Genomic DNA, 144179 nt, shown 5'->3' with positions numbered 1-144179 from the left:
GTAGTTAGATCTCTCTTTAATTCTTGCAAATTTATGTGTTCACTTGTATTGCACTCTATGTTTTTGATGAAATGTCTCTTATAGCTATTAGTTAGATTTTGTTCCTCTTGGCCTAGGTAGAGTAATTAGTGACACTTGAGTTATCTAATTCCTTTGTTGATTGATAATTGGAGAGATTGCTAATTGGTTTGGAGCGCACTAAAGCTAGTCTTTCCTTGGGAGTTGGCTAGGACTTGTGGCTCAAGTCAATTCATCCACTTGACTTTCCTTTCTTTAGTAAGGGTTAACTAAGTGGTAGCAATGAACAATTCTCATCACAATTGAGAAGGATAACTAGGATAGGACTTCTAGTTCTCATATCTTGCCAAGAGCTTTGTTAGTTGTTAGTTTATTTTCTTTGCCATTTATATTTCTTGTCCAAAAGCTTAAAAACCCCAAATATAATTCACAATCAATAACAAGACACTTCATTACAATTCCTAGGGAGAACGACCCGAGGTTCCAATACTTCGGTTTATAAATTTTAGGGGTTTGTACTAGTGACAAACAATCTTTTTGTATGAAAGGATTATTGTTTGGTTTAGGAACTATACTTGCAACGACAATTCATTTGTGAAATTCTAAACCATCAAAAATCCATTTATCAAAATGGCGCCGTTGCCGGGGAATTGCAATGGTGTTATGTTATTGGTTATTGTATATATGTGAATATTGTGAATATGTTTGCCTTTTGCTTCTTTGTTAGTTCTTACTAGTTTTTAGGATTTAATTTTCTTGCTTCTTATTTGATTTTATTTTTATTTTCTCTTGCTATCATGAATTCTCACTTTGGCTATGAGTGTGATTACAACTATGTTGTAGGTAATGGGGGCTACAATGAAGATGTGTATCAAGAATGGGATAACCAAAGGTGGGAAGAGCCACATGCACATGATCAATCTTCATGGCAACAACCTCCACCAATACACTATGAAGAAGAGCCATTCTTTGATGCATATCAATCTAATGGCTATGGTGAACTCCCTTGTGACTTTCAAGAACCACCACCATATGCCTATGAGCCATACCCTCAACATAACCCTCAACCATACTCAAAAGCCACTTTTCACCAACCACCTTCATATGACCTTCATCCATATCCACTATTACAACAACCGTATGAGCCATATGAACCACATATAGAGCCACCACCATCTCAACATCACCACTTCCAAGAGCCACCCCCTCCATGTTATTACTAAGATGAACCACCTCAATTGTATGAAAATTTGCAACCACAAGATGAATACTACTTTCCACCACAACCTCCCATGGAAGAATACTCATATCCATTGATCCAAGAGCCACATGATCCTAATCATATTATCCAAGAGGAACAAGAGTCAAGGGATCGTCTCAAGGAAGCATTGGATCAATTTCAAGCAACCATGGAGTGTGTTGTGCAACAAGTGGAAAGAGTGGAAATTATTGAACCACCACAACTCTACCAAGAAGAACCACCTTCCTACTATGAACCCTTCCCCCAAATTGATGAACCCTTCCATCCACCCCAACCTCCAATGGATGACATCCTTGATGTTCTTGTTCAAGGACAAGAGGAAATGAAAAGGGATGTGCAACAATTCACGGCCGCCTTGGATGAGGTGGTAAACCGGTTAGCATCCCAATGCTTGAACTCTCAAGGAACTCCCATGGCTACATGTGGGGAATCAAATGAAGAGCATAACATAAAAGAGAGATTGGTGGAGAATGAGGGAAGTTGCTTTGTATTGGAACAATTGGAGGAAGCTATGATTATTGAAGAAAGGGAAGAATTGGTTGAAGACTTAGGAGATGCGGAGCCTCCATGGGAATCTAGAATTGAAGAAAACCCCTCCAAGATGATTGAAATTGATGCTAGGAAGGAAAGTGCACACCTTCCAAGACATATTCCATATGAAGATTTGGATGGGATAGAGCAAGAAGTGAGTTCCCTTGGTGATGAAGATCAAGCATCAAACCTTAGTGGTGAAGAATCCTTTGAGCATGAAGAACCTTCTCCCAACAAGATGGAAAGCAATGTGGAGGTAAATTTTTCTTACCCTCCCATTTATGACTTGAGTAGGAGAAAAGGCTTATATAAAATTGTTGAACAAATGATTATAATTGAGAAGTCTTGTGAAGAGGTGGAAATCCTTAGAAAAAGGAGGACGGGAATTGAATACGCTTTATCAAAACTCTTGGAGTTGTCTTTGCCTAGGTTGCCATCTACTCCTTCATTTGAGTGGGTGAAATTTATTTCTATTAGCTTTATTATCCCACTTGAATATGGTTTGCTTGAAACGGATGGCCAACTTAGGGAGCTTTGTGGGATGAAGCGTAAACGAAAAAGGTTTTGTGGTTGGCGTTGCAAATCAAGGCTCATTATGGTTGATGCATCAAACATGAGATATAAAGGTTGGAGTAGTGCTCAAATAGATGGGTCTAGGAGGATTGTTGGCCACTATATAGAGAATTCACCTTACTCACCACCCGGTTGGACTAATAATGATGACCAACCTCAAGACGGGTGTGAAAACAAAGTGTGGGATCCCGGATTACACGAAGAGGATCAACTTTGGGAGCCCCAAGCTTGTGAAGAACTCCATCAAGACTTGGCTCAATCCATGAAGAATCTTGGGGCACAATGGAGAACCAAGCATTGGTGGGAGTTCCAAGATGAATACAAGCACAAGCCACCTTGATGAGGAGCTCCCCATAAGTCCAACTTAAGGACAATAAACAAAAGTGCTAGGTGGGAGACAACCCACCATGGTAAAATCCTTTCATTTTCTCTTTTGTACATATTGATAGAATTAGTTTAATTTCATGTTTTGTTTAGTTAGTTGAGTATGTTTGGTAGTTTAAGTATGTTAAATAAGGTTTTATGGTGTTTTGGTAGCTGTTTGGAGGTTTGGAATGCTTGGATTGGTGCAAAAACATAGAAAAAAGAAAATTTTTGAAAAACAAGAGCACCATCTACGCGTACGCGTACATGGCGCGTACGCGCACTTCCAGCATTTTCGACCATCCACGCGCGCGCGCCATGCGTGCGTACGCGTAGATTGAGAAGTTCCAACCTCCATACATTTTCCAGAGAGTTGTGCCTGCGCCGCGCCAACGTTGTGCCTCTGGCACAAACCCCACTTGCGCACACGCGCACATGACGCGTACGCGCCACTCTCGAAATAAGCTAACGACGCGCGCGCGCCATGCGTGCGTACGTGTGGATGCCCTCTCTTCCATCCACTTCTTTTCTTTTCCCCTTTCCATTTCTTTCCTTCTCCTTTCTTCTTCCCTCCTTCTACCACTCATCCAACACCTCCAAACACCGTTAATAACCATTTATTTTAGTTAACTAATTAGTTAGTCATTTAGTTGATAATTAGTTTTAGTTAGTTTCCATTTCATTTTTTTTCTTTCATTGTAAGTGTTGGATTGTTATTCTTGCTTACCATTAATTGCTACTGAGTATTAAAATGGGATGTTTTCTTCACATCATTATGTTTATAACCTTTGTTGGATTCTATGATTGAGGTTATATTTTGTTACTTGATTTTGAGTTCTTCATGCTTACCTTTTGAAAAATACCAAGTGATGAGAATTGTCTTCAAGCTTATAACTCTTTTGAATTGCATGTTGTAGCTAGCCACCATGTGATTTGGATCCTTTTTCCTCGATTAGGCAACCTCTTGATGGATGATGTTGTGTATTTACCTTAATGCATTGTGTTCATGATTATATCCATCCATATGTTTGACTTGAATGCTTTCATGCTTCTCTAATGCTTGTCTTACCTTACAAGCTTACTTAAAGCATCTCAAGCACACTAAGATAAGTGAAGTGCATGCTTCTTTTGTGACATAGCTTTTATGCTAATGTGTATTCTAAACCGCGCAATTTAGAATTCACACACCTAATATTTCTTAATGTCACACTAATTCACTCACCTCATTCTAGTGATTTACCTCATTCCAACAATGTATGCTTCCTTGCTTTTATATCTTCTCATCTTATGGTGTTATATTTTTGTTTTTCATAACGAATGCACCACAAGCAACCATGGAAGCGGAAGAAAGAACACATAGCAATCCGGAGAGTTGCCGTACCCCCTTGCTCATCTTTGAGTGCACCGAGGACGGTGCAAACTTTTAAGTGTGGGGAGGTCGTCCGACCGATCGGCGATTTTGGGTGACAAATTTCTAATCCCAACACTTTTGCATTTCATTTTAGGTTTTTAGGATTTTTACTCTCATTTTCTTATTTTTGCATATGTATACACAATAAGCTTAGTCAAAATAATGAAATTTTTCAAGGATTTCTATCTATAGGGCATCTCAATTGATTTGAGTGAAAACCTTTCATAGAACTTGCTTGAATTATATATATTGTGGATCATGTTTTTGAGCTAAGAACACAAGCAAGAGAGTCTTGAGCCTAATGGTGTGGTTACATCTTATAACCACTTATTTTTCCTTCTTGTGTGCATTATTCTCTTTCTATGATTGTAATCTTTGATTTGTTTGATTCTTTATTTCCATTATTTTTTATATTCATGCATTTATATGATTGAGGCCATCATTTTATTAGCTCACTTACCCAAATAGCCTTACCTTTTATCTTCCTTTGTTAGCCAAATTTGAGCCTACGCTTAACCCACTTATTCTTATTTTAGCACATTACAAGCCTTAAAGAGAAAAACAATAATTGTCCCTTAATTTGGATCTTTGATTAGCTTAGGCTAGTGTGTGTGAGTATCATTCAAGTGTGGGAACCTTGGGACATTGGGTGAATAAAAGGGTATTTTGTATTGTTATTGAAAATATTGGGAATTGGGTATATACTCATGTATCGATCAAATGTAAAACCTTATGCATTGATGCTCTTGTATATAGAAAGAAAAAAAAATGAGAAAAACAAAAGAAAAAGAAAAGAAAAATAATATGGAAAAGAAAAAAAAATAGAAAAAAAAGAAGAAAAAAAAATAATAAAAAGGGGACAAAATGCCCCAAGGCAAGGTCCAATAAAATCAATGCATAAGTGTTGTGAAATGAAAAAGAAAATGCATGAGTATGTGAAAAAGTGAAGAATGGGTAGCTAGATTAGAACTTAATTGTATAGGATGTCATAGGTTAGGTGGGAAGTTTAAGCTTATCAAAGATTCAAATTTCAAGCTCACTTGACCAAATATGCATCCTACCTTGACCCTAGCCCCATTACAACCAATGAAAAGACCTCATGATACTTGTATGCATGCATGAAATAAATGTTGATTGTTAGAAGAAAAAAAAATCTTGGAAAGCATGAAATAGAGGAGAATTGAGTGAATCAACCCTAAACACTTGAGCGAATAGAGTGCAAACACATCCGGTGAGGGTTTGATGCTCAATTACATGTTTTCACCTATGATCATCATTCTTCATGCAAGTTTGTAAAAATATTTAATAACTCAATTCAATTATGGATTAGACTTGCTAGTCCTTAGCCCTTGTGCATATATGTTTCTTGGGAATTGATTTATTTTGACCAAGCACTTACATTCATTTAGATAGTTGCATATAGGTAGATTGCATTTAGTTAGTTTCCATTGAATAAATGCCATACCCTTACTTCATTCTTGGTTTAAGCATGAGGACATGCTTGGTTTAAGTGTGGGGAGGTTGACAAACCCCATTTGTAGGGTTTATCTTGTATTGATTTTTGGAGATTTTATCACCTTTTACCCATATTTATTCAAGAAATAGCATGGTTTTGTATATTCTCCTTTAATTGTGCTTGAATGTGAAAACATGCTTTTTAGGACTCAAAATAGCTAAATTTAATTCACCTTGATTCTATTAGATGCCTTGATATGTTTGTTAAGTGATTTAAGGTTTAGGAGGCAAAGATTGGATCAAGGGAATGAAGAAAGAAAGCATGAAAAGTTGGAGAACTCATGAAGAAATGAAAGAACCGGAAAGCTGTCAAGCCGACCTCTTCGCACTTAATCGGCCATAACTTGAGCTACAGAGGTCCAAATGATGCGGTTCTAGTTGGGTTGGAAAGCTAACATCCGGGGCTTCGAAACGATATAAGATTTGCCATAGTTGCTACACGTATGGTGGCGCGCACGCGCAAAGTACGCGCATGCGCCGTTGCTGCCACCTAGTTCACTTAAAGCAAAACGTGGCCAACGAATTCAAAAGCCTTGTGGGCCCAATCCAACTCATTTCTGATGCTATTTAACCCAAGGAGTGAAGAGGGAAACATATGTTAGTTACCAATTAGTTTAGTTTAGCTTTGTAGTTAGTTTCTAGAGAGAGAAGCTCTCTCTTCTCTCTAGGATTAGGATTAGATTAGTTCTTAGATCTAGATCTATTTCTTCTTATTCTCTCTTCTAATTTTCGTTCCTCTCCTCTATTGCACTTGTAGGATTCTTCTTCTAATGTAATTCCTTTGTTTGTAGTTTGTGAATTCTCTTTTGTAGATCTACATTTCTCCTTCAATGCAATTGGTAAGTTCTTTGTTGTTTCATGATTGATTTAGTTTTCTATTGTGGACCTCTTGCCTTTGTAGTTAGATCTCTCTTTAATTCTTGCAAATTTATGTGTTCACTTGTATTGCACTCTATGTTTTTGATAAAATGTCTCTTATAGCTATTAGTTAGATTTTGTTCCTCTTGGCCTAGGTAGAGTAATTAGTGACACTTGAGTTATCTAATTCCTTTGTTGATTGATAATTGGAGAGATTGCTAATTGGTTTGGAGTGCACTAAAGCTAGTCTTTCCTTGGGAGTTGGCTAGGACTTGTGGCTCAAGTCAATTCATCCACTTGACTTTCCTTTCTTTAGTAAGGGTTAACTAAGTGGTAGCAATGAACAATTCTCATCACAATTGAGAAGGATAACTAGGATAGGACTTCTAGTTCTCATATCTTGCCAAGAGCTTTGTTAGTTGTTAGTTTATTTTCTTTGCCATTTATATTTCTTGTCCAAAAGCTTAAAAACCCCAAATATAATTCACAACCAATAACAAGACACTTCATTACAATTCCTAGGGAGAACGACCCGAGGTTCCAATACTTCGGTTTATAAATTTTAGGGGTTTGTACTAGTGACAAACAATCTTTTTGTATGAAAGGATTATTGTTTGGTTTAGGAACTATACTTGCAACGAGAATTCATTTGTGAAATTCTAAACCATCAAAAATCCATTTATCAACATCCACTCTAAGCTTACTCAGCTTTTGAGGAGGAAAGAACTTGGCTAAGAAAGCCTTGACCAGCTTATCCCAAGAGTTCAGGCTATCCTTAGGTTGAGAGTCCAACCATATTCTAGCTCTGTCTCTCACAGCAAAAGGGAAAAGCATGAGCCTGTAGACTTCAGGATCTACTCTATTAGTCTTAACAGTATCACAGATCTGCAAAAATTCAGTTAAGAACTGAAAGGGATCTTCAGATGGAAGTCCATGAAACTTGCAGTTTTGTTGCATCAGAGAAACTAATTGAGGTTTAAGCTCAAAATTGTTTGCTCCAATGGTAGGGATGGAGATGCTTCTTCCATGTAAATTGGAATTAGGTGCAGTAAAGTCACCAAGCATCCTCCTTGCATTATTATTATTTTCAGCTGCCATCTCCTCTTCCTGTTCGAAAATTCCTGTAAGGTTGTCTCTGGATTGTTGTATTTTAGCTTCTCTTAGTTTCCTTTTCAGAGTCCTTTCAGGTTCAGGATCTACTTCAACAAGAATGTTCTTGTCCTTGCTCCTGCTCATATGAAAGAGAAGGGAACAGAAAAATAATAATAGGGATCCTTTTTACCACAGTATAGAGGTTCTCTTGTTGTGAGTAGAAGAAAAGAAGAGTAGAAGAGAAAAGAAAGGAGAATCCAAACAGAAGGGTGAGGAGAGCAGAGATATGAGATGAAGAGAAGTGTTAGTAGATGAATAAATAAATAGAAGAAGATGAGAGGTGAGAGGATTTTCGAAAATTAAAAATTAGAATTTAAAGTTAAATTTCGAAAATAGTTTTTGAAAAAGGGTTAATGATTTTTGAAAATTAAGAATGAAATAAAATTAAAATTAAAAATTGAAAACAATTTAAAAAGAATTTTTGAAAAAAAGGGAGGTATTTTCGAAAATTAGAGAGGGGAAGTTAGTTAGGTAGTTTTGAAAGAGATAAGAAACAAACAAAAAGTTAATTAGTTAGTTAAAACAAATTTTGAAAATCAAATTTTTTTTAAAAGATAAGAAAATAAGAAGTTAGAAAATATATTTGAAAAAGATAAGATAAAAAGATATTTTTGAAAAGATATGATTGAAATTAGTTTTGAAAAAAATTTGATTTTTAAAATCACAATTAATGACTTGATTCACAAGAAATCACAAGATATGATTCTAGAACTTAAAGTTTAAATCTTTCTTAACAAGTAAGTAACAAACTTGAAATTTTTTGAATCAAAACATTAATTATTGATAATATTTTCGAAAATTATGAGATAGAATTAAGAAGAAGATTTTTGAAAAATATTTTTAAAATTTTCGAAAATAAATAAGAAAAATGAAAAAGATTTGATTTTTGAAAAAGATTTTGAAAAAGATAAGATTTTTAAATTGAAAATTTGATTTGACTCATAAGAAACAATTGAATTTTAAAAATTTTTGAAAAAGTCAATCCAAATTTTTGAAATTTATGAGAGAAAAAAAAAGGAAAGATATATTTTTTTATTTTTGAATTTTTAATGATGAAAGAGAAAAACAAAAAAAAATGACTCACAACATGAAAATTATGAATCAAAACAATGAATGCATGCAAGAATGCTATGAATGTCAAGATGAACACCAAAAACACTTTGAAGATCATGATGAACATCAAGAACATATTTTTGAAAAATTTTCAAGAAAAGAAAACATTCAAAACACCAAACTTAGAAATTTTTCATGCATAGACACTATGAATGCAAGAATGCATATGAAAAACAAGAAAAGACACAAAACAAGAAAATATGAAGATCAAACAAGAAGACTGGCCAAGAACAACTTGAAGATCATGAAGAACACTATGAATGCATGAATTTTTCGAAAAATGCATAAATTTTTAGAGAAAAAAATTCAATTGACACCAAACTTAAAAATTGACTCTAGACTCAAACAAGAAATACAAAATATTTTTGGTTTTTATGATTTTATGATTTTTTTTGTATTTTCTTTTAATTTTTTTTTTTCGAAAAACATATAGGAAAAAGAAAATAAGAAATTCAAAATTTTTAATAAGAATCCCAAGAATCTTTCAATGTTGGCCTAAAGCTCCAATACAAGGGTTGGGCATGGCTTAATAGCCAGCCAAGCTTTAGAAGATACAAATCAGGCATATAACAGCTGATACTTCATCCAACTTCATATACATGCCTTTTATGTTGACAAGTGGAAGCCTTAATCCAAAAGAATTTGGATATGGCTTTACAGCCAGTCAGGCTTCAACATGCTTCATGAAACACTAGAATTCATTCTTAAAAATTTAGAATAATTTTCGAAAACAGATGAGAAATTTTTGAAAGATTTTTGAAAAATTTTTTGAAAATAAAACAAAAAGAAAATTACCTAATCTAAGCAACAAGATGGACCATCAGTTGTCCAAACTCGAACAATCCCCGGCAACGACGCCAAAAACTTGGTGCTCTAATCTTAATTCATAATTTGTCACAACTTCGATACAACTAACCAGCAAGTGCACTGGGTCGTCCAAGTAATAAAACTTTACGTGAGTAAGGGTCGATCCCACGGAGATTGTTGGCTTGAAGCAAGCTATGGTCACCTTGTAAATCTCAGTCAGGTGGATATCAAATGGTTTTGGAGTTTTCGAATAATAATAATAAATAAACAGAAAATAAAGATAGAAATACTTATGTAAATCATTGGTGAGAATTTCAGATAAGCGTATAGAGATGCTTTCATTCCTCTGAACCTCTGCTTTCCTGCTGTCTTCATCCAATCATTCCTACTCCTTTCCATGGCAAGCTTTCTATAAGGCATCACCATTGTCAATGGCTACATCCCATCCTCTCTGTGAAAAAGGTCCAAATGCTCTGTCACGGCACGGCTAATCATCTGGAGGTTCTCGATCATACTGGAATAGGATTCACCCTCCTTTTGCGTCTGTCACTACGCCCAGCACTCGCGAGTTTGAAGTTCGTCACAGACATCCCTTCCCAGATCCTACTCGAAATACCACAGACAAGGTTTAGACTTTCCGGATCTCAGGAATGGCCATCCATGGGTTCTAACTTATACCACGAAGACACTAATAACTCGGACACGGTCCCCTGTATTAGATATCCAAGAGATATCCATTCAATCTAAGGTAGAACGGAAGTGGTTGTCAGGCACGCGTTCATCGGGGAATGATGATGACTGTCACGATCATCACATTCATAGTGAAGTGCGAATGAATATCTTAGAAGCGGAATAAGTTGAATTGAATAGAAAAACAGTAGTACTTTGCATTAATCCTTGAGGAACAGCAGAGCTCCACACCTTAATCTATGGAGTGTAGAAACTCTACCGTTTAGAAATACATAAGTGAAAGGTTCAGGCATGGCCGAATGGCCAGCCCCCATGATCTAAGAACTAGACGTCCCAAGATGTCTAATACAATAGTAAAAAGTCCTATTTATACTAAACTAGTTACTAGGATTTACAGAAGTAAGTAATTGATGCATAAATCCACTTCCGGGATCCACTTGGTGTGTGCTTGGGCTGAGCTTGAAGTTTACACGTGCAGAGGCTTCTTTTGGAGTTGAACGCCAAGTTGTAACGTGTTTTTGGCGTTCAACTCTGGTTCGTGACGTGTTTCTGGTGTTTAACTCCAGACTGCAGCGTAGAACTGGCGTTCAACGCCCTTTTGCGTCATCTACACTTGGGAAAAGTATGAACTATTATATATTGCTGGAAAGCCCTGGATGTCTACTTTCCAACGTCGTTGAGAGCGCGCCATTTGGAATTCTGTAGCTCCAGAAAATCCACTTTGAGTGCAGGGAGGTCAGAATCCAACAGCATCAGTAGTCCTTCTTCAACCTCTGAATCTGATTTTTGCTCAAGTCCCTCAATTTCAGCCAGAAAATACCTGAAATCACAGAAAAACACACAAACTCATAGTAAAATCCAGAAATGTGAATTTAACATAAAAACTAATAAAAACATCCCTAAAAGTAACTAGATCCTACTAAAAACATACTAAAAATAATGCCAAAAAGCGTATAAATTATCCGCTCATCAGGCTGCGAACAAGGTCATCCTACAAGGCCTCAAAAAGTGACTTGACCAGAAGAAGGGAGCGTGGGTAGATGAAATAGCCTCAGTTCTCTGGTATTACCGCACAACTCAACAGTCGGCCACCGGGGAAACACCTTTCCGACTCACCTATGGGGTAGACGCAATAATACCTGTGGAAATCGGCGAGTCGAGCCCGCGGCTACTCTTATGAGGAATCGAGGAGGCCGTTGAAAAGGACTTGGTGGATGAGAACAGGGAGATGGCCCACTTATCGGAGACAGAGCTAAAGCAAAGAATGGCCTTACGCTACAATGCCAAGGTACTCAAGAGAGAGTTCGAGCAAGACGACCTGGTCCTAAGGCGCAATAATATTGGAGCCCCGACACCCGGGGGAAGGAAAGCTGACGGCCAACTGGGAAAGCCCTTACAGGGTGAAAAAAGTGATTAGCAACGGCACCTACAAGTTGGAACGACTAGATGGCAAGGAAGTCCCGAGAACATGGAACTCGAATAACTTGAGAAGATTCTACTCGTAGAATAGACCCGCCGATTTAGTAAGAATACCTTATGGCAAATTACTTGTCATCTTCTACTTGTCATCTTTTACTTGTCATCTTTTATCATGTTACCATTACTATTCGTCATCTTTTGTTATTTATTTTTCGCGTCGCTTGTTATTAAGAAAGGCGCCGTAACGAGTAAACGGACTTAAGGCTGATCACCCCAAGGACCACAAAAACAAACGCCATAATGCGGCTACTAAAACGGTAAAAGCCTTACCCCAGCTTTTCCAATTACCAACTAAACAACAAGGCGTTCGCGAACAAACGAGTTAGTACTAGCAAACGGTAAAGAAAACGAGAAAAAGTAAACACCGACAAAACGGCAAACAAACATTGTCATCAAAGTCATAAAGTACACAAGTCTAAAAAGGTCGCAAGGAAGGATTACAAGTCACAAAATACACGTTACAGATATACAAGTCACTTCTTCAGAATGTCAACAATTTTTCCATCCCTGATGGTCTTAAAGACGCCAACGGCAGAGGTGTCAAAGTCGGGAGCCAGGAGCTTTACTTGTGCCTTTAGAGCCTCCTCGGTCATCAATATAGCATTCCTCCCCTGCTTAACGGTGTCTTTATACTTCTTCTTGAATTCAGCAGCTTCATCCTGAGCAATCTTGACCGAAGAGAGAGCCTCATCACGCTCTTTCCCTAACGCGACCACCCGACCCTGAGCGGCGTTAAGCTAACTTTCCAAAGTGAGCTCCCACTCAGTAAGTCGTGCCACGGCCGCATCGGTAGTCTTTACCTTTTCTTCAGCAGTCTTCGTTTCCTCCTCTGCGGCCTTAGCCTTCTCCTCAGCCACCTTGGCCCTCTCCTCACCAGCAACCAATTGCTCCCGAAGTAGTTTTACTTCATCCCTATACTTTGAGTTGGCCTTGACTGAAGACTCAAGCTTCATCTCCAGAGACCGTGCTCCCGCCAGAGCGGATTCAGCTTTCCTCGCTATTGCGGCACCTCTGAGCAAGCAGCGATACATCCATCTCGCCTGCGAAGCTAGGTCCCCGCCGTAGAAGAAATCCTCCGTGCCAGGAAGTAACTGGGAGTCAATGAAGTTTCCGGCATCAAACTTTTTCTCCATAACGGTAAGAACCCCCTCCGGGCTGGAAGACGGCCTCTTTTGCCTTGGCTCCTCGATTATCTCAAATTCGGAACTAGCAGATGATTTTCTTTTCTTGGGATTATCACCTTCCTCCTCAGCCACGTCAGGTCGCGAGCCCGAGCCATCCCCCACCTCCAGCTGAGGACCCGAAGAGGCATTGACCTCGGGTCCCTCCCCCTGGGCAGACTGGGATTGGGCCTCAGGCTCGTTGACGTCGTTACCTGGGGTTTCCTAATCAGGGGTAGCGGAATCATCATCACTACCGACCAAGAAGGTGTTATACAAACCCTCAAGTCCAATCACCTCGGCAGACATTGACACTACAGCAAAACACAGAAAGAAACTACGAGTCAAATCAGGCAGTCAAATCAAAACAACATACAAGGAAAAACAAGTCGCTAGACAAGCAAAATAATTACTCTCGAATATAATTCCTGGCCATGTCCCGGTCACCCATTAGAAGATGAGGGTTGATAAGGTTTTTCCTGAAAATGGCCAACAAGACATCGGCAACCCTTTGTATGTTACTTTGGTAAAAGCGTTGGCCCCTGCCCCAAAACTCCAGTACGTCGGTATGCGACATTCCCCCTCTAGAGTCAACCAAAAGGGGTGTCGACCTTCGGCTGGGCGGACCTTGAAGTACTTATCCTTAAAACCATGGTAAGAATCTTCAAACACGCCAAAAATTCATCAGCCTTGGGCCGCCCGAAAAGACATATAGCCTTTCATAGCCTTCCTCTGTATGGAGGGGTTTGTAAGAGTAAAAAGGAAAATAAACACTTCTACAGAGACCGGCAGCTCCAGGTACTCGCACACCATCTCGAAGCAGTGGATGGAAGCCCAGTTGTTCGGATGCAGTTGGGACGATGCTACGTCACAACGGTTGAGTAGCGCTATCTGAAAGGGAGAGAAGGGAAGGCGAACTCCCAAGCGAGTGAACATGACCTTGTACAACCACATCCAATCGGGGACCTGGGGAGAGTGCAGATTTAATTCATATATGCGCTCGTTATCGGCAGGGACGAAGGCTGCATAATTAGCTTCCTCGTCGGTTCCCCCGTAAAGGTAGTCGGTCCGTCGGAACTCGTCAAGTTCCTCCAGAGACATTTGGTTTGGGGTCTCCTTTACGTCCGACGTCACCCAGGCGTACCGATCGTATGGAGCCGGTCTCACGACCCTCACGACACGACGCTGATCCATACCTACAGTGGGGACACCACTCGAAATCAGTCTATAAGCCCGGGAGGCCGGAAGTACTACCAAAAAGCTACGACACCACCAAAAAACTATAGATTTCCTATCCATCAGTCATAATCCTCGAAATAAGAAGGTCGAAAAAACAAAATCCTAAAATGGTAACCCCCTACAGTACCTACCTAATGCTAAAACACAAGAGGATACGCAATTCACATTAATTAGTTCATACCAAACGCGCATGCAAAGCGAAAAATAAACACCAATACTAAGAGAAAGGATAGGGAGCTTACCAGAATAGGAATGAAGATGAAAAGGGATCGAAGAACTGATAAGAATCTGGACGAAGCAGGAGTTTGCGATGGGGTTCTTACAATAGAGAGGAGAAAGTAGTGAAAATGTAGTGAAACTGAAGCAAAACCAAATGGAAATTGTAAAGGAAACCAACCCTGAGAAGCGCGAAAGGCAGGGGTACAATGGTCTTTACTCATAGGGTTTTGAATTGCCATTAAGAGCATTAAATGCTTGGCACGGTAAACGGGGCGATAAAGGACGCACCCCACAACGAACAGGTCTGTACACGCGTAAGAGGCGCGTCCTCACCACGAGGGACTGGCAAGATGACGACTGGGCAAAATGGAGAAAGGGAATGCGCCATACACGGCGCTTACTCCCGCATCTGGCGCGTTGAGGGCAATGTTATGGCCCAGCCCAGCTGAGCAGGGTTACTGCCCGACCCGCAACTGACCGGCCTACATGGCCGGGTCGGCGCTTGCGATCCTCCCGAACTCAGAACCCGAACACGCGTCCTGACTGATAGCTGGGGGAAGCAAAACTTCCTGGAAGGAGGCCTCCCCTCGCGGGGCCCACCCACTAACAAGGTATATAAGGGGAAGGTCCTACCCCTTCCACAGGTACGTCACCCTACTTGATCTTCTCGCATCACCTATACACTCTACTAACTTGGGTGTCAGAGTGTCATTGCAGGAGACACCTCCCCTCAGCTCATCAAGAGCTCGGCAAGTCGGCAGCAAGCACAAACCGTTCCCAGAGTCCAAGCCCGAGGCAGAGACCCATCATCACACTCAACCGACGACCCGAACCGTCCGGTAACCCGACTTACCGAACAAAAGGCAACCCAAAAGCAAAAAAAAAATTTCAAATTAGCAACACTTTACAACAACAACAAAACAATGTAATTTAGCAATTTATTAAATAATGCTATCTGTGAATGGAAAAAAAATTAGCACAAAAGTTATAGAATTGTAAATTAAGTAGCAAAATAGAGTAAGTGGTATGAGTACAATGTTGAGTACTTTAAATATCTATATTTTTTATACTTATTTTTGTTTTATTTAAATTATTTTTACTTTTATAAATTGTTCTCCTTTTCATCTTATACAAGTCATTAAGCTGTATAATTCAATATCTTAAGAAGATGATCATGGTTTTAATAGGTTATTGATGATAAATTTTCTTAAATATTTGTAAAGTAATAGTTATATATTATTTAACATGATGATTTTTTTGTTGGTATTTAATATTACTATGATTATTTATATCTAATAGGAACCATTGGATGTATTTCTTCAACCAAATACATCTGTGAACAATCAAGCAAGTTCATAAAATTTAAGGTAATTTTTAGTTATAAAATATCTCAATAAATAATTACTTACATTTTTGTAAACAAATTAGTAAAGTAATACTGTATTTACTTCCTTGTCTTAATAACAATTTCATATCATTTTTTTTGTAAAATTTTGGATGCAAACAAGTTATTAAAAACTTTTTTATGCCAGATATGCTTAAATTGCTATTGATTTTGAAAAATATTTGAATGAACTGTTGGAATAAAGTTATAATAGATTTCACAAAAACATAGAATGGTGTAAAAGAGAAGAAAAATTTGTTATTTTTAATTTGTTTTTTGAGATATTTGTCTTTCAAATTGTAATTTTACTATTTTGATTGATTAAAACTTATATAGAATCTTTACCCTCTATTTCATAAGATTACTTATTATTTTTTTTTTCCTTTTTTACATACAATGACCATGTTAAATTTTAAAGTCTCAACAATAATTTTGACCCTTAAGAAGACAATATATTCAATTGGTATATTTATAATACTATATTACAAATTATAGAACATACACACAAATAATTATTTTAATTTGAACAATAAATTCTTGCACAATAAACTTATCCCCATGCCAATTCGTACTCAACCTCCTATTATAATTTTGAGCAGATGTTTTCTTCCCATGCTTCTCATCTTCAACATCAGAATTTTCACAGAAGGAGTCAACCAATTAAGTGTTATCATGTCTTGGTGGAACTCTTCACAAAAGCGTTTGCTCAAACTTGTTGGATCTTCACCTAACTCATTTGCTCTGACAATGATCAATAGAATTTGAAAATTGCAGACTCAAATCCTATCATACCAATTAAAAGCAGTGGCTACTTTGCATAACAAAAGAATATAATCAAAATCCAATCACCACTAAATATTATTAAGGTCTAAATGATGAAAATAGGATACTACTTAATGGCCAACATCAACATTACAGACAAATAAAGTCGTTGAGCTTTATTATAAATTAGAATCTTAAACCATAAAATGATTGCAGGAACAATAAAACTGTTCACACAGGCAGAACTTATAGCACATATTCTCCAGAATCTCATTTCTCTCCTCTACTTATTTAAAGTGACACCAAATACGTAATTCATAAAATAAAATCTTAAAAATAATTTTATTTGAAAAAAAAGACAGCATTTTTAAAAGCAAACACAAGTAAAAAAATTAAAAGAATTGAATAAAGTATTGTAGAATAGCAAACACAACTAAATGAGTTTTTTTATCTACTGTTGTGTTCCTTTCTCAGTATCTAATCGCAAACAAAGAAAACTATTATATATACTACAATATCATTATCCAAACCTTACACAACCAAACTATGGCAATTCAAATAAAAAGGGAAAATGAACTAGTTTTTCTCACCTTGCCATCCACATCAATAAAATTGCGAACATAAGACACTTTATATCCCAAATGCTTAGGGCACTTGCCTAATTGCAAAACTAACCAAACAAATTCAAACCAATTATTATCAACAAGGATTATTAATTTAGGGATTTAGTGATTGAGGTAGAGAAAGAGAGAAGAACCTGAAAAGAAGTTCAAAGTTGACGTAGACGCGAGCATGACCAATATGGCTGAGATCATAAGCGGTTTCACCGCATACGTACATTCTAACCTTGGATTCCACTTTAGGTCTCAAAAGCTCTCTCTTCTTGCTCATCGTGTTGTGCAGCCATACCTCAAAAGATGGAGCCTTCAGATTCTGGCCCTACGATTTCGATGCGAGATTCCTATTCACCTTCAATGGCTGAGATTGTCCTACAGAGCTGCTGAAACAGGAGAGAGAAGATGAGGAAGGAAGCTTCTTGTTATTGCTGTTACTGCTGCGGAAGAGAATAGGGTGAGTAGAGTGTGAAATCGAAGAGAAGAATAAGGGTTTATAAAATTTGAGAAGTAATAGTCATAATGATAATTATAACTATGACCGTTAATTTTATTAAGGGTTGTGATTAAACACTGGATAGTGTCAGTTGTTTTCCCCACTAGAGAGGATCTGTTCCCTGGATACAGGAACAATGTACTCTGTTTGTTATTTTGTTTGATGGGACACAAAATTTGAATAGAATGGCTCATGAAATCAAGCTTTCAATTTAATTTGACATTTCAATTTTCAATTGATCCAAATTGTATCCTAAAATTTGAAGGCATGATTCAGGTTGATCCTTCTGTCTAATTTCATCACCGAAGAGATGACGTGGCACCCAAACTTTACCACATACTTCTCCTTCTTTCTCTTCCACAGATAACGACTCTACCTCGTCCATTTTTAACTTTTCATCTTTACCATTCTCAGGAAATTAAAGAAATTCCTAAGAATTTAAGGTCGTCTTCCTCTCTTAACTCGTAACTCCCTCTCTTCCAACAGTGTCGTTGTCTTCCTCCTCAACGCGTCACAGCCTCTCCTTTCAACCTGTCATAGCACTTCCATCCAACCTTCCCTCATCATCACTCATTTCTCACACTTCCATCTACGTCTTTGAACTCGTTGCGCCACTATGTATGTCCTTGAACTCGTCACGCCGCGGTCTCCCTCTCTGTCAGTCATCGTGCCGCTGTGTCTGTCCCAGAACTCCTCTCATCGCTATCTCCCTCTCTGTCAGTCATCGTGCCGCAGTCTCCCTCTCTCAACCCTCTTCCTCACTACCTTTACCATTCAACACAGTGGTACTTCACCTTCTATTCACCATTTCCTGTAACTGTTTTCCTTTTTTTCTTTAATTTTTTGTTAAGCATTCACGGTTAGGATTTTCATTTTGTTTAATTTTCGTTAATTGGTATTGATGGTTTGATTTAATTGTTTGGAGTTTTTAATTTTTGGGCTTTATTTAGTTTAATGTTCCTCTTCCAGGAATAACAACGTGGAAGATCTGGCAGGAGGCACGATGGCAGTGGCGAGTGTGTGTTGGTGGTAAACGGAGATAGGCTGGGCCGTTGAGGTGAGCTTTGATGATGTGGTGGTGTCTGAAGGTGAGTAGTGAGCTCCCAGAAATTTGTGAGGGATTTAGAGTAAGAGAGATTGGGGTGTGGGGGTTTGCTTCAGAGAGATTGAGCCATGTGTCAACTAAATGTGCCACATCATCTCTCTAGTGACGCAAATAGATGGAAGGGCAACTTGAGTCACGTTTTAAAGTTTCATGGTACAAATTGGGTAAATTGAAAATTGGAGGCCAAATTGAGTTAAGAGTCAAATTTTAGGAGGCCATTTTGAATATTAACTCATAGGGTTACACATAGATACATATAAAAGATATGTATTTAATGTATCTCTTTTAAGTTGGGACACTAAGACACAATGTATGAGATATAATGGTTCAGGAACAATCTATGTCTGACTTCTCGAAGGAAGGGTAGGAATGCTTGGCCCACCTTATTTGTCACTACTTGTAATGCAACCTGGAGAAACCGAAATGAATTAATTTTCAACAATGGGGGCATCCACAACTTGAATCTTCCCAGAATGGTTCAGAACCTAGCCAGACAATATTTGAGGTTCTACAGAAAATTTATAGAAATAGAAAAGCCCATATCTCGATCAGGATTATAAACATTGGTTGGTCCCCACCGGTGAAAGGTGGGTATAAGCTAAATACTGATGGCTCGTTCTTCACAGACTTGGAAAACGGTGCTTGTGGAGGACTTTTGAGGAATGCAAAATGAAGATTCAAGGCTGGATTCATGTTTAACAACGGTGCAATCACCATAACCATGACTGAACTTTAGGAAATTTATGTGGAACTAAAACTCGCCATTAATTTGAGACTGATGACGATTGTTATTGAGACGGATTCATTGTGCGCCTTCAAGCTTATTCATAGTGCTTCTACTTCCCTCCATTCGAGTACCTCTCTGGTTAGGATGATTAAAAGACTTCTAACAAAGCCTGAAATTTTTCAGATGAATCACATATTCTGAAAAGTTAATTTTACAATTGACGAACTGGTAAAGCATGCACACACCTCTCCTCTTAGATTAAGTTATTTTGAAGATGTCCCGTTCTTTTTCCTTAGATGCTATTTGTAGATGGATAAAATTTTTAAAAGTATATTCTAGTTAATTGTTTGCTTTATCTTTTGGACTCTTAGCCCCATGTGTCATTAACAATTAATTCAAAACATTATCTCAAATAATCAAATTATAATAAAATAATATATAAAATCTTAAATAAATACACAAAAAATATCATTATATTTTAATATGAATTTTAAAATATAAAAACTAAAAATACGACATCAATCAAAATTTTATAATATCATATAAATATTATGAAAAGATATTCTTCTATCTTCATTAGAATAAGTATCATTGTAAAAATAATATAAAAGTTAAATTAAAAAAAATAAATACATATCTAAAACCAACGTTAATATTTATCATAAATCATTAAGATTTACAAAAACTTGTTAGAGATTTGTTTCATTAATATTATCTTCATCTTCATTTCCATTTTTCATCTTAACTAGAAGAATAAAAAAATATGTAGCACAAAATATACTATTACCACCACTTCGATGAATATCAACATCAACAACATCTAAAATGTACGTGTTACTAATGTTCCTCTTGTGCTATTGCTTTATGAATTGGGTCTTCAATTTCATCATCAAAGTTACTTCCCATTTATTTTTACCTTTCTGAATTAACAAGCCTTTTTTTTCTTTTTTCTTTTTTTTTGCCGACATAAAGAACTTTATAACATCTTTTAATGTCTCCACTCGTTTTTGTCAAATGTTTTCTTTTTTTAATCTTAGTAATGTTTTTTCCTCTAAAAATATGCAAACAAAACAAATATTGTCAGTGTCTTTTCATTCACAACATATCTCGAATTGAATGTGTTTTTTTTTTTTAATAATATTAGAGGAGGCTTGTGATTGATTATTAGTGTTGGAATAAGAAAAATGACTTGTCAAATTTTTGTCCGCAAATACATTGCTATCTCGGGTATTTCTTGATTAATATTATTGTTGATACTTAAAAAAATCATAATTAGTTTAAAGTTTATCTAATGACCAACAATAAAATAACCAATAACAAAAACAATTAATCTAACTAATATAGCAATAATAATAACATAGTTAAAAGAAATTCAACAAAAAGAACAAATAAAGTGTAAGTGGGTTTGGATAATTTGATTATCCGACCGAAACTAATCAATATAATTTAATCGATTCAATCCAATAAATAATTGAATATAATCAGGTAAAACTCATTTAGACTCGTTCTCATTTGAGTCGGATATCAGATTATTACTCTTTCCAAAAACAAATCCAACTCAATTACTCTATATTTAATTTAAAAAAATAATTTATAATCGTATTGATCTATCATGTTAATTTGTAGGTTTAATCTATTATAATATTTTATGGTGTTAATTTCTGCAAATTTAATCTATTTTTCTTTTTTAAAAATTTTTAAATCATTTTTGTCATATAATTTTTAATTAATTATTTACTTGTTATTTCAGTTGGCTATCTGTTTTTAATTGGATTTAAGGTTATTTCGGGGTTTGAATTAAAAAAATGATGAACTTGATTCAAACCAATTCAATTATATTTTAATTAGTTCGTATATATTCTTCGCTTAAACCCGAACCAACTCAATCCTATTACACTCCTGAGAATAAATGAACAATATGAGGCAGAATAAACATTAACAAGAAGAATTAATCTAAAACAATAAGAACTTCAGTCACCAAAAAAATAATAAGAACTTAGTTAAAACAAGGGAAGAAGAGAAGAACAAGTAAACAGTATATGGCAGTAATAACGATTAACCAGAATTAATCTAGCAACAATAACAACATAGTTGAATAAAATTAAGAAGAAGAACAAGTGATTAGTGTAAGTTAACAATAATTATTAACGAGTTATATTTTATATTAACTTTTTTAATATTAAAAATAATTCCAATAATAATTTTTTAGATGCCAATAAATTAAATGATTATTTTTAATAAATTTTAAGAAATTGATAATGAAGGTTGTAGAAGGTTTAGAGAAAAGGGTTGAATTTATGGCCTTCTTTTACTTTAATGAAATAATCCTTTAATTACAAACTTTCAATCTGAATTTATTTGAACTCAGTAGCGAAAAAATTTATGAGACAATTTCATTTTGTCTCATGAATATCAGAAAACAGAACAGAGAAGGGAAGAGAGAAACTGATACCATCATGTATCCTGGTTCAGTTGTATTGTGCAATGCAACTTACATCCAGTCTCCACCACAACAGTGGTGGGATTTTTAATATAGTTAAAGTATTATATACACCAATTTCACAGGATTAACACAATCCTTTCTCTCTCAAGTTCTAATCTAACTTAATTTGGTTATGCTAATACCTAACTCTTCACTCTTAGTGCTTACCCAACTAAAAAATGGGTACCTCACTGGTACAAGATACAAGACACGAAACCAACCTAAAGAAATCTGAAATCACTCTAGGCTTTTCTCTCAAGTGTATCACTCAGCCTTTTTATCACTCTTTGGCTTTTACTTGATCTCTTTCTTTATGCCTTTTCACACTCAAGAAATTACAGAAAGATATACATTAAAAATAAAAGTTAGAATCTGTAAAACATGAAGGAAATTGATTGCTTCAACAGCCTCTATTGCTATGCGATGAACAAGATTTGCTTAACTCTGATTTCGTTCCTCATTTTGGCGGAATGCTCCTTTGATAGAAAGCACTGTCCAAGTTGATGAACTCTCTCAGAGAAGACTTCTCAGAACATGAACTCCAAACCTTTGTTCTCTCTCCTTATCTCAGTATGAGCAAAAATTTCATTTTTGTATCTCCTTACATGTTGCTGAGATGCTCTCTTCCAAGTCAACCCTCGAGTTTTATGCTACCAACTTAGCCTTTCACTTTCTTCCATTAATCCCCAATTTGAAATTTTGGAATAGATCCCTTTTTCTTGACCGAAAGACTCAGAACAGCAAAGAAGAAAAGTTTTCAATGGCAATCCCACATCTGAACCCTTGAGATACTACTTGGTCTCCAAAAAATAATCTTGGCCTTTGATTCACAGCAGTGTGTCTCAGAAATCACTTTTTCCAAATATCTCAAAATGAAGTAGCAGAGAGTTGGAGGAAGGAAGAAAGTAAGATGCATGTAAAAGGAAATAAATCACCTTTAGCATCTGTCTTAACTTGATATGGTTTGATTTGAGTGATTAGACCTCAACCTTTTTGTTTAACCATTCTCTTTCTTTCTTCTTTGATGATTGACTTAGGAACGAAGCACTCTCTCTCTTCTCTGAATTCTGTCCGAATTGAAAAAGGAACAAGCACTTAGAGAGATTAGCTTGAGAGAATTACATTAGGTTTATGTTGGCTTTGATCAAATTAACCCAGCTGAAATTCTTGCTTTGATTTCTTTCGGCTTCCTTTGTTTAGATGGCCCACCAGCAAATTCATTTTGTTCCATATTGGGCTGCTGCTATGTTTGCTAATTATGGCCTGCATCACTTAATAAAAAATAATCAAAACTAATTAGGTGATTAACCCACTTAAAATAATATTTGTCATCATCAATTTAATTTTATTAATTTTTTAACTCAACAAATAATAATTTTGTTTTAAATTAATAAATTTATAAAAATATAAAATTTTTAAAATTTGACTAAATCAACTACTAAATCTTTTATATATATATATATATATGTGTCTTGATTAATTCAATTTTAACATATGTTTTACATTCTAACATGTATTTTATTAATATATATATTTTAAAATTAAAAGAGAATAAATAAATGATTAACTTGGTTGTGTAGCTGATTTATTCAAATCATATATTTTTTTTATCAATTTCACCGCTAGTAAAAAAAAAAATTGCATTGTTTCTTAATTTTTAGCCTCCATAATTAAACTACCTGAATTTGGGATATCATACACAAAATCGTGATTTCTTTCTATTATCACTTAAAGGATAAATTACCAAAAGTCAAATTTTTTTTAAAATTTTTAAAAATATTAACAAAAATAATTTTAACTTTTATTAATAATAAAAATATTTTTAAAAACGACAAAAATAACTAAAATATATATTCATGTTTTGCAAATATGATTAAAATAAATGAGATACTATTATTCTTAAAATTTTATTATTTTACGTTAAGTGAATTTTTTTATAATTTTTTTGTCAATGACAAAAAATTATTTTAGAAAATGAAAAAATTATGGATACCAAATTTTTATTTGATTTTTCATATGCACTTTTAAAATAATTAGCCAAATAATTTTATAAAATTTTTTAAATTATATAAATCGTTTGTCAAATATAAATATCATTTTCTAATTATAAAAAAAATATTTTGAGTAAAACTCTTTTCGACTTCTATTTTTTTTACAATTTAGACAATATGTATTTTAATGATCGAAAAAGAGTAAATATCCAATTCGATTCTTGTCTATTTTCACGAAGGACAAGATATTTTTTGTCTAAAAAATGAACACTTCGTCCCTCAACCTTTTCATTTTATGACAATACGATTCTTCTGTTAAAAAATATGTTAAATAGTAACGAAAATTAGTTTTGTGGGGATTTTATTGAGTTAATAGTCAAAATTGTCCCTGAAAGATACCTCGATCTCCATATTAGTCCCCGAAAGATAAAGTTAATCAAATTAGTCCCCCAAAGATATGCGAGTTAATCACGTTCGTCCTTCCGTCATCTCCTTCGCTGAGTTGGCTAACGTTTGCTGACGTGTGACGTTAACTGCCACCGTGACAGGCAAGGAAAACGACGCAGTTTTAATTGAATGCCCTCCTAGCCCTGATGCGTCGTCGTTTTGTGGCTAGAAAAGATTCAAAACGTTGCAAAGTCTCAACTCTCACCCCATCTCATAACAACTATCTCTCTATGTTTGGCTCCAAAATATTTCGTCTCCCTCAAGCTATGCCCTAAGCCTTTCACCTTGCATTCGAACCACGCCATCAACCTTTATCAGTGTTGGTTGACGATTAAAGCATAATAGGTATCGCTACTGAAAACAGAGTTCATCACCTCTTGGAGTAACATTGATTGCGAAAGAAGCAATCGCGACGGTTAGAGATAAGGTTGAAAGCTTTTTCATGTTTTTTGAGTCATTTTGTGGCATGATGTCTTCCTAGTGGTGTGCTATATGTTTTCCTCTGATTTAGGACAGGGGTTTGGGGTGACTAAGGGTTTGTGTGACTGTTCTTGAAGATTCTGAGTATGTCAGAATGCTTTGCTTTGACTGCCGTTGTGATGATTTTTGGTTATGGGTGTTTCATTTAAATGATGGTTCTTTTTCGTTGTTGCATGTTCATTTTGGGGTTAGGGTTTGTTTTCTTATGATTGAGAATAGCTAGTGACAATCTATGGGCTAAGGGTATTTTTATTTTTGTTATTGTAGATGGAAGGTCCTCCGATGATTTTTGTGTTTCACCATGGTGGATTGTTTAAAAAGAATGTGGAAGGAGACATGATATATGAACCTGATAATACAGAGGTGTTGCTGGGTGTTGAAGGAGACACGCTTGATGTGTTCTTTGTAAGGGGTTACTGTAAGGAGTTGGGTTACATTGAAACTAAAAACTGTTGGTGGAAAGATCCTGGAGTTCCCCTTTCATCCGAGTTGAGAAGGTTAGTCACAGATGCAGACTTGCTTGCAATGTGCAAGGATTGTAGGAGAAACCAACATGTAATCAATCTCTATCTTGAGAATTGTATTTCACAGCCTTGTATAGTAGACAACATGGAAGAGGATCTAGTAAATGTGGAAGCAGAAAGCTTGAAACAGAAGAAATCTTCCCAAGCTAAGAAGTGCAGTTCTCAACCTGCCAAGATGCCCACAACAATGGTTCCTCAGTCCAAGAAGCAAACCTCTCAGCCCAATAGACCAACCTCACAGCCCAACTCATAGTTCAACAAACCAACAATGAAGCCCAATTCTGAGCCCAACAAACCAACTATGAAGCCCATTTCTCAGCCCAATAAACCAGTCCATAATCCCATGAAGACAACATCTCAGCCCATGAAGCCCGACCCTCAACCTAAGAAGATGAGCTATCAAGCCAATATAGTCCCACCTCAATCTAATGCATCATCACAAGCAGCCAAGAACTCACAAGGGAATAAGAATAAAAAAAGTAGCAGTGGTTGCAGACTCATAAGATCTGGAAGACAAGTGAAAGAAGCTCCCATCCAGGAAGATGACAGCGACTCTCATGACTCTTATGAGAGTGCTAAAGATAAACTGTACAGGCCTCCCAAGTTCTAGGAGATAATCTGTATAGCAGTGACAGTGACAGTGACTCTAGTAACAGAAAAAGAAGTGCAAAAAGGGACAGCAAGTCTGATATCAGAGAGAAGCACAAGCCTCCTAAAGCCAGATTAGGTGATAAAAAAATAGACACTGATGACTCTAGCTATGAGGGTTCTGAAGATGAATAAAGCTCTGAGTCTGGTATGTTAATTTTCTTAGGGTTACTTATTTATTGATATATTTGGCAAATGTTAGGGTAGCTTATGTTTTGGATTTTTTATTGGCAGATTTAGATGACAGTGATGGTGCCTCGGATGCTGACTCATGGCATTCAGAGGATTCTGATAAAGTGTTGGAGTATGATGAGGAATCACCAGCTGTATACCCTCAGTTTAATGACAAAACAAAGTTTGGACTGTTAAAATTTGAGGTGAGTATGATATTTAAGTTAAAATCTGAATTTATGCAAGCAACAAGGGATTATACAATCCAGTGGGGTAGAAATATTTTGTTTACAAAGAATGACAAGGTTAGAGTTAAAGCTGTTTGTAAGACTAAAGATTGTCCATGGGTAGTATATTGTGCATGTAACAAACAAGACGGATCTTGGCAAATTAAAACTCTAGTCGATACTCACACTTGTCCAAGAAGGAGGAAAAATAGAGCTACAACCCAAACCTGGACACTTAGTAAACTAATACCTAAGCTTAGGAAACATCCTACGATGAAGCATACAAAGGTTTATGCTGGTTTGTCAGAAAGTGCAATGTGTATTTGAATAGCACATGACATTACTGTAAATCATGTTGCTTGTATGCGAAGTTTGTATTCGTAGGTTTTGATTAATGACAAACCAACAAACGACATGAAAGACAAACCAACAAACAACTTGAATGAACAAGCATATTGAAAGATCAACCAACATTCAACGTTGAGGAATGAAGAGTTGAAAGCAACACAACAACAACAAGAAACTCAAGTCCACAACATTTGAAGACAAGTATAGTGTCTTAGGACTTAGGTAACTTCTTGTTAAGAACCAATTGCTAAATCTCTCAACACACACTCACAAAATAATTTGATGCACATCTTGCAATTCGATGCTAGCCAAATGGTTTAAAAACTTGTTTTCAAAGGTACAAAAGCATAGGAATTGACTCCAACAAGTTTGAGATCAATCCTAAGCATTTTGAAGTGATTTTAAGCCATTCTTTAAGGTTTGCATCGATGCACACTCATCTTGCATCGATGCAAAGCATGCAACGACTTGTTGCATCGATGCAAAGATGTTTGCATCGATGCAACCTAGCTGAAAATTCAAATTTCAGCTTCAAAGACACATTTGCATCGATGCAAAGTGTTATGCATCGATGCAAATGATTCAAAAACATAAAAAACGGCTAGTTTTATCAAAACGGCTTCATCCCATTAACTCCCAAACGTTTCTAAGGTTTGGGAAGTCTATAAATAGATGGATTAAAGCCTTATTTCACATATGTGAGTATTTGCAAACTATCTTGTTCATATTCTTTCATTCTACACATTTTTAAGGTGTTATAATACACAATTTGAGAGAGCAATATCAATTGGTTCAATAGTGCTAAACTTGTAATCATACACTCTTCTAGAGAGTACTCATTTCATCTCAACAATTCTTTGAGAATTGTTTTCTTGTAACACTTTGTAAATTGGAGTGTGATCTCCAAGGTTGAGTCAAGAGTTATAAACACTATAGTCGGTGAGGATACCAAAGAAGTATACTAAGTACTCAAGGCAAATCTTAGAGAAGGAGTCTCTAAGTGGAGTGGGTTAGTATACGAGTGGTGATCATATACCGTGAGGTGTTAGAAACTAAGGACTCGGATTGTAAAAGGTTTTGCGCGAGCACCTTGAAGCTTGGCAATAGTGGAACTTCTCAATAGCGATTGAGAAAGAAAGTGGACGTAGGACAAGGATTGTGCCGAACCACTCTAAATAGCGTTTGCATCTCTCCAAACTCATCTCTTCTATATTATTGTCTTTTACCTTTGAGCAAATAAATTGTGATTGAAAAGTAGCTTCGTAAGTACTTAAGAAATAGCTTAAGTCCGATTGGTGAAAAGCTTGATCAATTTATTTGAGTTGGTGTCTATTGGAAAGTAAAAGCTCCTTATAAATGCTTAGCAATTGAGTTAAGCTCTTGGAAAAATACTAGTACAATAACACTTTTGTATATTGTCTTTAACTTTCGCAAAAAGATTCATTGTTATTGCAATACTCAATTCACCCCCCCTCTTGAGTAATTGTGCATAGGTTCTACAAGTGGTATCAGAGCTTAACCCTTTGAAAGACTTAACCGTTTAAGGGAAAAGATCATGGCAAGCACAAGCTTTAACAACAACAACACTAGTGAAGGTAACTCAACCGCTAGACCTCCTCTTTTTAGCGGAACAAATTACTCTTATTGGAAAAATAAGATGAGAATTTGGATCCGTTCTCAAGATGTGAGAATTTGGAAAGTGATTGAGAATGGAAATCACATTCCAACAAAGACAACAAGCGCTAAAGAAGGAGAAGTCTCCGTCTTAAAGCAAGTACCGAAAGGAGAAAATGAATATAGTGACGATGACTGGAAGAAAGTGGCAATGAATGATAAAGCCATCAACTTCATCCATTGTGCACTTAACGAGCATGACTATATGAAGATCTCTACATGTGAAACCGCTAAAGAGATTTGGGATAAACTCCAAATCACTTACGAAGGAACCGACCACGTTAAAGAATCAAAGGTATTTATGTTGGTTCATGAATGGGAAAATTTTAAAATGAAAGATGAAGAGAGCATTGAAGAAGCTCTTGAAAGACTCTCCAAGATCTTCAACAACCTAAGCATGCTTGGCACAAAATACAATGATAAACAAATTGTGACCAAGGTGCTTACAAGCCTTACACCAAAATGGAACTCCAAAGTGAACGCCATTGTGGAAGGAAGGCTCTATGATCAACTTACATTTGATCAACTACGAGGTAATCTTCTCACCTATGAGATGACTATGCTAAATAGACAAAAAGGTGAAGAAAGCAAGAAGAAAAGTCTCGCCCTTAAAACAACATCACTACAAGAAGAGAGTGATGATAATGAAGAAGAAGGAGATGAAGAATTTGCACTCTTATTAAAAAGATTCAATAAGTTTGCAATGAAGAAAAACTTCAAGAGCAAAACAAAGGTACCAAAATGCTATGAGTGTGGAGAAGTTGGACACATTAAACCCAATTGTCCAAAACTTCAAAAGGAGGACAAAAACAAGAAATTTAAGAAGAAGGAGAAAGCATACATATCATGGGAGAACGAGGATGAATCCGACTCCGATGACGACGAGGTTGCAAATCTTTGCTTAATGGCAAGCGAAGAAAAGGTACGTGTTGGAGCTAAGGATACAAATTGGTATGTTGATAGTGGATGCTCCAAACACATGACCGGCGATGAATCAAAGTTCACCGCAATAGAGCCTACAAACGGAGGAAATGTGATCTATGGAGACAACAACACCGGCAAAGTAATCGGCGTTGGAAAAGTTGAAAACTTTGATTCACTAAATTTGAATGGTGAAGACAAAGAAAAAGATTTAAATAAAGCCTCTACAACAAAGGATAATGTTCAAGTTGAAGAAATTGCACCATCACAAGCACAAATAAATGCACTTCCAAAGGACTGGCGTACTTCAAAGGATCATCCTCTAGACAACGTCATTGGTAATGTTTCGAAAGGGGTAACAACTCGATCCTCTTTTAGAAATTTATTTACATATAGTGCTTTTGTTTCTCAAATTGAACCATCTACCATTGAGTCCGCAATTGATGATGAACATTGGGTTATGGCAATGCAAGAGGAGCTTAACCAATTCAAACGAAATGACGTTTGGGAATTGGTGCCTAAACCAAGTAATCAAACAATTGTCGGAACAAAATGGGTTTTTAGAAATAAACTCGATGAAAATGGTACAATTGTTAGAAACAAAGCTAGATTAGTAGCTAAAGGTTATAATCAAGAGGAAGGCATTGATTATGACGAAACTTATGCTCCCGTAGCTAGATTAGAAGCTATTAGGATGTTACTTGCTTTTGCATCCTCTTATAACTTCAAACTTTATCAAATGGATGTTAAGAGTGCCTTTCTTAATGGTTTCATTCAAGAAGAAGTATATGTTGAACAACCTCCCGGTTTTGAGGATTATGAAAATCCTAATCATGTTTTTAAACTCAAGAAAGCTCTTTATGGTCTTAAACAAGCTCCAAGAGCTTGGTATGAACGTTTGAGCAAGTTTTTAATAGAAAAGGGTTTTAGAAGAGGGAAGGTTGATACAACTTTATTTATCATGATTGAAAACAAAAATATTCTTTTGGTACAAGTTTACGTCGATGACATAATATTTGGTTCAACTAACGAATCACTTTGCAAGTTTTTCTCAAACCTCATGCAAAGTGAATTTGAAATGTCCATGATGGGCGAACTCAACTTCTTCCTTGGTCTTCAAATCAAACAAGGAAAAGAAGGAACTTTCGTTGGCCAAACCAAATATTGCAAGGAATTGCTCAAAAGATTTGGAATGGACAATGCTAAGGCAATGGACACACCAATGAGCACTACTTGCTACCTTGACAAAGATGAACAAGGTAAAAACATAGATGTAAAGAAGTATAGAGGCATGATAGGATCATTGCTTTATCTAACGGCAAGTAGGCCAGATATCATGTTTAGTGTATGCATGTGTGCGAGATACCAAACTAATCCTAAGGAATCTCACTTAAGTGCGGTGAAAAGAATTATGAAGTATCTCCTAGGAACTTTAAATGTTGGATTGTGGTATCCGAAAGGATCCACTTGTGATTTGATTGGTTATTCGGATTCCGATTTTGCCGGTTGCAAATTGGATAGGAAAAGCACTAGCGGCACTTGTCACTTGCTAGGAAACTCTCTTGTTTCATGGCATAGCAAGAAACAAGTAAGTGTAGCCTTGTCTACCGCCGAAGCCGAGTATGTAGCCGCCGGTAGTTGTTGCGCCCAAATTTTATGGATGAAACAACAACTTGTGGACTATGGACTCATGCTTGATCACATTCCTATCAAATGTGATAATACTAGTGCAATAAATTTAACCAAGAATCCGGTTCAACATTCAAGAACCAAGCATATTGAGATTAGACATCACTTCATAAGAGACCATGTTGAAAATGGTGATGTGGTTATTGAATTTGTCGAAACTAGTAAACAACTAGCGGACATCTTCACTAAACCTTTATGTAAAGAAAGTTTTTTTAACATCCGAAATGAACTTGGTATCTTGGATTCTAATCTAATATGATTTGTTTGAATTCATTGTATTTATATTGCTATTTTTGTATCTCTTACTAACTTAAGCATTGGAGATATCCAATTAGCCATTGTTTTGTAGGTTTATGAGTTGATCTTGAGGTAGATTGAAGAATTTGAAGATTATAAACAATGGAGGATCAACAAATTGAAGTTTATAATAGTTTAAGTGAGTATATACATGATGGAACTCAAAGGATTGAAGAAAGAACCACCAAAAAGAGGATAATGATGATGATGAAGACCAAGATTGATTGTCTCCTCTTCATCAAGTCACTTTTTATTGCTTTATGTTTATTTGATTATATGAATTGTTAAACTAACTCCTAGTAAGCTAAGGATTTCTATTATGGTTTAAATACTTTGATATTTCCTTCATAATTTTGTTTAATGATTAATGCTTGTTATTTTTTTAAAAAGAGGAAATCAAATTCTTTTTGAAAGGGGGAATATCTCATCCTTGAGATTAATAGAGATATTGAACTTAAAAAAAATTCATTGTTTTATGCATGCTTCTATGACACATTTCAAACTCCTTTCTTTTTGATAATGTCAAAAGGGGGAAGAAAAGTTTGAGGATATTTGAAGTTTTGAACTTTTGAAAAAGAAGAAGTTTGAGGATTTGAAAAGAAGAAATATGTTTGCGAAACAATGTTTTCAAAAAGACTTCCGCTAAGCAAAAACTTTGATATCTAAATCGTTTTCTTTGATAAACGCCCTTTAAGGGAACAAATGCACATATTTAGGGGGAACTCCTGCAAAATTTTTTTTGTGAAGTCTTCTCCAAAGCTTTCTATAAAACAAAGTGCATTATTGTTGCTTTCAAAATCATCTATAAATGCATATCCTCAAAATTGGTTTGTCATTATCAAAAAGGGGGAAATTGTAAATCATGTTGCTTGTATGCGAAGTTTGTATTCGTAGGTTTTGATTAATGACAAACCAACAAACGACATGAAAGACAAACCAACAAACAACTTGAATGAACAAGCATATTGAAAGATCAACCAACATTCAACGTTGAGGAATGAAGAGTTGAAAGCAACACAACAACAACAAGAAACTCAAGTCCACAACATTTGAAGACAAGTATAGTGTCTTAGGACTTAGGTAACTTCTTGTTAAGAACCAATTGCTAAATCTCTCAACACACACTCACAAAATAATTTGATGCACATCTTGCAATTCGATGCTAGCCAAATGGTTTAAAAACTTGTTTTCAAAGGTACAAAAGCATAGGAATTGACTCCAACAAGTTTGAGATCAATCCTAAGCATTTTGAAGTGATTTTAAGCCATTCTTTAAGGTTTGCATCGATGCACACTCATCTTGCATCGATGCAAAGCATGCAACGACTTGTTGCATCGATGCAAAGATGTTTGCATCGATGCAACCTAGCTGAAAATTCAAATTTCAGCTTCAAAGACACATTTGCATCGATGCAAAGTGTTATGCATCGATGCAAATGATTCAAAAACATAAAAAACGGCTAGTTTTATCAAAACGGCTTCATCCCATTAACTCCCAAACGTTTCTAAGGTTTGGGAAGTCTATAAATAGATGGATTAAAGCCTTATTTCACATATGTGAGTATTTGCAAACTATCTTGTTCATATTCTTTCATTCTACACATTTTTAAGGTGTTATAATACACAATTTGAGAGAGCAATATCAATTGGTTCAATAGTGCTAAACTTGTAATCATACACTCTTCTAGAGAGTACTCATTTCATCTCAACAATTCTTTGAGAATTGTTTTCTTGTAACACTTTGTAAATTGGAGTGTGATCTCCAAGGTTGAGTCAAGAGTTATAAACACTATAGTCGGTGAGGATACCAAAGAAGTATACTAAGTACTCAAGGCAAATCTTAGAGAAGGAGTCTCTAAGTGGAGTGGGTTAGTATACGAGTGGTGATCATATACCGTGAGGTGTTAGAAACTAAGGACTCGGATTGTAAAAGGTTTTGCGCGAGCACCTTGAAGCTTGGCAATAGTGGAACTTCTCAATAGCGATTGAGAAAGAAAGTGGACGTAGGACAAGGATTGTGCCGAACCACTCTAAATAGCGTTTGCATCTCTCCAAACTCATCTCTTCTATATTATTGTCTTTTACCTTTGAGCAAATAAATTGTGATTGAAAAGTAGCTTCGTAAGTACTTAAGAAATAGCTTAAGTCCGATTGGTGAAAAGCTTGATCAATTTATTTGAGTTGGTGTCTATTGGAAAGTAAAAGCTCCTTATAAATGCTTAGCAATTGAGTTAAGCTCTTGGAAAAATACTAGTACAATAACACTTTTGTATATTGTCTTTAACTTTCGCAAAAAGATTCATTGTTATTGCAATACTCAATTCACCCCCCCTCTTGAGTAATTGTGCATAGGTTCTACAATTACAAGAGATTTGAAAGCTGCTAGGAAAGTTGTAGAGGGTGATGAGATAGCTCAATATGAGTTGGTGTGAGACTATGCCAATGAGTTGCTGAATAGCAACCTTGGATCCACAATACAAGTAGGTATTATCCCCATGCCTGAGATTCCTCCCCTTTTTTATTGTTTCTATGTTTGTCTTGATGCCTGCAAGAGGGGATTTAAGGCAGGTTGTAGACCTTTAATTGAGCTTGATGGAGCGTTTTTGAAGACACTACATGGGGTCAAATTTTGACAGTGTGTGGACAGGATGCTAACAATCACATCTTTGTGATTGCTTATGCGATTGTTGGCGTCGAAAATAAAGACAACTGGAAGTGGTTCCTTGAGTTACTGAATAACGACCTAGGAGACTACAGGGAGAACAAATGGTGCTTCATCTCAAACATGCAGAAGGTGAGGATGTTATTGATTCACGATAATAAACTGTTAGGACTAATTTGATTTAATGAATAACTTTGAAGGACCAATCTGATTTAATGAAAATGTTTGAGTGACTAGTTTGATTTAACATCTTTTCGTATGTTTGTTTGGTTGCAGGGTTTAATACCTGTTGTTCAGGAAGTGTTTTCCAAGGTACACCATCGATTCTGCGTGTGACATTTGTGGCACAATTTTTCAAAACAGTGGGCAAGCATTGAGCTAAAAGACTTGGTATGGGAATGTGCTCGGTCAAGGACAACAAATGAATTCAACAGAAACATGAACAGAGTTAAGGTGATCAATCAGAAAGTTTGGGAATATCTCGACAAATGGCCGAAAGATGCATGGACAAAGGCGCATTTCAGTGAAGTTCCAAAGTGGATAAAATATGCAACAATGCTTGTGAGTCATTCAATGCAAAAATCAAGCATGAAAAGAGCAAGCCCATCCTGACCTTAGCTGAGGAAGTTAGAAGAATCATCATGAAGAGTATGATTGACAACAGGAAGAAGTTACAGAACTATCAAGGAATTCTCCCCCCTGTTCAGGAGAGTAGACTTGAAGCAATGACAACGTTGTCTAGTCACTAGGCTCCTCAATGGTCCCGCGATGAAAAAAAAGAACTCTATGAAGTTCATGGCTGACCAACCAATATGGTGGTTAACCTGGGAAAGCACACATGCAGCTATCACTTTTGTCAATCCAGTGAAAGGACAGGATCTATGGGAAAAAACTCCAAACCCTCCCACCTCCATTTAAGCCCAAACCTGGAAGACCAACAAAGAAAAGGAGAAGGGACAAGGATAAGCAACCAACTGGGTCAAAGACAAAGATGAAGAGGAAGTATAACCTATCAGATGCATGTATTATGGTGAGATAGGACATAACAACAGAAGTTGTGCAAAGAAAAAAGCTATGGAAGCTGAGGAGCATGCCAGGCAGATGCAGCTGCAACTGGCAGTTGTTGCCCCAGGTGCAAATGGGGCTGAGCCTGAAGTAAACTCTGTCCCAGATGAACATGATCCAGCTCCAGGAGAAATAGCACCATTGCCTACACTTCCATCACCAAGACAGCCTCCAACAGTGATTGACATTAGCCAATCTGAAAGCATTCCACCAACCCAAGTACACAACAGGTTGTATAATCACTACTCAACTATAAAACATATGTGCTTTCTTTTATAATCTAACAAATGCATTTGGTATTAAATTATGTAGGAACAAGTCATAGCTAGGCCACCTAAATTACAGGTCACTAAAGGGAAAGCCAGACTTAGGTCCTCTCCTAAACCTACTGCAGTTGCACCAGTGGCTATCTCTACTGAGACAATTAAGGAGACTAGTTCAGCCACTGCTAAGAAGCTGGCCAACTTTATGACCTTTGTGCCTACTCCAGGCTTCAAGTCCCCAAGAAAGACTGATAAATGACTTTGATTAGAAAGAAATGTATTCTGCTTGACTTTTTTTTTGTGTGGGGGTACTTTATATTTTTTTACACAGGGCAATTGAAGTTCCATTATAAACATTGTGGTTATCTGTGTATTTGAAAGTTGTATTCTGCCCTTTTATTTTGGTCTAGCCTTCTTTTTACGTTTATATCCTCATGTAAAATCTTATGAATTTACTGTGGTATTTAATCCTTAAGACAATGTGATATTTAGCCTTCTATGGCAACACAATGCTTAAGAGTACTTTGATTACTGATTCTATTCATGGGTTAATATATCTTACTGTAACAGTGATTCTCATTAGTTTGGAACATTTGATGGATAGGTTGGTCTTAATCTTAAAAAACCAAATGGAAACATCTATTATCATTCAAGCCATTCAGTTCATTACACAATGACATATCAACAGAATTTGGTTTACTTGGAACTACATAACAAACAACAAAGGATCACATTAATGATAACTACCACAAACATGAAAATTATTAGCAGTTTCAATGCTTTAACTTCAGTTTCCAAGTTGCCCAGTCTCCATGCCACCTTCAACCTCCATTCATCATTGTCACTTTCAACCTGCAAATCAGTCCTATAATCTTTCTTTGTTCCACCTTCAGCCACCCCTTGATAGTCATCATCATCGACCCACTTAAAGTAATTACAGTAACTGCCCTTCTACAAATTCAAAAATTAGAAAACAAAAAATTGAAAAATACCCAACAACACAAAACAAGATGGAAAACCTTTAGTTTTTTCCACAACACTCACCCGGTACCTTGGACATGCATGGAATAGTCTATCCGGATTCTCTGCTGTCCCAGATTTTTTTTTTATCATAACCTTCAACCCACAGAAACATGATTTCTCATGAGTTTTTCTCCTGGTTCGCATTGAAGCGCTGGAACCATTACTGCCGTTCAGCGGAAACGACACACCACCGATACGACCTCCATTTCCTGCCTCCATCCTCGTCGCAAACCGGCAATTTCAAGGTCTACCCAGGCATATGTCCCTCCGATTGTTGAACGTGACTTATTTATCGTCGAATTTAGGATTAGGGTTCAAACACTAAGGGACTGATTTGAACTGTTTTAACATAGTTACCTTGTCAGCAATAGCAGGGCACATGTAGGCGTTTACCACGGTGGCAGTTAACGTCACAGGTCAGCGAACGTTAGCCAACTCAGCGAAGAAAATGACGGAAGGACGAACGTGATTAACTCGCATATCTTTGGGGGACAATTTTGATTAACTTTATCTTTCGGGGACTAATATGGAGATCAAGGTATCTTTCAGGGACGATTTTGACTATTAACTCGGATTTTATTTGTAATTTGTGGAGGTTTTAAATTCTCACAAACTATTAACAAATTTATTTTTGAAAAATTCTTTTATTGGTGGTGGTTAAGTGAAGAAAGACCATTGTTAAAAATAATGTCATAGAAAAAAAAGTAATTGCAGCACTAAGACCTTTTAAAGGAGAAAAAATAGCTTTGAACAAGAAATGAAAACATTAATGTTGATGATATTTATATTGATGATGATGACAATAGAAGAGGTAACGATAGTGATAAAATATGGTTACACAATAAAAATAGTAGAGATAGAAGTGATTATGATGAGGATGAAGAAGGTGGTGGTAGTAGTGGTTATAGTTGGTTATATTACTGAAAAATTTTTTGTAGGGGTTTAAACTCCCCCCAACAAATTACAAATAAAACCCCCACAAAACTAATTTTCGTTACTAGTTAACGGATTTTTTAGCAGAGGGATCGTATTATCCTAAAATAAAAAAATCGCCTCTTATCCTTCTTTTTCATTAGACGCACGAGTCCTTATGTGAGAATTTTCGCAAAAGATGACGGAAATGTTTATGTGTGATGTAACTTATATGATCTAACATTTATCTGTCTTACGTGAATGATAAAAATTTGATTGAAACTGTATAATTATCAAAGTAATGTCTCAATCAAATAGTTAATTGGTTATCATTTCTCTACAATATTATTTTGATTACTGTATAAACAATAAATAATTACAATCTAATAGTTATCATCCATGTATGATAGATGAAGGTTAGATTATACAAACTAACATCACATGTAAGCATTGTGCATCACTTTTTGCTAGAGATTCTCATAGAAGAGCTTATATATCTAATAGAAGGAAAAAATAGAAGTGAATTGTCATTTTCTATGGTCAAGGTAAGAATGGTCTAAATAAAAAAAAAGGACCGAAAAAAAATTTTATCCAAATATTTTTTTTAGTTTTTTTTATTATATTTTATAATATTTTAAACATTTTTTATTATAAAAAATGGATAATACTTAAATCAGCATATTAAAAAACCGAAGATTATTTTGAAAGTTTCCTGTCACTTAAATTTGAAAATATGAAAATCTTTTTTATTTAGATGAAAAACCAAGTTGTTTATTACTTTATTTATCTTCCACTGAAATTAACCGGTCAAATGGAGTTGCTAGAAAAAATAAAAAAAGAAAAGAAATCCGCGAAAGACAACTAAACAAGCTGGGTGAGCGAGAGCTGGTTTGGATTTGATTTTTCCATTTGTCAGTTTTCATTCATTCTTTCATTCATTCATACTACACACACACGAAAAAACAGATCCTTCCTTCTTTCCTTCCTTCCTCTCTCACCTTATTCTTCTTCTTCTTCCTTCTCTCCCTTCAGAGATAGACACTGATAGATCTGATAGGATTGGAATTTTGAGAAAGAAAGAAAGATGATAGCGATTCCGTACCTGACCGCTCTAACCACATACTTCAGCTATGGCCTTCTCTTCGCTTTCGGTCAATTCAGAGATTTCTTCCGCAAACTCATTGATTGGTCCAAAGCTAACACCCTTCAAGGTTACGCTCCGATCTGCTTAGGCCTCGAGGATTTCTATATCCGCCGTTTGTACCTCCGTATTCAGGTTCCATTCTCTTCATTCCATTTCTCATTAAACTTGAAATGAAATTCAACAGTTATTATTATTCAGAAGACTCTAATTTAGAGACACTTGTCTTTTTGTGTGCCTAATCGATTCTAGACGTGGATCCAGAATTTTAGGCAATTCAATGAATTATTGTATTCATGCATTGAAATTCAGATACATAATGATAAGATAAAGATGCAATGACATGGGTTAACTTATCTCACTCACCGATCCGTTATATTTGGGGAAAAATAAAACTAGAATGTTATAAATGACAAAAGCCTATTGCCTACTAATATTGGTAAAGGGGTAGCATGTGTCCCCACTCCTTCAAAGTGAATCTTTGTCCTCTTCTTTACGTGTGCTTGAATTAGTTTACTTTGTATCCAAGGTAGCTAGCTACTAGTATAAATGTATAGCCTCATTGAGACAACATTTTAATAATTACCATTAATCAAACATGAATTTAACATCTGATCTTTTTTTTCAATTAAAATATTAAGTAGATATTCCTGCATTTCTCTTTTTGCAGGACTGCTTCGGAAGACCAATATCAAGTGCCCCTGATGCTTGGTTTGATGTAGTTGAACGCTACTCGAATGACAATAACAAGACACTGAAGTATAACTCCTTAGTTTAGTTTTCTGGCCTGTGATTATATTTTCTGGGATTTTGGGGGTTCTTGAAATATTCGAATTTTCCTTGTGCAAGTCTCTAATTATAGAGTTATTGCTTGAGTAATTTATGTGGCTCCTGTTTCTCCTGAGCAGACGGACTACAAAAGTAAGTAGATGTCTCAACTTGGGATCATACAATTATCTTGGTTTTGCTGCCGCAGATGAATACTGCACTCCTCGAGTTATTGAGACATTGAAGAAGTATTCACCGAGCACTTGTAGCAGCCGTGTAGATGGAGGTTTAGTATATCATTTTGTGTATTACCTATTAAATTAAATTTCTATGTTCATTTATGGATGCTCCTTTTGGCTTCTACAATAGGCACAACTGTACTTCACAATGAATTGGAGAAATATGTGGCAAGTTTTGTTCGAAAGCCAGCTGCTATAGTTTTTGGTATGGGCTATGTGACAAACTCTGCTATTCTTCCAGTGCTGATGGGAAAGGTCTGTTACAAATATCTAGTGATTCTGCCTTGGTGAGAGATTCTAATTGTAGTTGCATGATCATTTGTTGGTATATCTATACTTTACAGGGATGTTTGATTATCAGTGATTCGTTGAACCACAATTCAATTGTTAATGGTGCACGAGGGTCCGGAGCAACCATTCGTGTTTTTCAACACAACAGTGAGTATCTTTGCTGCATACTATAATATAAAAGATGAATTTGTCATTGAGAACTTAGGTTTTCAGGTTCTCAATTAACCATTCATAAACTTTTTTCTTAGGGGGCAAAAAAATTAATCTATACTGTTAGAGTCTCTCTTTTTTGTTTTTTAACAACACAGGTCTTAGTGTCAGGTATTTGGTAAGAGATGATGTTGACTACTATTCCGTGTTATATAATTACTATTTGACAATATATATTTAGGTTAATAAAATTCCATATTTGACAAATTGTTTCTGCTGACAGGAAAAAAAAGAAAAAAGGAAAGAGTAAACTGTAGCTTACTGATCTGTTTAGTTATGAATCTTGAAAATGTAGTGTGTTTCACTTGGATACCAAGTTACATCTTTTTGTCCTTTTGTTTCTTTGCTGTTCTTTAGTTAATGTTATGGTGTCTCCACTGGTCACAGCATTTTTCATTTACTTTCTCTTGGCTGTCTTGCCTGCAGTTCCATCACATCTTGAGGAAGTACTTAGAGAACAAATTGCTGATGGACAGCCAAGGACTCACAGGCCTTGGAAGAAGATAATTGTCATTGTGGAGGGAATATACAGTATGGAAGGAGAGCTCTGCAAGCTTCCAGAGATCATAGCTGTATGCAAAAAATATAAGGTTGGTTACTGAAATCTAATATACAAATTACACAGTTTGAATCCTTATCATATTATGATTATATAAAGATATAGAGGTGATGTATCCTGGAGCCTTTCCATGTGAACTATTGTAATTGGTTTATGTAAACCCTTGTTCCACCTATAAACTGATAAAAGGATAGTGTTTCACCTGAGTGATCTTGGATTGTGTCCATAACCTTTGGTGGATATTTGCCAAGGTGGTGTTGTGTTACTTGACGTTATCAAGTTTTATTCTTTGGTTTAGTTTCATTTATTCGTTTCTGCATACTTGAACTGTTGTTTAGGCCTACACATACTTGGATGAAGCACACAGCATTGGAGCAGTGGGCAAAACAGGAAGAGGGGTTTGCGAGCTCTTAGGTGTGGATACTGCTGATATTGACATCATGATGGGGACCTTTACCAAATCATTTGGATCATGTGGAGGTTACATTGCAGGATCTGAGGTATGTTTTTTTATTTTTTATTTTGAAAAATATCTTGACTCTGAATTCAGTGATTAACAACCAGGAAGTGAGCTGGAGAAATCTGTTGTAAGAGATTTTGATTTGTTCCCCGATATTGACTATTTATTTTGTTTTGTCGTTGGTGTGTAATGCAAATTGGTTTGGCATAGCTAAACAATGCTACAGATGCCATTATGTGTGGTACAAAGAGATGATGGAATGGCAACTAGGTTGATGTTTCCCATGTTTAGTATACAGTGTGTGCATGTACGTATGTTGCATATTACAACTAGGTAAATAATCTCAATAGCCCCTTAATTATTCGAAAGATTTCATATTGGAAAACCTATGCACTAAAAGCCCAGTCCCAGAGATCCAAAGGACTATGTGATATCCACCTAGCGATTGTAAGTCCTGATTATTGGTAGATTCTATGTTTGTGCTCTTTCTTCTCCGTCATCCGATTTCATTGAATGGGAAGGCTGGCTATCCTTGTCTACTATCAGTCAAGTGAGTGCTTTACTAATAGCTATTGTTGCTCGTGTTAGTTAACTGGGCCAGAGGCCTGAATCTCTTATAATCTATATCAAGAAAAGATGTTTTGTTTGTGCTTTTACCAGCTGAGAAGGGGGATTCTTAATGGTTTTCAGAATAAATTAGACACTAAGACTAATAATGTTTAGGTATGAAAGAAGTTCATGTTTGTGAATCTGCTTGCATTGTATGTTAGCTTATTGTGGGTTAAATGTTAAATGTATTTGTGTCACTTGTTCTCCACTTCAATGTTGCGCAGCACATTGTAATGCACAATGCATATGACACTGCAGACCTTGTTGGAACAGTGCACTTTGCATGAAAAAATAAATAGTAAGATAAAATGGAAGTACTTATGGTTCATAACCGATGAGAGAACTTTCATTTTTGTTTCATGTGGCTGAAATAATATAGTATTGCATCTAGTTATGATATTTGATCTACTTGTAGAACACCTTTGGTCCACATTAGGAAGTTCTTTATTTTGGATTGTTGCTTCATGTTTTTCTGTCTGGAATGCATCTGAGAATTGTTGAACCTTGCTGGTGCATAATTTAATATATTGGTCTGTTGGATCTATTCAGGACCTTATAAAATACTTGAAGTACACTTGCCCTGCTCATCTTTATGCAACTTCTGTTTCACCACCAGCTGCACAACAAATAATATCGTCCATAAGAGTTATCCTTGGAGAGGATGGTTCCAATAGAGGTTTGGCTAGCATTTGTGCTTTTTTCTGTCTTTTTGCTAGCACTGCATCTGTGCTAGATATATACATACATACATACATCTTCTCACTTCATATTGAAGCAAAGTTGTTTGCCATACAGGTGCCCAGAAACTTGCAAAAATTAGAGAAAATAGCAACTTTTTCAGGTCAGAACTGCAGAAGATGGGCTTTGAAGTTCTCGGAGATAATGATTCTCCTGTGATGCCAATAATGCTTTACAATCCTGCGAAAATCCCTGCCTTCTCTAGAGAGTGTCTCAAGCACAATGTAAGACTAACAACTGCCAACTATTTATGCTTCTTGTCAATGTCATGCATCCATGGCACGAATAATTTGTTTTGCTTTTCTTTTTAAGAAATAATGTCCGAAATTGTGGAAATGGTCCTGTTTCAGGTTGCTGTTGTGACAGTGGCGTTTCCAGCAACACCACTGTTACTTGCCAGAGCACGCATATGCATATCTGCTTCTCATTCAAGGGAAGACCTTGTGAAAGCCTTGCAGGTACATATTTTTACCTTCATTCGATTGTTAATGCTTTAAAAAAGAAATTCAAGTAAAATGTGATGGTTATTTCTTATGATTCTGAACGTTAATGATGTCGAACAGTAGCTGTTACTCTGTTTCCCACAACTAAGAAAATGAAACTCTTTGATATTCTACCAGGGTTTCTCCTTCTGAATTTGATATCAAGGATCAATATTTGTGTCTTGTCATTTTACTTGTTGCAATATTTAGTTTGCAAAACTATGTTAGTTGCATTGGATATTTTATGCTATAACTTATTGGAATTGTTCTCCTTTCTTAGGTTATCAGCAAAGTTGGTGATCTAGTTGGCATAAAATATTTCCCTGCTGAACCACTGAAGCAGCATCAAGATGGAAAAGCTGTCAAATTTGACTAATAAGAGCTGTTAAATAAGCAGGAAGAGTTTCATAAAAGATTGATGTTGAAGATAGTAGGAGTTATAGAAAGCATTTTTGTTTGAATTGTGATTGGTAGGCTATCAAACTAACTAGCATGTTGCTATGTTCTAATCTAGTAAATTTGTTGCCATCTCAAAAAGAGTGAACTATTCTTGGTTTCGCAGATACATGTGAATCTTTTTGTCTCCTATTGGAGGAGAGACTCTCTAATCTGCCTACTCTCTGGTCATATGATAATCTGTATAGTTTATAGCATTAATTTTGTTCTCCCATTTCCATTGGTAATTCGTTTAAAACACATATTTGCTTGGAATTTTAATAAAAAAAAATGAGTTTCGAATATGAGCAGTCCCTTTGGAAGTGCATAGGGTGATTGGCTCCTTGCCTACGCTTTACCCAGAAGATTGTTCATCTGTGATATACCCATTTTTGTTATGGAATTAGGTGGTGTTTTTTCTTCTCCCAAAACGCTTTTAGTGGATTGGCAAGCACTTGTTGATATGAATTATAATCATTTCCTTTGCTGATTTGATGAGGAGGCAACCCATTTATCTAGTCAGCATCCAAATCTGGCATCCTTAAGTGATGGTAATTTATTTAACTGATGGTTATTTATCAGTATATTTCTATGTAATTTACTTGGTATGAGGTAAAACAAAGGTCAGCTACTCAGCTTCATGTTGTCACGAAGGGAAATGTTGATTTTTCAAGCCTCACTACAGTAAAGGGAATTGATGTTTTATAGGTTTTTTATTTAAATAAAAAATGTAAATATTTTCAGGTTTACGTAAAAGTGAGAGAAGTTGCAAACTAACATAGTAACATAATAGGTAGCATTTTGCAATACCTTCTTGTGTTAACACAAAAAAAATCACTTCTCAATAGACAATTGGGACTGATAAATAGTTGTCTTGATGGGTACAAGGAATCCAATTATCCGACCAAAATTGGCTTGACCCAATTTGACTATATTGGTTTTTTACCCGACTGATAATCCAATGCATTCAGATTGGACCCCGATTATGCCTGATTTTAAATTGGTTTGAGTATTGGTTCTTGGGATTGTGAAACCGAACCACTCGATTTTCAATTAGGTTTATATTAATTTAAAAAGAAATATAATATATATATAATTTCATTTCTTTCTAACTCAAATTATGATACTTATTTAAGTATAATTTTGAGGATCTATTACTCTTCATTTTATTTTATTATATATTATTTATGTAAAAACTCTTCCTAATTTTTTTATTTTTTTTAAATTTTATTTTCAATTAGATATCCGATTACTCGAACCAATCCAATTTTGGTTTAGTTGTTTTGATTTTGTTTGGATCCACTCACAAAAATCTCGAATTTGAACCAATATGAATCAATTAAAATTTTAATTAGTTTGGTTCTCACTATTCCCAAAATCCAAACCAACATAATCTGTCAACACTTCTATTCGCAAAAGAGTCTAGATTTATGAAGAGATTTCATTTTGCAATAACAGATTAAGTTTGAGTTTTACTTTTAATGCTAATACTGGGCTAAACTCCAAGAGAGTGTCACGATTTGGGGGCAATATTTGTTGAGTCTAAACCTAAGGGGTTGCAAAACAAGCCTTATTAATTCTATTTGTAACTTACACTCTAATTTAAACCTTAGTGTAATGGTAGCAAAGGCTTTGTACCGATGGCCTATTTGTTGGCCTCATATAGCCACATCCCAGGTTCGATTCCCAGCTGTAGTTGGGTGTGATAGAACCTGTATTGTGTGTGTGAGTGTGATGTGCGTGAGTGGTTAATACCTAGGAATGGGGATTGTCCAATTTATCGACAAAAAAAAAAAAACTTAGTGTAATTGCAGTTTATTTGTTATTGTGAGTAATCACGTATCGATTTAAAATTTAGCTGAGGTCAAATAATTGACAAAAACCTTTAAAAATATTGTGTATAAGTGTATAACGTGGGTGGGATTGTAATATGCTTAGAGTTAAGAGTTGTCCGAGTTCAACGAGACCAAGGGCATCAACTCCGATGGTGTTCGAAGACCAGGCGGCTAAAGTGGTGGTGCAGAAGCTGAGGGAGGAAAGAGAAGAGAAGGGTAGATTAGTAATTTCAGAAGTAATTTTGAATGAGTGGATTAATGGCTGTTTAAAACAAAATCCAGCAAAAGTCGTTACATATCAACCAATTTATGAGGGAATTAAAGGGTTGGCGGATTGTGAGGGATATTATGAAGCAAACTCAGAAAACACAGCTACATGGGGTGAGGAAGGAAAGTTTAGTAGGCTGGTCAAGGGTGGCAAAGAGGATAAAAAAAAAGAAACATGCTGGGTTTGGTCCTAGGCCTAACAATAAAAGGGGATCCAATATTATTGAAGTGGCTTCCTTGGGCTCGGTCTTCTCAAGCCCTAGAAGTGAGGAACCTTGCATAGGTTTACAATCTGGGTCGGGCCTAGTGGATATGGATCAGGATCCTCGGACTATAAGGGAACAACAGGTGAGCTTGGAGAGAGATGTGCTTGTGTCACCAGAAGGAGAGAATGGCGTGGGAGATCCTCATGGGGCACTAAGCTGGCTGGACGGTGGGCAAGAAAGGCTTCGCCGCGGGAGTGAAGGGCCAATGTCGGCAAGTCGAAGCTCTTCTTCAGCGCCACTCACTATGCCTCGCAATGATGGAGAGGAAGTTGAGATAGAGAACTGAGCCCACACATTCTCGATAATGTTGGTGAAAGATACAAATGGTGGTTTTGATGCTGGTGGGATAGGTGAACGGCACTGTAGACGGTAGGGGTAACTTGGCTGACATTAAGAATGGGACTGGCATGGAAATTGTTACCACTTACCAGGGGCAGTGAACATGAAAAAGAAACGCAAATAAGGAAAAGGATGTCAAAGAAGGGAGGCAAAGTGGATTTGACGTATGTTGAAGACAACTCTGTAAAGGGGGTGGCGGGTGATAGTAAGTCGAACAACAATGGAGGGAGCACAGGTAATGAAGATAGTCAGATTCTGGAGGAGCAAATACTTGAAAATAGAAAAATTTGGGACTTAGTAGTGGAGTCAAGTGAATACTATACAATAAAGAAGATGATATTATAGCTCTCCAAACTCAGAATGAAGAGATAATTGTTCAGAAAAGGAGGTTGGCAAAACAGAAAAAGAAAACAAAACATTGCAGACCTAAAAATAAAAAAAATGTGAAATAATGTTTTAAAATAATTTTTGGCTCTTAGAATATTAGGAGTTTGAGGGGTAGGTGATGAAAAACCGAGCATGGTGAAAGACCTTAAAAGAAAACATAAACTGAATATGTTAGGTTTGATTGAGACTAAGAGATAGGTAGTGACTAAGTTTGATGTAGCACGTATTTGGGAGAGCAATGATACGGGGAGGGAATTTTTTGGGTCGGATGGTGCTTCAGGTGGCTTGTTATTAATTTGGAATGAAATGATGTTTAAAATGAGTAGTTGTCATAAAAGGGAGAGATGGTTGTGTGTTGAAGGAATGTTATCAAAAAATAATTTTAATTGTGTATTTTGTTTAGTGTATGGGACTCATACAAGAGATGAAAAACTTATGGTGTGGGAGGAGTTGAGTTATATAGCTGGGTTATGCCAGTATTCTTTCTGTTACATGGGAAATTTCAATGAGATTGTACAGGTAGAGGAGAGAAAAGATGCTGATAGGTTAACAACGTCTGCGAAAGACTTCAAGAATTGGATACAAGATATGCAATTAGTGGATTTACCGCATTAGAAGCTTACATGGTTCAGAGGTCGATCTTACAGTCAAATCGATAGAGCTCTAGTTAGTCTGGAATAGCTAGAGGAGTTCCCAAAGACGCGTCTAAAAGGTGGACCGAGAAGATTGTCAGACCATTGTCCTATGATAGTAAAAGTTAGTAAGTTGAATGGTGAGCCAAGACCATTCAAAAGTCTTGACTCTTGGTTTACACATGAAAGTTTCTTAAGGATGGTAAAGGAGGAATGGAGAAGTATAGGTGTTGGATAGTTCACTAATAAACTGAAGGTTTTGACGATTCCTCTTGGGAGATGGCATAAGGACCACTTTGGTGACATGGATAAGAAAATCAAAATGTTTGAGGAAGAGATTAAGAAGTTAGATGATATGGTAAGCAATGGGGTATATGATGCTACAATGGAGGTAAGAAGGAAGGCACTAGTTAGATCCTGTGAGAGATGGTATGAGAGGAAAGAATTGTACTGGAAGTAGATGTCTCGGTCTCGACATGCGAAGGACATAGATAAGAACACTAGATGTTTCCACAATATAGCTTCAACAAGAAGAAAAAATAACAGGATTGATGCTTTGGTGATTAATGGCAGATTGGTTAGAAATCAAACTAGAATTAAGTATGCTGTTAGATAGTTCTACAAGGGCTTGTATCATTAGGAGTGGTCTTCTAGGGTGGGTTTCAGAGATGGTTTGGTGAATCGGATTAATGAAGAAGAATCCGCAGCTTTGGAGAGAATGTCGTCACTTGAGGAGATTAGAGAAGCAGTATGGGACTGTGAATCATCTAAGGTGCCAGGAAGTGATGGATACAACATGAATTTCATCAAGAAGTGTTGGGAGGAGCTTGGATCGGAATTCACTACAGTTGAGATGGGATTCTTTCAGAATTCCAAATTACCTGCAGATTCGAACATCACATGGGTGACATGGCTCCTAAGTTTGTAGAAGCTAAGGAGATTAAAGACATTCAACCAATTAGTATTGTTGGATGTGTGTATAAGGTGATTTAGAAGGTGCTTGTTAGGAGGATGAAGTCAGTGATGCCAGGACTTGTGGGAGAGACGCAAAGTACATTTGTCAAGGGTTGGAAAATACATTATGGGGCTCTTATAGCTTGTGAAATGGTATAATGGCTCAAGTTGAGAAAAAAAGGAGGCAGCGATAATCAAATTAGATTTTCAGAAGGCATATGATAGAGTCAAGTGGAGTTTTGTGGATATTGTGTTACAAAAGATGGATTTTAGACGGAGATATAGGGAGTGGATTATGGAATGTATTGGCACAACTTCTATGCCTGCATTGCTTAATGGGTCACCAACTAAATAGTTTAAGATGGAAAGGGGGTTGAGACAAGGGGATCCATTTTCACCGTTTTTATTCGTTCTTATCGTTGATGTGCTGCATAGAAGCAGTCAGAAACGGCTGTATATCTCCTTTTTTGGTTGGAACGGATAATATAGAGTTGTCTAAACTTCAATTTGTTGATGACACTATATTATTCTATCCATCCGAGGAAAAGACCATCAGAAATTATAAGAGACTGCTACGATGCTTTGAGATGATGTCAGTGATTAGCATTAATTTTGACAACACTAGTTTAATATCAGTTAATTGTGAGCAGCATTAGGTTCAGAGTATGTGCAGTTTGTTAGGTTGCAAGGAAGCTACTCTTCCAATCAAATATCTTGGTATTCCCCTATGAGTGAACCCAAGATTGATAAAGACATGGAATTCAATAATAGATAACATGGAGGAAAAACTCAGCCTATGGAAAGCGAAGGTGCTCAATAAAACTGGTAAGCTAATGCTTATCAAATCTGTATTAAATAGCTTGTCGTTATATTACTTGAGTTTGTATAAGATGCTAAAGACTATTGCAGAAAAGTTAATTTTCTTACAGAAAAGATTCATGTAGAGTAAGGAAGACGGTAGGAGTGGTATGGCATTAGTGAGATTGGAAGTGGTACATGCTCCTAAAAAGTTAGGGGTGCTGAGGGTTGGGGATGCGGTGGTTCATAACACAGCAATATTGTTTAAGTGGTGCTGACGCTTTTCAAAGGAGAAATGTCTGTTATGGAAGAAGATGGTTTGCTCTTGTAATAATCTGAACCCCATGATGAGATGTTATCCAATCAGGTACTACCGACCAGAGGTGGTCCGTAGAAGGATATCTGTCACTTATAGATTAAAGAGCAACATATAAAGGATAAGAAGATTATGAGAGTTGGACAGGAGTTGACAATAGAAATGAAGAGCATTGGGCTATTCCTGTCACTTTGAAGGATCATTTTGAGAGTTGGACAGTTCACAATAGGAAAGAAGAGCACAAAATATGGTTTATGAGTTTCTTTGCTATTGTTTGAAACGTCTGGTTAGAACGAAATAGAAGAATATTTTAAAACAAGGAATCAGGTATATATGAAATCTTTAACAATTCTCTTTGGAGCTTCAGGGAGTGCAGTGGTGTGAATCTTTTCTATTGTTGATGGCAATGTCAGAGATGACAAATGGATAAGTATCTTTTTTTCCTTTTGTTATTATTTTTGCTTCTTGTTCTTATTGCTTTTCTTTTGCTCCACTTGTTGTGTTGAGCTTCTTTATTAAAAAAAAAAAAGAGCTATCCGATCAATCTGATAAAAAAAATTCAAAAAAATTGCAAAAACAAGCTAGTATAATATATAATATAATAGGGATTTAGCAGTAATATAATTTGTTGGAACTCACAAGTTAGTCATAATAGATATTATAGTTAAGGATAACTATCTTGTGCTCTAAGAGTATCCGTTAAGATTATAAATTAAAAAATTTTGTATTGAAATTTTTTTTATTGAAAATCCAAAAATTTAAATTTTCAATCAAGGTTGCGAGAACCGGACCGGTCAATAAACCGATGAGATCACTGGTTCAATGGTTCACTGGTTCGACCGGGGTTCAACCGGTTTAATTAAATATTAAATAAAATTATTAAAAAACTTAAAATAATCTTAAGTATATAAATTCAATGATCTCTAACTTAATAAAATTTAATATTTCACATAATAAATTATCCATTACTTAATATTAGAGGTTCACAAACAACTTCAAAATCTTGTAAGTATTCAAGCAGAAAATACATGTATATTGAGCCTTGTTATTTTTGTCATACTTCACTGTAAAATACTGCCAAGCTGGATCAGATTTACCTCTGGATGAACCAGTTTGAGAATCTTGTGGCTGTGGGTTACTTTGTGATTGTTCTATCTATAACAATCAGAAAACCAAAGACCAGAAAACTTCAGAAAACCATGAAAATAATCAAAATATTCATCCTGAAGCAACAAACAGAAGCAGCAAAATATATTCAAAATCAATAACAGCAATGATGAAAATAATGAAACAGCAAACAGAAGCAGGTAACAGAAGCAGCAATGCAAAACAGAAGTAGGTAACAGAAGCAGCAATGCAAAACAGAAGCAGCTAACAGAAGCAGCAAAAAAATATTCATCATGATTCATGAAGCAGCTAACAGAAGCAGCAATGCAAAACATATTCAAAATAAAAAACATCAATCATGAAAATCAAGAAGGCAACATAGAATAGCTGAGCTCACAAAACTTCAGAAAATCAAAATCCAAAATCATAAAGGCAGCATAGAACCGGCGAGCTCACAGAACCTCAGAAAATCAAAATCCAAAATCAAGCATAGAACAGGCGAGCTCACAGAACAAGATCAGAACCTCAGAAAATCAAAATCAAGAAGCATAGGTGAAAGAACAGAGTCTTACCAAATTCAGAAGGAGGCGGGCTCGGCCGGTGGTGGTCGCGGCTGCTGTCGATGGTTGTGGGTGGCGACGAGGAGGCGGGCTCGGCCGGTGGTGGTCGCGGGCTCGGCTATGGTGGCCTTGCTGGCCTTGATGGCTGTGGGTGGCTATGGACGTTGGCGCCGAATCTCAATTAGGTTAGGGGAAAGGGGAAGAAAGGGGAAGAAAGGGGGGGGGGGAGTATCAGATTAGGGTTAGTCATTAGTGGCTTAGGAGACATTTCGCGAAGGGCATTCTCGTTTTTTTTTTTTTTTAAATGCCAAAACGACGTCGTTTGGCATCTGAATTTGCAAACTATTGAACCGCAAAAAAACCGGACGGTTCTTTTGGTTCGCCGGTTAACTGCCGGTTCGACCGGTTTTTTGGCCAGTTTTTTGCCAGGCGGTTATTAGTGTTACCCGGACCGGTTAGGTGACCGGTTCCCGTTTTTCCGGTTGAACCAACCAGTCCGGTCCGATTTTCAGAACCATGTTTTCAATACATTTTGTTTTGTATTTATTAAAAAAAATTTAAAACTTTCATCCATAATGATTTTATTATGTGCCCTTAAAATACATATTTGTTAAACTCTTAGGCTGCGTTTGCTTTATGGGATTAGAAGACTGAGACTGGGTATTGTGTTTGGTGACCAGAGACAAAAATTAATGGGACATAAAATTTCAGTCTTGAGACATAAAATTTCAATTTTTTTATTACCTTCAAAAAGTGAAGACATATAGGACTGAAATTTTTAGAGACAAAAATTGAAATTTTAATAATATTTCTTTCAAAAAATATTTTTATTTAACTTTTCAGATTTCCAATCTACTCGTCAATCTCTAACTTTCTCTTATCTTAAACTAAACATGATACTAAAACATAACTCATCTAGTATATTTTACACTAAACAGTAAACACAATGTAGAAACTTAATTTAGTCCATGTCTCCAATCTTTGTCTCTGAGTCTCAGTCTCTCTTCCAAACGTAGTCTTTGGTTAGGACAATAGATAGATGATTTATAAATTTAAAACGTTTTATTTTTAAGGCAACGTTGGTTCTGATAATTGGACAAGACAAAATACTGATAACAAAACACAAAAGACAGAAATACAAAAGTAAGTGTTCTTGTATTTTGTTTGGTGATAAACTAAAACAAATGATAAAAGTTCAATTTATTCTTATTTTTTTATTCAAAAAATTAAAAAATATATAATTATAAAAAATTAATAAAAATAATGAAAAATAAATTATGTCTCTTGTTAGTATTTCTGTGTCTTTTCTGTCAGGATATACACTAATTTAATATTTTTGAAGACAATATCTCTATCCATATCTCTCAACCAAATATAATTTTGTGTCTTGTGTCCTTTTTTTAGTGTCCCATATAACTTCTTATCCTAATTGTTTTATGTTGTCTTATTTAATTTTTTGGTCAAAATTAATTTCTTCTTTTTAAAAAACATTTTTTTAAAATATTTTTTAGATAACAGTAAAAATCATAATTGTAGTAATTATAGTAATAATTGTAGTAATTTAAGAGTTAAAAAAATAAGAAAAATAAAAAAAAGTTTTTCCTTTTTTTATTTTTATAATACTTTTATTTTTACTTAAAAAAGTTTATCAAATACAAATATATTTTTTTAAAAAAAATATTTTCATTAAAAATATTTTTCGGAATATCAAAATAACTCATTAGTCTCAATCCCTGTTAAACCCAAGGAAACCAAACCCTGTTGGCGCTTTTAGAAGTTTTGGTTCCCTTGTTCAAAGCAAGCAACAGCGGGAGGCGCAGATCTGAGTGCGAGTGAGATTGAAGTTGTAGAAGATGTTAGACATTAACCTCTTCAGGGAGGAGAAGGGCCACAACCCCGAACTCATCCGCGAATCTCAACGGCGTCGTTTCGCCAGCGTCGAACTCGTCGATGACGTCATCAACCTCGACAAGGAGTGGCGCAAGCGTCAATTCGAGCTCGAAACTCTCCGCAAAGACTTCAACAAGATCAACAAAGAAATCTCCAAGCTCAAGCGTGTAACTCTCTCTCTCTCTCTCTCTCTCTCTCTCTCTCTTAATTCAATTACTTACTCTAATTAATTTAGGCTGGTGAAGATGCAACCAACATTATTACTCAATCGGAGGAGACTAAGAAACTCATTGCTGACAAAGAGCTTGAAGTTCGTGACACTTTCAAACTCTTAAATTCTAAATTGGAAAGCATTGGAAACCTTGTCCACGATTCGGTTCCCGTTAGCGATGATGAGGTCACTTTCATTTGCTTCTCTGTTCCTGAAATCATCAGCTTTTCTCTATAATATGATTATGATTATAATTGCCAGTTGTGTTTCAGGCCAATAATGCCGTAATTAGAACCTGGGGAGAGAAAAGGGTGGAGCCTAAACTGAAGAATCATGTAGATCTAGTTGATCTCCTTGGAATAGCAGATACAAAAAAGGGTAACTAACAACTTTTTGTTCTTATCATTTTAATTTGACTAGGAGCTGACTTTAAACTTTTAGTATATTCTGTTTCATAATGTTGTTGTTGTCTTATGAATGACACACCTATATATATATATATATATATATATATATATATATATATATATATATATATATATATATATTTGTAAATGTCATACTATCAATGTTCACTGCTACCGATATTCAATTTACCTATTTCGTCATTTCTAAACACTATTGACACCCTATCCAATTTGAGTTTGAAGTCTCTCTAAATCGGAAAGATAATTAGTCAAATACAAATGTATAATAGCATGTCTTATGAGTGTCTTCGAGTGTCAGACACAAGTATACTTTGTTTAATTGGTGTGTGCATGCTTCATAGATGATTCCTCTATTGCATATAGTATTGGTATTTTGCAGTGTTTTTTCATCAATAATGTAATATTGCTTTCGACACAAACAACTACATGGTGGAGGAACTCAAACTTCCTTGAAATTGTTGCTAGTCATACTATACTCTGCTTGTCATCTACCGCATGAAGACCTTGGGTTTGTTTTGATCTTTTGATCACCAATATAGTCCATGGAACATGATTGGTGCATTCAAATATGGAAGCCAAGATTATTCTCACATCATGTTTATCAATGCATAACAGGAGCTGACGTTGCTGGTGGTAGAGGCTTCTATCTTAAAGGAGATGGAGTTCGTCTTAATCAAGCTCTAATAAACTTCGGTCTTGATTTTTTGGAGAAAAGGGGATATACTTTATTGCATACTCCTTTCTTCATGAGAAAAGACATAATGTCAAAGTGTGCTCAATTAGCCCAATTTGATGAAGAGCTTTACAAGGTGTGAATACTAGTTAACATTCTTAAATCTCTTAGTGTTACTATACCTATCGTAGTATGACAGCCATTAAATCTTGAAATGAAATCTTCACCAGAGCAGTTTATTTATTATTCAGGTAACAGGTGAAGGAGATGACAAATATCTGATTGCTACGGCTGAACAGCCCCTTTGTGCTTATCATTTAGATGATTGGATCCACCCAACCCAGCTACCCATAAGGTAATCAATTTAAAGGATGCATGTAACGTTGGAAGACTATTGTTTTAAACCTTGGAAATAAGCTCTTTGTAGATATGCTGGATATTCATCATGTTTCCGAAAAGAAGCTGGATCACATGGTCGAGATACTCTAGGAATATTCCGTGTTCACCAATTTGAGAAAGTGGAGCAGTTTTGCCTTACTAGCCCAAATGACAATGATTCATGGAACATGCACGAGGAAATGCTAAAAAACTCTGAAGATTTCTATAAAGAAGTATCTTTTTGTCCCTCATAAGAAACCATGTTTATTAATTATTGTACATGCATTGGTGTGTAAATTAACTATTTTTTCTTCCCACCCCCATAATTGCCTTTCAATGTTCACTGCAGTTGAACATTCCATATCAAGTTGTTGCCATTGTGTCTGGTGCTTTGAATGATGCTGCAGCAAAGAAATATGATCTAGAAGCATGGTTTCCATCATCGCAAACTTACAGAGAGCTAGTGTCCTGTTCAAACTGTACAGACTACCAGGCCAGAAAATTAGAAATTCGATATGGGCAGAAGAAGGTCAGTTATGTTGAATCATATCATTATCGATCTTTTGATAAGCCTTGCCTGGAATCTGATCCTACATCCCCTCAAATGTTGTATGATTACCAGTGCAATAGCTCTAATTATATTTTTCGACAATTTAGTAATGGCAGATTTCATTTCTGTTGCCTGATATATGTTGAGTATATATCTAGCAATCTGAATTCAGAATATGCATTATGTCTTGTAATTTCTATGAGTGCTTCTTTGAAGTTAATTTAATTACCATATGCATTTGATTATTTTCAAAATGTATATATATATATATATATATATATATATATATATATATATATATATTGAAAATAATCAAATGCATATATTCTGTGGTTAGACTTAATGGGTCACAGATATATTGTTGTGCTTTGTCTGCACTGGATGCACCTTTCTTACTTAAGTTGAGCAATATTCATGCATCAATGTGAATGAGCTTTCATAATTCTAACTATTGGTCTTGTACATCTTTTTTGGTGTTGCAGAGCAATGAGCAAATGAAGCAATATGTTCACTTGTTGAACTCTACCCTCACAGCTACTGAGAGGACCATTTGCTGCATACTTGAGAACAACCAGAAGGAGGATGGTGTCGAGATACCTGAAGCCCTCCGACCATTCATGGGTGGAAAGGCATTCCTACCTTTCAAGAACCAGCCAGTTAGTGAAGCCAAAGGGAAGAAATCAAAGGCCTAGTTTCACTATTTTAGTTTAGTCTGAATGATATTTCATTTATGAAAAACAAGTTTATTCAGATTTTGTTGAGAAATTCAAACTACAACCTAATATTTTGTTCAAGTCTTGAAAACCAAAATGTTTCTTCAATGAGATTATTTCTCTTACACAATCCTTACCTATTCTTGCTTCAGTGTTGATGCGAATGATAATAAAAATAAAACACCATGTAATGTTATAATTTTGGTTGAAGGAGACATAAAAATCCAGTATGTACTAGGAGATGATGTTGGATTCTGAAGTTTTCATGGTTTGTCTTGCAGGGCATTGAAATTGAACCATGTTCAATTTAATGGATCTGCGTCAATCGTGGCTTCAATTACAAATTTTTTTGTAAAGAGGAATATCGTCTGGAAAATAGGGACCAAACTAGTGAAACAAGTTCTGTAATAGGTGGTTGCTACCATAAATTAGTATTTTTATACTGCATCATAAAGTATCACCATAAGTTAATTAAAAAGTATTAGGTATAGTATTTTTGAATTAATTAAACTTAATTCAAATGTTAACTAAAATGTCATTCTCTCATTGGTCAAATTATGCTATTTTATTAGTAATATATATATATATATATATATATATATATATATATATATATATATTATCCAAGTATCTGTAATAATAGATGAGAAACAGGAGATGCATTGTATTTTGTTACCTAACCAACCTTGTGTGTGACTCTTAATAGCATTCACACTCAGAATATCCTCTTAGGACCAGCATGGACAACAAACTTTATATTTTTCCGGAGTCTGATTATCTGAATAGATAAATAATAAATAAGCTGAAGCTACACTTTGGAGAAAGGAGACAGTGTTGGAGTATGAAAAAAAATGACGTTGGGAGGGTCATTTCTCTTATAAATTCTCAAACGTTTTAAATAAATAAAAAGAAAAAAAAAAAAAATATATATATATATACATTAAAAATATTAATAATGGTTAATTAATGGTTACAAATTACAAAATTTATTAGCCCTCTACCACTCGTCTTGTAATTATATATCAAGTTGTGATGACATTAATCCAATATACGAGACATTTTAATTATAAAACAAATCAATTTATTTCATTATTTTTTGTCAATAAGTTTCAACCTATTCAAATACTAATTTTCTATGTTCATTAATTTCCTTTTATGATTTTTACTTAATTTCTTTATTTTAAATTTTTTCTTAGACTTTCATTTTGATTATATTATATGGATGTTAGAATTAATTTAAATGATGCCATTCTTTGAAATATCTCTGTGTTTTCATTTAACTGTATAGACATAGGGTCTGATAATTTTAGCACTCTTCATTAGGCACAAATTCTTTTTTCAAATAAAAATATTTAATTAATATTATTATAAATTATTTATAACATATTTAATATTAAAAATAATACAATTTTATTACTATACTTTAACCAAGTATTTTTTTTATTTTTTCTTTCAAAGCACAATCTTTGTTGTGACATTAGCATATATTATTTGTAAATTAAATATTTTTTATATTCATATAAAAATATATTATGATTAACTATATATTTAATTTTTTGTAATTTTAACAAAATAAAGTATTAGTTGTTAAATTAAATAATATTATATCAAAATCATGTTTAAGATAGAGAGTACATTTACAATGAAATTAACAGTGAAATTGTTAAGATACTCTACTAATAGTAAATAGTCATGTATCTCTCCATGTGAGATGGCATGTATATTAAAGAAGAGTATGTATCAAAGAAAATGAGAGAGATATTTCAAAAGTGTTATGATTTGTTTTCGAAATAAAAATACTAAAAGTAAATTTTGTTTAAAAAAATTGAATTCTTAAATAAATTCTTTTGTAAAAATTTTAAAATAAAAAAAAATTCAATAATTACTGATCATAACAAAAAAAAATAACAAGTGAAATGTACTTACCGAATTATCGAAAATATTAAAAAATATGCTAACTCAAAAGTAAAAAACTTTATCATAGTACATATCTTATGTGAAACAAATTTTACTGTTGATTCTCCAGCTAGGTACGCTCAAAAACTTGATGATCTCTGTCATTTTGAAGTTTTGCGGCCAAATCCTTTCAGAGTTACATATTTAAAAAGACTAAAATTTAATAATAGGGGTGGCAACTGGTAATGGGGCGGGTAGGGATAGGTTTTTGTTCTACCCGATTCTGTTTTGCCGTACAACAACCTACATAGAACTCGTTTCGCTTTTATCTGTGGGTAGTAAAATATTGAACCCTAACTCGCTCCTGCGGGTACCCGCCCCATCCCTACCAGCCGCTATAATTATTAAAATTCAATAAATAAAATTAAATTTCAAAATTTATATAACTATCCTCACATACATAACATAAATTAAAGTAAAAATTTAAATATGATACAATATTATTAGTCATTTACTAATTATTTTACATATACATATATTATATATTAAAATCATATTATATATATAACGGGGCGGTATTACCTAAATCCGCCCCGCCCCGCCCCTCTCAAGAATCCACTCCGCTAAAAATCCGCCCCGGTGCGGGGTGAGTAATTACTCGCCTCGAACGGATAGAGACGAGGTGGTACCTGCGGGTTCGAGAGGCATTGCCATCCCTATTTAATAAGTTTTCAATTCTTAGCATGTTTTTCTTTTCTATGAATGAAAAGTAAAAATTAAAATAATTATATTCAATTTATAACTTACTAATTATTTTTAATTAAAATACCAATATTTTAATAATTAATAATTAATTGGTCTATGATACTTTAAATGATAAAAAATTTTATTCCATTAATTTATATTAGTGTTTTATTCATAAGTGATATTATTATTATTATCTGAAGTTTTTGACCAATTAATGCGAAAAAAACTCAATTTTAAAAACTTCTAAAAACAATAAAAAAATTTTAAAAAGTACAAAAGCATTGAAGTTAATTCTAAAAAATAAAGAAACACCTGACTAAACAAAAACATTGTGGAATGATTTTTTTCAGAGTTTGTTTATATTTATCATCAATACTCTCTAATATTATTTTCTACAAGAATAAACTTGTGTATTTTTAAACAATAAAAAAAATTTTATCTTTGTTTATTTTTTTGGTCATTTTGAAATAAATTTGCTCCCAAGACAAGTTGGACTGTTAAAATCCACAAGGCTACAGAAGTAAATCCATCAGTAAATTAAGTCACAGTGATACTGTGTTGAAAAAATTGGTTAATTAGTTCTTGCCGACGAAAGAAGATAACGAAGCTACAAATTCGTCTATCATTTATTGACTGATTCACAATCACCTGTGCATGGTGTCCAAGTGTTTTAGCCACCGTATTTGAGATTCCATATACCAGCTAACAGAACAAGCGAACTACACAATGCAGAATGCAAACAAACGCCTTCTCTTCACAGATTATCTTCTACTCTGCAACACACTGTAAGCAAAACAATCACACAACAAAAGACATGATTTATTTGTACTCTCTACCTTGAGTTGTACATGTGTTTTTAGAATTTAAAATAATTTTAATGTCAATAGAAATAATAATTTTTTTATTTTAAAAATTATTATTTTAAATAACAGTGATCTGATGATTTTATATTAAAATTAAAAATATGAATGTCACAAGAGACTGTATGATTATAATTACAATTATAAAGTTCTTTGTAAAAAATATTATTTTTATATTAATTTCAATTCTGGTATAAAATAATATTTTTACTAGTGGTAGAAACAATCCACATAATACTCTGAAGATATTTAGGTGTACTCATAAGAAGAAAAGATGATCAATACTTTGAGAAGAAATTATAAGTTGAAGAAACTATAATGTTTAAGATTATTAATTTGCTATTATTTATGAATTTAAAATAAAAAATAAAAAATAATAACTTATAGTATATTATTATCCTGTTATTGTTTATTAAAATTTATTATATATTATAAACCTTTATATTTAGAGAGATAAAATTGATTAAAATTTTATTAAAATATCTCAATGTAAAAATATAAAGAAATAGATGTTTCAGGAGTTTAAATACTTAGTATAAAAAATTCCAAACTTCCTTTCTCTAAATAATATTTTATAATTTATTTCTCTTTAGAATAATAATAAATTCTTGAATAAAATCAAACTCTTTAAAGATTTTTGTTTTCTTTTAAAACTTTAGTGTATATATATACATAAACCAAATTCTTGATGAACACACCTTCAATAACTCCAATTTGGTATTCTGTGTATGTGGACACTCCATCTAACAAGAAAGTTATTAAGAAATGATATTTTGGCATTTCAATTAATATCTTACCTTTACACACTTCACTTATAATAATTAATTAGTAGATTATTCTTTCTATGTATTTTTATTTCTCTCTTTTTTCTAAAAAAATTAAATTAATCTCTCAAATAGATAAAAAATAATTTAATTGTGAAAATATAGTATAAGTATTAAGTAGTAGCGGAGCATAATTTTTTTTCCCACAAAAACACACTTGCAACCGCATAATAAAAATCACACCGTGTTAGTTAAAACTTGAGCCACATGGCAAACTTCTGCGTGTAGCACTGTAACCGTTGGTACATGCAAACACAGGATCTCTCTCTTCCCTTAATACTACAACAACAGTTACGCCAACTCGTAATATAGGCAGCTACCTGTTTTTTTGTGTCGTCCATACCATGCACCCTGGTTTTCATTTTCTCATCAAAACTTTAAAACACAGGAGCATCTTCCCGTTGTTGTTCAATACCCCCACTTTTCTTCCACCATTCCTCCTAAAGTTAAGCAAATGTCTCTATTTAATTTCATTTTGAAAATATGAGAGAAATAATAATAAAGCTAAGCTAAGAGAGTGTATAGTATATGGTAGTGAGTGAGTGTGGGGAATATTAATGCGTGCAAAGGCAAAAACACCCTCACTCTTCACGTCCCATTGATTTCAATTCTGTGAATGTGGGGGTGTGTTGAGATCAGAACTTTTGCAACAGGTGGAGTGGATTCTGAAGCCCCATGTTTCGGCAGAATCCACCATACATCCGTCATAAGCTGTTTGGGCATTCTCTAACCACCACCACCACCGCACTAACCCCTATGCCAACCCTGGTTCCATTCTTACACCAACCCATATTCACCACACCATTCTTCTAGCTAGTTTAGTTTAGTTAACCCCCTTTCCCTGCTTTCTTTTAATTTTCTCTATCTGTCCTCGTTATTATTTATTAGAAAGAGAAAAAAGAGAGAGCAGAGGGTAAGGGTAAAGAAAGAGCCAAAAGAAACTAGCCAACATTTAACCATCTAAGCATGAACCTTCCTCACATTTTGCAACCAAAACTCCTATGATATGATATGATCCAAACCCCATTACCCATAACCCATTTACAAATAAAAATCTGTCAAGAGAGAGAAAGAGAGAATTTATGTTGTGGTAAAAAAAAGTAAAAGTGGGTGGAGTAGTAGAGGTAGAGTGGGAGAGAGGATTGGAATTGGGAGAATGCAGGATGCACAAATGTCATAAAAACCAGTCCCTGTAATCAACACACTCAAAAAAAACCCTTGCCTAAAATAGAAAAATTCCCCCCCAAAAAAAAAAAAGAAATAGAAGATAAAGAGAAGGGGTGTGTGTGTGTTGAACCGAGTGTGAAAGACAGTCCACCATTGATCTGTTTGAACACCAAACCCCACACCCGTTCGTGATTGCCGAGCGTCCTTATAACACCCTTTCTTTCTTTCTTTTTTTCATTCATTCTATCATCATCTATCCATATTTGCACAAACACTCACACTCGTAGAGAGAGAAAGAACAGAAAACCAAAAGCCACTTCCACTGTTTATAGAGAGAGACACACCGAAAAAAGAAAGAAAAGGAAAACCCTAATGATGATGGATCAGGGACAAGGAAGAGAAAACTTGCTTCTTCAGAAAACCGAGGCCTGTGCCTTCGTGGCAGGTGTTGACGCTCATGACCTTCTTCCCTCTTCTGTCACCGTTCAAGGGAACAACACCAACACCAACAGGATCATAACTACTACCATTCTCCATAACGGGTCATCATCGGAACCGGGTCGGATCCTCCATCATCATGATATTCAGTACCAGCAGGAGCAGGAGCAGGAGCAGGAGGTTGGGCTTGTTGCCACCTTTGGGAACGTGCATAGGAAGAGGAGAATGGCTAGGATGAGGAGGAGGTCCTCACCAACACTGATGCACCTTCAGTTCCACGCGAACACCACCACCCCCACTACTACTCTTTTTCCACCTCTTTCTTCTTCAAGGCAATCTTCTGATACACCACCACCACCACCACCGACACTTTCTCCTCCTCCTCCTCTTCTTCTTCCTTCTGCTGCTGTTGCTCCTTCCACTACTACTAATACCTCCCCTCACGTGCCTACTCATAATCCCGCACGTGTGAGTTTATTTCCCCCTTTTTCTTTTAATATTATTTTTGTTTTCTCTCCGAGTCCTTAGCATGAACAAGATCTAACAATTAAGCGTCCATATTTAATTAAAATTCGGAGATCTAGCTATCTTTGTTTTAAAAACATTCTTTTCTTATGAGTTTTTTAGAAAAGAATTAATTGATTGTTTCAGAAATTATTATTATGACTATTATTTGTCATGGTTGGATTTGTAGAGGAATAAAAATAAAGAAAAAGGAATGAACTTTGTGTTTTCTTTTTAGAGGTGCTTCTTGTGTTTATTGGTTGTCAAACTTATTTAATTAAATCAATCTTTATTACTCTTTTCCAATGTTGAATGGGAAAGCTTTTAAGAGTTTTCATACTTTTTCATTGAGATCAACATATTTTGAATAAACAGCTAGCTAGCACAGGAATTTAATTAGTTTTGTTTTTAAAAAATTGATTTATTCTATCTCTCATACCCTTTGGAACAATTATAATTAAGGATTATTGTTGAATAATGTTGTGGAAGGAGACAAATCAAGAAATTTTCTCAAGATTTATGCATAGACTTGGAGTACATATATATAGTTCTCCAGAAGTCATTTTTATTTTATTTATTTATTTTAAAAATTGAATTTCTTTCTTACAAAACTAAAAAGGAAAAGAAACTTAAAAGTATGGACTATTCCTATTCTTTGTTTCTTTTTGTTTTTGTTGTCAAATATATACATATTGGATGAAAACAAGTAGTTACAAGCAAGTACACTTGTGTCAGATTGTACTACTAAAGAACCTAGACAAATACAAAAAAAGGATAAATTTTTTTAAAAAGAAGTTATACAGTACAAATAATCTATACGATGTCAAGATACGAGCCCAAAAAATAAAGAAAAAAAATTAATTACGATGGGCACTTAATTTATTGTAATATATTTGGCAGTTTTATTTTAATTTAAAATTTTTTTACACACTTCAAATTGGTGTCTATTTATATACCTTTCAAGTTAAGGCGGCTGAGAGAGAGTTTATTAAATAAAAGGAGATGAGTGTGACACATAATCTGAATAATTTGATCTACTAATAATATGTTTATGTCTGAATAAATATTAATTATCTTGTGAAAATAATATTAGTTTTGTTCAATAATTTCTTTTTAGATGTAATTTCATACTTTCTTAATTACTTTTTATACTCTCTTTTATACAGGAGAAGAAAAATTGACAAAATATAAATTACATGATTTTTCTAACGGAATCATCTCGTTAATATTCTCATCTTGGAAGTTAAATATTCATACTTTTTGTTCTCTAAATAGTTGGTGTTATGCTTTAAATAAAATGAAAATTGACGATTTTTTTTAATTTATTTTTCACACATATACATCAACTAATTTGTGTACAACTTTTATAATTATGTAGTTTGAAGTAATTTTAAAAATGAATAATGTTATACATCCAAGTATTTTTTTTTAATCAATCAAGTTGGTCTAACATCAATAAAAATCGGTTATTCGAAGTTTTATTGTTTAACTTGGTTAAACTTGGTTCATAAAAAGACTTAGATGTGTAACCTTACTACTTAAAAATACACTAAAATATCCAACTCCAAAACACATCTATTTGTAATAATTGTACATACCAATTGGTTGTGTAACATTGAATTAATAGCTTTACATTTGGGAACTCAAGTAATTGATGACATGTATTAACCATGATGGATATGGACTTACATTATGTTCATATGAGGAGCATATAGTGGTGTTTTATGCCTTAGTTACACAAATTTTAGTTAAAGCTAATAAATGGTGTAACATGTTTGTTATAATTTACTATATTTTGTTCTATCTTTTAGTGGCATTTACCTAAATTCTCTAGTTTAACATTGCTAATTTCTTTACTAGAATAAAAAGATAAATTGCCTTTACAATTTTATCTGAGTGCTTTTAGGTAATTGATCATACAAACTTGAGATTCCTTTTCCAAAAGGAGTTAAAGAACAGTGATGTTAGTTCTCTCAGGAGGATGGTGTTGCCAAAGGTTTGTTTTTTCACTCACATTGACTTTGTTAAATTTAATAAATACAATTGTGTTATAAGGAGTCTAATTATACTCATTACATTATATATCGTATTATATATTTAATGAATGAAATAATATAGGATAACTAAATAATTTGCAGAAAGCAGCAGAGGCTTTCCTTCCTCCTCTTGAATCAAAGGAAGGAATTCTTATCAGCATGGATGACCTAGATGGCATTCATGTTTGGAGTTTTAAGTACAGGTGTGTGTTATTTGTGGTCAGTTAAATTAGTAAAGTGAGAATCTATTTGAATCCTTATCTTGTATTTTATTTTGAAATGTACAGTTTATACTCAGTTCTCTTTTCTTCTGGAAAAGTGAACTTATATCATATAAAAACCTGGTCCTACATCCATCTAATAGCATGGTAGAAGAGTGTATGTCATTTTTTTTAGTTTAAAACAAAAAATGAATATACAATTTTCTTATGTTTTAGATTAACATTGGTTGAATATACAATTTATCTTTTGATTTAAACAAACTGTACAGTTTTAAGTTTTTTAATTTATTAATCCTACAAACTTAAATGTATTTTTATTGATTTCCAAAAATGTAGATTTTGGCCCAACAATAATAGTCGCATGTACGTCCTTGAAAATACTGGTATGTCTTTAAATTACTAATATTATAAGTTCAAATTATTTCAAAATATTTGAACTTTACTAATTATAGTATATTCCTTGTGTTAATCTTTTCAGGAGAATTTGTTAACGCACATGCTCTTCGAATGGGAGATTCTATTATGGTTTACCAAGATAGTCAAAATCATAATTATGTATGTTCCGGATTTTTTCCTTTTATTCTGTCAATTAAGTATCTATTAATTTAGATAAAATAGTACACAAAAATATAGGTTATGTTTGTAAATGAACAGATTTAGAGATGGAGTTAACTTTTCAAACACAATTAAGTATCTATAACCAATTTCGTATCATTAAGTTATTTAACATGTTACATGTTTGTAGGTCATTCAAGCAAAGAAAGCTTCTGATCAAGATGAATTTATGGAGGAAACTAGCGACATGGCAAATGATATCTTCCTTAATGATTACGAAGTTAGCAAACCTGGTTGTTTCAGCTTGACTTACCCAGCTTTGAATGACACTGCAGGCATGTCATTCATATATGAGACTACATTCTCAAATGATAGTCCTCTTGACTTTTTGGGCGGATCAATGACTAATTTTTCAAGGATCGGACCAACTGAGACCTTTGGTTCTGTTGAAAATTTGTCACTTGATGACTTCTACTAAAGGTGGTTATTATGTACAAGCAGCAGCCAAAGCCTTAATAATATGGTACAAGAGAAGTACTTTAATTTTGAGTGTGGGTTTGTTCAATATGCTACTAAACAAAAGTTAAAACTCGCTCAGTGTTCTTGTATTTATTTATTTTGTTGTTTGTTTTGATCATGATGAGAGAATTTGTGTAGAATAAAAGAGTAGCGGGCGGACATATAATGTACTATGTTCACCTTTCTGACTGCTCTATCATGTATTATGTTATCTATAAGTTTTTGTCAGGATCTACATATAAATAAGATCTGAATGTTTATTATGAAGTTGTCATCGTGTACGCTAATATATGCTGGTCAACAATAATATATGTTTATAATTTTAATGCTGGAGTTGACAGATAGAATGTTTGATGAGTGGTAATTGAATTTTAAATGGTGTAACTTGAGAATGTTTGATGAGTGATAATTGAATTTTAAATGGTGTAACTTGAAAATGCTCTGATAAAGATATTAATATATGAAATTATATTACTTTTTTTTATTTTTGTAAATACAGTTTAAATTTGAAAAGAATTTTTGAAGTACTCGCAAAGTACTCTTAAATTTTAAAAGACATAGCACAAATATATAATTTCTTTTTATTTACCAACTAAGTACTTATATTTTTGTAAATACCTCTCAAATAAAAAAGATTTTACTAAATTAAGTCTAATAAATATTAATAATTTTTTTTATAATCTAGTGCTTAACTTATTATAATAATTTAATCTTTTCATTAATATTTTGTGAGGATTATCATAGAAATATCTTTAAAGTCAATTTTTTTATAGTCTTAGAACTTATTCATCTGGAGATGTTAACTTTTACAATCCACCTTTATTCATGATAAATTTTTAATTCCAAGATTTTCAAACTTATTTTTTCTTAAATTTTATTTGCGATGAATTGAAGTTGTTGGTGCGAATTTAGTTTAGACCAAAGACTTGTCAAGTTGATCAAAGACAGAAAAGAGTTCTTGGATAAAGAGATGAGATTAATGTCATTCTCTACATAACTTATTATGCCGAGGGAGAAGGAAGAGGGTTGAAAGAAAAGAGTTCTGGCTTCATATGGCGATCAAAAGATCCCTAATTCGACTTGTTACAATAATATTAACTATGGAAGTAGTAAGACTTCTTGGTTAATTTCATATCAACCATGGAAGTTTATATATATCTTTGACTTGTGATATTGACAAGAGTCAGAGAAAAATGCTGATGCCTAAATAAATAATCCCATAAGACATAAATTGAGACTAAATATGAGGCGGTAAGACAGCAGGACTACTCAAAAACACTCTCGACAGATTCTTAGAAAAAATAAGTGAAATAAGGAAAAGTATAGGGTAACAACATATTATCTGCTAATTTATTGTTAACAATAATTAATTATTATATTTTAAGCACATGTATAAAGAAACACATCCAGAAAATACATCTATAAAGACACTTCTATTAGATACAATCATAAAAAAGATATTTTTATTAGACACATCCACAAAAACACTTCTATTAAACACAATTATAAGCAAGAGTTGGCAGAAGTTGATAGAAATATTATTGGTAACGTAGCGGGATTGGTGAAATTAAGGTTGGACAAAAATAAAAGATTACATTTAAAATGTGCTTAAAAGATTAATCTAATCTTATTAAAATAATTGTCTTGAATATGGGATAGGTTGCTTAACTTTTGATGAAGTAGTAGGACGTGAGCTTCAAAACCTTGAGGATCAAGTTGAACATAAACGAGGATGAACTTGCATAGCAAATTTAGCAATCAAGAAATGATGATTAAGCTAAGAAGAATTGCCTTTATACAGAGCTAATGAAAGCTTGAAAGGAAATTTCTATTCTTCAACTCATACATACACAAACGTTGGAGAAATTTTCAATTACACTGACACAAAAAAATGGAGTACAAGTATATTTGAGTTTAGAGAGTCCTTTGTTTTGTTATTTTATTTTATTTTCAGTTTCACTAATCTTTTGATCTTTGTTTTTTATTGGTTCATTTATTTTTTCAACATTTAAACATTTAAGTTTATGTTTGATTTTCATTTTATTCAAGTTTACATTTTTTTTTCATTTCGTGCAAAGTCTATTTTGACTCCTATAGTTTATAAGTGTTAGGGTCTAGTTTTAGTCTAGAAAATTTGGATCACTCCCAAATTGAGATATTGATACAAGTTTGGTCGATACCTCCTGTCGAAATTACAAAATCAAAATCCAAGACAAACAAAAGCTATAAGCAACATTAAAATTCTAAACTTCGTTTTGACAAATGTCAGCTCCTTCTTTAGTATTGATGAGCTCAAAACAGGAGGATGATAAACTTGGAATGAAACCTACCTTCTCTACAATTTTAGTCAAATCATTATTTCATGTAAAAAAATGCTAATTATTTATGAATAAATTTAAATCCGCTAAAAGAAAAAAAAAAGAGTAAAGTGATAAAGTTGAGTGGTAATTATCTTTGAATTTGTAACTCTCGTTATATGTGAGTCTTACTAGCTTAATTTAAGAATGATCAACCTCTCACTTTATCATTTTACCAATTCCTTCTTTTTAAAAGATTTTGATCTTTCACAACAATTGCCTTAACTTTACAAGAGTATCCCAATAACCCAAAAATTAAATTTAATTAATTACTTTATTTTAACTATCCATCAAAATACAAATTAAAAAATGAAAAAAAATTCACTACAACAAAAACGATAAATACCCGACGGTAATTACCAATTCTTTGGGAAGTGATTAGGACTTGTGAATCAGAGTTGGTATTAGAGTTAGTGAAATTTGAGTTGACAGCAATTTCCAATTACAGATTAAAACTTGAGTATTCCAATTCATGGATTTTCAATTAATCAACTCCCAAGCCAAGTTGAGAGTTTCAAATCATGAACATAAATGTCATTTTCACAAACATGTAATCAGAAGAAATAAGAGACATGGTAATTAAAATAAATTTATAAAAGCAAAATTGGGACTGATAATTAATTAAAGGAAATTAACAAGCAATGGAATTAAATATAAAAATAGTTCATTGTATTAATAAATTCAACTTAACAAAATCCGAACATAAATTGAAGCAACTAAATGGAAAGTAAAAAAGTAGAGTGATAGAAAGACAAACTATAACGATAAAAACTTCAATCAAAGGTAATTGTAGCTCTCTCCAAATCCAATCCAAAAGTAAAACTCAGAAAAATGCTAAGAACCCTAAGAGAAGTAGTGTTTCTCTCTCTAGAATTCAAAAACCAAAACTAAAACTAAGTGAGAATGAATGTCTGTCCAGTCTCAGCTACACCCTTACCTCTAGTCTGTGTTTTCGGGCTTGAAACTGGGTCCAAAATTGGCACAGAAATCGCCCCCAGCGACTTCTGATATCTGCAGCACGTGACGCTCTGTCACGCGTACGCATCAGTCACGCGTACGCGTCAGCCATGCGTGCGCGTCGATCCTCGCTTCTAATCTGATCTCTTTGGTTTCTTGTGTTCCTTCCACTTTGGCATGCCTCCTCTTCATCCTTTAAGCCATTCATGCCCTGTAAACTTGAGAACACTTCACAAACACATCACGGCATCGAATGGTAATAAAGGCGAATCAAAAATTAACAATTTAATGGCCTAGGAAGCAAGTTTTCAATTATGGAACAAAATTAGGAAGGATTTGTAAAACCATACCGTTTGTATGAATAAGTGTATGAAGAATTGATAAAATCCACTCAATTTTGCACAAGATAAACCATAAAATAGTGGTTTATCAATCTCCCCACACTTAAACATTAGCATGTTTTCATGCTAAGCTCAAGAAAACTAAAAGTGATGGAAGACAAAGGTGAGACCTATCTATATAAATGCAACTATATACTAAAATGCTTCTACCTACTTGGTTAAAAGTAAACAAATTCTCCAAGACAAATATAAACTGGATTCCACTAAGTCGAATCACACAATAAGATGCAAGTAAACTTGTAAGAAGAGAGCTCATGAAAGCCGGAAACATAGAATCGAGCATCGAACCCTCACTGGAAGTGTATACACTCTAATCACTCTAGTGTTTGAGGGTCGAGTCTCTCGGTTCTCTACTAATTTTGCTCTTTAAGGCTTGCTTTTCTTCAACCAATAAACACAATTTAATGCACAAATACACATATCATGCCTAAATTCAATCCTGGTGATACAAATCATAGTGAGGAACATGAACAAGTACATCCAATGCAGACAGCTTCACAGTCTAATGGGACATCAACTTCTACCCAAGATCTCATACCGATTACTTTTACTCACATTGATTTGCCTTTTTCCTCAAGCCTTCCATCTACAACCACTCTTTCAAAAAATATCCATCCAATGCAGATAAGATCTAAGACAGGTAATAGAACTGCAAAAGTTCTTCAGGTAGCAAAATCCTCAGTCTCTTCTAATTCTGATTTATTACCTAAAAGCATTCAAAGTGCTCTCCACAATCCCTTATGGAGAGATACTATGCTCACAGAATATAAAGCACTACTATATCACAATACATGGTCCTTAGTTGAATAACCTGATAATGAAAAAGTAGTTAGTTATAAGTGGATATTTGCTATTAAAAAGAATGCGAAAGGTGAGATTATCAGACATAAAGCTAGGTTGGTTGCCAAAGGTTTTCTTCAAACTGCTGGAATTGATTTTGATCAAGTTTTTTCACCTGTTATTAAACCGGTTATAATTAGGATGATTTTAACCATTGCTTTATCAAAAGGTTGAAAAATTCAACAATATAATTTTCACAATGCATTTCTAAATGGAACTCTTCATGAAATTGTTTTTATGTCCCAGCCTCCAGGTTTCTGTCCTCTAATTCTAAACTTGTATGCAAATTAAATAAAGCCATCTATGGCCTTAAACATGTGCTAAGGGCCTGGTACTTAACAATACTTTCACCCTTCAATCTTTCGGTTTTACAGTAACGAAATCTAATCCCTTCCTATTTACTAGATATACTTATACTTCTACCATTTATGTTCTTATTTTATGTTGATGATATGCTTGTTACTGGAGATAACGAAACTGAAATAAAAATTATTCTTAGCAAACTTCATTCTACCTTTTTGTTGAAAGATTTAGGCGAGCTCAAATTTTTCTTAGATATAGAAGTTATAACACATTCCACTTTTTTAATTTCTTTGAACCAAACCAAATATATACATAACCTTCTAACACATGCTGGCATGAATGAATCCAAACCAAGCATGGCTCCAATGGTAGGCTCTCTTAGATTGATTGCCAATGCTGGAACCCCTTTTGAAAATCTAACTTTATATCACTCCATAGTGGGCGGGTTGCAGTATGCAACAATTACATAACCTGATATCAGCTTCTTAGTGAATAAACTGAGTCAATTTATGTCCAACCCTGCTAAGAACATTGGGCTGCAGTTAAACGAGTCCTGAGATACTTGGCAGGTACTTCTGAGCTCAAATTTCAATTTCATAGATGCACTGATTTATGATTTTTTGCTTTTTCAGACTCAGATTGGGCGAGTGATTGGTAAGAAATCTACAACTGGATTTTGTGTGTACTCTGGTTCGAATTTGGTGTCTTGGAAGAACAACAAACAACCCACGGTCAGTTGAAGCTCAACTGAGGCTGAATATAAAGCCATAGCAGTAGTGTTCATGGAACTTATTTGGATTCAAAATCTTCTGGCTAAATTGCATCAGCCTTACCCAGCTTCCCCCACTGTATTTTGTGACAATATTTCAGCTGTGCTACTTGCTTATAATCCAATCCTACATAATCAGACTAAACACTTTGAGTTAGATCTCTATTTTATTTGGGACAAGGTTATCAAAGGTTCCATTGATGTCACACATATTCCATCAACTGAATAAGTGGTAGATGTGTTAACAAAGTCTCTGTCATTAGCCAGCTTTGACAAATTTAAAAACAAACTCAGGTTGGCATCAAAACCACTATGAGTTTGTAGGAGGATAATAACATATATAAGGAAAGGGTAACTAACCGTGTTAGTTCCTTTGAACTAGAGTTAGTAGTTTCTAAAATCTTAGTACATATGTATAAATAAAACTCTTCAATGTACTGTTGAAAAAAAAGGAAAATAGTTAACATTCATTTTTTTTCTTTCTATGTTATTGTTCTCTACTTTACTTAATTTTGTATAGACTTTATTTTCATAAGATCATTAATTCTCTGTTCCCTTTTATTTTGAATTTTGATCAATCAACTTTAATTTTAATCACTTTCTTTTTGTTTTGGATTCTTTCATACAAGTGTTTATATTATATTTGGCTACTTTCAGGTTTTATACTCTTTAATTGTTATTATTTAAGCAATTTTTTTATTTAAAATTTGCTATGCCTTTTCTATTCAAAATCATGTAATAAATACTATGAATAATTATTACTATATTCACTGAGGTTAGTCATATGGATCATTCCAAGCGAGCGAACTAGTGAAAGCATTTAAGTTACATTTATATACAGACACGTGTAATATTGTAGGATTAAGAAATATGGAATTATATTTATATTAAATTAGTATATTTTGTATTTTTTTAAACAGGATACAAAGATATTAATAAAAGACATAATTTATTTTTTTATTTTTATTAATTTTTTATAATAATATTTTTTATTATTATTTTTTTATTTTTTGTATGAGAAAAGAAAATAAATTGGAGTTTAATAATCTGTTCTTTCTTATATTTAAATTATCACCAAATAAAATACAAAAATAATAATTTTTGTATTTTTATTTTATGTATTTTATTCTATCTTGTGTTGTGTTATTTTGTTCTCATAATAAAATGTAGTCTTAAAGACATCGTTAAAGCTTTCTATGTATTTTCTTTGATCTATCCAATTTTTCCACAAAGATTGAATTTTTTTTAGTTTAATTTTTATTTAGCTTACATCTTGTATTAACATTTTCATCGTTTTTTTTATTTTTTTTATTTTTAATATTTTTTACATCCTTTTTAATTAGATTAATCAGTAATACAAACTATTTTTAGCAGTTCATACTAATAATATAAGCAAAGAATAAAATTTTGAATACTTTTATCTAAATTTTGTATATCTTTTATTTTAGTAATAAATTTGTATTGTGACTACATTATAGTCATGAGTTGCCAGGACAAATGACTACATTATATATTTTTAATATCTTTTATTTGAATACTTTTCTGATTTTTGTTAATGCATAATTGGTCATGTCAGACACGTGTGTTGAACAAATATGAATGAATGTTCATGTCTTATGTATTTGATACATTGATACAACTTTTTATTAAAGTCTATATACTTCATAAAATAAAAGTGTCAAATGAATTTAAGTTTTTTTTTAAGTGCTGTTATTCACATTGTTAAGATAATCAAACATTCAAACTCAATAGTTCACTTAAATTTTGTGGAGCTTATACGAGTTTAAATAAATTTGAATTGCAAAACTCAATAGTAAATTAAAAAGAGATTGCCAAAAGAGTTTGATTATCTTGCGAGCTACTTCATGTTCTCACTTCTTAATTCCTGATTTATATATATAGTTTACTGCTTAGTGCTTACTGCCTCCAAATCTAGTATGTGTAACATTATGTATCCTTGTTTGTTTGTTTCATTATATTTTTTTTTATTTGTGGTTTCTTTCTTTGTTCACTTAGAAGAGTTAAAATATTTCAAATACTTGATTATATTGCAGGTGCGTGAGAGACTTCAATGTGAGTCATGTGTCAAATTCTCTATTGAGTTATATTTACAAAGAGAGAGAACTGTTGATAATAAAAATAAGGTTTAATTACTCTTTTGATTTTTATATTTTTTTACTTGAATTTTTATACTAATTTTTTTAATTGAGTCTCTATATTTTTTTTATTTAGGTTCTTGCACCAAATTTTTTTTTTAATTGGGTCAATATATAATTAAATCAATTACTGTTAAGAGGAATTTAATTAAAAAAAAATTGATATATGGACCAAATTAAAAGAAAAAAAAGATATAGAAACCTAATTGAAAATTTCATGAAACTATAAGCAATAACAGAATAATTAAACCTAAAAATAATTTATAACTAAAGAATGTGTGTTTGTATCTCTTTTTAATTAATGCCATATCACAAAAGATTTTAGTATTTTATGTAAACTTCATGTTAAATCTTAATTAATCTAATAGATTATATTTTTTTATTGATTAATTTTAGTTTTCATGTTACCAATAACTAATGGTATGGCCAAAAATTAAAGTGAATGAATAAAAAATTGCATGAAAGGTCACTTTTTCAAAGCAATTGCCAATTAGTCTTTAAAGATTCAATACCCGTGTTTGTACACTTGTATACTTCGTTAAGAGTTAAGTCTCAAAGTGCTAAATTACATTCCAGCCTTATAATAGTCACTGAAGTTAATAATTACCCATATTCGTCGTCGAAGTTGCAATTCGAGATTCAGATTCGTTCTTTCAGCACATTCTGTCCATCTGACGCCACGAGAAAGATGATCTGGACTCCTCCGTGACACGCTGGCCAAGTAACCACTAGCTGACGTGGATTAATAAATTTTTATAGTGCAATTTGGTCCCTAAATCAAAGATGAAAACCCTAATCCCTAAATTTGATTTAAAGATAACTAGATGACCGATTGTTGGTAGTGTTTTTATTTGTATTGCTTATTTGTGCTTGTTTGGGCGCCATTGTTTTGTTAAAAAAAGATCTTTTTTCAATAAAAAATATCTTTTTTTTTTATTTTTTAGCGTGTTTAGCAAATTTCTAGTAGTAAAAGTAAAAGCACTAGAAAATTAAAAAAAAAAAAGCATCTTTTTTGAGAAGATGTAATTTACATCTTTTTTTAAAAGATCTTTTTTCCTTAGAAAAAAAATATTTTTCATGTAATAAATAAACAAAAAAGTACTTTTATATTGTTATATCTAAACATAATTGATAGATAAAAAGATCTTTTTGCATGAGATATCCAAACAAAATTACTTTTACTTTTCCACAAGATCTTTTAAAAAAAGATAACTCGAAAAAGATCTTTTCTTAGAAGCTCACCCAAATAAGCTCTTTGTCTAAAACTCATTTTTCCTTCGTTCAGGCTTCACAGCTTCAGAGCAGCATGTAGAAACAATGGAAGCTGCTGAGTTAGAAAAGCAGAAACATAATAATACCAGAATGGAAGTTCTTGCACGATTAGCTAAACTGGAGGCATGTTAATTTAATTAGTTTAAGGATTAAGCCATTTTATTCATATCAATTGGAAATGGTAATGTTCATATGATGTATAACTGGCTACACCTTTGGTAAATAATTTATAATGATGTTTAAACTCCACAGATATCTAGATATGCTTATTGTTGATAAAGTTTGGACTGGTTGCATTGTTGCAGACTGCTAATGCTGATCTTGCGAAATCCCTTGCAGCAGTGCAGTGGAACCTTGAAGTAGAGGTGTGTTTAAATTTAGATCACTCTCCAACACCAAATTTATCCGCAGAATTATAAGTTTCGTAGCTAGTATTGATAAAATGTGTAAATTTGTGCATTAAAATTAGACCTGCTGCTAATTATCACAAGAATTTTTATTTGAGTACTAATATTTTGATGTGAGTACTAATAGTGTATGAAAGCTGATAAGAGCCAAATATCCTAGGATCTTATACCCTCTTACAGGGTTTAGAAAATTTTCCAAGTTGTTAGTTGGACTGAAAATATAAAACTAAATGAAGTTGATTAGTCCAATTCCTGAAGATGATGTGGCTGCAAGTGTAACTGATTTTAGAATTAGAATCAAAATGTTGTATTGGAATTTAATCAACTAAATAGTGTGCTTTGCTTGAATTCATATATGATTTTTATCCCCAAGTGATTCTTATCACTGGGCAACAATGCTGAATGGGTATTAACTACTAAACGTTTTGGACCAGGTTAAATAAGTGGCTGAACTAAGACAGCAAATTACATTTAAAGAGTCGGTTCATGAAGATACTGCCCCTTTGCAAATTCATCAACTCATTATGTGATACATTATTTCCTTACAACATATACTAGTGTTTTTTACTGGACTTGTTGACTACCAACGTTTTGTACCCTGCTTTGAACATCTATTAAAATCTTAAAGATTATAGGTTTGCAAAAGATTAATTTAGGCTTATAAGGTTAATTTCAAGCTTATTCATATACATATATTACTTTGGGCATATTCTGTTATCAAGAGACTGGTGAATATTCACTATTCAAAAGTATTAAATACTTTGGACAGAATAGGTGGTTAGTATGCAATCAAAGGACTTCATTTAGGTGTGAAGCAAAAGCTATGCTAGGCTACTGTACAATACAGGCCCTTCATGTCTTCAAGTAGATTGTTCTGTAACCTTGCCTAGGAGTATGGTTGATGTAGAATATGTATTGATACTGGATTTCTATTTGCAAGGCATGGTCAGTAAAAGATTAAAATTTTTACACATGGTTGCACTCCAATTAGTTATGCTCCTAGCTTAGTCAAAATTATGTTGAAATGAGTTGGTCTACTAATAGATTGATGATCCTTTAAACTTTTGTAGAGCTCAAAAGAAGCATGAGCAATCTTCATCAAGCTGTAGCTTCACAAAATCAAGTTATGCTATTATTTTCTGATTTGGGTGCGTAAATATTTTGATTACTTTTGTTTACTTTTCCTGAGCATGGGTGTCTTGAGAGGGAGTCTCTATTATTTTATTTCTATTGACTTTAATCCTATCATATTTTTCTTTAAAATTGTTAAAGTCACTGGCTTTTAGTTGGATAGCCTTGAGTCTTGATCGTTGTTTAACATTTATACTAATTCCTTAATCTGTTTAATTACGCTGATGTTGTAGATGTCTTCAAAAGGAGTTGAGTTTTGAAAAAAAAAAAATTCTTGAGCAGAGCACTCTATAATTGGTGATAAAGTTACACAATTACAAGAAAAGGTAAGCTTTAGAACTTTTCAACTGATCTATATTTGATTTTTTCCCCTTGAAGAGCTTTTGTCTTTCAAATGCTATATGTTTTATTATTTATAGTATCTGTTCTTGAATAGTCTTTTATATATCCCATTTTGTTTAACTTGAAGATGGAGAAGAGAATAGAGGAGTTACAGCAGAGAATGATGATCAAATTTGGAGATTAGGATTTTCAACTTTGATTTAGGGATCAAATTTACCATAAAAATTTACTAATCCACGTCAGCTAGCCGTTACCTGGCTAGCGTGTCACAGAGGAGTCCAAATTAAGTTTTCGGTGGCGCCAGATGGACAGAATGTGCCGGAAGAACAAATCTGAGTCCCAGAGTGCAACCTCAGGAACGAATATGGGTAACTAATAACTTCAAGGACTACTACGAGTCTCGAGTGTAACTTCAGGGGCCACTTTGAGACTTAACTCATTAATCATCGATCCACAAAAAATCAATCATAGCCCTACAAATGTCAAGATCACACGGCATCTAATGGTCTAGTTGCCATATTCAGCAGAAGACATTCGTCTATTGGAGTAGCCCCAAAAATAAATGCATAATTTCTAGATGAAACGATGTTTGTATATGCATGGCAATAATGCTATATAAGCATACACACTCACGTATTACAAATTGAAGCAAAAGTGATAATATAATGGAAAAAATGTGAACAGATATTATAAATTGGAAAAAGAAATTAAATAATATATTTATTTATATATAAATATATAATAATTAATTTTTGAAATACACATAATATTTTTATATTTTATAATAATATAATCAAATTTGTATAGTGACTAATGTTCATAATTGTTATCATCTTCAATTTCCTAAGAAAAGTGATGAAAACATATATTAACACCATAAGCTAGCTAAATGACTAAATAAAATAATTAAAGAAATAAACTAATATAAAATACAAATAAATTCATAAAATAATTAATTAATTAAAAATAAAAGAAAGTAATGCCTGTGTTTTAATTTCACTAGTCAATGAAAAAAAAGTAAAAAAAAAGAGTGCCGGAAACTTATTTCTTCGATAATAGAGTTGACTATCTTTGTGGCATCGATTGTACAAGTTCGCGAACAGAAACCGACAAAAGGAGCTTTAGATCGGATCTGAAAAAAAAGGAAAAATAATCAAAGTGAAAGTATTCGTCTTCTTTTTTCTCTTTTTAGTAGTTGTTTCAAGTTTCAACACTTCACCTAACGCAACTTCTCCCTAGTATCTTAATGTACCTTTGAAAATGAAAAATGACTTATAGAGACCATTAATTTTCTGTTTCGTCCCTTTGATTTTGAATTTTGATCACTCAACTTGGATTTTAATGGCTTTCTTTTCATTTTGGATTCTTTCGTATAAGTGTTCATATTTTGTTACTTTCAAATTTTACACTCATTCTATTGGTTATATAAACCGTGTTTGTACACTCATATACATTCACTTAATTATACACAAAGCTTTTTATTTACTGTTCGTTCTTCTACAATAACACACCTTTCTTTGAGAGCGTTCAAACAATGACATTCTTCACTTTCGCCAATTATAACTTTGCTTACTATTGCGATGGCGCTTCTGTTTTCCACCACAGCCTCTTATGTCATATTTCCACCAAATGTTTCGTCTTCCTTCAATAATTCAGAGAAACATGCTTGAATACAAAGTGGTTGGTGGAGTCACAACCATAGTATCTTATACCATTGTCATTGGACCGGCATCAGCTGTGACGATGCTGGAAGGGTTGTAATAAGTCCAAATTATTGCGGCTACATAAGTTGAATCTCACTGCCTTTTCCAATTTGGTCCACCTCCATCTTTATGGAAGGGAGCTTACGGGAAGCATCCACAAAGAAATTGGTACTCTCACAAAGCTTTCTTATCTTGATTTGACGAGGTAAGCCTCAACATGGTCCCTAAAATTACATTCAAGCCTCATAATAGCCCCTGAACTTAATAGTTACCCAATTTCATTCCTGAAGTTGTACTCCGGGACCCACAATCATTCTTTTAGCAATTCCCGTCCACCTGGCTCCACCGAAAAGCTGATCTAGACTCCTCTGTGACACGCTGGTAGAGAGAAAATGACGTAGTATTGCTGTGGCGCGTAAATGACGTAAAACGACATCGTTTCACTCGTAAAATCTCACTCCCTCAAAGTTAAACTAACGTATTGTCTACCCCTCTCAAAACACAACACAAATAGAGCTCTTTTCTTCTCCCCTACACTCATCATGCGATTGCTGTAACTGCAGCAATTTTTGTCGAAAACCCAGGCTCTGAAGGATCGGTTTCATCATCTTCATTAGACAGAGAATTCTAAAGGCTGGTTTATCTGAAATAGGTAAGGAAAAAAAAAAGAAAAAATATGTGACAATAAAAGAGCTCTATTTTTTGTTATTGTTGTTAATTTAGTATTGTCAGTAGTTGAATAGATTTTCTTTGAGTGTAATGTGTGGGTATGCATGCAGGGGCGGAGCTACATATAAAAAAAAAGGGGGCAATGGCCCCCCTAATTTTAATTTTTTACATGTAAATTATAGGTAAATTTCAGTTTAGTCCCCCTTAAAATTTTATTTTAGTCTTATTTTATTGTGTAAATATTTTTGTCCCCCTCTAATATTTCATCTAGCTCCGCCCCTATATACATGCTTGTGTTTTGTGCTGTTTGCTAGTGTTTGATCAGAACTAGGTTTCTTAGTGGTTAGGCCAATAAAATTATAGACTGAGTAGCGATTGTTTGTTAAGGTGGAAACTTGTTTTTTTTTTGTTAGGGTTTACTGCATTTACAATTGAGAACATGATTTTATGTTTTAGTTGTAGAGTTTCCAATTCGGTAATGTGGTTGAAGATAATGAGTCTAATCATTCAATTTTTTTTAAATTGTAGATGGATGATCTTTTGATTACCATCATATTTCACCATGGAAGGTCATTTATCACAGAGCATGATGGAAGTATGTCTTACAATGGTGGAAAGGTTGCTAAGTTGCCGGGAGTTGATATAGACACACTGAATGTCTTTTTCATCTGAGACTACCACAAGAACATTAGGTATGACAAAGTGACTCAATCTTGGTGGCTGGTGCCTAATAGGCCTTTGCAAACTAGTCTAAGAGATATCACAGATGATAAGGAGCTCATGGAGATGTGTTACCTTGCTCAGAAGAACAAAGGAGTTATCCATGTGTACTACAAACATGGAGTCTCTGAACCTTTGTATAATGAGAAAGTAGAATCGGTATCATCTAAAGGCAAGGAGTTGATGGTGATACAAAACTTTATTCCCACAACCAATATCACAATTGAACTAATTTCCACCACAACACCATCAACTCCAACTTCTGAACCAAGTCACACTACTATCCCTACTCAAAATATAGTCTCCACAACAAAGCCTACTAATAAATTATCTCTAGGACCAAAATAAAAGATTCCACCTACTGCAATTTCTGTTGGTAAACCAAACTCACCAGAAAAATATTTGTCCAATCCACTGCAATTCTTAGATCTAAGCCCAACCCACCACCAAGAATAATGGCCCAACTCACTGTAATTCCTAAACCATGGTCCAAATTAAAAGAAACCAAGAAGTCTGATGTACCAAAGAGAGGCTCTAAGAATCTATAAAGTGCAGCACCACATGGAAGGAGGCCTTTAACAAGAGCAGCTGCTACTGACACTATTGGAAGATCAAGGAAAACAGTCCCAAATAGTCTTTGTGGCTTTGTCTAGCTCAGATGAATCCTCAGATAGCATTGACAGTGATGATAATGTAGAGGATGAACCATATCGGTCTGGTGGTGATGAAGTGTCTAGTGAGGAAGAAGAAGTGGCTGTGAAGAGATCAGCAGGAAAAAAGACTAATGTTAAATTAAAAACTAGGGCATATAAGAAACTTACTAAATAAAAGAGAGCTGTTATAGTTAAGGATAATGGTCCTGTGCATATAAATTTAGGGTCTGAGGATGATGAACTATTTTTTGGACCAATTCCTGAGTTTGGTGATATGGCACCATATTATAATGCCTAAGATGAAGCTTATCATGAATCTGATGGTGGAGACTCATGGCACTCGGAAGAAATGAAGACTCCTCCGAACTTTGAGGATGAGTTGGAGGAGGTTGATTCAGATGAGGTCATTCCTATGTTCAGTGAAGGAGAAATGTTTGGAGAGCTTACACTTGAAGTTGGAATGACATTCTCTACAAAGATGGAGTTCAAAGAGGCTATGCATGATTATTGTATTTAGGAGGGTAGGAGGATCTGGTTTAAGAAGAATGATAGTGTAAGGATAAGACCTGTGTGTAAGGATGAGAGTTGTGGTTGGCTTGTATATGCTGCTAGTAACAATGAGAGTAATTTGCTGGTAGATCAAGACCTTCATGGATGACCACACCTGTGCAAGAAAGACCAAAAATAGACTAGCTAATAGGAAGTAGCTAGCTTGCAAATTGGTGAAAAAGCTAAGGAAGTGTCGTAATCTAAAACACTCTGAGGATGCACAATATTTTAAGACAAAGTATCATTTGGATCTCAACAAGTCTTCATTGACTAGGGCTTTAGGAGATGCTAGAGCCATTGTGTATGGTGATGCTGCTGCCCAATATGGGATTGTGAAGGGTTATGGGCTAACACTGCTGAAGAGTAATCCAGACTCTACTGTGACAGTTGGTGTTATACCTCAATCCAACCCTGATGATGATCCAATCTTTGAGAAGATGTACATTTGTTTGGATGCGTGTAAAAGAGGGTTTTTGGCTGGTTGCAGACCTCTTATAGGCTTGAATGAAGCTTTTCTAAAGACCTAGCGTGGTGGTCAAATCCTGTTTGCTATTGGCCAAGATGCAAACAACCACATATATGTGATTGCCTATGCAATTGTCCTTGTTGAAAACACTGACAACTGGAGGTGGTTCTTGAAATGACTTCATCAAGACTTGAGGGATACAAGCAAAACAAGCTGTTTTATATCAGATATGCAAAAGGGTATGTAATTAAGTTAAGTTTATTGTGTATAGCTAGTACTTGATTCATTGATTGACTTTATTAATTGTTATATAACTGGTGTTTTATTCCACGCCCCCTTTCGAGACCCCGAAAATTGGACAAATTCCTTTTTCTTAGGAACACATACAAGATTCGTCACCACAATAGGGGTAACCCTGCCGTTAACTACTTCAATTTTATAGCAAAATACATGCCCTACCAAGAAAAAGACAGAATTTGTAACTTGCTATCCTCTTGCCTAGCGGGCAAAGATTTACCTCCGTGGAAAGGATAATTTGTTAGTCTGTTGTTTGGCTGTTGGGAGAAAGTAGCAACTAACTTGTAATATTTTTGCTGTGTAATTTTGAGTTATTTTGTACCATCAAAGTATCTTTATAAGTGTAATTAGTCTATTATTTGGCTGCTGTAATTAGTCCATTATTTGGCTGCTATATTTTTACTGTTATTTGACTATTGATAAGTGTTAACTATTCATTTCCATAGTTGTTGGACTTCTGTATATATATTAGACTGCTGTTTATAAATGTTGAACAATGTGCTGATGATATGGACGAGGACTAATTTGATAAGTTTAAATGGTTGAAAAAGGACCAATTAGATGTCACTTATGAAAGTTTAGGGACCACTTAGATGTCACTTATGAAAGTAAGTTTAGGAACCTCTTAGATGTCACTTATGAAAGCTTAGGGACTATTCTGATGCTTGATAACAAGTCTTACAACTACTGTTTATATTGAATCAGGACCTGATCCATGCAGTTAAGGAAGTATTTCTAGATGTCTATCACAAATTCTGTGTTTGGCATTTATGGAAGAACTTCAATAAGCAATGGAAGGATCTCCAGCTTAGAGAGCTACTATAGGATTGTGCAAGGTGTACTAGCTAGGATGGATTCCTTGAAATTGTCAAAAAAATTGAGAGGGTTAATAAGGATGCTTGGGATTATTTGAACAAGTGGCCTATAGACTCTTAGAGTCAAACTTTCTTCAGTAATGCACTTAAAATAGACAACATCTGCAATAATGCTTGTGAAGTCTTCAACTCTAGGATCAAAGAAGCTAGAACCAAACCTATTATCACACTCTTGGAAGAAGTCAGGATATTTGCAATGAGGTCTATAGCTAGGAACAAAGTCGAGCTTAATTAGAACATTGGAATTCTACCTCCAATACAGTGCATCAGATTAGAAAAGATAAGGAAGGAATAAAAAAAATTGGGTTCCTATGTGGTCTGGTGACACAAACTACAAGAAATTTAAAGTTCATGGCTGGCCAACCTACATGGTTGTGGACTTGGGAAAGAGGCTTTGCACATGTTTATTGTTATGCATGAGTGGCAATTGAGATTATAGTTAGCTTGTTATTATTATCTTTGTTGTTATGTTAATTCTATTTAGGAATGCCATGTGTGCATGTTTGTGCTGCATTGGCAAGGGCTAGTAAAAGACCGTACGAATTTTGTCACAAGTGGTTGACTATAGAAGCATATAATGACATATATGCCTTCTATATCAATCCAATTCCAGGTCAAGCACTATGAAAAAAGTCACCATATAACATACCACAAGCACCAAAGTTTAGAAAAAAGCCAGGGCCACTTAAGAAAAAAAGAAGAAAGGATGCACATGAGGAGCCAAGTGGGAATAAGAAGCAGAGGACCAAGTTGAAAAGAATTTATAAAAAAAAGGTCGCTGTCGTTATTGTGGTGAAACAGGACACACCAAAAGAAATTGTGCAAAGAAGGATGCTGATGAAGAGGAGGTTGCTGCTACAGAGGCTGCTGTAGAGGCTACTGCTGCTGCTAATGGAGGCTGCCCAACAATTTTGCTCCAGTTGGATCGGTAAATGGTGGTGAAGCCACCCCTATTCCACAACCTCATATTGAAATCCAGCTTGAACTTAGTCAACCACCCTTGTCAGAAACTGATGACTCTCAACAGGTTCACAATATTAAATGACATTGATTTTATTAAATACATATTCTTATCAATTTTACTAACTATTTTACATATTTTTGCTGATAGGTTTTACACACTCTTGTTAGGCCACCAAAACTCCTTCCTAAAAGGAAGTTGTCCAAAGGCACAAAATTCACTTCAGGAAGCAACAATCCATCAGCAAGCATCCCACCTGCTGCCACTCCACTAGCTAGCACCAACCATCAAGGAATCATACACCTAATCCTATGCAAGGTGTAATACAGGGGATTGCTACAAGGCTTGCAAACTTCATGAAGTTTGTGCCCAACCCAGGATTCAGACCACCAAGAATACAAAAAATGAAGACTTAGATTATTATGTATATGGAACAATTAGTGTTTTTGTCCATCTATTTTGTTTGGATTATATACTTTCAATATTGTCTTAATTAGGATCCTATGGCTTTATGGCTTTGTAAGGCCTTAATTATGAAAACTTTGACATCATGGATGAACAATGTTTATGGGTGAACAATATTTTAGCTGCGTTTCATTATATTATGGACAAGTATTATAATATGGATGAATGGTTTACTATTTCATATTGTTTCTCCAATTTCCAAAATATGCAAGTACAGTGATGTCGTTTACTTTAATTTGCATTTCTTTCAAACAAAAAGACAGGTACAAGTACAGGAACAACATATGCATATAACATGTCATTTATTTTTTGTCATATACAATTGGCCAAATTGTCTATCTAACTTTAACAGAAGAATAACTCCTATAATCAGCATAATAAATACAAACACTAAAATCTCACCCATTCGTAGAATCCTAACTTCAGACTCTAACCTCCTAAGTTTCCAAGCAATCTTCATCTTCCATTTTTCATTGTCAATTGAAGAGCTTGTTCTACCATCACATGTTATCACTTCTTCATCCAGAATTTTATCAACCCACATAAACAACCTACACCACCTCTTACCTACAGTCTGCACCCAAGAAACTGAATCTGCCAAGTTCATATCCAGAAATACAGCAAACAATAACAACCACTTACATTGTAGTTTGGGCAACCAATGAACGGTCTCTCTGGGTTAGAATCCGTCCTTGACTATTGCAACACTGGTCTCGACCCGCACCCACACAATTCTGGCAAACGCGAATCTCTATTTCTAGTCATTCTCCTCATAATGCTTCCAAAAGATCGTCGGTTGTTCGAGCTCCCAGCAGCATTGCTCGCGCTCGCCATAATCGTGTGGCTTTGAAAATAGAAAAGAGCGAAGAGACGAGAAGAGAGTGGACAATGAAAAGAGTGATCTTCAAAATTAGGGGATTATGGTTTTTAACTTCATTTTAGGGACCAAATTGAATAAAAAAAGTTTACTCATCCATGTTAGCTAGCCGTTTCTCTGCCAGCGTGTCACAGAGGAGTCCAGATCAGCTTTTCGGTGGAGCCAGGTGGATGAGAATTTCTAGAAGGATGACTGTGGGTCCCGGAGTACAACTTCAGGGATGAAATTGAGTAACTATTAAGTTTAGGGACTACTGTGAGACTCAAGTGTAACTTCAGGGACCACTTTGAGGCTTACCTCTGATTTGACCAATAATAATCTTCATGCTAAGCCGCGTCCAAGACTTTCAAACCTCACTTAACTTGTAGAGTTATATGTTTCTTCAAATTCTCTTAGCGGCATCATTCCTTCTACTTTGGGTCGATTGGAGATGTTGACTGCTATCTCTCTTGATTCAAACCAAATTGAAGGTTCCATACCAGTGGGCTACGAAATCTGACATATCTTGAATTATTGTCCCTTTTGTTTAATTTACTCAATGGTTCAATTCCTTCTGATTTGGAATAGTTGGAGAGTTTAACATATTTTATGCTTGATTCAAACCAAATAGAAGGTCCTATACAACTAGAATTAGAAAATTTGAAAAGCTTAAGGCGACTACAGCTTAGTGATAATTTATTGATAGGCACAATTCCTTCTACTTTTTGATCAATTAAAGAATTTGACTTCTCTCATCATTGATTCCAACCAAATTAGAGGTTCCATACCCTTTTAACTTTTCAACATGTTTAAAGTATTGTCCCTGGCAAACAACTAACTCACATATACTATTCCTTCTGTTCTGGGTCAATTGACGAACTTGACATATCTCTTCTTAGATTCAAATCAAATTGAGGGTCCTATACCGCTACTAATAATAGGGAATTTGAGTCAACTTGCATTATTGTCACTTTCATACAATTCACTAAACGGTTCAATTCCATTTACCTTGGGATAATTAGAGAATTTGACATATCTCAAGCTTGCATCAAATAACAGGAGAGTTGCAAAATTTAAAACAATTACAAGTTTTAAATCTTTTAGCTGACTCTTTCTCTGGTCAAATCCCTCTTGAAATAGGAGCATTGGTGTCTTTACAAGAGTTATACATAGAATTCAATCAAAGAAATGGTTCCATTCCTTCAGAATTTTAGGATTTGATCAACTTGCACATTTTACATCTTTCTCATAATATGATATCTGGTGTTATACCACATAAAATGTTTTAGTTCATGAGTTTGACCTTGTTCCATCTTTCTAACAATTAATTGGGTGGAAACATACCATTAGAGATAGGGATTCTTGATTCTCTTTGTGATATAAACCTATCTAATAACAAGTTAGAGGGATTGATCCCATCTCCCAAGCTAAACTGTATCAATTTTGGTTAAGTTGACTTGAGTAATAATCCGTTAAGTGGAAACATTTCCTAAAAAATTGGTTATGTTAAGAAATTTGATATGAGCCACAATCTTCTTAGTGGTAGTGTACCCTTTTTGTCCATTAAGGATGGTCCTTATATTCTTGGGACAAAATCTTTTTTTTTATCAAGTTTGGATCTTAGCTACAATAATCTCATAGGGAATTTACCTATAGAACTTGCAAGCATACCTTATATAAATTTGTCATTTAACTTTTTTGAGTGTCCACAAGGCTGCAAGGATTTTTATGCAAAATCAATGATTGGTAATACTCCAATGTCTGTCAACTCTTCCGTTCAAGATCAAAACACCAAAAAATTAGGGCACCTAGGTATAATTGCTCTTCCTATCAGATGTTTCTTCCTCCTTGTCATTTTTGTGGGTATATTTTGTTTTATTCAGCGCACCAAGAAGGTTTAAGTTTAACCAAGTTCAGAAAAGAAAAGAGACTTATTTTTCATATGGAACTATGATGGTAAAATTGCATTTGAAGACATCATCGAAGCAACACAAGATTTTGACATCAGATACTGCATAGCAATTGGTACTTATGACTATGTGTACAGAGCGTAACTTTCAAATGACAAAATTTTTACATTGAAGAAACTTCACTAAAGCGAGTCACAAAATCCATCTTTTGACAAGAGCTTTCGAAACGAGGTAAAGATGTTGTCACAAATCCGTCACAGAAACATTGTCAAGCTCCATCGATTTTGTTTCCACCATCGGTGCATGTGTTTTGTATACGAATACATGGAAAGAGGAAGCTTATTTTATGCCTTGAACATGGATGACGAAGAAGCTAAGGAGTTAAGTTGGAGCAAGAGGGTGGTTATCATTAGCGGAACAACTAATGGATTGTCTTACATGCATCATGATTGTTTCCTGCCAATAGTTCACAAAGATGTAACAAACAACAACATTTTGTTGAACTCAGAGTTGCATGTTGTTGTCTCAGACTTTGGAACTGCTAGACTTCTTGATCCTGATTCTTCAAATCAGACATTACAAGTTGGAACATATAGGTACCTTGCACAAGGTAAAGTTTTCTTAAAAAATCTTTGAATGCTTTTAGTAAATATATTTATCAATTCTTGAATATATGAAATTAATTTCATTGAGATTATTCTTTATTCCTTGTGCAGAGTTGGCTCATACAATGACTGTGACAGAAAAGTGTGACGTCTATAGTTTTGGAGTGGTGGCATTGGAAACTTTAATGGGGGGCACCCAAGAGAGCTAATCTCATCTTTGCTAGATGACACTTCTAACAAAAACATAATGGTAAAAGATCTCTTAGATCCACGCATCCGTTTATCATTAAGTCAAAAAGAAACTCAAGCTATAGCTCATGTAGTAACACTGGCATTAACATGCTTGCGTTCTAATTCAAAGTCAAGCCCATCAATGCAGCAAGTGGCGCACAAGCTTTCTGCTTCTAAACAGTCACTGTTGTTGCTTTTCGCTGAGATTACAATTCATCAATTGATAGCATAATCTTCGGGGAGATAGCAATAGTGAAATAACTACTGATTAGAAGATGAATAAGGTAAGAAATTGTTATTATTGAAGCAATATTTTTTTCTATTTAGAACTTTAATGCTTTGCTAAATACAATGAACACATAATCATTAATTCATTACTATATGCGTGAGGTTAAGGACATGGTTAAGGCTTACCATGTATTTCTTTTGATCTATCCATTTTTCTCACAAAGTTCTTTAATTTTCTTTTTAGTCCAATTTTTATTTAGCTTACATCCAATGTTAACATCTTGGTTATACTTTCCAACCTTTTTTGTTTTTTTTTTGATATATTTTTATGTCTTTTATAATTAGAATAATGAATATTACAAAATATTTTTAAGCCATTCATATTCATAACAAACATATAATTTGATGGTGTCACAGCTGACTATTACATGTGGCTAGCTTTGATCATGATGATAGGAATTCTTGATTCTCTTTGTGATGTAAACCTAACCAATAACAAGTTAGAGGGATTGATCCCATCTCCCATGCTAAACTGTATTCGTTTTGGTGAAGTTAACATTTGTTCAGTGGAAACATTCCCTCAAAAATTGGTTATGTTAAGAAATTTGATATGAGCCACAATGTTCTTAGTGGTAATGTACCATTTTTGTCCATTAAGGATGGTCATTATATTCTTGGGGCAAAATCTTTTTTTTTTTTATCAAGTTTGGATCTTAGCTACAATAATCTCACAGATAATTTACCTATAGAACTTGCAAGCATACCTCATATAAATTTGTCATTCAATTTTTTTGAGTGTCCACAAGGCTGCAAGAATTTTTATGCAAAATCAACGATTGGTAATACTCCATTGTCTGTCAACTCTTCCGTTAAAGATCAAAACACTAAAAAATCAGGGCACCTAGGTATAATTGCTCTTCCTATTAGTTGTTTCTTCCTCCATATCATTTTTGTGGGTATATTTTGTTTTATTCGGCGTACCAAGAAGGTTAAAGTTTAACCAAGTTCAAAAAAAGAATAGAGACTTGTTTTTCATATGGAACTACGATGGTAAAATTGCATTTGAAGACATCATTGAAGCAACACAGGATTTTGACATCAGATACTGCATAGCAACTGGTACTTATGACTATGTGTACAGAGTGCAACTTTCAAATGGCAAAATTTTTGCATTGAAGAAACTTCACTAAAGGGAGTCACAAAATGCATCTTTTGACAAAAGCTTTCGAAACGAGGTAAATATGTTGTCACAAATCTGTCGCATAAACATTGTCAAGCTCCATGGATTTTGTCTCCACCATCGGTGCATGTTTTTGGTATACGAATACATGGAAAGAGGAAGCTTATTATATGCCTTGAACATGGATGATGAAAAAGCTAAGGAGTTAAGTTGGAGCAAGAGGGTGGATATCATTAGCAGAACAGTTAATGGATTGTCTTAAATGCATCATGATTGTTTTCCGCAAATAGTTCACAAAGATGTAACAAGCAACAACATTTTGTTGAACTCAGAGGTGCATGTTGTTGTCTCAGACATTGGAACTGCTAGACTTCTTGATCCTGATTCTTCAAATCAGACATTACAAGTTGGAACATATGGGTACTTTGCACCAGGTAAAGTTTTCTTAAAAAATCTTTGAACGCTTTTAGTAAATAGATTTATCAATTCTTGGATATATGAAATTAATTTCATTGAGATTATTCTTTATTCGTTGGGCAGAGTTGGCTCATACAATGACTGTGACAGAAAAGTGTGACGTCTATAATTTTGCAGTGGTGGCATTGGAAACTTTAATGGGAGGCACCCAAGAGAGCTAATCTCATCTTTGCTAGATGACACTTCTAACAAAAACATAATGGTAAAAGATCTCTTAGATCCACGCATCCGTTTATCATTTAGGCAAAAAGAAACTCAAGCTATAGCTCATGTAGTAACACTGGCATTAACATGCTTGCGTTCTAATCCAAAGTCAAGCCCATCAATGCAGCAAGTGGCGCACGAGCTTTCTGCTTCTAAACAGTCACTGTCGTTGCTTTTCGCTGAGATTACAATTCATCAATTGATAGCATAATCTTCGGGGAGATAGCAATAGTGAAATAACTACTGATTAGAAGATGAATAAGGTAAGAAATTTCTATTATTGAAGCAATATTTTTTTCTATTTAGAACTTTAATGCTTTGCTAAATACAATGAACACATAATCATTAATTCATTACTATATGCGTGAGGTTAAGGACATGGTTAAGGCTTACCATGTATTTCTTTTGATCTATCCATTTTTCTCACAAAGTTCTTTAATTTTCTTTTTAGTCCAATTTTTATTTAGCTTACATCCAATGTTAACATCTTGGTTATACTTTCCAACCTTTTTTGTTTTTGTTTTTTTTTTATATATTTTTATGTCTTTTGTAATTAGAATAATCAATATTACAAAAGATTTTTAAGCCATTCATATTCATAACAAACATATAATTTGATGGTGTCACAGCTGACTATTACATGTGGCAAGATTTGATCATGATGATAGGAATTCTTGATTCTCTTTGTGATGTAAACCTAACCAATAACAAGTTAGAGGGATTGATCCCATCTCCCATGCTAAACTGTATCCGTTTTGGTGAAGTTAACATTTGTTAAGTGGAAACATTCTCTCAAAAATTGGTTATGTTAAGAAATTTGATATGAGCCACAATGTTCTTAGTGGTAATCTACCATTTTGGTCCATTAAGGATGGTCATTATATTCTTGGGGCAAAATCTTTTTTTTATCAAGTTTGGATCTTAGCTACAATAATCTCAAAGGGAATTTACCTATAGAACTTGCAAGCATACCTCATATAAATTTGTCATTCAATTTTTTTGAGTGTTCACAAGACTGCAAGAATTTTTATGCAAAATCAACGATTGGTAATACTCCATTGTCTGTCAACTCTTCCGTTAAAGATAAAACACTAAAAAATCAGGCACCTAGGTATAATTGCTCTTCCTATTAGTTGTTTCTTCCTCCATATCATTTTTGTGGGTATATTTTGTTTTATTCGGCGTACCAAGAAGGTTAAAGTTTAACCAAGTTCAGAAAAAGAATAGAGACTTGTTTTTCATATGGAACTACGATGGTAAAATTGCATTTGAAGACATCATTGAAGCAACACAGGATTTTGACATCAGATACTGCATAGCAACTGGTACTTATGACTGTGTGTACATTGTGCAACTTTCAAATGGCAAAATTTTTGCTTTGAAGAAACTTCACTAAAGGGAGTCACAAAATGCATCTTTTGACAAAAGCTTTCGAAACGAGGTAAATATGTTGTCACAAATCCGTCGCATAAACATTGTCAAGCCCCATCGATTTTGTCTCCACCATCGGTGCATGTTTTTGGTATACGAATACATGGAAAGAGGAAGCTTATTTTATGCCTTGAACATGGATAATGAAAAAGCTAAGGAGTTAAGTTGGAGCAAGAGGGTGGATATCATTAGCGGAACAGTTAATGGATTGTCTTACATGCATCATGATTGTTTTCCGCAAATAGTTCACAAAGATGTAACAAGCAACAACATTTTGTTGAACTCAGAGTTGCATGTTGTTGTCTCAGACTTTGGAACTGCTAGACTTCTTGATCCTGATTCTTCAAATCAGACATTACAAGTTGGAACATATGGGTACTTTGCACCAGGTAAAGTTTTCTTAAAAAATCTTTGAATGCTTTTAGTAAATAGATTTATCAATTCTTGGATATATGAAATTAATTTCATTGAGATTATTCTTTATTCGTTGGGCAGAGTTGGCTCATACAATGACTGTGACAGAAAAGTGTGACGTCTATAGTTTTGGAGTGGTGGCATTGGAAACTTTAATGGGAGGCACCCAAGAGAGCTAATCTCATCTTTTCTAGATGACACTTCTAACAAAAACATAATGGTAAAAGATCTCTTAGATCCACGCATCCGTTTATCATTAAGTCAAAAAGAAACTAAAGCTATAGCTCATGTAGTAACACTGGCATTAACATGCTTGCGTTCTAATCAAAAGTCAAGCCCATCAATGCAGCAAGTGGCGCACGAGCTTTCTGCTTCTAAACAGTCACTGTCGTTGCTTTCGCTGAGATTACAATTCATCAATTGATAGCATAATCTTCGGGGAGATAGCAATAGTGAAATAACTGCTTATTAGAAGATGAATACGGTAAGAAATTGTTATTATTGAAGCAATATTTTTTTCTATTTAGAACTTTAATGCTTTGCTAAATACAATGAACACATAATCATTAATTCATTACTATATGTGTGAGGTTAAGGACATGGTTAAGGCTTACCATGTATTTCTTTTGATCTATCCATTTTTCTCACAAAGTTCTTTAATTTTCTTTTTAGTCCAATTTTTATTTAGCTTACATCCAATGTTAACATCTTGGTTATACTTTCCAACCTTTTTTGTTTTTGTTTTTTTTTTTAATTTTTGATATATTTTTATGTCTTTTATAATTAGAATAATCAATATTACAAAATATTTTTAAGCCATTCATATTCATAACAAACATATAATTTGATGGTGTCACAGCTGACTATTACATGTGGCTAGCTTTGATCATGATGATAGGAATTCTTGATTCTCTTTGTGATGTAAACCTAACCAATAACAAGTTAGAGGGATTGATCCCATCTCCCATGCTAAACTGTATCCATTTTGGTGAAGTTAACATTTGTTCAGTGGAAACATTCCCTCAAAAATTGGTTATGTTAAGAAATTTGATATGAGCCACAATGTTCTTAGTGGTAATGTACCCTTTTTGTCCATTAAGGATGGTCATCATATTCTTGGGGCAAAATCTTTTTTTATCAAGTTTGGATCTTAGCTACAATAATCTCACAGGGAATTTACCTATAGAACTTGCAAGCATACCTCATATAAATTTGTCATTCAATTTTTTTGAGTGTCCACAAGGCTGCAAGAATTTTTATGCAAAATCAATGATTGGTAATACTCCATTGTCTGTCAACTCTTCTATTAAAGATCAAAACACAGAAAAATCAGGGCACCTAGGTATAATTGCTCTTTCTATTAGTTGTTTCTTCCTCCATGTCTTTTTTGTGGGTATATTTTGTTTTATTTGCTGCACCAAGAAGGTTAAAGTTTAACCAAGTTCAGAAAAGAATAGAGACTTGTTTTTCATATGGAACTTTGATGGTAAAATTGAATTTGAAGACATCATCGAAGCAACACAGGATTTTGACATCAGATACTGCATAGCAACTGGTACTTATGACTATGTGTACAAAGTGCAACTTTCAAAAGGAAAAATTTTTGCATTGAAGAAACTTCACTGAAGGGAGTCACAAAATCCATCTTTTAACAAGAGCTTCCGAAACATGGTAAAGATGTTCCAAATCCGTCACACAAACATTGTCAAGCTCCATGGATTTTGTCTCCACCATCGGTGCATGTTTTTGGTATACGAATACATGGAAAGAGGAAGCTTATTTTATGCCTTGAACATGAATGATGAAAAAGCTAAGGAGTTAAGTTGGAGCAAGAGGGTGGATATCATTAGCGGAACAACTAATGGACTGTCTCACAGGCATCATGATTGTTTCTCGCCAATAGTTCACAAAGATGTAACAAGCAACAACATTTTGTTGAACTCAGAGTTGCATGTTGTTGTCTCAGACTTTGGAAATGCTAGACTTCTTGATCCTGATTCTTCAAATCAGACATTACAAGTTGGAACATATGGGTACTTTGCACCAGGTAAACTTTTCTTTAAAAATCTTTGAATGCTTTTAGTAAATAGATTTATCGATTCTTGAATATATGAAATTTATTTCATTGAGATTATTCTTTATTCGTTGTGCAGAGTTGGCTTATACAATGACTGTGACAAAAAAGTGTGACGTCTATAGTTTTGGAGTGGTGGCATTGGAAACTTTAATGGGAGGTACCCAAGAGAGCTAATCTCATCTTTGCTAGATGACACTTCTAACGAAAACATAATGGTAAAAGATCTCTTGGATCCACGCATCCGTTTATCATTAACTCAAAAATAAACTCATGCTATAGCTCATGTAGAAACACTAGCATTAACATTCTTGCGTTCTAATCCAAAGTCAAGACCATCAATGTAGCAAGTGGCGCACGAGCTTTCTACTTCTAAACAGTCACTGTCGTTGCTTTTCGCTGAGATTACAATTCATCAATTGATAGCATAATCTTCGGGGAGATAGCAATAGTGAAATAACTGCTGATTAGAAGATGAATAAGGTAAGAAATTGTTATTATTGAAGCAATATTTTTTTCTATTTAAAACTTTAATGGTTTGCTAAATACAATGATCATATAATCATTAATTCATTACTATATGCGTGAGGTTAAGTACATGGTTAAGGCTTACCATGTATTTCCTTTGATCTATCCATTTTTCGCACAAAGTTCTTTAATTTTCTTTTTAGTTCAATTTTTATTTAGCTTACATCCAATGTTAACATCTTGGTTATTCTTTCCATCCTTTTTTGTTTTTTTTTTTTTTAATTTTTGATATGTTTTTATGTCTTTTATAATTAGAATAATCAATATTATAAAATATTTTTAAGCTATTCATACTCATAACAAACATATAATTTGATGGTGTCACTGCTGTCTATTACATGTGGCTAGCTTTGATGATGATGATAGGAATTCTTGATTCTCTTTGTGATGTAACCCTAACCATTAACATGTTAGACGGGATTGATCCTATCTTCCATGCTAAACTGTATCCGTTTTCGTGAAGTTGACATCTGTAAAGTGGAAACATTTCCTCAAAAATTGGTTATGTTAAGAAATTTGATATGAGCCACAATCTTCTTAGTGGTAGTGTACCCTTTTTGTCCATTAAGGATGGTCCTTATATTCTTGGGACAAAATCTTTTTTTTATCAAGTTTGGATCTTAGCTACAATAATCTCACAGGGAATTTACCTATAGAACTTGCAAGCATACCTCATATAAACTTGTCATTCAATTTTTTTGAGTGTCCACAAGGCTGCAAGAATTTTTATGCAAAATCAATGATTGGAAATACTCCATTGTCTGTCAACTCTTCTATTAAAGATCAAAACACAGAAAAATCAGGGCACCTAGGTATAATTGCTCTTCCTATTAGTTGTTTCTTCCTCCATGTCATTTTTGTGGGTATATTTTGTTTTACTCGACGCACCAAGAAGGTTAAAGTTTAACCAAGTTCAGAAAAGAATAGAGACTTATTTTTCCTATGGAACTATGATGGAAAAATTGCATTTGAAGACATCATCGAAGCAACACAGGATTTTGACATCAGATACTGCATAGCAACTGGTACTTATGACTATGTGTACAGAGTGCAACTTTCAAAAGGAAAAATTTTTGCATTAAAGAAACTTCACTAAAGGGAGTCACAAAATCCATCTTTTAACAAGAGCTTCCGAAACAAGGTAAAGATGTTGTTCCAAATCCGTCACACAAACATTGTCAAGCTCCATGGATTTTGTCTCACCATCGGTGCATGTTATTGGTATACGAATACATGGAAAGAGGAAGCTTATTTTATGCCTTGAACATGGATGATGAAAAAGCTAAGGAGTTAAGTTGGAGCAAGAGGGTGGATATCATTAGCGGAACAGCTAATGGACTGTCTCACAGGCATCATGATTGTTTCTCGCCAATAGTTCACAAAGATGTAACAAGCAATAACATTTTGTTGAACTCAGAGTTGGATGTTGTTGTCTCAGACTTTGGAAATGCTAGACTTCTTGATCCTGATTCTTCAAATCAGACATTACAAGTTGGAACATATGAGTACTTTGCACCAGGTAAACTTTTCTTTAAAAATCTTTGAATGCTTTTAGTAAATAGATTTATCAATTCTTGAGTATATGAAATTTATTTCATTGAGATTATTCTTTATTCGTTGTGCAGAGTTAGCTCATACAATGACTGTGACAAAAAAGTGTGACGTCTATAGTTTTGGAGTGGTGGCATTGGAAACTTTAATGGGAGGCACCCAAGAGAGCTAATCTCATCTTTGCTAGATGACACTTCTAACGAAAACATAATGGTAAAATATCTCTTGGATCCACGCATCCGTTTATCATTAACTCAAAAATAAACTCATGCTATAGCTCATGTAGTAACACTGGCATTAACATTCTTGCGTTCTAATCCAAAGTCAAGACCATCAATGCAGCAAGTGGCGCACGAGCTTTCTACTTCTAAACAGTCACTGTCGTTGCTTTTCGCTGAGATTACAATTCATCAATTGATAGCATAATCTTCGGGGAGATAGCAATAGTGAAATAACTGCTGATTAGAAGATGAATAAGGTAAGAAATTGTTATTATTGAAGCAATATTTTTTTCTATTTAGAACTTTAATGGTTTGCTAAATACAATGATCATATAATCATTAATTCATTACTATATGCGTGAGGTTAAGTACATGGTTAAGGCTTACCATGTATTTCCTTTGATCTATCCATTTTTCGCACAAAGTTCTTTAATTTTCTTTTTAGTTCAATTTTTATTTAGCTTACATCCAATGTTAACATCTTGGTTATTCTTTCCATCTTTTTTTGTTTTTTTTTTAATTTTTGATATGTTTTTATGTCTTTTATAATTAGAATAATCAATATTATAAAATATTTTTAAGCTATTAATACTCATAACAAACATATAATTTGATGGTGTCACTGCGGTCTATTACATGTGGCTGGCTTTGATGATGATGATAGGAATTCTTGATTCTCTTTGTGATGTAACCCTAACCATTAACATGTTAGACGGGATTGATCCTATCTTCCATGCTAAACTGTATCCGTTTTGGTTAAGTTGACATCTGTTAAGTGGAAACATTCCCTCAAAAATTGGTTATGTTAAGAAATTTGATATGAGCCACAACCTTCTTAGTGGTAGTGTACGCTTTTTGTCCATTAAGGATGGTCCTTATATTCTTGGGACAAAATCTTTTTTTTATCAAGTTTGGATCTTAGCTACAATAATCTCACAGGGAATTTACCTATAGAACTTGCAAGCATACCTCATATAAATTTGTCATTCAATTTTTTTGAGTGTCCACAAGGCTGCAAGAATTTTTATGCAAAATCAATGATTGGAAATACTCCATTGTCTGTCAACTCTTCTATTAAAGATCAAAACACAGAAAAATCAGGGCACCTAGGTATAATTGCTCTTCCTATTAGTTGTTTCTTCCTCCATGTCATTTTTGTGGGTATATTTTGTTTTACTCGACGCACCAAGAAGGTTAAAGTTTAACCAAGTTCAGAAAAGAATAGAGACTTATTTTTCCTATGGAACTATGATGGAAAAATTGCATTTGAAGACATCATCGAAGCAACACAGGATTTTGACATCATATACTGCATAGCAACTGGTACTTATGACAATGTGTACAGAGTGCAACTTTCAAATGGCAAAATTTTTGCATAGAAGAAACTTCACTAAAGGGAGTCACAAAATCCATCTTTTGACAAAAGCTTACGAAATGAGGTAAAGATGTTGTCACAAATCCGTCACAGAAACATTGTCAAGCTCCATGGATTTTGTCTCCACCATCGGTGCATGTTTTTGGTATACGAATACATGGGAAGAGGAAGCTTATTTTATGCCTTGAACATGGATGATGAAGAAGCTAAGGAGTTAAGTTGGAGCAAGAGGGTGGATATCATTAGCGGAACAGTTAATGGATTGTCTTACATGCATCATGATTGTTTTTCGCAAATAGTTCACAAAGATGTAACAAGCAACAAAATTTTTTTGAACTCAGAGTTGAGTGTTGTTGTCTCAGACTTTGGAAATGCTAGACTTCCTGATCCTGATTCTTCAAATCAGACATTACAAGTTGGAACATATGGGTACTTTGCACCAGGTAAACTTTTCTTAAAAAATCTTTGAATGCTTTTAGTAAATAGATTTATCAATTCTTGGATGAATGAAATGAATTTCATTGAGATTATTCTTTATTCGTTGTGCAGAGTTGGCTCATACAATGACTGTGACAGAAAAGTGTGACGTCTATAGTTTTGGAGTGGTGGCATTGGAAAATTTAATGGGAGGCACCCAAGAGAGCTAATCTCATCTTTGCTAGATGACACTTCTAACAAAAACATAATGGTAAAAGATCTCTTGGATCCATGCATCCGTTTATCATTAAGTCAAAAACAAACTCAAGATATAGCTCATGTAGTAACACTGGCATTAACATGCTTGCGTTCTAATCCAAAGTCAAGATCATCAATGCATCAAGTGACACACGAGCTTTCTACTTCTAAACAGTCACTGTCGTTACTTTTTGCTGAGATTACAATTCATCAATTGATAGCATAATCTTCGGGGAGACAGCAATAGTGTGATAACTGCTGATTAAAAGATGAATAAGGTAAGAAATTGTTATTATTGAAGCAATTTTTTTTCTATTTAGAACTTTAATGCTTTGCTAAATACAATGAACATATAAACATTAATTCTTTACTATATGCGTGAGGTTAAGGACATGGTTAAGACTTACCATGTATTTCCTTTGATCTATTCAATTTTCTCACAAAGTTCTTTAATTTTCTTTTTAGTTCAATTTTTATTAAACTTACATCCAATGTTAACATCTTGGTTATTCCTTTCATCCTTTTTTTGTTTTTTTTTTATTTAAATTTTTGATATGTTTTTATGTCTTTTATAATTAGAATAATCAATATTATAAAATATTTTTAAGCTATTCATACTCATAACAAACATATAATTTGATGGTGTCACTGCGGTCTATTACATGTGGCTAGCTTTGATGATGATGATAGGAATTCTTGATTCTCTTTGTGATGTAACCCTAACCATTAACATGTTAGACGGGATTGATCCCATCTTCCATGCTAAACTGTATCCGTTTTGGTGAAGTTGACATTTGTTAAGTGGAAACATTCCCTCAATAATTGGTTATGTTAAGAAATTTGATATGAGCCACAATCTTCTTAGTCGTAGTGTACCCTTTTTGTCCATTAAGGATGGTCCTTATATTCTTGGGACAAAATCTTTTTTTTATCAAGTTTGGATCTTAGCTACAATAATTTCACAGGGAATTTACCTATAGAACTTGCAAGCATACCTCATATAAATTTGTCATTCAAGTTTTTTGAGTGTCCACAAGGCTGCAAGAATTTTTATGCAAAATCAATGATTGAAAATACTCCATTGTCTGTCAACTCTTCTATTAAAGATCAAAACACAGAAAAATCAGGGCACCTAGGTATAATTGCTCTTCCTATTAGTTGTTTCTTCCTCCATGTCATTTTTGTGGGTATATTTTGTTTTACTCGGCGCACCAAGAAGGTTAAAGTTTAACCAAGTTCAGAAAAGAATAGAGACTTATTTTTCCTATGGAACTATGATGGAAAAATTGCATTTGAAGACATCATCGAAGCAACACAGGATTTTGACATCAGATACTGCATAGCAACTGGTACTTATGACTATGTGTACAAAGTGCAACTTTCAAAAGGAAAAATTTTTGCATTGAAGAAACTTCACTGAAGGGAGTCACAAAATCCATCTTTTAACAAGAGCTTCTGAAACAAGGTAAAGATGTTGTTCCAAATCCGTCACACAAACATTGTCAAGCTCCATGGATTTTGTCTCCACCATCGGTGCATGTTTTTGGTATACGAATACATGGAAAGAGGAAGCTTATTTTATGCCTTGAACATGAATGATGAAAAAGCTAAGGAGTTAAGTTGGAGCAAGAGGGTGGATATCATTAGCGGAACAGCTAATGGACTGTCTCACAGGCATCATGATTGTTTCTCGCCAATAGTTCACAAAGATGTAACAAGCAACAACATTTTGTTGAACTCAGAGTTGCATGTTGTTGTCTCAGACTTGGAAATGCTAGACTTCTTGATCCTGATTCTTCAAATCAGACATTACAAGTTGGAACATATGGGTACTTTGCACCAGGTAAACTTTTCTTTAAAAATCTTTGAATGCTTTTAGTAAATAGATTTATCGATTCTTGAATATATGAAATTTATTTCATTGAGATTATTCTTTATTCGTTGTGCAGAGTTGGCTCATACAATGACTGTGACAAAAAAGTGTGACGTCTATAATTTTGGAGTGGTGGCATTGGAAACTTTAATGGGAGGCACCCAAGAGAGCTAATCTCATCTTTGCTAGATGACACTTCTAATGAAAACATAATGGTAAAAGATCTCTTGGATCCACGCATCCGTTTATCATTAAGTCAAAAATAAACTCATGCTATAGCTCATGTAGTAACACTGGCATTAACATTCTTGCGTTCTAATCCAAAGTCAAGACCATCAATGCAGTAAGTGTCGCACGAGCTTTCTACTTCTAAACAGTCACTGTCGTTGCTTTTCGCTGAGATTACAATTCATCAATTGATAGCATAATTTTTGGGGAGATAGCAATAGTGTGATAACTGCTGATTAGAAGATGAATAAGGTGAGAAATTGTTATTATTGAAGCAATATTTTTTTTCTATTTAGAACTTTAATGCTTTGCTAAATACAATGAACATATAATCATTAATTCTTTGCTATATGTGTGAGGTTAAGGACATGGTTAAGGCTTACCATGTATTTCCTTTGATCTATCCAATTTTCTCACAAAGTTCTTTAATTTTCTTTTTAGTTCAATTTTTATTTATCTTACATCCAATGTTAACATCTTGGTTATTCTTTCCATCCTTTTTTGTTTTTTTTTTTTAATTTTTGATTTGTTTTTATGTCTTTTATAATTAGAATAATCAATAATACAAAATATTTTTAAGTCATTCAAACTCATAACAAACATATAATTTGATGGTGTCACTGCTGACTATTACATGCCGCTAGCTTTGATGATGATGATAGGAATTCTTGATTCACTTTGTTTTGTAAACCTATCGAATAACAAGCTTCAGGGTTTGATCCCATCTCCCATGCTAAATTGTATAGGTTTTGGTGAAGTTGACATCTGTTAAGTGGAAACTTTCCCTCAATAATTTGTTATGTTAAGAAATTTGATATGAGCCACAATCTTCTTAGTGGTAGTGTACCCTTTTTGTCCATTAAGGATGGTCCTTATATTCCTACCACTTTTTTTTTTTTTATCAATTTTGGATCTTAGCTACAATAATTTCACAAGGAATTTACCTATAGAACTTGCAAGCATACCTCATATAAATTTGTCATACAACTTTTTTTAGTGTCCACAAGGCTACAAGGATTTTTATGCAGAATCAATTATTGGTAATACTCCAATGTCTGTCAACTCTTCCGTTCAAGGTCAAAACACCAAAAAATCAAGGCACCTAGGTATAATTGCTCTTCCTATTAGTTGTTTCTTCCTCTTTGTCATTTTTATGGGTATATTTTGTTTTATTCGGTGCACCAAGAAGGTTAAAAATTTACCAAGTTCAGAAAAGAATAGAGACTTATTTTTCATATGGAATTATGAAGGTATAATTGCATTTGAAGACATTATCGAAGGAACACAGGATTTTGACATCAGATACTGCATAGCAACTGGGACTAATGATTATGTGTACAAAGCGCAAATTTCAAATGGAAAAATTTTTGCATTGAAGAAACTTCACTAAAGGGAGTCACAAAATCCATCTTTTGACATGAGCTTCCGAAACGAGGTAAAGATGTTGTCACAAATCCGTCACAGAAACATTGTCAAGCTCCATGGATTTTGTCTCCACCATCGGTGCATGTTTTTTGTATACGAATACATGGGAAGAGGAAGCTTATTTTATGCCTTGAATGTTGATGATGATGAAGCTAAGGAGTTAAGTTGGAGCAAGAGCGTGGATATCATTAGCGGAACAGCTAATGGATTGTCTTACATGCATCATGATTGTTTCCCGCCAATAGTTCACAAAGATGTAACAAGCAACAACACTTTGTTGAACTCAGAGTTGCATGTTGTTGTCTCAAACTTTGGAATTGCTAGACTTCTTGATCCTGATTCTTCAAATCAGACGTTACAAGTTGGAACATATGGGTACTTTGCACCAGGTAAAGTTTTCTTAAAAAAATCTTTGAATGCTTTTAGTAAATAGATTTATCAATTCTTGAATATATGAAATTAATTTCATTGAGATTATTCTTTATTCGTTGTGCAGAGTTGGCTCATACAATGGCTGTGACAGAAAAGTGTGACATCTATAGTTTTGGAGTGGTGGCATTGAAAACTTTAATGGGAGGCACCCAAGAGAGCTAATCTCATCTTTGCTAGATGACACTTCTAACAAAAACATAAAGACAAAAGATCTCTTGGATCCACGCATCCGTTTATCATTAAGTCAAAAAGAAACTCAAGCTATAGCTCATGTAGTAACACTGGCATTAACATGCTTACATTCTAATCCAAAGTCAAGACCATCAATGCAGCAAGTAGCACATGAGCTTTCTACTTCTAAACAGTCACTATCGTTACTTTTCGCTGAGATTACAATTCATCAGTTGATAGCATAGTCTTCGGGGAGATAGCAATAGTGAAATAACTGCTAATTAGAAGATGGATAAGGTAAGAAATTGCTTTTATTGAAGTAATATTTTTTTCTATTTAGAACTTTAATGCTTTGCTAAATACAATGAACGTATAATCATTAATTCATTACTATATGCGTGAGGTTAAGGACATGGTTAAGGCTTACCATGTATTTCCTTTGATCTATCCATTTTTCTCACAAAGTTCTTTAATTTTCTTTTTAGTTCAATTTTTGTTTAGCATACATCCAATGTTAACATCTTGGTTTTTCTTTCCATCCTTTTTTTGTTTTTATTTTTAATTTTTGATATGTTTTTATGTCTTTTATAATTAGAATAATCAATATTACAAAACATTTTTAAGCCATTCATACTCATAACAAACATATAATTTGATGGTGTCACTGTTGACTATTACATGTGGCTAGCTTTGATGATGATGATTGGAATTCTTAATACTCTTTGTGATGTAAACCTATCCAATAACAAGTTAGAGGGATTGATCCCATCTCCCATGCTAATTTATATCCGTTTTGGTGAAGTTGACATCTGTTAAGTGGAAACAATCCCTCAAAAATTGGTTATGTTAAGAAATTTGATACGAGCCACAATCTTCTTGGTGGTAGTGTACCCTTTTTGTCCGTTAAGGATGGTCCTTATATTCTTGGGACAAAATCTTTTTCTATCAAGTTTGGATCTTAGCTACAATAATCTCACAGGGAATTTACCTATAGAACTTGCAAGCATACCTCATATAAATTTGTCATTCAACTTTTTTAAGTGTCCATAAGACTGCAAGGATTTTTATGCAAAATCGATGATTTGTAATACTCCAATGTCTGTAAACTCTTCCGTTCAAGATCAAAACACGAAAAAATCAAGGCACGTAGGTGTAATTGCTCTTTCTATCAGTTGTTTCTTCCTCCTTGTCATTTTTGTGGGTATATTTTTTTTTATTCGGCGCACCAAGAAGGTTAAAGTTTAAACAAGTTCAGAACAGAATAGAGGCTTGTTTTTCATATGGAACTATGATGGTAAAATTTCATTTGAAGACATCATCGAAGCAACACAGAATTTTGACATCAGATACTGCATACCAACTGTTACTTATGACAATGTGTACAGAGCGCAACTTTCAAGTGGCAAAATTTTTGGATTGAAGAAACTTCACTAAAGGGAGTCACAAAATCCATCTTTTTACAAGAGCTTCCGAAACGAGGTAAAGATGTTGTCACAAATCCGTTACAGAAACATTGTCAAGCTCTATGGATTTTGTCTCTACCATCTGTGCATGTTTTTGGCATACGAATACATGGGAAGAGGAAGCTTATTTTATGCCTTGAACATGGATGATGAAGAGCTTAGGAGTTAAGTTGGAGCAAGAGGGTGGATATCATTAGCGGAACAGCTAATGGATTGTTTTACATGCATCATGATTGTTTTCCGCCAATAGTTCACAAAGATGTATCAAGAAACAACATTTTGTTGAACTCAGAGTTGCATGTTTTGTCTCAAACTTTGGAACTGCTAGACTTCTTGATCCTGATTCTTCAAATTAGACATTACAAGTTGGAACATATGGGTACTTTGCACCAGGTAAAGTTTTCTTAAAAAATCTTTGAATGCTTTTAGGAAATAGATTTATCAATTCTTGAATATATGAAATTAATTTTATTGAGATTATTCTTTATTCGTTATGCAGAGTTGGCTCATACAATGACTGTGACAGAAAAGTGTGATGTCTATAATTTTGGAGTGGTGGCATTGGAAACTTTAATGGGAGGCACCCAAGAGAGCTAATCTCATATTTGCTAGATGACATTGTTAGGAAATTATTTAATTTCCTAATTTATTTGTGGGCAATAGATATATTAATTATAATCACAAATTATACTATTTCAAATTAAATGACTTATATAATGGTGATCTCATTTATTGTTTTAAATGCTAAATTGAATAAGTCATTATTACTTTTGATTTGGAATTAAATGAGAATAAAACCAGATATTATCTTTTGTTCCTTAGATAATTATCTTTTGAATTTTAGATATATTATCTTTTGGACTTTAGATACTATTTTATTTGGGCTTAAGGGTTTAATGGGTGCCATGCTCAAATATAAATAGGCCTTCAGGGTTTCGGTCCCCAATACACCAAAGCCGCCTTTGTTGCTCTTTTTCCATCAAAAGAGTCACAATTCAGCCGCCAGGGATACAGAAGGCTTCGGTTGAGGAAGATCGAAAGAACCACAAGATCCAAATCCTTCCATCAATTTCTGACTCTTATGAGTAAAGTTACGCTTCCGCATTATGATATACTTTTGGTGATTCAATATGGATGATCTGGATTATTGAAATTAATTTATTCCAACAAGTGGTATCAGAGCCATCTATAATTGAGCCATTGAAAATATTAAGTTTTTTAATTTCACCGGATCAAAACATGTTTGCTTTGTTTGGATCGAATTCAATTTTGTGGATCCGGTGAATTCATTATTTATTTTAATGTGTATACATTGACCTTATGAATTGCAGTGCCTTCTTTATATGTATTGATTTATTTGTTAATGTATTTTGTACATGTGAATGTACTGCGCCTTTGATTTATGAGTAAAGCAACATATGTGTGTGGATAATGATCATGCACCTCTTCGCTATCTGTTTCATGGATTCGTTCTTTTTGGAGAAAATAGTGGTAATAAGTTGCCGATAATATATACGAAACTAATCGGCGTTTTAAATTTTTTTTATTAAGATTTAATTTTTTGTGCGGTTTAAGAAATTTTTTTTATTTAATTATTACATAAGGAAACTAGTAATAATTTGGATTATTATACCCACCTATTTTCTGAAGATTTGGTTTTAGAATAAATTGATTGAACATTATGCTATCAAAGTAGCCTCTTTTGTGAAAATTGATTTATTCAAAACATTAGGAATATGGTGATTTGTAATTCATGCGAATATTGGTCAGCCCAAAGGAAGGTCTATATTTGGCTGAATTACATATACATATTGATAGTAAATACATGTTTGGGTAACTAATTATGAATAAAGTAATGCTTATTATTTATGCGGACAATAATCGGCCCAAAGAAAGTTTATTGTTTGGCCAAATAATAAACATTCGTTTATTTTCTATTAATTATGCGATAAATAATCGGCCCAAAGGAAGGTTATTGTTTGGCCAATTAATAGAAAATATATACGGTAATAAATAGGTTGCGAAGTTTAAGTTTCCATGTGTGCATTTAGTCGGTCCAAAGAAAGGCTTAATGTGTGATAGAAATTTTGACAATATTTGATTATTGCAATGAGAGTTTCACTTACAGTTAATTTTTCTATCCAAAGATTGAAAATTAATGTTGTTCTAGATATCTCAATATGGATTTTTTTTCCCATTATTTAACTAATATTTACTACATGTTTATTTGTTCTAATCCAGAAACTATGGCTTTAGCTACCATTGTTTCTACACAAATTAGTAGTATTCATATGCTGAATGGTTCAAACTTTAAAGTTTGGAAGGATACCATCGATATTGTCCTCGGTTGTATGGATCTAGATATAGCTCTTCGAGAGGAGAAACTCACTTCCACTCCGGAAAATCTCAATGAGGTTAAAATAGAGAAGTGGGAGAGATCCAATCAAATGAGCATTATGATCATGAAACGCTCAATTCTTGAGACGTTTCGGGGCTCAATTACTGAGGGTAAAGATGCCAAACAGTTCCTAAAGGATGCTGAAAAATTCTTTACTAAGAATGAAAAGGCGGAGGCAAGTAGTCTTTTGAGCAAACTTGTCTCCATGAGGTATAAAGGTAGAGGGAACATAAGGGAGTACATTATGGAAATGTCTCATCTTGCTTCAAAATTGAAAGCACTAAACTTAGAGTTGTCTGAAGACTTACTCGTGCATTTCATTTTGATATCCCTTCCTGCACACTTTGGGCAATTCAAAGTGAGTTATAACACTCTGAAGGACACTTGGTCCTTAAATGAGCTTATATCTCACTGTGTGCAAGAAGAAGAGAGGCTACAGCAAGATAAGACTGAAAGTGCTCACATGGCTTTATCTTCTCATTATAAAAGGAAGCGTGATACTACTGCGGATGTGCCTTCTCAGCAGAAAAAGGCTAAGAAACAGGATCAAGTTTCAACCTGTTTCTTCTGTAAGAAGGTGGGACCATGAAGAAAGATTGTACCAAATATGCCACCTGGCGTGTAAAGAAGGGTATAATTCTTACTTTTGTTTGTTCTGAGGCTAGTTTAAGTTATGCACCTGTTGATACTTGGTGGGTAGATTCTGCTGCTACTACTCATGTAAGTGTTACTATGCAGGGTTGCCTGTGGAGCCGACCGCCAAGTGATGCTGAAAGATACATCTATGTGGCAGACGGCAATATAGTTGCAGTCGAAGCTATAGGAACCTTTAGATTATGTTCCACGAGTGAATTTTACTTGGATTTATTAGAGACATTTTATGTACCGTCATTTAGACGGAATTTGATTTCTGTTTCTCGTTTGGACAAATCAGGTTATTTTTGTTCGTTCGGAGACAATAAAGTCAGTCTCTTCTATAATTCAAATAATATTTACTCTGGTCATTTGGTGGATAATCTATATAGGCTTGAATTAAATTCCTATAATAATAAAATACTGCAAACAGGTATAAAACGAAAACTAAATGAGAATTCGGCATCATTATGGCACAAACGCCTAGGTCGCATCTCTAAACAGAGAATTCAGAGGCTCGTGTCGGATGGAATTCTTGGACCCCTAAATTTGGCAGACTTTGAAGTCTGCATTGAGTGCATAAAGGGGAAAAGGACAAACGAAAGGAAATTAGGTGCCGATAGAGCTAAAGATGTCTTAGAACTGATACATACCGATATATGTGGCCCATTCCCTACTGTCTCTTGGAATGGACAATGGTACTTTATTACGTTCATAGATGATTACTCTCGTTATGGGTATCTATATTTAATTCATGAAAAGTCCCAAGCCTTGGATGTTTTCAAGTCTTTCAAAGCTGAAGTTGAACTTCAACTTGGAAAGAAAATTAAAGCTGTCAAATTTGATCGTGGTGGAGAATACTACGGAAGATATGATAGTTCAGGTGAGCAACGTCCCAGGCCTTTTGCTCTTTTCCTAGAGGAGTGTGGTATTGTTCTGCAATACACCATGCCAGGCAAACCTAGCATGAATGGTGTTGCAGAGTGAAGGAACCGAACTCTTAAGGACATGGTGAGAAGTATGATTAGTCATTCTTCCTTGCCTGAATCACTCTAGGGAGAAGCTTTAAAGACCGCAGTGTACATCCTTAATAGGGTGCCAAGCAAAGCAGTTAACAAAACCCCATATGAAATTTGGACTGGGAAAAGGTCCAGTATAAAGCATTTGCATATTTGGGGATATCCAGCTGAGGCGCGACCTTATAGGCCGCATGAAAGAAAATTGGACTCAAGGACAATTAGTTGCTACTTTGTTAGTTACGCTGAGCGTTCACGGGGGTACAAGTTTTACAATCCTGCATCAAGGTCTATTTTTGAAACGAGAAATGCGAGATTTCTTGAGGATGTTGAGTTTGGGGGGGAAGGAAATATTAGGAATGTTGCTTTTGATGAGGATTCTATAACTGACAATGATCAGGACCTTGTGCCTATTATTGTTCAAGATACAGTTATAGTACAAGAGCACAATGAAAATCTTACTGTAGATCCAGTTACAGTACAAGAGAACAATGAGAATATTGTTGTTGCTCAAGATACTACTACAGTACCGGAAAATAATGAGAATCCTCCTCAACCCCAACCCATGCAGCAAGCTTAACAACCTCAAGAAGTGCCATTAAGGAGATCCATAAGAGAAAGGAGAAGTGCAATTTCGGATGAATATGTAGTCTATCTCCAAGAACATGAGGATGGCATTGGTTTGACAGAAAATGACCCAATCAATTTTCTTCAAGCTATGCAAAGTTCTAACTCTGAAAAGTGAATCGATGCCATGAAAGAAGAGATGAAGTCTATGAAAGACAATGATATTTGGGATCTCGTAGAATTACCTGAAGGTGTGAAACCAATTGGTTGTAAATGGATATTTAAAACCAAAAGGGATTCTAAGGGTAATATCGAGAGATATAATGCTCGTCTAGTCGCTAAAGGCTTTACTCAAAAAGAGGGCATAGACTATAAAGAGACTTTCTCTCCAGTATCATCGAAAGACTCTTTTAGAACCATAATGGCACTAGTAGCTCATTTTGACTTGGAGCTACATCAGATGGATGTAAAGACAGCGTTTCTCAATGGTGACATTGATAAAATGATGTATATGGTACAACCAGAAAAAATTGTATCATATGATTCAAAATCTATGGTTTGTAAGTTAAAGAAATCCATCTATGGTCTCAAACAAGCTTCCCGTCAATGGTATCACAAGTTTCATCAAGTCATTACCTCATACGGTTTTGAGGTGAATATCATAGATGAGTGTGTATACCGCAAGTTCAATGGGAGTAAATACATCTTTTTCGTCTTATATGTTGATGACATTCTACTTGCCAGTAACGATATAGGCTTGTTGCATGAAACTAAGAAATTTCTATCGAACAAATTCGAAATGAAAGATCTTGGTGATGCCTCTTTTGTATTAGGAATTGAGATACTAAGAGATCGTTCTCAAGGTATTCTTGGATTATCACAAAAGAACTATATCGAAAAGATTTTAAGTAGATATGGCATGAAAGGTTGTAGACCGATGGACACACCCATAGCTAAAGGAGACAAGTTCAGTCTTAAGCAATGCCCTAAAAATGATCTTGAGAGGACAGCAATGCATGATAAACCTTATGCATCAGCACTAGGGAGCTTAATGTATGCTCAAGTCTGCACACGTCCCGATATATCATTTATAGTGGGAGTATTGGGTAGATACTTGAGCAATCCGGGCATGGATCATTGGATAGCTGTTAAACGCGTAATGCGTTATCTGAAGAGAACAAAGGATTACATGCTTACTTATCGGAGATCAGAAAATTTGGAGATCATTGGGTATTCTGATTCCAATTTTGTGGGATGCCAAGACAGTAGACGCTCTACTTCAGGCTGTATCTTCATTTTGGCTGGAGGAGCTATTGCATGGAAGTCTAACAAACAGACTCTTATAGCTTCCTCAACAATGGAGGCAGAATATGTTGCTTACTTTGAGGCATCCAAACATGGCATATGGTTGCGAAACTTTGTCAATGAGCTTCATATAGTAGATGACATTGAAAAGCCATTAAAGATATTCTGTGACAACAAGTCAGTAGTTTTATATTCCAACAACAATATGAGCTTGACAAAATCGAAGCATATAGACATCAAGTTCTTAGTTGTCAAGGAGAAAATTCAAGAAAAACAGATTTCCATAGAACATATAGGAACAGAATATATGCTAGCAGACCCATTAACTAAGGGATTGATCCCTAAAATCTTTCATGAGCACACTGCTCGAATGGGAGTCAATATTTGTGATGCCTTGGTTTATTCTAACAAAAATATAATGGTAAAAGATCTCTTGGATCCACGCATCCCTTTATCATTAAGTCAAAAAGAAACTCAAGCTATAGCTCATGTTGTAACACTTGCATTAACATGCTTGCGTTCTAATCTAAAGTCAAGACCATCAATGCAGCAAGTGGCGCACGAGCTTTCTACTTTTAAACAGTCACTGTCGTTGCTTCTCGCTGGGATTACAATTCATCAATTGATAGCATAATCTTCGGGGAGATAGCAATAGTGAAATAACTGCTAATTAGAAGATGAATAAGGTAAGAAATTGTTATTATTAAAGCAATATTTTTTTCTATTTAGAACTTTAATGCTTTGCTAAATACAATGAACATATAAACATTAATTAATTACTATATGCGTGAGGTTAAGGACATGGTTAAGGCTTACCATGTATTTCCTTTGTTCTATCCATTTTTCTCACAAAGTTCTTTAATTTTCTTTTTAGTTCAATTTTTATTTAGCTTACATCCAATGTTAACATCTTGGTTATTCTTCCCATCCTTTTTTGTTTTTTTTTTTTAATTTTTGATATGCTTTTATGTCTTTTATAATTAGAATAATCAATAATACAAAATATTTTTAATCCATTCATACTCATAACAAACATATAATTTGATGGTGTCACTGCTGACTATTACATGTGGCTAGCTTTGATGATGATGATAGGAATTCTTGATTCTCTTTGTGATGTAGACCTATCCAATAACAAGTTAGAGAGATTGATCCCATCTCCCGTGCTAAACTGTATCAGTTTTGGTGAAGTTGACATCTGTTAAGTGGAAACATTCCCTCAAAAATTGGTTATGTTAAGAAATTTGATATGAGCCACAATCTTCTTAGTGGTAGTGTACCCTTTTTGTCCATTAAGGATAGTCCTTATATTCTTGGGACAAAATCTTTTTTTATCAAGTTTGGATCTTAGCTACAATGATCTCCCAGGGAATTTACCTATAGCACTTGCAAGCATACCTCATATAAATTTGTCATTCAACTTTTTTGAGTGTTCACAAGGCTGCAAGGATTTTTATGCAAAATCAATGATTGGTAATACTCCAATGTCTGTAAACTTTTCCGTTCAAGATCAAAACACTAAAAAATCAAGGCATCTAGGTGGGTATATTTTGTTTTATTCGGCGCACCAAGAGGGTTAAAGTTTAACCAAGTTCAGAAAAGAATAGCAACTTGTTTTTCATATGGAACTATGATGGTAAAATTGCATTTGAAGACATCATCGAAGCAACACAGGATTTTGACATCAAATACTGCATAGCAACTGGTGCTTATGACTATGTGTGCAGAGTGCAACTTTCAAATGGCAAAATTTTTGCATTGAAGAAACTAGGGGTGTTCATGGATCGGATTCGATCCGCATATGTGCGGTATTTATCCGAATCCGATCCGAAAATTGCGGATATGGATCCGATTCGCAAGGCTTTCGGATCGGATCGGATCGGATCCTTACACTAATCGGATCGGATTGCGGATTTTGTGTTGGTATCCGCATATCCGCGTATCCGCAAAAATAAAAAAATAAATAAATAAATATTTTTTTATGTTTTATTTCAACTAATAATTATCATATATGTTGTATTATTTTAATTTATTATTTAAGAAAAGTATGTTTAATATTATTTTAAGAGTAAACATATTTAAAAGAATAGAAAAAATGAATTTCATTGATATTTTTTTAATAAAAATAAACTTTTAAAAATATTTTTGTGTTTTGCGAATATATCCGATATCCGATCCGCAAATATGCGGATCGGATCGAAATTTTGGCCATATCCGATCCAATCCGATCCGTGTGCAGCCCTAGAAGAAACTTCATTAAAGGGAGTCACAAAATCCATCTTTTGACAAGAGCTTCCGAAACGAGGTAAAGATGTTGTCACAAATCCGTCACAGAATCATTGTCAAGCTCCATGGATTTTGTCTCCACCATCAGTGCATATTTTTGGTATATGAATACATGGAAAGAGAAAGCTTATTTTATGCCTTGAACATGGATGATGAAGAAGCTAAGGAGTTAAGTTGGAGCAAGAGGGTAGATATCATTGGTGGAATAGCTAATGGATTGTCTTACATGCATCATGATTGTTTCCCGCCAATAGTTCACAAAGATGTTACAAGCAACAACATTTTGTTGAACTCAAAGTTGGATGTTGTTGTCTCAGACTTTGGAACTGCTAGACTTCTTAATCCTGTTCTTCAAATCAGATATTACAAGTTGGAACATATGGATACTTTGCACCAGGTAAAGTTTTTTTAAAAAATCTTTGAATGCTTTTAGTAAATAGAATTATCAATTCTTGAATATATGAAATTAATTTCATTGAGATTATTCTTTATTTGTTATGCAGAGTTGGCTCATACAATGACTGTGACAGAAAAGTGTGACGTCTATAGTTTTGGAGTGGTGGCATTGGAAACTTTAATGAGAGACACCCAAGAGAGCTAATCTCATCTTTGCTATAGTTCGTTGGCTTTTATGGGTTAGTTTGATCAATAGAACTATATAAATATATTATAAATCAATAAATTTTAGTCGATCAAATTATCAGCTTACTCAGAGTATTCAGAGTTCGAATTTATATATGTACCAATTTGTTAGTCAACCAGAATTTAAATTCATAATAAATTAGTTCTTGGTAGTTCTGTAATATTATAAAAAAAAAATACTAAAATAGTACTACATTACAATTCTAATCGTCCACAATATGTGTATCAAAATAAAAAAAATTATCTTTAAAAATTAATATTGTACCTATGAATATGATGTTATAGTTTTGAGCAATGTTCTGAAAACCGGTTCGAACCGGCCGGTCGAACCGGTTGAACCGCGAACCGATGAGAAATACGATTCGGTTATATGCTAAAACCGAAAAAAATGAAAACCGTTGTTGAACCGCTAAACCGGCCGGTAACCGGTCAGTCGAACCGAACCGGGACCCGGCCGGTTTTTTTCACTTTGCCCAAAAACTCTCAAAACGCGTCGTTTAGCACTCAGTAACCCCAACCTTACCCGTTACCAACCCTAACTCACTCCAACACTCTCTCCAACGGCGCAGCAACAGACCCTCCCTCGTCCTTCCCATCACCCTCGAGCTAACCGTTCCTCTCAACGTCGGCGAGCTCAGTCCCTCCTTTTCGTTCAGCCGCCGGACTACTCCTGACGCCGTCGCTGGTTGGAGCTTCGAAGCTCACTCAGTCCCTCACTCAGCTAACGTTTCAGACTCTCAGCAGTGGAAGCATAGTCGCCGGGTTCGTCTCCTGCCTCCGTCGCGAAGCTTTGTTCCACCGTCGCCAGCTCTCCGTTTCCAGCGCCGTCATCCTTCCTTGCATTTGAATCTGTAATTGAGCCTCTGTTTGATTTTGATTCTGATCTGTTTTTATTCTGAACTTTTTTTATTCTGATTGTTGGTTTGATTCTGATTTATTTTTATTCTTCCGTCATCCTCCCTATTGTTGATTCTGATTTGTTCTTTGGTTGGGTTGTTAATTTTATTTTTTTTACTTTGAACTTTTTGTTCTGGTTTTTTTATTAGTTGCCAAATCAGAAGGTACAATTTAGTATTACTGTTATGGCTGATTTGGATTTGCTGAGGAAGATTCAAGATTTATTATCCCTCTCTTGAGTTGAATGAAGTTTTTGTCAAAGTTAAAAGAATGTATCTGAGCAATTGCAACATGCATTGTTACTATTACACACAGCAATTTGATGATTTGTTTGATCTTTGTTGCCTGTGTTGGTATGTGTTGATGGCCTGGAGTTTTGAGCTATTTGTTAGATGAGTTTAGATTGTGATAAATTTTGATAATTGTTATGTTTTGAGAAAGTTTAGCTCAGTGATTACGATGAGCTTAATTGCAGAAGAGGTCTTGCTACTTTGTTGAATTTTGAGGTATACATACTTGCTTCTCTCGCTGTCTTTGTCTGTCTCTCCTTCTGCAACCATTGTCTCTTTTATAGTGATATCTGATATGTGGTCAAATTGCTTCTCTTTAATATCATGGTTACTAAAATTCAATTAATCTTTCCCCTAATCTGATGAGAACTCGATCAACCAAATTGGATTTCAATAGAACAGTTACATAAATATAAAGACATAGAATTGAAACTGAAATTGAAATTTATAATCAGACATGGAATTACAATCGACAGATTTGAAAAAGAAATAATAAACGGGGATACTTATCCCCTTATATAACCTACATGCTTGTTACATATACTTAGAGAAATAATATCCGAGGATACTTATATAACCTACATGCTTGTTACATAGATCTAGAGAAACTTACAGTATATGCTTAATCGAACTAAACAGCCCTAATAAAATCTATGACAAAGAAGGGGTTTTAACTTTTAACAAGAGTAATTGTAGTGAGAACATGTATGTAGTGAAGCTATGCGAACTCTGATTCAAGTAATTCAACCGTGAACTGAAATGGTGATATAGTGATATAGTTTTTTTGTGAACTGTGAAGTGTGAACTGATATAGTGATATAGTGATTAAATAAATAATTGAATATTGTTCTTGCTATTTTAATTTTCAGTTTTGATTGATCTTATTAACTTGTTAATTTGATAAATTATTGTTTTGGTGTTGTTCTTGACCTTTTGACTTTTATATTGTGTTTTGCTGTTGTTGATTTAATAAATTGTTCATTGAGTGGAAGATGAAAATTTGCCATGATAAACTTACTCTTGCCATGTTAAACCTGTCATGTTAAACCTACTCAATTCATTTCATTATTGGCATTCATAACAAGGCCTCTCATCTCCTCTGGTTGTTCTGTTAGGCATATCCACAAACAAGTCTCGCAAGCCACAAGGGTTTACATAAGTGAGGGATTAATGTAGCAAAACTGCAGCAAGTTATAGCGGATTTTGATGATTGATGATAAACTTAGATGTTGTCATTTTATGTTTGGTTGGTTGTTTTTGTTATTTGATTTTTGAGTATGTATTTGAATGAGATTATAACATTTTGGTTTATGTAGTACTTTTAATTTGGATGATATTTTAAAATTTATATTAGACTATAATTATGTTTTAGTGTGTTTATTTATATTTTATTTATTATTTTATTATAAAACGGTTTTTTCGGTTCAACTACAGTCAAACCGGTTGAACCTATAAACCAGTAAACTAGTAACTAAAACGGTTCGATGACCGGTTCGATTTTCAGAACCTTGGTTTTGAGATACAAAAATATTTTTCCTTCTTTTAGTATAATACATAAATAAATACTTTTTATTCGTTCACGTATCAATGGTTCTATAACTAAATCCATGCAAGGGTCTGCAGAATTTCGTTATAAAAATTCTATATTTTGCTAAAAAAAATATATTACCATAAAATTACTGAGATTATTCCCCTGAAGTGATTCGCATAAGTCAGAATGAAATACAAACAAAAGAGAAGAGCATTGGTTATTCCGAAACTCAGAAGGGGCAACTAGTGTTGTTAGAACCGGACCGACTCATCCGGTCGGATCAAAAATCGGCGAACCAGTGGCAGTCACAAGGTTGGTCTGGTTGAGTAATCTGATCGTATAAAAAAAGAACCGGTATGGCTTAGTTAGACCGTCCGGTTTTGACAAAAAACCAGAGAACCGGCGGATTTGAAACCCGGACCGTTTTTTCAAAAAAAAAAAAGGAAAGAAACCCTACCCAACACCCAAACCCAGTAACCCTTCTCGAAGCCCCCATCCCCCCCCCCCCCCCTTTTCCACCTCTTTCTCTCTCTCTCTCTCTCTCTCTCTCAAATCTCAATCTCACTTAGTGCTCTTCCTCTCACACTCAAAAAAACCATCCGCTGACCGCCGCCGCACGGCTGCTGCCACCTCGCCGGCTCCTTTGCCTCGGCTCTCCGGCTCCTGTGCATCACCTTCACTGCGTCTTTGCCTCTGCCTCTCCGTCTGCGTCGCCGTCGTGCTTGGTCTCCCTCTTCTCTGCTCGTTGTCTCGTGTGCGTCTCTCGTCGTCGTCAGTCTCCGCACGCCGTCTCTCGTCTTGTTGCTGCTGCTGCCTCCCCTATCCAGTCTCTGCTTCGCCGTGCTTGGTCTCCCTCTTCGCTGCCTGCGTTCTGCCTTCACATCACATCATCAGGTAAGCTTTTTAATTTTTTTTAGTTTTTCGGTTACTGGATTATAATCTGTTTAACGGATTAATTGATTAACTGATCAGTTGATTCTTGATTGTTGTTGATTATAATTTGTTGATTCTTGGCAGATTATTCAAGTTTTGTTGATACATTGGAATATATGTAGTGTAATATATGTAGGTTTAGTGGCTGTTTGATTTTTTTTTTTTTTTGCTGATAATTGGTGTTTAGGGTTGATTTGTTGCTGTTTTTATATTAGTATGGTGAATTGAGATGCTGTTTTTATATTGTTGGTGTTGTTTTTTATATTGTTCTGTGTTGTTGGATAGTGGATAGGTTCTGTGAATTTGAGTTACTGCTTTGTTTATATTGTTTTGGATAGTGGATAGTTCTGGAAATGTATATTGTTATGCTCATGTTTATTTTGTTGCATAATCTTTGATGGCTTGGTTTTGTTTGCAGGGGTTTAAACCATGAGTATTTGGCACTTCTCAATTCTAAGCTTTATGTTTAAAAGTTCAAACATTTGAAACTTTATTGCATTCTTTTATTTCTTTTATCTGCAACATACGACTTTGACAAATAATGATTTGGCGGAATTTGTTCATATTCTGTGCATGAAGGGTTTATGATTATATACTTTTGAAAATTCTAGTCACAATTGTCTTTTATGGGAAGCGATAAAAACAAATCTCAAATTAGTTATTTTAGAAATTGAGACAATTGTTATTAAAATATTAGTGACAGTATGTATTTCAAATTTTAATTTTAAGTTTTTGATTATTTTATAATTTTTATTTACGTGAGACCGAGTCAACCAGTTCAACCAGTATTCCACCGGTTGAACCAATGACTCAGTGACCCAGTAGTTTGCCCGGTTCTATCACCGCTTCGGTTCTAACAACTATGGTGGCGACTGCTTCTATCAAAATCTGATTCCTTCAATGCCTAACTCAAACCTAAAGCTCTTGTTTTCTGAAGCTTCTTCAACCACTTTCTTCCTTTCTCTTTGTGATGCCGCACAACCCTGATTCCTTCTCTCCTTCCCTGTAAGACCCCTTTTCTTTCTATTCAGTCAGCGAACACATTTCATTATATCAATGTAATGTTTTTTTTTTTGTTCTGCCGATAACCCATGTCTCAGTTATAAGAAAGTTGTGTTCTTTTTCTGTTTTTCTTATCAAAAGGGGTTCTAATGCATAGTACATGTATAGTAATTCATTGGATTATTCACTTTAGCTTTTTTATTGGACTATGTTGTTATGTTTTGTTTTGGTTTCCCTTCGATCTTAAACCATTGTTGATGTTGTTGTTGTTGTTGATAATGCCTGCATATGTTTTTGACATCTTAATTTTAGCTTTCCTTGTGATTCATATTTGTTGTTGATTGTTCCTATGATTTATGTCAAAAGTGTTGTGTACTGAAGTTTGTCATCTACCATGTTCATGTAAGTGACAATAGTTTTTGGCTACATTCTTAAGAAGCAGGGGAAATTTCAGCCATGATCTTTCTTTATGTCAGCAAACTCAGATCATTGTCTTCTTTGATCCCAGCCGAACTTTTAGGCTTTTGTTCTTGTTTACATACTCGCTCATTGTTGCCCTATGCCAAACACATCAATTGGAACACAACCCACAGTTTTGTTCAAAGAAACCCAGTTCTTTCTCTCTTAGAAAGATGTAAATCCTTGGTTCAGTTAAAGCAAATTCAAGCTCAAATGACCTTAACAGGCTTAATAGACAATAGCTTTGCTGCAAGTCGCCTTGTTGCTTTCTGCGCTCTCTCAGAATCTCAAACACTTGGATATTGCACAAAAATTTTGTATCATACAAACGAACCAAATGCCTTTTCTTGGAATACGACAATTAGGGGATATATAGAAAGTGGAGACTTAGATGGAGCTCTTGTTTTGTACAAGAAAATGTTGCAGTATGATGGGTTGAAGCCAGATAATCATACTTATCCGTTATTGCTTAAAGCATGTTCTTCTCCTTCTCTAAATTGTGTAGGTCATACTATACTTGGACATGTATTAAAGTTTGGGTTCGAATTTAACTTATTTGTGCACAATGCATTAATCTCTATGCTACTGTCCTATGGGAACTTAGAGGCAGCATATGATGTGTTCAATAGAGGATGTGTGAGGGACCTAGTAACTTGGAATGCGATGATTACGGGATGTGTTAGAAGAGTACTGGAGATTGAGGCTATAAAACTCTATCGGGAAATGGAGGTTGAGAAGGTGAAACCAAATGAGATTACAATGATTGGATTGGTTTCTTCTTGTTCTCAGTTACATGATTTGAATCTTGGTAGAGAATTTCATCGTTACATCAAAGAACATAAGCTTGAGTTGACAGTTCCACTTATTAATACACTTATGGACATGTATGTGAAGTGTGGAGACCTATTGGCTGCACAAGTTTTATTTGATAACATGGCACAGAAGACCACTGTTTCATGGGCTACAATGGTTCTTGGATATGCCAGATTCGGTTATCTTAATATTGCTAGGAAAATTTTATATAAAGTTCCAGAGAAGAGTGTTGTTCCTTGGAATGCAATCATCAGTGGCTGTGTTCAAACCAAGCATAGTAAGGAGGCATTGACTTTATTCCATGAAATGCAAATTAATAATATAGAGCCTGATAAAGTGACCATGATCAACTGCTTGTGTGCATGTTCACAACTAGGAACACTTGATGTTGGAATATGAATTCACCATTATATTGAAAGAAAAAATCTTTCTGTAGACGTCACCTTGGGAACTGCTCTAGTTGACATGTATGCCAAGTGTGGAAATATTGACAGGGCTCTCCAGGTTTTTCAAGAGCTTCCTCAAAGAAATTGTTTGACCTGGACAACTATTATTTGCGGTTTAGCATTTAATGGGAATTCTCGTGATGCTATATACTATTTCTTAGAAATGATTCGTATTGGATTGATGCCTGATGAGATCACCTTTCTTGGTGTCTTATCAGCTTGTTGCCATGGAGGTTTAGTTGAAGAAGGCCGCAAATATTTTTCTCAAATGAGCTCCAAATTCAATATATTCCCTAAGCTTAAACACTACTCTTGCATGGTGGATCTTCTAGGAAGGGCTGGTCATCTGGAGGATGCTGAAGAGCTTATCCGAAATATGCCTATAGAAGCGGATGCTGTGGTGTGGGGTGCTTTATTCTTTGCTTGTCGTGTTCATGGCAATGTTCAGATTGGGGAGAGGGCAGCTATGAAGCTCCTTGAGATGGATCCTCAAGATAGTGGGAATTATGTTCTCCTTGCTAGCATGTACAGTGAAGCGAAAATGTGGAAGGAGGCAAGGAGTGCAAGGAAACTAATGAAGGAAAGAGGGGTAGATAAGCTTCCTGGTTGCAGCTCCATTGAGATCAATGGCATTGTTCATGAGTTTGTGGTAAAGGATGCATTACATCCACAGTCTGAAATGATTTATGAAAGCCTGATTTCTTTGACAAAGCAACTGGAGCTTCTTGAAGTTACATCCGCAGTTCCAGCTTCTGGAGATAATCTTTCCTTCTAAACTAGCCTACTTACTTGGTGTACCTCTGCCAACATCTCATAAAATCATGTATCTGGACCTCAACGCTAGATGAATTTAACATAAGGTGCATTATGGCACACTGTCAAAGTTTGAAGTGTTGGACTCTACTAATGACTTTTTCCTAGTTGCTCCTATATTCTGTGGGAAGACAAGATCAAGTTAAAGAAATTTAAGTGCTTATGTGATATATAAAACACTTGCTCTTATATATATATAGCTATTATGTTTTGTATTATTAGTATACAGAATCAACAATACCTAAATAATATTGGTTTAAGACATTTGCAGAAATTATATTGTTGACACTTGACACTTATTTGCTTGTTTCTCCTACTTCTTTATGCTACTTGTTTCTAATAGTTCCGCAATTTCGGGTTCAGGGCTTAGGAGTCCAGAAGAAGCTGACATTGTAATTTTGCCTGACATTGAGGAGAGCAATTGAGAGCTGGATTCGATTCAAGATATTTGTATATCATTGCTGAAGTGGACACTGCTGAAATGGTAAGGCAGCAGAAGTGTTTTATTGCGACTACTTCCCCACATCTCCCTTCACCTTTGAATTACATTGAACCATTGATGTTTACACTAACAACAATTTTCTGCTATAAATAGGCTTCATACAAGGAGAATAGAACTGCCCAAATTCGGCTTGTGAGTTCACATAACGAGGTTTATGAACCATGTGATGATTCTTTTGCGCTGGTTGACGCTCTTCTTGCCAATCGCTCTAACTTGTTGGAACATTGTCCTACAATGTGTATGGAGATTGGCTGTGGCAGCGGATATGTCATTACTTCCCTTGCTCTTATTCTTGGACGTGAAAGAGGTGGCGTCAACTATATCGCAACTGACATAAACCCAAATGCAGTTAAGGTGACCCGTGAGACATTGGACGCACACGGGGTTGACGCAGAGTTGATATTAACAGATATTGCATCTGGGCTAGAGAACCGACTAGCTGGTTTGGTTGATGTCATGGTTGTAAACCCTCCTTACGTACCTACTCCCGAAGATGAAGTCGGCGCTGAAGGTATTATCTCTTCTTGGGCTGGAGGGGAAAATGGAAGGAGAGTAATTGATCGGGTTCTGCCTGTTGCAGACCATCTTTTGTCCGAAAAGGGATGGTTGTACATGGTCACCTTGACGGCAAACAATCCGTCTGAAATATGCCTGCAAATGAAGAAAAAAGGGTATGCTTCTAAGATTATCATTCAAAGATCGACAGAGGAAGAAAGTCTACATATAATCAAGTTCTGGCGCGATTCCGATACTACAGTAGATGAGGTAACAGACCAATCCCTTATCGGGTTTCTTGGCTCCTTGCTTTCACAAATTCCTCTATTTTCTCTCTGGAGAGGCAGCAATAGTAACGATAACTGCTGATTAGAAGGTAATTAATTGTTATTATTTATGGGATATCTTTTTGCTATTTTAAACATGAATGTCTTGCTATACCTTGTCTATTCAAAATCCTATAATAAATCCAGTAAATAATCATTACTTCGCTAGGTGGGATTAGACATATGAATCAACTGAGGCTAGTGACCTCTGTCAAAGACCAAATTTTAAGAGAAAGCATTTAAAGCAAGGTTTTTTATAGGCTTGCCAGGGTTCTTCCTTTGTTCTTTCCCTTTCAATTGTAGTGTGTTCTGCTTGATCCAATTTTCTCACAAGAGCCTCAATATTTTTTTCTCAATTGAGCAATTTATCACAGGCCAGTTTCTATCGTTGTCACTTAACTAGTTGCAATTATTTTCGAGTTCATTCATTTCTGATGTTATCATTTCTTTTCTTCTTAATTCACGGATCACCAATTGGTTCTGCTCATATCTTTTGCTCCTTTGGACTTCATTTCCCAAAATTTACTACCATAAAACACTGCTGATCTTATAAGCTTAGACTGAATTTTTCTTTTGACTTCACTTATGATTTGTATTTATATTTGCATTTGCTATTGCATGCAAATTTTTTTTTTTTTTCAATCGGAAAAGTGATTTCTTTTCTGTTAGTAAAATGCAAAAATACGCACTTTTAAATACATGACTTCCTGTTTTTACTTTTTACAAGCTAATTTTGAAAAGCGATCCTTTAAATAGTTTCAAAAATACTCCTAATTTTTAAAAGCTGCAAGTACAGGTTTATCATCTTTTTTATTTATCAAACACAAAATTAGATGCCCGTACTTTTGAAAAGGACAATTTCCTTTTTAAAGAGCTTTTCCAAACCAAGTCTTAATCTAATAAGTGGACATTATGTGTCCTTGTTTGTTTCATTTTATCCATTTGTGGCTTTTTTCTTTTTTCCCTACAGGGATGAGTTAAAATTTTAGCATATTGTCCTAAAATTGGAGTATACTACAGGATGAAGGAGAGAGGTTGCAAATTCATTAAGGAGAACACAACATAATTATCAGTTATAGATGGATGAATTTGCTCAAGATCCAGTTCTAATAAGTAATTATAAATATTTTGGTAGAATCACATTTTAACTTCCAATTAACGTATTATTACATAGTTTTATATAACTTTTTTTTTTCAAATTTCAACTGATGCATAATGTTGTTAAAGTGACTTAACAAGAAATTGCAGGAAAAGATAGAATAAAAATCAGAGTCAAGCTAAACATTTTCTCATGTAGAGATTCTATATCCCCATCTCACACGTTCTTCATATTTTCTTTTCAATTTTGTTAATCAAATCAATATGAAGCCCTTTTTGGTAACTCAACTTTATTAGCTTTATGACTAACTTTATCCATGAACTGGAAATAAATTTGATGCGTAATGTGAGGAATGGACAAAGTAAGAGTCAGATTTTGTAGGAAATGGTATTAAGAGTTTAAGATAGTTAAAATAAGTTATTCCTCTTTGGCAAATGGCAACCTTTTCTTATTTTTTTCCTTTTTTCTTTTTGGTTTTTTGAAGTATCTCCAAGCATACATCAAGAACTAATTCCACATGGATTTGAGCTTCAATTAAGATTCTGTCTTTAGATTGTTGTATATATAAAGTGAAATTGAAATTTTTTACACTTATTTAACTAGAAGAGTGAGTATTAAGTAGTTTTTAAATTAATGGCATTAATTTATAATAATCAAAGTGCTTCAATTCTAACGGGCCCACTTTACATGTTCATTTCTTTCTATCTTGAATTTCCACAAACATAAATGCTACATCATAGAAAGTAACCTCTCCACTATTTATGCATGAGTCCCGCTAGGGAGACAATGAAATATGTATATAATGGCTACAATGGGCTGTTTATTAGGGCCAATTAAAATTAAAATAGAAAACTAACCCATCAATAACCTTAATCTCCTTTGGCTGTTTAATTTCCCACACCACCCAATTTCTGATATTTTCTCTTTTTCCTCAAAATCCCAATCCTTTTGGTTGTCGCCGTTTGCCTCCCCCACCAAAACCCTCCCAATCGCTGCACAGACCTGCGATCACCCAGACCCGTGTGCGCCGCAAGCTTCAACCGCGGAAGGCGACCTGTGAACGCAAGCGTCCTCATTGTTGCCCTCAAGTACGACGCCTGGTTGTTGCTGAACATCCCACCGTCACTGCAACCGAGCCCTTGCAAGTTGCAACCGAGCCCTTCCGCGCTACGCCTCCGACCAGAACTGCAGCCAAGGGAGTCCTCACTGCCGAACCGAGCAGCTGCACAACTCTCCCCGCGCTGGCGCCGTCGTCCGCGTAGCAGCGGAGCATCCAACCCTGGGAAAACAGCTGCCTGCTCATCAACGGTTCACCGGAAACAACGAACATCATGACCGGAATAATCCTAACCATCCAAGGTAAGTGGGTCGAGTTGTTCATTATTCGAATGGTAATCGCTGTTGCATGTTGTACTGTAGATAGATTTTGTTGATGATATGAGTGATTAACCATGGTGAGAAAGCAGTAGGTGCGATTTTAGTATCACAGAGCCTGTGGAGTATGTAGTTAGTTTAGGTTGTTGCAATTCATGATGATTTAACTTTAGCGCGGGAAATGTCGAAAAAGTTTGGTGATCTTGTTTATATAGCAGTTAAATTAAAATTTTTTTTCTCTTTCCGCGTGGACCATGTGCATGCAATGTGACGTAAACTGGCTGACCATTGTTAAAATTTGGTTGATATTTGTTGGATGGTTACTTCAGTAGGATATTGGATTGTTAGTCTTGCAATTTTTCTATAGTTTGGACAATTTCCAAATCTGACTATTTTGCTCTTGTCACTGTAGCCAAAGAATTACCTGAACTATTTGTTATTGGTTTGTAATAAAAGTAAAATAATTTTCTTATTAGGCCTAGACCGTTAGATTTTTAACCCCGGACGACAAAATTGCATTTAGGAGTCTCTAACAAGTTAATATCTGTTATATGGATATAAGGAAAGGATTGATGGCCTTGCGGTGCATCTTTGTGTTATGCTGTTTTGTGCAAACCAAATATGATTATGTTTTTATTTATTGTCTTTAACTCATGCTCCCAGCTACATGAGCTGGATAACTACAAAATATTATCTATTTTTTTTTGTGTGTGCCTCAGGAAGCATTAAAACAACTTCACTATCCCAGCTTCAAGGTTTCTACAAGACAGGCATCCTTAATTGCTAGGAGGTGAATCAATTTGGTTTAGTTTTCCTTAGATATTAAATTTCACAACATTTATATTGGTTTATATGACTTTACATCATGATGTCCACTTTCTATTTTTTTGTACAAATTAAGTTGTTTGAAGCCTTTTTAGATTCAGCGTGAATCATGTATTTTTCATCTTTGATCCAATCTATTGGTAAACAGTTTAGGGCATCAACTGAAACTCGTGCTAGGAAGAGGAATGAAACCTTAAATGTGTCTTTTGTGCATTTTATACTGTGTAAACACTTTTTTATTATGTGATTGAATTGTTGGTCCTTATCATAGGTGCTGGGGATATTTAATTGGATGGGTACATCAGTATGTATAGTGGCCATCGGTATTGATAGATGATGTTAACGCAGGAAAATTGGGAGAATTTGATTTCAATGACCGTGAATGATATGTTGATGTTATTATGTTGAAGGCCACTTTGAAAACACTTAATGTAAATGCTATTTTGATGTTAATATGTTATGTTCCAGCTTATTTTTTCTTTTGATTTTTGCATGATTTTTGCTTGTTAAGTAAATATTTCCTTTCTATATGCTCAATTCGGAGGACATTTGAACTCGGTACCTAAGTTGTGAATCATTTATTCGCATGCCCTTTTGTGAAGGGTAAAATTGATTTCTGTAGCTGCCAAGTTGATGGATTGTGTGAAAGTAGTTTACATTGATTATTGATGTGGTTGTAATTGACGGCTGTGCTCCTCCTCTTGTTTTGTTAGTAATATTCGTAAGCAATTTGGATGGTCGTTTTAATAGGGTATTGGATGGTTGGTGCATCTGATATAAATTGCCCATAGTTATTTGGATAATTACTTAAGTTTGTGGTCGGACAGTTGGATTTCGTATTTGCTGCCATGTCTTCATGAATTAGTTTTTTATCTTAATTATAGATGGTTACAAAAGGAAAATTTTGAGGTTTGATCTTTATATATCTTCCATAACATAGCAAATATAAGAAAAAGGCTATAATCTTTGAGGCCCATATTTTCTTATCTGCCTCGATACATCAGTGTTATATTCTCGTGCCATATAGGTCCAATAATTAATGTTACATTAATTGGAATGTAATATTATGCTATTATTTACGTTATTTGGTTGCAGGTCACCTGCCTCTTTTGTAAGAGTTAACGAGTTAGATTTCAAGGGAATTATTGCGTGAGTAAATTATCATGGTTCTCAAACAAACCAATCGAACAAAAACACAGATGGGTAAAAAGGTATCACATTGATTACATGAATAAATGAACATATTTGGTTATCTTTTTTGTCGTTATTCTGATCCTTTCTTATTTTGCTCAACAGAAACTAGTCGAGACACGATGCTCACCTTGCTACATTAACAACTTGTTTACCCACTTGGAACGACATAATGAGCAGGCTAAGTTGGCCGAGATTGAGGCCATTGGATTTGATTTTCTGCACCGGGTACCACAATGGCATGTGAAGCAGAGCATCATGCTCCAACTAGCTAAGGCCTATGACGTGAAGACAAACACTCTCAGAGTCGACGCAGGGGACATTCGCATTACCGCCGAACTTATCGGCAATGTATTCGGCATACCTTCGCGAGGTTAGTGGAAGTTATGTAAGATGTGAAAATTCTCCTGCGTGGTTATGCTTTTTCCGTTGTTGACACGTACTAATTGTGGTAAACTGTTTCGTTTCGCGTAGGGGACCCAATCTCGGAACTGCAGAAAAAAATGCATCGCATTTGGCAATTAAGAGAGAGTTTCAGAAGAAAACTACTACCCAACTACGAGACTGTCTTTGCCTGTCCAATGGAGACCGAGCAACAGAGGATGACCTTTAGAAGATACTTTAGCATGGTTGTTTTGAAGATGTTTCTTAACCCCACAAGCCAGTAGACTATTTCTCCATGGCACCTCCCTCCGATATTGGATGTCTCGAACCCAAGAAGATTTCATTGGCCGTATCAGATATTAAAATGGCTGCGAGATGCGATAAGGAAATTCCAAGACGAGAACCGAGAAACATGCGGCGGGTGCATGTTCGTGTTGCTGGTATTGCAAATAAATTACGTAAATTTAAAAACCATGTACGGCTTTAGGTGTAAGTCCTAATATTTAAGTTACTTGTATATATGTTTTGTACTTTCAGCGCTTAAAGCATGGTCCATTGCATGCATGTCAAGTATCCGAACCTTAGATTGTTGAATGGACCACTAATGAACTTGATAAGAAGGCCAGCCATGTTATTTCACAGGTTCAATCTCTACGAATCTCTTTTTTATAATCTAGTTGAACACAAATGCAATTGGAGGTTCACGTTTTTTTTCATCTCTTTGTTGTCCCATGTTGAACACACAGGGTTGAATAGTCAACAACGCAAATAAAGAGAAAAAAAAAGAAGAAACAGTCTTCTAGTAAACCAGTTAACGAGAAAGGAAGGTGTAAAAGGCCCCGCAAGGACTTTGACCAATCTCCGTCTACCCAAGGCAAGACTATATCTCAGTCAAGCTATAAGGAGGCGGATAAGGTGATATACTTTCTTTATGATAGATCGTGCATTCATTTAATTTGATCCTTACTTATGTGATAGGATGGTTGATCCTTATCATAGAATTTGCGGTTACAAAATTGGAAAGTTACTTCAGTACCTGGCTGCATGGTTGCTTTTGATATATGATGTGTATAAATGAAAACTTGGGAGACCTGACTTCAATGACTGTGAATGCTATTTACATGTTTTTATGTTGAAGGCTTGTTTGAATACATTTGTCGTGTTTTAATTTTCTTAAGTTTTTATTTGGGTTGAGTTTGTTAGGTAAACAGATGCATTTAAGATGCTCAAATTAGGTTTTGATCTGAACTGAATAGATAACTTATGATTTATTTATTTGGATGGCTTTTTATGTATGAAAGAATTGTTTTATGGGGCTGCCAAGTTGTTGGATTGTGTGAAAATAGTTTTCATTGATGATTGGTGTGATTGTAATTGAGGGTTGTGCTGCTCCACGTAGTACGTTTATATTTTTCGTAAGCCATTTGGATGTTCACTTTAGTAAGGTTTTGGATGTTCACTTTATTAGGGCTTTGGATGGTTGGTTTTTATGATAGATAGTGAGTTTTTTCTGTTGAGTTTGTATAATTGGAAGGTAACTTTAGTATGTAATCGAATGATCGGTTTTCATAGATGATGTTTAAACAGGAAAATTAGGAGTTGTTTGGAATGGTCGGTTTTGTTTTTTTATTTGGATTGTGTTTGTTATGTAAACAGATGCATTTAAGATGTTTAAAGGGGTTATGTTCTGAACTGGATTGCTAATTTGTGATTCATTTTTGTTAGTATTTTCATGCATCCGTCTTTATCTTTGTACATTCCTTCATTGTCTGCTGTGCAACATGCTCTGATGTGCATGTAGTTGTTAATTCTTTTGTAATTCCAACAGTGGCAAGGTCGAAATCGGAAGAAAACAGCAGCGCAAGGACTCCGACCAGTCGCCACCTACTAGGAGCCAGGCAAAACCTCAGCATAGGGATATCGAAACGCAGGTGTGCTTGGTTAATTACGATTACTTGTGTTATTATCATGGTGTTTATTTCTTCATGCAAATGACGATATCTATGACGAAGAGTTTCAGTATTTTTGAATATACACCACAGTAATCCCGGCCTGGTATGAGGAGAAAATTGCCTGTCCGCAGAAGCCGATCTAGAAGCGGCACCAAAAAAGTAATTACAAGAGAAATTGTTCCAAGAAGCAATGCTGCACCGTTGGTAGTCCCGGACTCTGATGATGAGGACAACGTGCCGCTTGCTAGAAGGATACAATTATTCGAACAGCAGCATCCGCCACATGATGTAAAACAAGCAGAGCCCGCATTCAAGGGCAAGCACAAAGGTCCTCAAGAAGAAAACACTGACCACAAGGATGCATCTCCACACACGCCGCCAGCAGCACATGTCTAGCTCAGTGACTATGATTTTGAGCGGTAATTGGTTTCTGGCTTACCCTGCTATATGTTTCTTTTCTTTATTTTTCATACCCAGCCTTGTGATTAGTCGTCTAGCTAGTCATAACATGTCGTTTTAGCTAATTTCATATCGCATTCATTTGCAGTGAATTCGACATCTCGATTGTTCAGTGTCCTGAATTTGAGCAAGTACTCAATAATGTTGAACAGGGGCGCGAAACAAAGGCCATAATCATTCAGTACCTACAAACGGTGTTGCCAAACAAATTAAGCTATCATACACCGAGTCCATGAGACTTAGCTTTTCACTCGGTTTAACTCAGCTTGAAAAAGACTCTAACTCCTTCCCCGATACATTCAATTCATCAAAGTCTAAGAAATATAAAGTTGGGAGAGACTAAGGAGAAACAAATCATAACATGGATAGTTAACTCGTCCTTGAACTCCGAACAAGATTTTACTTCCTATGAAGGGCAGGACTACGTGGTATTACAAAGGAAGGACTTTTGGACCTTGAAGCTCCGGAGTTGGGTCAACAGCTGTGTAAGTATATATATGAACTTAATCATGCTTTTTAATCATGATTAAGTTCGGGAATTAAAAAGCATGATTAAGTTCATATAATTATGCAGCTGTTGACCCAACTACGGGGCTTCAAGGTCCAGAAGTCCTTCCTTTGTAATACCATGTAGTCCCGCCCTTCATAGGAAGCTAAATCTTGATCGGAGTTCAAGGACGAGTTAACTATCCATGTTCTGATTTGTTTCTCCTTAGTCTCCCCCAACTTTATATTTCTTAGGCTTGGATGAATTGAATGTATCGGGAAGGGTTGGAGTCTTTTTTAAGCTGAGTTAAACCGAGTGAAAAGCTAGGTCTCCCTGGACTCGGTGTATGGTAGCTTAATTTGTTTGGCAACACCGTTTGTAGGGGCTGCATGATTATGGTCTTTGTTTCGCGCCCCTGTTTAACATTATTGAGTACTTGCTCAAATTCACGATCGAGATGTCGAATTCGTTGCAAATGAATGCGACATGAAGTTAGCTAAAACGACAGGTTATGACTAGCTAGACGGCAAATCACAAGGCTGGATATGAAAAATAAAAAAGAGAAACATACAACAAGGTAAGCCAGAAACCAATTACCGGTCAAAATCATAGTCACTGAGTTGGACATGTGCTGCTGGCGGCGTGTGTGGAGATGCATCCTTGTGGTCAGTGTTTTCTTCTTGAGGACCTTTGTTCTTGCTCTTGAATGCGGGCTCTGCTTGTTTTACATCATGTGGCGGACGCTGCTGTTCAAATAATCGTATCCTTCTAGCAAGCGGCACGTTGTCCTCATCATCAGAGAGTTCGGGACTACCAACGGTGCAGCCTTGCTTCCTGGACAATTTCTCTTGTAATTGCTTTTTTGGTGTCGCTTCTAGATCGGCTTCTGCGGATAGGCAATTTTCTCCTCGTACCAGGCCTGGATTCCTGTGGTGTATATTCAAAAATACTGAAACTCTTCATCATAGATATCATCATTTGCATGAAGAAATAAACACACATAATAATAACACAACTAATGGTAATTAACCAAGCACATCTTCTGCGTTTCGATATCCCTATGATGAGGTTTTGCCTGGCTCCTAGTAGGTGGCGACTAGTCAAAGTCCTTGCGCTGCTGTTTTCTTCCGATCTCGACCTTGCCACACTGTTGGAATTACAAAAGAATTAACAACTACATGCACATCACAGCATGTTGCACAGCAGACAATGAAGGAATGTACAAAGATAAAGACGGATGCATGAAAATACTAACAAAAATGAATCACAAATTAGCAATCCAGTTCAGAACATAACCCCTTTGAACATCTTAAATGCATTTGTTTACATAACAAACACAATCCAAATAAAAAAACAAAACCGACCACTCCAAACAACTCTCTCAATTTTCCTGTTTAAACATCATCTATGAAAACCGACCATTCGATCACATACTAAAATTACCTTTCAATTATACAAACCCAACAGAAAAAACTCACTATCTATCATAAAAACTAACCATCCAAAGCCCTACTAAAGTGAACATCCAAATAGCTTACGAAAAATATAAACGTACTACGTGGAGCAGTACACCCTCAATTACAACCACACCAATCATCAATGAAAACTATTTTCACACAATCCAACAACTTGGCAGCCCCAAAAAGCAATTCTTTCATGCATAAAAAGCCATCCAAATAAATAAATCATAAGTTATCTATCCAGTTCAGATCAAAACCTAATTTGAGCATCTTAAATGAATCTGTTTACCTAACAAACTCAACCCAAATAAAAACTTAAGAAAATTAAGACACGACAAATGTATTCAAACAAGCCTTCAATATAAAAACATGTAAATAGCATTCACGGTCATTGAAGTCAGGTCTCCCAAGTTTTCATTTATACACATCATATATCAAAAGCAATCATGCAGCCAGGTACTGAAGTAACTTTCCAATTTTGTAACCGCAAATTCTATGATAAGGATCAACCATCCTATCACATAAGTAAAGATCCAATTAAATGAGCGCACGATCTATCATAAAGAAAGTAGATCACTTTATTCGCCTCCTTATAGCTTGGCTGAGATGTAGTCTTGCCTTGGGTAGATGGAGATTGGTCAGGGTCCTTGAGGGGCTTTTTACACCTTTCTTTCTCGTTAATTGCTTTACTAGAAGACTGTTTCTTCTTTTTTTTTATCTCTTTCTTTGCATTGTTGACTATGCAACCCTGTGTGTTCAACATGGGACAACAAAGAGATGAAAAAAAACGTGAACCTCCAATTGCATTTGTGTTCAACTAGATTATAAAAAAGAGATTCGTAGAGATTGAACTTGTGAAATAACATGGTCGGCCTTCTTATCAAGTTCATTAGTGGTCCATTCAACAATCCAAGGCTCGGGTACTTGACATGCACGCAATGGACCATGCTTTAAGCGCTGAAAGTACAAAACCTATACACAAGTAACTTAAATATTAGGACTTACACCTAAAGCCGTACATGGTTTTTAAATTTACTTAATTTATTTGCAATACAAGCAACACGAACATGCACCCGCCGCATGTTTTCCGGTTCTCGTCTTGGAATTTTCTTATTGCGTCTCGTAGCCACTTTAATATCTGATACGGCCAATGAAATCTTCTTGGGTTCGAGACCTCCAATATCGGAGGGAGGTGCCACGGAGAAATAGTCTGCTGGCTTGTGGGGTTAAGAAACATCTTCAAAACAACCATGATAAAGTATCTTCTAAAGGTTATCCTCTATTGCTCGGTCTCCATTGGACAGGCAAAGACAAAGTCCCGCAGTTGGGTAGTAGTTTTCTTCTGAAACTCTCTTCCGGGATTGGATCCCCTACGCGAAACGAAACAGTTTACCACAATCAGTACGTGTCAACAATGGAAAAAGCATAACCACATAGGGGAATTTTTACATCTTACATAACTTCCACTAACCTCGCGAAGGTATGCCGAATACATTGCCGATAAGTTCGGCGATAATGCGAATGTCCCCTGCGTCGACCTTGAGAGTGTTTGTCTCCACGTCATAGGCCCTAGCTAGTTGGAGCATGATGCTCTGCTTCACATGCCATTGTGGTACCCGACGCAGGAAATCAAATCCAATGGCGTCAATCTTGGCCAACTTAGCCTGCTCATTATGTCGTTCCAAGTGGGTAAACAAGTTAATGTAGCAAGTGAGCATCGCGTCGCGACTAGTTTCTGTTGAGCAAAACAAGAAAGGATCAAAATAACGGCCAAAAAGATAACCAAATATGTTCATTTATTCATGTAATCAATGTGATACCTTTTTACTCATCTGAGTTTGTGTTCGACCGGTATAGAGATTGGTTTGTTTGAGCACCGTGATAATTTACTCACACAATAGTTCCCCTGAAATCTAACTCGTTAACTCTTACAAAAGAGGTAGGTGACTTGCAACCAAATAACGTAAATAATAGCATAATATTACATTCCAATTGATGTAACCTTAATTATTGGAGCTATATGGCACGAGAATATAACACTGATGTATCGAGGCAGATAAGAAAATATGGGCCTCAAAGATTATAGCCTTTTTCTTATATCTGCTATGTTATGGAAGATATATAAATATCAAACCTCAAAATTTCTCTTTTGTAACCATCTATAATTAAGATAAAAAAATTAATTCATGAAGACATGGCAGCAAATACGAAATCCAACTGTCCAACCACAAACTTAAGTAATTATCCAAATAACTATGGTCAATTTCTATCAGATACACCAACCATCCAATACCCTATTAAAGCGACCATCCAAATTGCTTACGAATATTACTAACAAACCAAGAGGAGGAGCACAGCCGTCAATTACAACCACACCAATAATCAATGTAAACTACTTTCACACAATCCATCAACTTGGCAGCTACAGAAATAAATTTTACCCTTCACAAAAGGGCATGCGAATAAATGATTCACAACTTAGGTACCGAGTTCAGATGTCCTCCGAATTGAGCATATAGAAAGGAAATGTTTACTTAACAAGCAAAAATCATGCAAAAATCAAAAGAAAAAATAAGCTGGAACATAACATATTAACATCAAAATAGCATTTACATTAAGTGTTTTCAAAGTGGCCTTCAACATAATAACATCAACATATCATTCACGGTCATTGAAATCAAATTCTCCCAATTTTTCTGCGTTAACATCATCTATCAATACCGATGGCCACTTTACATACTGATGTACCCATCCAATTAAATATCCCCCGCACCTATGATAAGGACCAACAATTCAATCACATAATAAAGAAGAGTGTTTACACAGTATAAAATGCACAAAAGACACATTTAAGGTTTCATTCCTCTTCCTAGCACGCGTTTCAGTTGATGCCCTAAACTGTTTACCAATAGGTTGGATCAAAGATGAAAGATACATGATTCACGCTAATTCTAAAAAGACTTCAAACAACTTAATATGTACAGAAAAATAGAAAGTGGACATCGTGATGTAAAGTCGTATAAACCAATATAAATATTGTGAAAATTAATATCTAAGGAACACTAAACCAAATCAATTCACCTCCTAGCAATTAAGGATGCCTGTCTTGTAGAAACCTTGAAGCTAGGATAGTGAGGTTGTTTTAATGCTTCCTGAGGCACACACACAAAAAATAGATAATATTTTGTAGTTATCCAGCTCATGTAGCTGGGAGCATGAGTTAAAGACAATAAATAAAAGCATAATCATATTTGGTTTGCACAAAACAACATAACACAAAGATGCACCGCAAGGCCATCAACCCTTTCCTTATATCCATATAACAGATATCACCTTATTAAAGTCTCTTAAATGCAATTTTGTCATCCGGGGTTAAAAATCTAACGGTCTAGGCCTGATAAGAAAATTATTTTACTTTTATTACAAACCAATAACAAAAGTTCAGGTAATTCTTTGGCTACAGTGACGAGCAAAATAGTATGATTCGGAAATTGTCCAAACTATAGAAAAATTGCAAGACTAACCATCCAATATCCTACTGAAGTAACCATCCAACAAATATCAACCAAAATTCAACAATGGTCAGCCAGTTTACGTCACATTGCATGCACATGGTCCATGCGGAAAGAGAAAAAAAATTTTAAATTTAACTGCTATATAAACAAGATCACCAAACTTTTTCGACCTTTCCCCCGCTAAAGTTAAATCATCATGAATTGCAACAACTTAAACTAACTACATACTCCACAGGCTCTGTGATACTAAAATCGTACCTACTGCTTTCTCACCATGGTTAATCATTCATATCATCAACAAAATCTATCTATAGTACAACATGCAACAGCGATTACCATTCGAATAATGAACAACTCGACCCACTTACCTTGGATGGTTAGGATTATTCTGGTCATGATATTCGTTGTGTTTCCGGTGAACCGTTGATGAGCAGGCGGCTGTTTTCCCAGGGTCGGATGCTCCGCTGCTACGGGGATGACGGCGCCAGTGCAGGGAGAGTTGTGCAGCTGCTCGGTTCGGCGGTGAGGACTCCCTTGGCTGCAGTTCTGGTCGGAGGCGTAACGCACAAGGGCTCGGTTGCAGTGACGGCGGGATGTTCAGCAGCAACTGGGCGCCGTGCTTGAGGGCAACGATGAGGTCACTTGCGTTCACGGGTCACCTCCGCGGTTGAAGCTTGCGGCGCACACGGGTTTGGGTGGTCGCAGGTCTGTGCAGCGATTGGGAGGGTTTTGGTGGGGAAGGTAAACGGCGACAACCAAAAGGATTGGGATTTTGGGGAAAAAGTGAAAATATCAGAAATTGGGTGGTGTGGAAAATTAAATAGCCAAAGGAAATTAGGGTTATTGATGGGTTAATTTTCTGTTTTAATTTTAATTGGGCCTAATAAACAGCCCATTATAGCCATTGTATACATATTTCATTGTCTCCCTAGCGGGACTCTTATGCATATGTGGTCATATCATGTTCATACATGCAACCAAGTAATTGTTACGGTTAAGTTGCCCGAAGACTTGCAAGATGAGTATAGAAGACTTTGCAAGACACGGGATAGGTCATAGGACCCTATTATTATTATTGAGTGATTATTCATATGAAAATATTTTTATATAAAAATAATAATTAAAAACTATTAGATAATTTAATATAATTGACCAAACTCTTTAACATAATACCCATCAATATTTTTATTATTTTTGTATGCTGATGTCTTTATGTGAGTAATTATTTTATTTTTTATGTTTTAAACCATATTTATAAAAAGTATAAATCATAAGCTTCATAGCTCAACAAATTAGTTACCATTTTAGATTTTCAACTTGAGAGCTAAACTAATGCATGGTAAGGAGTTTGAGGTGGCAGATGATAGTCGAAGAATATTAGAATTAACTTAAGTCGTGTAACTAATTAATTAATAGAAAAAGTTTGGTAACAAAAAATTTTTAGTCATAATTAGCCAAAAATTTTCATAATTTACTTTATTTACATCACTTAATAACAATTTTATTTTTTATTCCACTCTCTTATCATTCCACTTATCATATTTTCATCAACTCCACTTATTAATCATAATAATTATAATATCATATTTCTTATTATTATTCTTGTAATTAATACTTAATATTCTTTTTTATAATTTAATTTTTATATTTAATAATACATTAAATATTAATAATAATAATAATAAGAATGGACGGTAATGATAATATATATTAATAGAGTTAATTGCACTTGATTCTTTGTTTTCCTTAAGGCATTTAATATCAATCAATGGAGATACGAAAAAATCATTAATTCTTTATTTCCATTAAGGCATTTTAATTGCACTTGATTCTTTGTAATGTATACCTTCCATTAATTCAATTATGATCATTCAAAAATCACGACTCTAATACAATTGCAAGCACAATAGTGTATAAGCCAATGAATTTTACAAGAAATCGCGTTTATCATTACAAATAGTATGGCATTTGAATTCGACCTTAATACGGTACCTATGGTAAAAGGTGCTGATGAAGAATTTGCACAACAGATGGACTCACCCGACGAGGTTGTTGTCAGTCAACCAATTTTCAAAAATATGAAAAATACACTAGTTTTGATGAGGTATGATAATAAACTGATTTAATTTTTTTTTTTTGTGCTTTTATGTGCATTTATCATTATATTGTACTAACTAAATTCATACGCATAACATTCATACGTTCATATACATAACATCCATAATTACATACAACTAACATCTAAAATTAAATTCATGTTCATTAGATATTACATCCATATACATATCATTTTTTAGTTATTGCATAAGTAACTATAAAGTTAACACATATGTTTTTAAATTTTATCATAATTGAATTTAAAAAAATATCAAATTCTTAAATTAATTTATTCAATTGATAAATTTACTCATAACATCTATAGATTCATACACATAACATCCATTATTTCATGTTAATAACATCCATAATTTGTACTCATAATATTCATAATTTCATACCTATATGATGTCTATAATTAATAAATTTTTATAATTAATATTATCAAATTTTAAACTATCTTATTGTATTTTTCAAATTATCTCATATGTGCACTAATAGGTCATGATTTTAATTATTTTAATATTTTTATTTAATATTCATATGTATGCTTATTTATTGATTTTAATATAACGAGTTAATAATTATTTTTAAAAATTTATTTTTTAATTTTTGTTTATATTTTATGTTTTATTTTTTAATAGTCTATATGTAAAATATAAGTTGTATAGTAGAAATTGTTAAAAATTTTTAATTTAATTTTTATAATTTTTGCAGAGAATTATTGCATTTTAATGGATAATAATGTGATTGAGAGATGTTAGGGATTTGATTTGGGAAAAACTGAAATTGATTTAAAAAAAATATTAATGACTTCAAACATGCAGCAAAATAATAGATAATAAAGAGGATAAGTGATAAAGAGGTGTATGTCACTTGCTTATTAAGAGAATGAGAATTTTTTTGTGACATTTCTATATTGTAATTAATAACAACTCTGATCTCAAGTTTGATACAAAATTTCAGTCAATGTATTTATTCTAAATTGTTGAGTGGACCCTATTTTTATAACATGTTTTTAAGAGGAACCAGTAGCATATACGTGCATTATTACACAAGTATAGCTATTTAGTGACCATTTGACACGTTCATTATGATTCCACAAGAACAGTGCAATCTCTTTGGACCGGAAGCTTCCAAAGTTGAAAGTGAAAGTGAATGCATAATTTTCTAAAGAGAAAGCCTTACCGCCAGCACTTTTATTAAAATCTAACTAATATTTAACCATTAAAAAAAGAGTGTGTAATTTTATACTATTAAATATAATTTTATACTATTAAAAATATTAATGATAACTAATTAATAACTACAAATCACAAAATAGGTTGATCTTCTAAGACTACTGTTTTTCACAATGAAGCCGTGTTTGTGCATACATGGTATTGGTATATAAACATACACACTAACTCATTGTATGTACAAAAGCCTCTTCTTTCAATTTGAGAACAAAACAATATATAAAATGGTGGCAAAATGTAGTAACTGTGCTTTACTTATTATAGCAGTGGTGCTTTTGTTTTCTACCGTAGGCTCTTATAGGATATTTCCACCAAATGCACCCAACCTCATTATCATGGAGCCGCCTTCGTCTTCCTTCAATAATTCGGAAAGACAGTCAGAGTGGTTGGTGGGGAAGTCATCACGCCAATGACTCAAACCATTGCGATTGGAGGGGCATCAATTGCAATGATGCTGGAAGTGTTTTAGGGATTTACGGATGGGAATTGAATTATGAATCCAAATTATTGCGGCTTCAGACCTTGAACTTCACGGCCTTCCCCAATTTGGTTTCTCTGAGTCTTGATGGAATGGGGCTTACGGGAAGTATTCTCAAAGAAATTGGTACTCTCACAAAGTTTTCTTATGTTGTTTTGTCGAATAATAGTCTTTATGGTAAGCTGCATCCAACACTTTCAAATCTCACCCAGCTTGAGTTCTTTCATGTTTCTTTCAATTCTCTTAGTAGCATTATTCCTTCTACTTTTGGTCTATTGAAAAATTTGATATATCTTAAGTTAGATTCAAATTAAATTTAAGGTCTCATACCACTACAAATACGGAATTTGAGTAATCTTATATCATTAATTTTTTCACATAATTTACTCAATGGTTCAATTCCTTTTACTTTGGGACAATCAAAGAATTTGACATATCTCTACTTAAATTCAAATCAAATTGAAGGACATATATCAATAGAAATAGAAAATTTGAAACAATTACAAATATTAAACCTTTCATTATACATATAATTCAATCAAATAAATGGTTCCATTTCTTCAGAGTTTTAGAATTTGATCAACCTACACACTTTGTATCTTTCTCATAATATGATATCTGGTGTTATACCACCTAAGCTGTTTCAGCTCACGAACTTAGTCTCTGTTCATCTTTCTAACAATCAATTGGGTGGAAACATACCATCAGAGATAAGAAATTTTGATTCTTTTTGTCACGTAAACCTATCAAATAACAAGTTAGAAGCATTGATCCCATCTCCGATACTAAATTGTTTCATGAGTTTTGGAAAAGTAGACTTGAGTAATAATGTGTTAAGTGAAAATATTCCTTCAAAAATCGGTTATACGATGAACTTGACATGAGCTACAATTTTTTCAGTAGTAATGTACCCTTTTTGTCCATTAATGATAATCCTTATATTCCTTGGAGAGAATTTTCTTTATCAAATTTGGATTTTAGCTACAATAATCTCAGAGGTACCTTACTTATAAAACTTACAATTATACCTCATATAAATTTGTTATTTAACTTTTTTGAGCATCTAGAAGGTTGCCAAGGTTTTCATGCAAAATGATTAATTGGTAATACTCCAAAGTCTGTTAACTCTTCCGTTCAAGTTCAAAAAATAAAAAAACTAAGCAACCTAATTGTAATTGCTCTTCCCATCACTTGTTGCTTCTTACTTATCATTTTTGTGGGCATATTATGTTATATTCGATGCACCAACAAAGTTAAATTTGAACAAAGTTAAAAACAGAATGGAGACTTTTTTTTCACATAGAAGTATAGAACTATGATGGAAAAATTGCATTTGAAGACATCATCGAAGCAACACAGGATTTTGATATCAGATACTGCATAGGAACTGGCGCTTATGGCAGTGTGTACAAAGCCCAACTTCCAAGTGGCAAAATCGTTGCATTGAAGAAAGTTCACCTAAGAGAGTCACAAAATCCATCTTTTGACAAGAGCTTCCACAACGAAGTTAAGATGTTATCACAAATTTGTCATAGAAACATTATCAAGCTTCATGGATTTTGTCTCCACAATCGATGCATATTTTTGGTATACAAATGCATCGAACAAGGAAGTTTATTTTATGCCTTAAACATGGATGATGTAGTAACCAAAAGAGAGAGGGAAAAAAAAAGAAGAAAGGCCGAGCACGTGGGGGGCATATGCCCCCACTTAAATATTCCTTGTCCCCCCTTCTGTCTTTTATTTTTTTTTTTTCATTTCTTTCCAAAAAAACTTTTAAAATCCTCTCTTCCTTTTCCTTTCCAATTACATTTTCTCATCTCTTCCTTATCTCTTCTTTTTGCAACCAATCACCCAATATCATCAAACTCACCTTCATCATTTTGCTTCCTTTTTCTTTTCTACATTATCTCTATTTATTCAAAATCTCATTTTCTCAAAACTCCAAATCTTGGAATTTCAACTTAATGAGTGAAGGAAGCATTCAACTTTTGAGTTTTAGTTATTACTGAGGTTTCAAGGTAACTCTTTGACTTAATAATTAGCTATATCTCCAATTTTTGTCATCCCTATATTATTGGGTATCATAAATCCGAATTAGGGTTATTAGGGTTAGAAAATTTGGGACTTCTGTCAAATTGAGTAAAATTTTGTTAATTGACAACATTGTTAACAAATATTATTATTGTCATATTTTTAGAGTTGTAAAGTTATTGGACATCAATTGGTAGTTCGGTGGCGCGTTCAGAGTTGCTTTCGATTCTTTAGAACCAAGTTGTGAGTGGATATTATGTCTATAATTATTTTTAAGTGTATTATTATTATCAATATTTAAATTGAAGCATTATTTTTAGAGTTTGAAAATATTTGATTATTGTGACTTTTGAATTTTTGAAATAAATATTGATTTGTGAAAAACTTAAAATTTTATAAAAATACATACGAGACGATATTTATATATTTTGTAAGCATACATGTTTTTTTACTTGATTTTATTAAATTTTAGTATGCATTCTTATATATATTTGATTTATTATGAAATTTAGTAATATGTTATAAGTATTAGAAATTGTTATAAGTGATTTAGTTTGTATTGGTTTGGGAGACTCTGACTAAAAAACCGTAGTTAATAGCGGTTATAACATTAATTGAGATGCATCTAACTCAGACCTCAGCTAGTTGGGGCGTTGCTAGCCCAACGTGTAGACCACATGTTGGATCTGTTATATCGTACGGGCACACTAGAGGGAAGGACTACCCTTAGAGATGGAGCCGCCCTAAGTGTGTAATATTTGATTTGATTTGACTTTTGGAATGAGAACTCTCATTTCAGTTCATTCACTTAACTATTTATCTATTTGTTTGCATAATTAATTAATATAAATTTCTCATCTCTGAAAATAAATATAACTTTTAAGGTAAAATTTGTATTGTTTCGTGTGGGTTATAGATATAATGTTTGCTCATTGAGTTACAAAACCCATCCTATTATATTCCCATATTTTTCAGATACAAGTGTCATTTCAGGTTCCATTCCACATGCCCCACAGTAGATCTTATTCATTTCGTTGAGCCCTTCTTCTTTCCAAGGGCCATGTGATATGTAATGGAACCTTCATGCAAAAACCTAGAGTTTGTCAATGCTCCATATGTCACAGGCAGGGTCTTCGTGTGGGTTATGTTATTTTAAATCTCGAACTGTTTAGATAGTAAGTATGACTTGGTTATGTAAAATGTATAGATTTAACTATATACTTTAGTTATCAACTTAATATATATGATGCGACTTTTGACATGTTGGGTTGTAGATATGATTGGAATATGTTGTTGTTGTTGTCCTTGGAAATGGATGTTTACTATTGATAAAAAAAGATAATATTCATGTTGGTAAGATTATAGGAATAGAGGAGATTCTGTCCGTTTTTCTAAAATTTTGGTCGTTTGGCTTGCTGAGAGACTTGTCCCTTAAATGTCAGTCATAGCTTGGTTCAGGTCATGACAGATGATGATGAAGCTAAGGATCTAAGTTGGAACAAAAGGGTGAATATCGTTAGTGGAACAGCTAATGTTTTGGCTTCCATGCATCATGACTGTTTCTCACTGATAGTTTCATAAAGATGTAACAAACAATAATATTTTGTTGAACTCAGAGTTGCATATTGTTGTCTCGGACTTCGGAACTGCTAGACTTCTTGATCTTGATCTTCAAATCAAACATTATAAGTTGGAACATATGGATACTTGCACCAGGTGATGTTTTCTTGTAAAATCTTTTGATATTTTATTAAATAGATTTAGTTCTTGAATATGAGATAGAAATTGAGTTCATTGACACCATTCTTAGTCTGTGCTGCAAAATTGGCCTATACAATGACTGTGACAAAAAAGTGTGATGTTTACAGCTTTGGAGTAGTGGCATTGGAAACATTAACGGGAAGACATCCAGGAGATCTAATATTTTCATTGTTCAACTCGTCTAACAAAAACATAATGATAAAAGATCTATTGGATTCACGCATTCGCTTATCATTATGTCAAAGAGACACTCAAACAATAGTTCAAGTACTAACATTGGCATTGGCATGCTTGCGCTCTGATCCAATGTCAAGATCATCAATGCAGCAAGTGGCATATGAACTTTCTAATTTTGAACAATTATCATTGTCTTTATCCTTTTCTGAAAAATTTCAGTTTATCAGTTGATAGCTTAAAAGATATATTTTATTTCAATTGTGCTTGAGTTGTTTAAGCTAAGCTTAATAATAATGTAAATCTTGTTCCTCCTTTTATTATTGCATCTTATGTTGTTTAAACATGAAAAAAATGCTGTTTGTTTTAAGAATAACTGTAGGTTTTTTTATATTGAATTTAATCTTTGCATGCAGCCAAATGAAGTGCTATTAGTCTCTTATAATAGTAATTGGATTCTCGTCTAACCCATTTTTTACCTTTTTTCTTGGTGCCGATTTTTTTACTTCCATATTTGTTTTTTGTGAAACACGTGACAACCAAGCATATTGAAGGTTAATTTATATTGGTTAAAGTGAATTTTTCAGCTTTGACGTTTCTCTTGGCCCTTGTTGTATGTCAAATACTGTACCCAAGCATAAAGATACTCGATTAAAATTGATCATTTTACTAGTTAAGTAATTTTTTTTTTCAGTTTTAACATCTCAATATGACTTTCGTGTATAGTAAATATTGTTTTTTTTTTCTTGATCACATTGTTCATTTTTGTGAAAAGTTGTTTAATTATAATGCTTGAATAGGCAAATATAATAACTTCCACAAATTCCTCTGTTTTCACTCTAATCTCTGGAGAGATAGCAATAGTGAAAACAACTACTGATTAGACGATAAATAAGGTAAGAAATTGTTATTATTAGACGATGGAAAAATTGTTTTTGAAGATATCATTGATGCAACACAGGACTTTGATATCAGATACTGCATAGGAACTGGTGCATATGGCAGTGTGTATAGAGCACAACTTCCAAGTGGCAAAGTTGTTGCATTGAAGAAACTTCATCAATTGGAGTCTCAAAATCCTTCTTTTGACAAGAGTTTCCGCAATGAGGTCAAGATGTTAACACAAATCATCCATAGAAACATTGTCAAGTTTCATGGATTTTGTCTTCATAATCGGTGTATGTTTCTAATTTATGAATACATGGAAAGAGGAAACTTATTTTATGCCTTGAGAATTGATGATGAAGCTGAGGAGCTAAGTTGGAGCCAAAGAGTGAATATCGTTAGTGGAACAACTAATGCTTTGTCTTACATGCATCATGATTGTTCCCCAGCAATAGTTCACAAAGATGTAACAAGCAACAACATTTTGTTGAACTCAGTTGCATGTTGTTGTCTCAGACTTTGGCACAGCTAGACTTATTGATCCTGATTCTTCAAACCAAACCTTGCAAGTTGGAACATACGAATATCTTGCACCAGGTGAAGTTATTGCTTTACAAAAAAATTGTAAAATGTTTTGATACTTTAATTAAAGCAAAATTCAATCTGAGAAATTAGATTTGTTGACAATTTTCATGGTCTATTGCACAGAATTGGCCTACATGTTGACTTTGACAGAAAAATGTGATGTATACAGTTTTGGAGTGGTGGCATTGGAAACATTAATGGGAAGACACATGGGAGATCTAATCTCGTCTTTGTTCGAATCTTCTAGCAAAAACATAATAGTAAAAGATCTCTTGGACTCACGCATCCATTTACCATCATGTCAAAAAGACATTCAAGTTATAGTTCAGGTGGTAACATTGGCATTGGCATGCTTGCACTCTAATTCAAAGTCAAGACTATCAATGCAGCAAGTGGCTCATGAACTTTCTAATTTCAAACAATCATCACTGATTTTGCCTTTGTCTGAAATCACAGTCCAACAGTTGATAGCTTAGAAATGTACGCTATTTCAGTTCAGTATGGGCTATTGCTTAAGCTATGCTCAATCAAGAAAAGTTTGTTCCTCGCATTGCTGCATCTGGTGTTCATTTGGATAACTGCCTTAGTTATTTTGGCTCTTCTTAATTTGCTGGAGTCATGTTATCCTGATTCCAACAAAGTACATGTTACTTGTTTTTTAGTTTTTACATATCATTTCATATTTCCATTTTCTGTTTCTTTTTCAACTCTTCTAGTTTTGGATCTTCTTGTTTAATTCTTTAATAGTTGTGAACAATATATTTTGATTGTTTAGGAGTGGTGTTCGATTTTTTAGTGTTGAAAATGGTAATAATAGAGGTAGGAAGGGCAAGCATTTTATTCCCAAATCACTCTCTCTTGTCTCTTCATCTGGAATTCTAATTGATGTCTCAAAAAGGAATGGAAAGAGAGTTTAAAACGGAACTGTTCCATTCTTATATTTCAAGCCATATATAACAATTATAAATGGACTCAACCTAAGCTCCGTTACTAAAGTGGAGTTACTTATAAGCAGGGAATAGTATAAATATGACTGAGTAGGAAAATTGATTGTCTCCCTTTTCTACTTCTCCTAATTTGATTAACTATTTTCCATTCTTCCTTCATCACACTCATATTTCCATACTCAACCATAAACACAGTTTCCACACTCAATTTCCATTATACTACATCATATACACACAGATGTACATGAGTTCCATGATATTTCATTCTAGATTCTTGTGCTTCATTCCTTATCTATATTACAACACTATATAAATTGTATGTACATCATTGATCATTCTATTATTGGTTTTCGTGCAATACCAAACTGATGTAGCATGAAAATACAGGGATCTTTGGTTAGGCTCTACATTTATTTTGATGAGGGAAGAGAATGAATTGGCCAATCAACACTGCCACATTACATGAGTGTATATACATATAGTTGGTAGGCTTTAACAGAATAACTAACTTTATATTCCCTACGTAACAGCCTAACTAACTCCACAACTAACTATACTTACTTATATCCCTTACACCATGAACTCCATCAAAGACCATATTTTAAGTGAAAGCATTTAAAGCGAGCTTGTAATGTAAAGTTCTTTACGTATGTTGAAATTAAACTCTTATATTATACTTATAAAAAGTATAAAACAATGGAGTTCATCTGATTAATTATAATTTTAGACATT

The 144179-nt window shown here is 34.5% G+C and overlaps 4 protein-coding genes, 1 long non-coding RNA gene and 12 pseudogenes across 16 annotated transcripts; all 17 read left to right on the top strand.

Moving 5' to 3' along the window:
• The first annotated feature begins 38052 nt into the window (after window positions 1–38052).
• LOC107604842 (long chain base biosynthesis protein 2a) lies at window positions 38053–43454 on the top strand. The gene is made up of 11 exons (XM_088489589.1): window positions 38053–38576; window positions 39112–39200; window positions 39350–39495; window positions 39579–39703; window positions 39793–39886; window positions 40376–40539; window positions 40847–41008; window positions 42127–42253; window positions 42373–42539; window positions 42666–42773; window positions 43078–43454. The coding sequence occupies exons 1-11, from the start codon at window positions 38385–38387 to the stop codon at window positions 43171–43173; spliced, it is 1470 nt and encodes a 489-aa protein (XP_088345715.1). The 5' UTR covers window positions 38053–38384; the 3' UTR covers window positions 43174–43454.
• An 8956-nt stretch (window positions 43455–52410) lies between these two features.
• Window positions 52411–55666, top strand: LOC107604844 (serine--tRNA ligase). Its single transcript, XM_016306547.3, has 8 exons — window positions 52411–52750; window positions 52819–52980; window positions 53067–53172; window positions 53838–54031; window positions 54147–54250; window positions 54323–54506; window positions 54623–54802; window positions 55306–55666. Exons 1-8 carry the CDS (start codon window positions 52547–52549, stop codon window positions 55513–55515), a joined length of 1344 nt encoding a protein of 447 aa, XP_016162033.1. The 5' UTR covers window positions 52411–52546; the 3' UTR covers window positions 55516–55666.
• A 5059-nt stretch (window positions 55667–60725) lies between these two features.
• Window positions 60726–65570, top strand: LOC148562775 (B3 domain-containing transcription factor FUS3-like). The gene is made up of 6 exons (XM_088489509.1): window positions 60726–61936; window positions 63879–63968; window positions 64111–64211; window positions 64566–64612; window positions 64708–64784; window positions 64975–65570. The coding sequence occupies exons 1-6, from the start codon at window positions 61403–61405 to the stop codon at window positions 65260–65262; spliced, it is 1137 nt and encodes a 378-aa protein (XP_088345635.1). The 5' UTR covers window positions 60726–61402; the 3' UTR covers window positions 65263–65570.
• A 20174-nt stretch (window positions 65571–85744) lies between these two features.
• On the top strand, window positions 85745–87430 carry LOC148562774 (MDIS1-interacting receptor like kinase 2-like; annotated as a pseudogene).
• Window positions 87431–87854: 424 nt separating this feature from the next.
• LOC148562773 (MDIS1-interacting receptor like kinase 2-like) lies at window positions 87855–89498 on the top strand (annotated as a pseudogene).
• A 429-nt stretch (window positions 89499–89927) lies between these two features.
• LOC148562772 (MDIS1-interacting receptor like kinase 2-like) lies at window positions 89928–91556 on the top strand (annotated as a pseudogene).
• An 845-nt stretch (window positions 91557–92401) lies between these two features.
• Window positions 92402–93637, top strand: LOC110263820 (putative leucine-rich repeat receptor-like protein kinase At1g35710; annotated as a pseudogene).
• Window positions 93638–94207: 570 nt separating this feature from the next.
• Window positions 94208–95711, top strand: LOC148562771 (MDIS1-interacting receptor like kinase 2-like; annotated as a pseudogene).
• Window positions 95712–96211: 500 nt separating this feature from the next.
• Window positions 96212–97782, top strand: LOC148562770 (MDIS1-interacting receptor like kinase 2 pseudogene; annotated as a pseudogene).
• Window positions 97783–98287: 505 nt separating this feature from the next.
• LOC148562769 (MDIS1-interacting receptor like kinase 2 pseudogene) lies at window positions 98288–99857 on the top strand (annotated as a pseudogene).
• Window positions 99858–100810: 953 nt separating this feature from the next.
• Window positions 100811–101930, top strand: LOC148562768 (MDIS1-interacting receptor like kinase 2-like; annotated as a pseudogene).
• Window positions 101931–102976: 1046 nt separating this feature from the next.
• On the top strand, window positions 102977–109701 carry LOC148562767 (MDIS1-interacting receptor like kinase 2-like; annotated as a pseudogene).
• Window positions 109702–110134: 433 nt separating this feature from the next.
• On the top strand, window positions 110135–111971 carry LOC148562766 (MDIS1-interacting receptor like kinase 2-like; annotated as a pseudogene).
• Window positions 111972–112501: 530 nt separating this feature from the next.
• On the top strand, window positions 112502–114553 carry LOC110263507 (uncharacterized). The gene is made up of 2 exons (XR_002349290.2): window positions 112502–112846; window positions 114298–114553. It is a non-coding gene; the product is annotated as an uncharacterized LOC110263507 (long non-coding RNA).
• A 2551-nt stretch (window positions 114554–117104) lies between these two features.
• LOC148562765 (pentatricopeptide repeat-containing protein At2g22410, mitochondrial pseudogene) lies at window positions 117105–119141 on the top strand (annotated as a pseudogene).
• A 395-nt stretch (window positions 119142–119536) lies between these two features.
• On the top strand, window positions 119537–131874 carry LOC107604847 (uncharacterized). Of its 12 annotated transcripts, none has more exons than XM_088491317.1 (9): window positions 122662–122960; window positions 123695–123765; window positions 124896–125011; window positions 125097–125364; window positions 125466–125815; window positions 125913–126017; window positions 126122–126290; window positions 127204–127306; window positions 127418–131874. In XM_088491317.1, exons 3-5 carry the CDS (start codon window positions 124964–124966, stop codon window positions 125657–125659), a joined length of 510 nt encoding a protein of 169 aa, XP_088347443.1. In that variant the 5' UTR covers window positions 122662–122960; window positions 123695–123765; window positions 124896–124963; the 3' UTR covers window positions 125660–125815; window positions 125913–126017; window positions 126122–126290; window positions 127204–127306; window positions 127418–131874. The 12 variants fall into 12 exon arrangements, with proteins under 12 accessions (XP_088347433.1, XP_088347434.1, XP_088347440.1 ...); XM_088491316.1 differs by having other exon boundaries at window positions 127396–131874; XM_088491315.1 differs by having other exon boundaries at window positions 127204–131874.
• Window positions 131875–136779: 4905 nt separating this feature from the next.
• On the top strand, window positions 136780–142976 carry LOC107647287 (MDIS1-interacting receptor like kinase 2-like; annotated as a pseudogene).
• The last annotated feature ends 1203 nt before the right edge of the window (window positions 142977–144179 follow it).

This window comes from Arachis ipaensis, chromosome B6, assembly GCF_059453495.1.
Source record: "Arachis ipaensis isolate K30076 ecotype BB chromosome B6, ASM5945349v1, whole genome shotgun sequence".
NCBI lineage: Eukaryota > Viridiplantae > Streptophyta > Magnoliopsida > Fabales > Fabaceae > Arachis > Arachis ipaensis.
This window is presented reverse-complemented; position numbering and strand designations above follow the sequence as displayed.

What these genes read in the sequence shown, in the direction of transcription:
- LOC107604842 (XM_088489589.1), top strand. Translation starts at nt 38,385, where the DNA reads ATGATAGCGATTCCGTACCTGACCGCTCTAACCACATACTTCAGCTAT. An exon ending in GTTTGTACCTCCGTATTCAG is followed by an intron (nt 38,577 to 39,111) that starts GTTCCATTCTCT and finishes CTCTTTTTGCAG; the next exon opens with GACTGCTTCGGAAGACCAAT. An exon ending in GACAATAACAAGACACTGAA is followed by an intron (nt 39,201 to 39,349) that starts GTATAACTCCTT and finishes TCTCCTGAGCAG; the next exon opens with ACGGACTACAAAAGTAAGTA.
- LOC107604844 (XM_016306547.3), top strand. Translation starts at nt 52,547, where the DNA reads ATGTTAGACATTAACCTCTTCAGGGAGGAGAAGGGCCACAACCCCGAA. An exon ending in AAATCTCCAAGCTCAAGCGT is followed by an intron (nt 52,751 to 52,818) that starts GTAACTCTCTCT and finishes TAATTAATTTAG; the next exon opens with GCTGGTGAAGATGCAACCAA. An exon ending in CTGAAGATTTCTATAAAGAA is followed by an intron (nt 54,507 to 54,622) that starts GTATCTTTTTGT and finishes TGTTCACTGCAG; the next exon opens with TTGAACATTCCATATCAAGT.
- LOC107604847 (XM_088491307.1), top strand. An exon ending in CCGATACTACAGTAGATGAG is followed by an intron (nt 120,447 to 123,694) that starts GTAACAGACCAA and finishes TGTGTGCCTCAG; the next exon opens with GAAGCATTAAAACAACTTCA. An exon ending in GCATCCTTAATTGCTAGGAG is followed by an intron (nt 123,766 to 124,895) that starts GTGAATCAATTT and finishes ATTTGGTTGCAG; the next exon opens with GTCACCTGCCTCTTTTGTAA.
- LOC148562775 (XM_088489509.1), top strand. Translation starts at nt 61,403, where the DNA reads ATGATGATGGATCAGGGACAAGGAAGAGAAAACTTGCTTCTTCAGAAA. An exon ending in GTTTGGAGTTTTAAGTACAG is followed by an intron (nt 64,212 to 64,565) that starts GTGTGTGTTATT and finishes CCAAAAATGTAG; the next exon opens with ATTTTGGCCCAACAATAATA. An exon ending in ATAGTCAAAATCATAATTAT is followed by an intron (nt 64,785 to 64,974) that starts GTATGTTCCGGA and finishes ACATGTTTGTAG; the next exon opens with GTCATTCAAGCAAAGAAAGC.